Here is a 103,209-nt window from a genome sequence, read left to right as displayed (position 1 = left end):
AGTTGCGATGACAAGAACATGACTGACGGGTCAAAAACATTATACCATCCGCAACGTCGTTGCGTGAGGTATAATAAGGTTTTTATAAGATTTTCAAAGATGACATTTTAAACTATATGTAATCAAATTATAGAAAGAAAAGTAGGGGTTAGTGGGCAAAATATTTAATAACACTACATGGATAAAACCAGAGGATTCCGAATATCTGGCAAACATTCAAAAACAAGAGGAGTGAACATCCTTAAATTTACAGTAAACTATTTGTTCAATGCAAGTGAGGTTAAAACTTTAAAATGAGAATCTCCTATGCGTTAATGTTACCTACTTAAATGCAAGTGAGATGAAAGCTTTAAAATGAGATTCTTCTGTGCGTTTTAGTGGAATATAAGATGAGATGACTGTGTTAATTGCACCAAGTAAATAAATGTCTGTTTGGCAGTTATGGCTTTCCCTTCAACGATATCTAAGTGGAATAACTTAGACAACATTCTGGCAGGTGATTCATTGTATTCTTTACCATGCTGAAATAACAATAAATATGTAAATTAGGCCGTTAGTTTTCTCGTTTGAATTGTTTTACATTTGTTATTTCAGGGCATTTTTTTGCTGACTATGCGGTATGGGCTTTGCTCATTGTTGAAGGCTGTACGGTGACCTATAGTTGTTAAATTCTGTGTCATTGGGTCTCTTGTGGAGAGTTGTCTCATTGGCAATCATACCACATATTTTTTTTATATTATCTATTTAATAATCAAGGTACAAACAGAACATAATATAATGAAAAATGAAAAGGGAAATGTATTTGGAAGTACTGCAAACTAGCTAATTTTCCCCACTTTCGCAAGAAAAAAACCTCACTAATATGTAAAACTTTGGACTTCCCTAATATAAATATGTGAAAATTAGCAAAAATTAATCGCTGCACAGTATATCTAGTAGGAGATATGGCGTATCTTATATGACAATTTAAAACTGTCGAAATAAAAAAAAAAGTTGTTAATAAACTCAGAAAACATTTTTAAAGATCGTTAACACAATATTTCCCAAATTACAAGAGAAATGAAGAAACATATATAAAACAAAAATGTGTCCATAGTACACAGATGCCCCACTCGCACTATCATTTTCTATGTTCAGTGGACCGTGACATTGGAGTCAAAACTCTAATTTGGCATTAAAATTAGACATATCATATCATCATGATCATAGGGAACATTTGTACTAAGTTTGAAGTTGATTGGACTTCAACTTCATCAAAAACTACCTTGACCAAAAACTTTAACCTGAAGAGGGACAGATGGACAAACTAACGGACGAACGGACACATAGACGGAAAAACATAATGGCCCTAGGTAGGGCATACAACCAAAAGGCAACTTGGGCAGGTTAGTGCTTAATATACTTTTTCAGCTTCTACATGTCCTTTGGTTACAAGCTCATTGGTGTATACCTCACAGCAAGTCAATAAACTGCAGACAACTTAAGGTGGTACATAGCACTACAGGGAGATAACTCTGTAAAAATCAGCTGAGTGTTTTAATCATGTTCAATTGTTAAGGAAATATTTAGCTTCTCGATGATCAAAATTAGTGTTTGTCAAACTGCTATATATCCAATGAGATTTTTCTGATAAAGTGTGCGGTTCAAGATTTTTGAAATTTTTATATTTTTGTCAAAGAGTCAAAATAAATATTATGAAAGATAAAACAAGCCAAATTAAAGTCAAGGTGTTTGGGACCACCTTAAAAACAGATCAACACAACCATAAGAATGACAAGAGGCTGTCAGAGAGACAGCAAACCTGATTTTCCTGCAGATGTCGAACTCTGAACAGTTCAACTGAGTTGAGCAAGTATGGACACAACATTTAAGCTTAAAACATCTCTGAACTTAGATTGTGATTGAATATTTGATACAGCATAGGTTTGTGTAACACAATGATTGTGGTCAAAGAACTGAAAAAAATTAAAATTGGACATTTACCTATTATGGTCCAATATCCAAAATATATGTACATTGCTAGAATCAACATATCAAAGAACCCCAATAATTCAATTTTTGATGAACTACTTCTTAGTTGAACGATTTATGTTCAAAGGGAAATAACTCAAACTTTATTTCCATGAACCAATTAAAGAACCTTAGTGAGCACGCTCACATACTCCACGTCCCCACATTGTCATTGGAGAAATGAAACATGTGTGAGAAAAAAAAATTGTATAAAAAACAAAATTGCATCATAATTTCCTGTCAATATGCACATCTACATATTAGTATGTCCTGATTATCTACAAAGTTTCATGAAATAATGGTGTCTGGTATCAGAGGAGTTGCGATGACAAATTGTTGCAGAAGTACATTGAAGCAAATAAGTTCAAAGGGGCGTAACTCCTAGAAAAAAATTGAATCATAATTTCCTGTCGATATTCACATCTACATAGTATGTCCTTATTATCTAAAAAGGTTTCATGAAATTCTGTTGTGTAGTTTGAGAGAAGTTGGGATGACAAGAAACAGGACTGACGGACTGACGGACAGACGGGTCAAACACATTATACCTTCCGCAACTTCGTTGCGTGGGGTATAATAATGTAAATCTAAAATTATATATGATTTAACTATAGTTCTCTAAAATAAGATATGATGTAATTAGATATGATGTTATATTTATTATCAAATTATAATCAAATATAATTAACAGTTTTCCAATAAATCTGTCACTCCAATCATGGAAGTAATATTTAAATATTACTTCCATGGTGTAATCAAACTTTATGTATATAGTAGTATATGTATATGTAGTTAATAGTTCCCAATATTATTTCTTTCATTTGTAACAAACTAATATAGATCTGCAACTTATCTATGAAATTCTACAACTTTATCTACACAATGTAATGTAATGAAATATATCCTTTAATAAAAATAGATTATTACCTAATGAATTTGCAAATCTGGAACCCCAAACACTTTTACAGGATCAAGTAAAAATTAAAATTAACACACACAACAAATATAGCATTCAGAAAATTAGTTTATACAGAATAACAAACAAACCTACCAAAAAATTCTTCAAACCATTTAACAAAGAAAATTTAAAAATCTTTTAAAAAATGAGATATTTCCCTTTGTACAGAAATGGATTTATTCATCAAAAATTGAAATCTTTGAAAAGGGCTATAATTGAATAACGAGAAAAGCTAAAATCGAGAAAATTGACCTTCATTTAGTCACAGGAAACAACATATTTAAATTTGAAAAAATTTCTTCAAAGCGTTTTCATGTAAATGAATGGACACTGTTTGGCAGCCGCCCACCTGCCCCCCCCCCCATACATCCCCAAATCAATAACCGATTTTTACTTCGAAAATCCGGTTTAAAAATGTTAATTCTTTAATCAGATAAAGTACTTTTAATGGTATTTTAAAAAGCATAGTAAGTAGCAAATGGTTTAAAGTTTAGAAAGTCATTCAAGATACAAGGCTTATAATGAAAGTATGCCAGATGCAGTGTTGGATCCAGAAAAATTCATAAGTGGGGACCCACTGACTGCCGAAGAGGGGCCCGCTCCAGTCACGCTTCAGTGATTCCCTATATAAGCAACCAATTTTTTTCCCAAAAAGGGGGGGGGGATGGGCCTTCTGCCCCCCTCAATCGGCCTCTGAGATGAGCATTATATCTACATGAAATTGATTCAAATAAAGATTAAATAAATAACAAAAAGTGTCAAATCTGGCTAAGGTAAAAAAACAAACCATGCACTTTAAACAAATTCTATCAATTCAACATCTTTTTAACCTATAGCTGTACAATGTAACCTATGGGAATGCAACAAGAGTATAAATCTCAATAACCGAAAATTATACCATAGCTATCTATGGTATAATTCTCACAATTATACAATGGTTTTGTTGTGTATGATTTTGGAAAAGAAAAACAAAGATGGCAAGACCTAAACGAGGCCGCCTGAATTTTTGAATTGGCATATGAACAACAGAGTCAATGTGGGGCCACTAAGCTAAACTGCCCGCTTTTCACCAGCCAATATAAATGAATGTCTAGGGTGGGAATCGAACCCACGTACACCAACTCCGTTGTCCCTCTATTTTTAAATGAACAAAACATTGACAAGAACAAATTTAAAAAAAGGTATAAATGAGTTCCAATTTAATTATCAAATTATACATTAAAATATAAGTTGAATTTCGGTGATTCAGAATCTGATATGTACTTAGATTGTAGTCCCATAGCCTCCACTGTACAGCTACATGAATATATTGGGTAAAAGGGTTTAAAATTGCAGAGGCAGATTATTTTGGGGAGAAGGGAGCGGAAGGCACGCCCTTTTCAAGGAGCTTCATGTATGGTAGATGCGTTGACCTTTTTGAAAATATAGTTTTACCTTAATGTTGACTTGCTAGACCCCTCCCCCTTTAAAAATCCTGGATTCTCATCCGATTTGATATAAATCTAAACTGTTAACGAGGTTGCTTAAGTAATAACAATTATGTTTGAGAATTAAAAATAGATAGGTTCCTTTTAAATGAAGCTGGACACAGGTTTCTTTAAATGAAGCTGAACATTTTGTTTAAATTATCTAGAATATACATCACATGCGATTTTAATCGTGGAATTTTTGAATTCCCTGTTAATTAATGCGTGACTTGGGCTTCTGGTACAAATTAAAACGTGGAATTATCATCCAAACTCACTAAAAGATTCTTGAGATTCAAATTTTCACAGAATTATAAAATTAATTAACAATAAAAATTTAAACATTTCGAACATTTGACATTTTGATAAAATAAAACAAGAATGTGTCCAAAGTACACGGATGCCCCACTCGCACTATAATTTTCCATGTTCAATGGACCGTGAAATTGGGTAAAAAGTCTAATGTGGCATTACAATTAGAAAGATCATACCAAAGGGAACATGAGTACTAAGTTTCAAGTTGATTGGACTTCAGCTTCATCAAAAACTACCTTGACCAAAAACTTTAACCTGAAGCGGGACAGACGGACGAACGGACGAACGGACGCACATACCAGAAAACATAATGCCCCTCTACTATCGTAGGTGGGGCATAAAAATACTTTAACCTTTTGCAGTTCAACTTTTAATCTGGGGTTCAGGAAAACTTTAAAAATATCTCTTGCAGCCTAATGCAGAACATCCAATTTCTTTAGTCTGTAACGTAACCCGTCACCAATGTAGATGTGCATCCATCGCTGTCGAAAAATCTTGTCTAACTGATGTTCCCGCTGTTTCAGAAGCCCGTGCTTATTTCAGAAAGAAGGCGGACCTTAATGTGTAAGGTCCAAAAAGGGTAATTTGACTGATTCTTATTAAAGTATTGTTAAAGTAAACTAACAAAAATATATGAAATACACATTTTTAAACAGCAATATATCATGTATATGGGATAGGTTAAAACAGATATTTCATATCTTTTGGATAGTTTTGTGGTGTTTTGTAAATTATACCATAGCTTTTGTTGAATCCCCTCGGCAAACTCACTGGACTTCGTCTCGTGAGGTTATTGCCGGGGGTTTCAACAAAAGCTATGGTATAATTTACGAAACACCACAAAACTATTCAAAAGATATGAAATACCTATAACATATAGCTGTACAAGTCAGTTTTATTTCCATATGTACTCGGAAAAAAGACACTTACCTTCATTTCATAAAATTTTATCAACAAATCCCAAGCATGCATCTGTCTGGTTACCTGCCCTGACCTCGATGGAAAACATCCCCACGGTACTACGCTCGTACTCTGTCCTATCTACAAAACAATTGTTTGAAAAGTAAATGGAAAAACATCCCCACGGTACTACGCTCGCACTCTGTCCTATCTACAAAATAATTGTATGAACAGTAAATAGAAAAACATCCCCACGCCACGGTACTACACTCTTACTCTGTCCTATCTACAAAACAATTGTTTTAAAAGTAAATAGAAAAACATCCCCACGGTACTACACTCGTACTCTGTCCTATCTACAAAACAATGGTTTGAAAAGTAAATAGAAAAACATCCCCACGGTACTACACTCGTACTCTGTCCTATCTACAAAACAATAGGTTGAAAAGTAAATAGAGATGGAAAACATCCCCACGGTACAATGCTCGTACTCTGTCCTATCTACAAAACAATTGGTTGAAAAGTAAATAGAAAAACATCCCCACGGTACTACACTCGTACTCTGCCCTATCTACAAAACAATTGGTTGAAAAGTAAATAGAAGATGTGTTGTTTCTTGATAGAAAAATGTATAAACCAATGAAATTGTTGTTGGCATTCTGTGAGGTCGAGGTCCAAGGACATAGTTATCGTCCTTTGGTTTTCGTTGTATACCAATATAGGCCTAGTGTAAACAGTGTATAACTTGCATGTTTTATTTGATACACTTTCCCAATTTATTTCTTGATATTAAATGCATGAAATATTAAGAAGGGGGATGTAATTACATGTCAAAAAAATTTGAGTGCTAAATCTTTATGTTAAGTAGTGAATTGGTCCAGTTCTAATAGGTCAAATTTTATCATGTCTGAAGCTGTCAAACTGAATTTTACACCCGCTTAACACAGAATTGTAAATATTTTGAGTTAGAGCTGGTAGAAGTTTCTATAATTTTGATATTATTTGTCTCAATGGTAGTACACTACACTGTAAAATTGTTTATGAGAAAGAGCAGGTTCGATTTTTTTTAATTTGAATTTATTGTCTAAAAGAAATGCACTACGAAATAACTGTGTTCTAGGGCCAAGATCAGTTGATAAACATCAGGCTAATACTCATACTAAACCAACTTTAGCTAGGGGTGTTGAACAACCTTGGCTACGAATAAGGGTATCACACAGTTGGCCCAGGTCTACTGCTTTTTGGGCGTTGAGATATAATATAAAAAAGAAGATGTGGTATGATTGCCGATGAGACAACTAAAATGACACAAACAAAGATATAAGTTAATTTTGACCCTATGGCAATTAATCTAATTTTGAGAGACAAATATAAATAACAATAACTTGATAAAAAAAAAAATTAAGAAATAAATTTAACGATTGAATATGAAAAAATATAAATGAAAAAGTTGATTTTCTCCTCAGCTTTATATAAAACACCAGATTTGTAAAAAAAAATGTTTTTTTTCTTAAATAACCTTGATGTCGTATTTGAATAAAGAGAGATCAAAGTTTGATAATTTCACAACAATTTGTATTCACAATATTTTCAATGTGCAAAGTCCCTAAAATATAAACGTATATTCAGGACTCGAACATTTAAATGTGACGAAAGTATGAACCCTGATTTCAACACACTGAGGAGAAATCGTTAACATGCTAATTTACACAAAAGATAACATTTCCCTTTGTTGGTCATACATGTTTATTTAAAGTTTGGTTCATTTATATCTTTCAGAGTTTAGTGTGACTAGTATATGGAACATATTGTTTAGGATCTAACTGAAGCCCACCTTTGGGTTCGGGATTGTTTACTGTGTTGAAACCCATTGGTGGCCTTGGGTTGTAATCTGCTCTTTGGTCCCGTTGCTGTCTTTTTGGCACATTCCCTGAGTTTCTATTCTCAATTTCAAAATTTAACCCTTTATTACTTTTTTGATTGTTAATTTCCTGTGTTTTAACACCAATTTTTAGCAGGGCTACTTTGTGGCGGAAGCCAGAGTGCCCTGAGAAAACCATGACCTTCAATAGGAAAACTAAAAATACCTAGTCAATTAAGATTGGAGTCGAGTGCACCCACACGAGCTGGGTTTCGAAACTCACAACCTAAGTGTTGGATGGCTAGTGATTACTCAGACCACTCCGCCCCTAGCCTTTATTAAGAATGGCCTGTGACATACCTCCATAAGTCCATGTTCTATCAAATCTCTATTGGACATTGACAGATCTCTTCTCACAGTCTGTGTAAGCAAAGCACTGCTTTGTTCTTGACTCTGTACAATAAAAAACAACAAATGGAAATTATAATGACCTTGACTGGCTATACAGCCCTTGCACGGTTGGTAAAATAAACAAAATAAACAAGCTTACTGATATAAGGGTTATTCCAGAAATAAATGTATGGGGGGTTAGAAGGCATTTTATATTTAACTCTGCCATGCATAAAATTTTAACAGATGATTTCATATAACTGGTATAAAGGCTACCTGTCTAAAAAAAAATGACTGTCTTTCTAATTTTAAAAAGGTGCCTACTTACACCACCTCAATAAAATTAATCTGGAAAAGCCCTTATATATACTGGTTAACATTGCACAATTTGCTTCAAAGATCATTTTTGTTAAAATTTTGTATTCATTTAAATGTTTTGTGCAGTGTATGTGAAGTATTTACAAACAGTTATTTCTGGAAATTTATATTTCACATTAAGATATACATAAAGGGGATAACATATTATTTTACTAATTCAACACGTTTACAAAATCTTCAGACTGATAATTCAATTCTCAGCACAGTAGAATTATCACTAGAAACTAAGAGCAAAAATGAAATTGACAATGTCACCATAGGTAAAATAGCGATATACCAAATTATCATTTGGTCATCTCAACTCAATTGCCGTTTTCGCAGTACCAACTTCGATGACCAACGGTAATCTAGATTTATAGGTCCCCCTACGGCCCAGTCTATTTATATTCTAACCTCCTCTGAATCACTGCCATATTCACTGAACCTGTCGTCTTTTTTTCCTCCTGTACTGCTGCCTCTAATACTTTGTTTATAGCTACCTCTAACCTGGCTCGTAAAAAACTACAAATGAAAACATCAAACTAAAATCAAGTCGATATTTCTCTATTCCGTATATTTTTTTCATAATGCTTAATTAAGAAGTATTGACTTGGTTATAAGTTTACTCATACGTATTCTTTTAACATTTTTTTTCATTATCAATAACTCAAGTTGGCTCTTACACTAGGAGTTTTAAATCATAATCTACAAATTGGTTTTTTTTCATCTTTTACGAGCCTTCTCAGTAAAATAAACATTTATATATATCTACATATTATAGATCCTTTGAGAGATTTAGAGTGGATTTAAAGTGAATTTTGTGTTTACTTCCTTTAATACCTACCCCCAATGATTGCCTTTTGTTGTTTTCTTCAGTAAGTTTCTCTGGAAGTCCCTCCCACCACATCCAAACTGACTAAATACCTACCCCCAATGATTGCTTTTTGTTGTTTTCTTCAGTTAGTTTCTCTGGAAGTCCCTCCCACCACATCCAAACTGACTAAATACATACCCCCAATGATTGCCTTTGGTTGTTTTCTTCAGTAAGTTTCTCTGGAAGTCCCTCCGACCACATCCAAACTGACTAAATACCTACCCCCAATGATTGCCTTTTGTTGTTTTCTTCAGTAAGTTTCTCTGGAAGTCCCTCCCACCACATCCAAACTGACTAAATACCTACCCCCAATGATTGCCTTTTGTTGTTTTCTTCAGTAAGTTTCTCTGGAAGTCCCTCCCACCACATCCAAACTGACTAAATACCTACCCCCAATGATTGCCTTTTTTTTGTTTTTTTCAGTAAGTTTCTCTGGAAGTCCCTCCCACCACATCCAAACTGACTAAATACCTATTCCCAATGATTGCCTTTGGTTGTTTTCTTCAGTAAGTTTCTCTGGAAGTCCCTCCCACCACATCCAAACTGACTAAATACCTACCCCCAATGATTGCCTTTTGTTGTTTTCTTTAGTAAGTTTCTCTGGAAGTCCCTCCCACCACATCCAAACTGACTAAATACCTACCCCCAATGATTGCCTTTTGTTGTTATCTTTATTAAGTTTCTCTGGAAGTCCCTCCCACCACATCCAAACTGACTAAGTACCTACCCCCAATGATTGCCTTTTGTTGTTTTCTTCAGTAAGTTTCTCTGGAAGTCCCTCCCACCACAACCAAACTGACGAAATACCTATCCCCAATGATTGCCTTTTGTTGTTTTCTTCAGTAAGTTTCTCTGGAAGTCCCTCCGACCACATCCACACTGACTAAATACCTACCCCCAATGATTGCCTTTGGTTGTTTTCTTAAGTAAGTTTCTCTGGAAGTCCCTCCCACCACATCCAAACTGACTTAATACCTACCCCCAATGATTGCCTTTGGTTGTTTTCTTCAGTAAGTTTCTCTGGAAGTCCCTCCAATCACATCCAAACTGACTAAGTACCTACCCCCAATGATTGCCTTTTGTTGTTTTCTTCAGTAAGTTTCTCTGGAAGTCCCTCCCACCACATCCAAACTGACTAAATACCTACCCCCATGATTGCCTTTTGTTGCTTTCTTCAGTAAGTTTCTCTGGAAGTCCCTCCCACCACATCCAAACTGACTAAATACATACCCCCAATGATTGCCATTGGTTGTTTTCTTCAGTAAGTTTCTCTGGAAGTCCCTCCCACCACATCCAAACTGACTAAGTACCTACCCCCAATGATTGCCTTTTGTTGTTTTCTTCAGTAAGTTTCTCTGGAAGTCCCTCCCACCACAACCAAACTGACGAAATACCTACCCCCAATGATTGCCTTTTGTTGTTTTCTTCAGTAAGTTTCTCTGGAAGTCCCTCCGACCACATCCACACTGACTAAATACCTACCCCCAATGATTGCCTTTGGTTGTTTTCTTAAGTAAGTTTCTCTGGAAGTCCCTCCCACCACATCCAAACTGACTTAATACCTACCCCCAATGATTGCCTTTGGTTGTTTTCTTCAGTAAGTTTCTCTGGAAGTCCCTCCAATCACATCCAAACTGACTAAGTACCTACCCCCAATGATTGCCTTTTGTTGTTTTCTTCAGTAAGTTTCTCTGGAAGTCCCTCCCACCACATCCAAACTGACTAAATACCAACCCCCCATGATTGCCTTTTGTTGCTTTCTTCAGTAAGTTTCTCTGGAAGTCCCTCCCACCACATCCAAACTGACTAAATACATACCCCCAATGATTGCCATTGGTTGTTTTCTTCAGTAAGTTTCTCTGGAAGTCCCTCCCACCACATCCAAACTGACTAAATACCTACACCCAATGATTGTCTTTTGTTGTTTTCTTTAGTAAGTTTCTCTGGAAGTGCCTCCCACCACATCCAAACTGACTAAATACCTACCCCCAATGATTGCCTTTTGTTGTTTTCTTTAGTAAGTTTCTCTGGAAGTCCCTCCCAAAACATCCAAACTGACTAAATACCTACCCCCAATGATTGCCTTTTGTTGTTTTCTTCAGTAAGTTTCTCTGGAAGTCCCTCCCACCACATCCAAACTGACTAAATACCTACCCCCAATGATTGCCTTTTGTTGTTTTCTTCAGTAAGTTTCTCTGGAAGTCCTTCCCACCACATCCAAACTGACTAAATACCTACCCCCAATGATTGCCTTTTGTTGTTTTCTTCAGTAAGTTTCTCTGGAAGTCCCTCCCACCACATCCAAACTGACTAAATACCTACCCCCAATGATTGCCTTTTGTGGTTTTCTTCAGTAAGTTTCTCTGTAAGTCTCTCCCACCACATCCAAATTGACTAAATACCTATCCCCAATGATTGCCTTTTGTTGTTTTCTTCAGTAAGTTTCTCTTGAAGTCCCTCCCACCACATCCAAACTGACTATATACCTACCCCCAATGATTGCCTTTTGTTGTTTTCTTTAGTAAGTTTCTCTGGAAGTCCCTCCCACCACATCCAAACTGACCAAATACCTACCCCCAATGATTGCCTTTTGTTGTTTTCTTCAGTAAGTTTCTCTGGAAGTCCCTCCCACCACATCCAAACTGACTCTTCATTGGATCCCGGTGCAGTACCGAATACAATATAAACTTATGTTGTATACTTTCAAAATTCTGCATGGCCTAGCGCCCGTCTATCTTGAGGAACTCATTAGCGCCTACCAACCATCAAGATCTCTTAGATCTGAAAATGCCATGCAGCTGATACAACCTCGTGTACGCACCAACATCTATGGAGAAATACGCTTCGACAAAGCTACTGCGAGCCTCTGGAACAATCTTCCTTACCATCTAAGACATGAACACTCAATCGAACTTTTTAAGAAAAATTTGAAAACCCATTATTTTAGACTCGCTTTTAGTGATTACATGTAACTTTTTAACTGACAATGACTTTTTAACTTTGTTCTTGTCGTTGTAGTATAATATGCCTTTTAATTATGATAATTTTTTTTTTTTAACTTTTCTGTAAATTTTTATTTTTTTTAATTTTTTATTCGTGTTTCAAAATTTTATTTCATTCTTATTGCATTGATTGTTTTAATGTTTAACACCTTTTTTATTTTAACTGCATTGATTGTTTTATGTTAAGCGCTTAGAGTAATTTTTAATTAGATAATGCCCTATATAAATATTGTAAATAATAATGTAAATAATAACGCATATTCAGCTATAAAAGACCCCGATAAGACAATGTAAAACAAATTTCAAACGAGAAAACTATCGGCCTTATTTATATAAAATAAAATGAACGAAAAACAAATATATGTAACACATATAAACAAACGACGACCATGCACTCGGAATTACAGGCTCCTGACTTGGGACAGGCACATATATAAATAATGTGGCGGGTTTAAACATGTTAGCGGGATCCGAATCATCCCCCTAACCTGGGACGGCCCCAGATAGCAAACATGTGTTGGGCCGACGTTGGCAACATTGTTGGGCTAACGTTGGAAAATTATGTTGGGCCAACGTCATTTTGCTCATCAGCCCTCCGTTGGCCCAACATCAGTATGCCAACAAAGTTAACTATTTGCCAACAATGTTTACTATTTGCCAACAATGTTTACTATTTGCCAACAGTCTACCAACGTAGTCTAGTTTTGAAATTATGTTGGGCCAATGTTGGTCGATCAGCAGTATGCCAACGAATGCTTTAGTCTATCAATCATGTTCTTCTATGCAATTTATGTTATATATTAAGAAACAATTAAATCTAGCTGAGTATATGATGTACATTATTGAGGCAGTTCAATCTCAGCTGTCAATTGGAGAGTAGTTTTACACTCGTGTCACTAGAGCAGTAGTATTATGATATTGATTAAAAAAAAAATCAAGAAACTATATTCAAATTCTATTTGTTTGTTTGGGAGGCTGGTTTTAAGTATTTTTAGTTTGTGCATAAAATTATGCAATCATTAAGATGATGTTCGCACTTTGAAAACACGTTTTGCTGGATCTCGATTTTGACGACTACAAGTCTAAACCTCCTGAATTTACTTGTGTTAGTTCCCAATTCACATATAATCCTGCTAACCACATTATTATCGGTGACCTCAACATTGTCAATAACACTTCTCTACGTTACCGATCCGAAATATCGTGAGCCTAAATCCATCAATGGAAATACAACTTTTAAATTTTGATGGATTCAGTCGAGGATTATGCCAGGCAATGGGCTAAGTGCGAGAAAGAAGACGTAGACACTCTTTCCGAGTGGATTAAGGCAGTAAGGTCGTTGATACAAACTGAAGGTGTCTATCAATGCCCATGCTATGTCAATCTTTAAAGACCCACATGTTGCAAAACACCTATCCTACCTCCATGAAAAATATGTTGTTGTCCCCGCAGATAAAGCCCCAAACAACATCGTTTTTGTGTGTAAAACTCATTACATTAATTGCTTGATAAACGAATAAGGTATTGACAATAAACTTGGAAACTAAACATATACCCTCACGACACTTACCAAAGAGGAAATATTGGCTTATTATAGGTCTGTTCTATGTTCCTTTGGAATTTCAACCAAAGATGAAGAACTGGATCTTCCATCACTGTATTGGATACCTAAACTACACAAGTGTCCTTACAAACAACGGTATATTGCTGGGTCATCCACGTCGGTCTCTTTTTGTCCTTTCAACGCCAACTATTTACCAACTGTACCAACCAATAACCAATGTTGGCCCAACAAAGTATTGTTATCTGGGGTGGTATAACAGTACAACATAAGAACGAACTATAAATAAATGGTATACACATTATGGTATATTAGATACATTGATTTATTCAATTCCCTTTCAATGTAAATTATTGAACAAACAAACGACTAATTGTTTTTTGAAAATCAAAATAATATGATAATTATAAAAAAAATATATCAGAAGGTAACACAAAAAATACAAAAAACAAACAAAAGAAACACCCTCGACCTTATAGTTTATAAGAAAAACCCAAACCATATAAACATGACATGGCACATGGATAAATTAAAGGTCCTTAGACGAAACATAATACCAAGGTCCGATTTGGTCCTCTCGATTAAATTACTTCCCTTAGTTTAAGATTGAACATATAAATTATCTTAAAGTTGCGGAGAATCCAGTCCTATTCCGTATGGATCTATAACTAATGTGTCTTTGAACACTTCCTTTGGCGGATATTTACAAACATGTGTAATTCTAAGGGAAACTGCTTAAATCGTAAATTTTTACGAAATGGGAAGGTTGAGATCATCATATTTGTTTAAAAGAATTCGACCGATAACTTAAAAAAGCAGGTAAGTTAAAAGTTATTAAACTTTAGAATTCAACCTACAAGGTGTTTCCCTATATGATATGCCGACAAAGTATGAGCAATGTCTTCTGGCATATGTATTTCTTATTTCAATCTTTCTTTTTTACGATTTTCCGCCATTTTATATGATCTTATAAAGCAATAGACCACTTTCGAGTTCATCCGTCACCGGAAAAAACTCGTCAATTATACGCGCCTTTATCACCGTCATTTGTGCGTTTAGGGGCGTCGTCACTTCCTTCCAATGTTGAGCGAGTGGTTGGAAAACTATTATTCTATATTGTACGAATTATTCGGCAAATTGAATTCTCAAAATTGACAATCAACACTGCTGTCATTAGGAAATTGTCAGTAAGTACCTACAGAGCAACCATTATTTCTAGTTTATCCTGCACAAAGACGATCACTAAGACGCTTGATGAACGTAAATAGTGCAGGGATACAGGCGAGCCCCTCTATCTGGTAAATGACGTCATAAAGGCGTGCATAATTGACGAGTTTTTGCCGGTGACGGCTGAACTCGAAAGTGGTCTAATACTACGGTTACGTTTCCGATTTTCGAACTAAAAAGGCCGAAAGATTTCAAAGAAGACAATGTTCATTTGTACACGGACAGAAGCCTTAACAACAAGTACAATCTACCTATATGCGGACAAATTATTGATTCGACATATGAATTGGTATATTGGCTTTTTTATTTAAGGGGCACATATAATTCTATTGTACATGTTGTAATGACTGCCGTCATAAAAAGGCAAAATGGCCGCTATGCAAATTAGCAAAGTACCCGAAATTTTGCCATTTGGGAAAGTATTGACCAGGTGACAGATCAGTTAACGTGAAACAAGGCGAAGAAACCAGAGGCTACCTCCAGTCAACCCAAACAGACACTGAAGCCTACCAAATACCATGGTAAACCTAATGGAATCGTCAAGAAGACGGACATTTTTATCAGTCAATAGTTCTTTGCCAATTCCCGTAATTGACCCTATTATTAGATATCTTCATTTTTGTTGTCTTCCTTTATGAGGGTCATTGATTTTTTTTTATTAACAATGGAGAGCTAGCAAAAAGAGCAAATTTACCTGTGCGTAATGTGAGTAATTTTTAAGTATTTTAAATCTTTTAATTACATTAATTTGTTGTTTAGCTAAATAATTTTGACATCAGAAATTATTTTTCATGAAAAATTAGTTAAACCGCCGATACATCACTTTCAGTTAATCATGCTTTGCACTGGCAAAAGCCAATGTTGTCCGGTATGGAACTAGTCTACGATTGACAAAGGGAAGTAATTCGTTTAAAAAGTGTGTAATAATAGAGTCAAATCGGTAATTGGCATATGGACTATTCAACCACAGGAAGGCATGCCATCGCCAGTAACATCTTCACTCAACCAATAACAGGGACACGCGACGTCGGATTTACTTTGACGAGGGATTTGATTCAGATGATCAAGAGGTATTCCGTGCACCAACACAAAAATCAACATTAATAATACCATATCCAGAGGCAGTAACAACAACTATGTCAATTTTGGAACGGCCAGATATATCATATCAAACTCCTCGATACAAGATGAAAGACACATTTCTACCTCAGGCATAGATTACCTTAGCTGTATTTGGCAAAACTTTTAGGAATTTGGTCCTCAATGCTGTTCAACTTCGTACTTTATTTGGTCTTTTTTTTTTTTTACTTTTTTGGATTCGAGCGTCACTGATGAGTCTTTTGTTGACGAAACGCGCGTCTGGCGTATATACTAAATTTAGTCCTGGTATCTATATGGAGTTTATTTACAACCACTGGGTCGATGCCACTGCTGGTGGAGATTTATTTCCCAATTTTCAATACCGTTAACGTAACATTAAATCTAGCTACTCTTTCTGTCATTCCTCAGACTCTATTTTTAGCTACTGAACTATCTCAGAACAAACAAAATATTTGAACGATAATTGATTACCTGTAATAACTAATTTTTTGTCACTTTTACATATACTTACTTTACTGATAATTTTGTTTCAAAATTTTAGATATTTTCTTATAAACCGATTTATAAAGTAAAGGGGAAGGGTTTGTTGGCCTTTCTTTAGGGTTAAGGAATCAAAGGTTCTTCAAAACTGTGTGCTGCAGAACATGTGTTGCATTCAGGTTCCGCTTGTAATCTTTGCACCTCATACGGAGTGGGATCTTCTGCGGGGTCACTTTGAGCTATTGGTATCAAGGTTTCAAGTAATGGGTCTTTTACATCAGAAATGGTCGACTCGTCGACCATTTTCAAAAGGTAAAGGAAACGGACCTGGAAGGGGCTAACGATTGGCACATGAGTTTTTCACATGCACTTCCTCATAACTGTAACCCTTTAGACAGGACTGTTAAAAAGCTTGTAAGGGAAACATTATTTGAAAACTTCGTCAGAAACACCTTTAGGGCAGACTGTAGTCATCGATCGCCATTTTTGTTGTTTCATTTTCAAACAAAATTTTAAAATCTCCTTACGATATTGTTCAGCTTTTCCATTTGTATTAAGGCTCTTTCACATGTTTCTTAGTACATTTTGAACAACTCTCCTATTAATATATACTGACAGACCTGAAAAACGCAACACTCATTTTGTTCCTTTATTCTACCAAATCATGATTGACTCTCATACAACTAATATCGATGCTTACTATATGTCCTTCTCTTCAGAAAATCAACATCTGACTTACCTATAGTTATTGAACATAACGATTTTTTTTAAGTCTCGTGAATTTCTAAAAGCGAAATTTGGAACCCATAAGACATTTTTTAGTGTTTTGTTTTGCTTCGTGAAACAGTTCTTTCAATCCTTGGCCACACTTAAATCAGTTTAAAAATGTTGCATCTCCATATTGCTAAGACTGAGCTGGAATAATAAACTCAATCATCCCATAAGAACACTGCAAACAGGAAAACGTGAACGTGCTGCAACCATAGACTTTGACTCAGAAACTCGTCGTATTGTCCTTCAGACAACGACACAGGTAGACGGGATTTGTTGCTGACCATCAATTACCAGATCAACATGAACATGGAAGTGACAATGTAACGTAAATAGAATTTGATTACGCAACGTCATTTGCGAGACATGTTTACGGCCGCAACGTCAACTGCTTATCAAATTGCCGAATGCCATCGCGCACAGATTCATGCCATAAACGTTTCCCATAATTTGAACTGCACAATAATCGACTGAAGAAAAGCATTCGAAGCCCTAAAGTTTCAACCGCAAGATTGCCAAAACCCATTATAATCATGATAATGGTTGGAACAAACGCAAAATCAGAAGGTGTAAAACAGAACTCAAAACATGTCGAAGAGAATTGGTTGACCTTACTAAAAATAGTTTGGTGTTTATGTTAGACAGTCATTGTTTTTGACGGTGCCACATTCATTAAAAACTGTTAAGTGAATACTCAAGTGTTGCGTTTCTAAAGTCGGTCAGTATATTTTCTTTCTCATCGGCCATTTCCCACAAATTTGTTTTGAGATAGTTTAACTAGAAGGTATATTTTAGGATGATAATTTTTAATAACTTACCCATAACTCACAGATCAGAGGTTTACTCAGTATTGCCATAACTTTTCATCAGCTTACCATTTTACAACATGGTTTTAACAGTTAGAAAATAGGTGTATAAATTCCTTTTAAAATTAAGTATTTACTGGTAATAAGTTAACTGGTCAGTTTCGAGAATTTTTTGTATTAACTAAGTGCATTAGGGTTAACATATAATTCCTAATTTTAGTAATTACGTGCAATTCCCAATTCCACCGAATTTTACTATAAAAGTGGAATTAATTACTTTTGGAGTGTCATAAACTCGTTGAAAGTACTTGATAAATTGCATGCTTATATTGGTGATTTTGAATCTGTTCAAAGTTTTGATTTTTTTTACACTTTATACCATCTATATCATGGTATATCTATAAAATCAGGAAAGACCCATCGAAAAATACATATATTATTGTACTTCTCAAATGAGTATGCAAAAGAAGAATCGCAGGGTATAAGTTTAAACAAATCTATTCAAAAACATGATACTTACTAAGCTATTTTATGACAACCCCTAGTTTTTGATGGGGTTCGTGTTGTTTATTCTTTGGTTTTCTATATTGTGTCATGTGTACTATTGTTTGTCTGTTTGTCTTTTTTCATTTTTAGCCATGGCGTTGTCAGTTTGTTTTAGATTTAAAAGTTTGACTGTCCCTTTGGTATATTTCGTCCTTCTTTTATAAAATCTTTCAATCATATAAAAATAAATTCAAAGTATGTTTGAAAAATAAAACTATCACGGATACCAGGATTACAATTCTGTACGCCAGACACGCGTTTCGTCTACAAAACACCAACCGCTGACGCTCAAAATTAAAAAAAATTGAAAAAGCTAAATAAAGTACGAATTTGAAGAGTATTGAGGGCAACAAATTCTGAAAGTTTTGGTCAAAAACAGCTAAGGTGACATATTTCTTGGTAGAAAATCCTTAATATTACTAAAAATTATAAATTTTATAAACAGTAAATTTATGATTATGACCATATCAATGATCATATACTAATATTGTAACCACGATGATAAATTTTCAAATATGTGACCAAACTGTTTTTATACATTTCGACAAATTCTAAGTATCTACACAAAACTATATAAAAAGGAAATGTTTACCAAAACCCAGAATTATGTTAAAAGTAAAGCTGAATACTATTACACCTTACAAATATAGATCTATTTCGTCTTCAAGCCATTGTTCCACTACTAAATTATCTATTCTACTTACCAGTTCACATGGTACAATCAAAAACCTGATAATAATTTGTTCAAATAAGGCCTTCGAAAATAGTGGAATTAATTACTTTTGGAGTGTAAAAAACTCGTTGGAAGTACTTGACAAATTGCATGCTTATATTTGTGATTTTGAATCTGTTCAAAGTTTTGATTTTTTTTACCCTATAAACCACATTGCCTCACATTCTCATTAAGAAAAAATTCACACCCCTGACTAAATGGGCATTTAAAAAAGTCAGAATGTGAATAAATATGTTCAAGCTTTTTTAGGTCATTTTTTAGTAGCAATAAACAAAAAAACTATGTCAATTGGACATGCTTTGATACTATATCTCCCCTTGAATTTTTACTAGATAACATTTTTGTTCGCTTTGGAGATTCCGTATATCGTCAGGTTATCGGAATTCCAATGGGAACTAACTGTGCACCACGTATTGCGGACCTGTTTTTGTATTGCTATGAGTTACAATTTATGACAAAAATCAACAAAGACCCATCGAAACAACATCTAATACACATATTTAATAATCCTTTTAGATATTTGGATGATATATTGGCTTTCAATAATGACGACTTCAGTAAATATACTAAAGAAATTTATCCTGTTGAACCAACTTGGAATAAAGTTAATACTAACAATGACCACTGCCCTTTCCTCGATCTTGATATCTATATCATTAACGGAAAGCTTAATACTAAAATTTATATGATAAAAGAGATGATTTCTCATTTCCTGTCGTTAATTATCAATTTTTAGATGGTGACGTTTCCTTGTCACCATATTACGGTATATATATATATCTAAACTTGTACGATTCGCTCGTGTATGTAACAATGTTTTCGATTTTAATGAGAGCAATTTATGTATTTCTGAAAAATTATTACACTAGGGTTTTCGATATCACAAACTAGTCAAAACATTTACTAAATGTTATCATCGGTATAAGGACATCATTCGTACCTATAGCTCAACATGCATACCTCTTATACGTTCATGTATTTCACATCCAATATTTTATGGAAATATTCTTTATAAATCACAAACATGTCAGTATTCACCTCAGAAGCTAACAAAACCTTTAAATAGACTCAAGAAGGGATATAGTTACGATACTGTTGTCAGGTCATTAAAGATTGTATATTTAGGCGTTAATATTGATTCACTTAAAGGGGTTTTACATCGGAACTAAACACATTTATTTAAAAACCAGTTGTTGGCATGACGCGGGTTATGTTCTTCTCATATATGTTATGATGGTATGATACTGAACCCCTCACGGGAAGGATTGTGCCTGATATTCATATGAAGAAGACACAATCTTTCAATCAGTTTAATTGAAGTCTGGAGCTGGCATGTCAGTTAACTGCTAGTAGTCTGATGTTATTTATGTATTATTGTCATTTTGGTTTTTTTCTTTGGTTACATCTTCTGACATCTCTTGAACTGAATTTTATTGTGCGTAATGTAATGCGTTTCCTTTTCTGCATTGGCTAGAGGTATAGGGGAGGGTTGAGATCTCATTAACATGTTAAACCCCGCTGCAATTTTGCGCCTGTCCCAAGTCAGGAGCCTCTGGCCTTTGTTAGTCTTGTATTATTTTTAATTTTAGTTTCTTGTGTACAATTTGGAGTTTAGTATGGCGTTCATTATCACTGAACAAGTATATATGTAACACTCCCAAACGTGTCCAATTCCCCAAAACGTGTCCGTTATACTTGAGTTTTCCCAAATGTGTCTGATTTCATAACCCCAAACGTTTCCGATCATTGTTATTCGCCGAAACGTGTCCACTGCTATCACGTCTTAAGCGCTAATACATGAATGTCCCAAAATGACATAAATAACGTTTACGGTGATGTGGGACACAGTTGATGAAGAGGTCATATTATCATTTGTTTGTTCAATGCCGGTTGTTAACGATTATCATAATTGCAAATTTTTAACGGAAACGAGCTCCTTGTCCAGTTGCAAGTATTTCATGCTTTTTAAGAACGAACAGACAAATAATTTTAGTACAGTTGAATTAATCGTCACAATTTTGTACTTATAAACTTCAATGGTACCTTTTATTTTAATCCAAATATTGCACGGCTGACTTTTAGCAGAATTGAATTCCCTTTTTTCAACAGTTCTGGTATTTAAAGAGCTCTTCAAATCATAAACTGATTATCATTTTCTTAAATGAATTTTAAGTTTCGAGTATCACTAAATACCCATGAACAATAGCCATAACGTCCAGTGCCAAATATTTCAGGTTCTATTATGATACAAGGAATTTTGGATTGGGCCTACATTTTTACGGTTATTCATTGTTATTAGGGATTAACCTAGATGGGATTTTTATTTTAAAAAATAAAAAGACTAAGTAAAGACCTATTTGTTTGTGACTTCAGTAAGAAACTACGTTATGTAATAGAGGCCATTACAGTTGCGGAAATTAAAAAAAATGCTGGCTTCCAAATAAATCTGATGGCACAATAAAAGAGTGACATGCTACAATGGTTTTAATGCGCAGAGTATAAGACATTCATCTACACGAGGTACATGTATCTGATTTAATACAATTTAATTTAGCATGGCTGCTTACATTTACATCCAACATAGCCGAACGGACACTTTTACTAGGGTTATACTGCCTAAAGTTATTTATTTCTTTTTATTAATGAAATAGTATAATGAGTATACGTTAAGAAAAAAACAACTACTTATACGTATTTATGAAATGGACACGAATGATAGTAAAAGAAGAAAAAGCTTGATGTGGACACGTTTTGGGGATTGGACACGTGTGGGCGTTTATACATATAACACGGTGTCGCGCCCTTTTCATTTAGTCAAGATTTGCAGTTCAATGACGTTTTGTTGACACATTTGGGAGAATGGACAGTTTTGTATCGTATAACGGTATGATGGCGTCGTCTGCGTCGTCGTCGTCGTCGTCTGCGTCGTCCGAAGACACATTTGGTTTCCGGACAATAACTTTAGTTTCTGAGTGTTACATACATATTTGTTTAGGGACCAGCTGATGGACGCCTCCGGCTTCGGGAATTCCTTGCTGCATTGAAGACCTGTTGGTGACCTTCTGCTATTGTCTGCTCTATGGTCGGGTTGTTGTCTCTTTGACACATTCCCCATTTCCATTCTCAGTTATATCACGTGAATACAAAATACGCAAGCATGAAGTTATTTAATGTGTTTTTCTTTCTTTTTTAAGTAACATTGAGTTAGAGACGTCCTTTTTTCATACAAACAAATTTTAAACTTATCGAAGATACTAGGCATATAATTTGCTACACAAGACGCATATATACAATTGAAATAGAATAATTACCAATACTTTTGACAGCGCAAAATTTTTCGGGTCTGAAGGAGCATGAGTAAAGAAATCACTTTCAAATGAAGGTCATTTTTTGCTGGAGATTGTAAAAATTGGCAGTGTCTGTAAGCGACACAAATTGATTTTTCATTTGGTACCAACAATTGCTGCTCTGAAGGGTATTTGTTTCTTGCTTCCTACAATACTTATGTTTATTATAAAAACCAAGATAGAATACCGTGTCATATTCTATCTTTAGGGACCGTACAATATTATCAGGCAGATGGGACTGATGCAATTTTTTCGCACATTATTGATATTACGTTAAAAATTTGATCTGAACTTGGTTGGACCTTCAAATTTAGTATTGACTGGTCTTAATCTGTCTCAATTATATATTCTTCCCTCAAAATTGCTATTTTGTTTGGTAGTTCGGTTCATTACTGTCAAATTTAAGGATTTGATAAATAGGCAAACAACAGTTTAGACTAAATTATCACCTTAAAAATGCCTATTTTGTTTTCAAATCAACTTGAATTTTCACAAAATTATTCAGCTATCTCAACATTATATTGATTTACAGAATGTCATGTTCTTTGGAAGTTTGGTTTGTTGCTGTCCAAATTGATGGATTTAATTAATTGGTAAAAGAATTTAGAATTTCTAGATTTGGCAAAATCTAGATTGTCATCTTTAAACGTATGTATAACTTTTCTATATCAACTTAGATTTTCATAAAAAAAACCAGCTACCTTAATTTCATATTGATCAACAACATACCAGGTCATTTGGTTGTTTGGTTTATTGCTGTCAAATTTAAGGATTTAATATTAAAATAGGTAAAACAAACCTAAAAAGTTCAGGTTGGACTAATTTGAGAAAGTCACCTTAACAAATGCGTATAACTTTTTCAAATCAACTGTGTCAACTGTACATTTATTTACAGAATGCCATGTTCTTTGGTAGTTTGTTTTGTTGCTGTCAAATTGATCAATTTGATTAATAAGTAAAAAAAGTTAGAATTTTCAGTTAAGGCTAAATCTAGATAGTCATCTTCAAACATTTGTTTAACTTTTCTAAATCAACTTTCATAAAACTCTACAGCTATCTCAATTTTATTTATTTTTTCTTACTAATTTATTGAAGAATTGAAGAATAGCAAGAATCACTTACTGTTCATAAACAGCCGCGATAACTGCCATTTTATTCTTCTTGAAAATAATGGAACCGGAACTACTAACCCTTCCAGAAAACCTGAAATCATTTCTATTTTATACTCACTGACAATAGTGGACCAGGAACTACTTATCCCGTCCTGAACACCTGCGACCATTCCGATTGCATACACTTGACAAAAGTGGACCAGGAACTATAATTCCGTTTTAAGCACCAGTGAGAGCATTCTCGTATTATACTCACTAACAATAGTGGAGCAGAAACTATAAACCAATTTCCTTCGTAAGTACCTCCGATCGTTCCCCTTTTATACACATTGACAATAGTGGATCAGAAACTACTTACCCTTCCTCAGCACCTGCGATTATTCCCGTGTTATACTCATTTATAATAGCTGTGGATTCATTATTATTCGTTGGATACCAATTTTTGTGGATTTCGTGGTTACAGGTGAACCACGAAATTAAATGTTCAACGAATAGCAAGCTTTCTATAAGCTTGTGTGCAGATTTCAGCATAACCACGAAAACAAAAAATCCACGAACATGCAAGTTTTCCTTAATCCACGAAAATTGGTACCTACAAAAATAATTGAATCCACAGTAGTGGAACAACAACTACTTAACATTTCGGAGCACCTTTGATAATTCCGTTTTATATTCATTGACATATAAAGTGAAGCAGGAACTAATTACCATTCATGTGCACCTGCGATTATTCCCGTTTTATACTCATTGACAATAGGGAAGAAGGAACTATTTACCCTTTATGAGAACCTGCGACCATTCCCGTAATATATGCATTGACAATAGTGGAGCAGGAACTATGAACTATTTATACTTCGTGAGCAGCTACGATCATTCCCGTTTTTATACTCATTGTGAGCACCTGCGATCATTCCGGTATTATACTCACTGACAACAGTGGAGCAAGAACAACTTATCCTTCTGATCACCTAGATTTTTTGTGATCGTGTTGCGTTTTTTCTACCATTTTACTTAATGTTGCATAGACCATGAGACTGTTGGGGTTTATTTTTTGGTAATTTTTTTTGTGACTTGGTTTAATCCGTTTTATTTTCCAAGTTATTGATTTTGATTGTATTTGTTTCATCTTTGCCCTCATTGTATTCAGTCATGTCATTTACCAAAATTAAGGATATAAAAAACCATCAGTCATGTTTCAGTTGAACAAAAAGCTTTTATTTACATGATACATTCGTCAATCATATGCAGCAATGATCTACATCGATAGTGAAAAATATGTGTACAAACAACATAGAATCATTTCAACATGCTTTTATTTACAATATAGAACAAATAAAATATATACACCCTTCCTAGATTGCTCAATATTTGTATACCACTGCAAGAGAAATATAGATTTTCCCACTGCATCAAGTGTGTTACGACATTTCTCCGCTCGAGACAGTTAATTTTAGAAATTTCAAACGTGAGGCTTAACGAGTTTTTTTTTAAATACTTAACTGTTGAGAGTGATAAATATCTTAACACACGACATAAAAGTGGTGGAATTTTTTTTCCCTTATAATTTAAGACGCTATCTATATAAACTTTATCATTTCAAATATTTACAGTAAATTATGTTCTTTATATGTGATGTCATCGACCAATGATTTGCCGAAAACAAAGTTTTCTTTAGAGATGAGAACTACTTTACTCACACCGATCAAGACATATGAGAATAGAATAATAGAATGAAAGTTATAGAAAAAGTTATTCTTAGGCTACTTACGTTACTTGGTTAAACTTTACTTGGTAAAATAAAATGCTCCGCTGAATGCAGCTTGATACAATTACAAAAGGTATAACCCTGAAAATTTCGGGCAAATACGGACACTACACTCAAGCTTGATACCCCTTACATATTGATTTTTTGTTAATCAAACATATAACTGATTACTAGAAAATCCGAGTTTCTGACTACTTTTCGGCCCCTAGTTTTTAAGTTTTCGGGTTAAGACCCCCATCATCAATCCCAAGATTTCTTTGTATGCTATCGAACCTTGTGATAAAATGTCATAGGGATCAATACACAAGAATTTGTCATGAAACAAGAACAAAAAAATGTTTTTTGGCCGCTCATTACTAAACAGCTAGGACAATAATCCCAACCTTTCTATTACGGTATTAAACCTTGTGGTATAATTAAATATCAATTCATAGACTTATACTCGAGTTATTTCTAGTTACTAGAAAATTATAGTTTCTAATCTCTTTTCGGCCCCTTATTCCTAAATAGTTTGGGTCACGACTCCCAAAATCAATCCTAACCTTTCCTTTGAAGCTATTGATCCTTGTGCTTAAATTTCCTAGCGATCTATACACTTATACACAGGTTATTGTCTGCAAACCAGTGAAATGCTTTTTGGGGGCCATTTTTTTATTATATTATCATTGTCAATACAATAAAAATGCATTACAATAGTTCATTGTCGTAGTTACGATTTCGTGACAAAGTATTGTGGTTTTTAGATCTTTCTGTAGATATTTTTCAAAATAGCTGTGCAAAATCATTATGCTATCGACCGTTATAAGTCTACCCTCGAAATATAGCTGACCCTGCGACTTTCTCTTGACAAATTAAATTAGTTGTTATGTACAAATTTATAATACAGTATAATATTTATATTATAATAAACAATAATCAAAAGTATCGTATATTGAATATTTTGGATATTAGATGAAATCTTTAGAACAGTAATTGATATCTATTAACTAAACCAAGAATAACATTAACACACCGCTAATAATAAAGTGATCTAACATTGAAGACTTTTTCTATCCAATCAGATCTTCAAAACTGTAATTAAACATTGCAATATATATCAACATCATAAAACTATTGATATTCCCAAAAACGATGCGATACGTGGTTTGTAATACAAAGTATGCGATATTGGTATGGGTTTCTATCTGTATTAGATATTGCATACCATAGTGATGAATAGCATAGCATTTCAGTTTGCTGTACAGCTAAATTTGCTCATACGCAATACTGATGTAATAGCATGTTTTTAAAGAGCATAAACAAAACAAACAAAAACATCTTAGAAATGTACACTTTCCTGATGAGAATGTTTCACATTTCTGTCAACGGAATGTACATGACTTATATTGTAACTAGTGATTCAACTCGTTTATCCAATCATTCTTGTCTTAAAGATGCACCTTAAATACCTGCAGTTTTTGACATGTAGTGTTTTTACTACGGAAGATACAATTTTAATATACATTCACAATATATAATAAGATTCAAACAAGCGTTCTAATAGGAATGCATAGCAATACATTTATATAGTCCCCTACTGGTTTAACATTCATTGTACTGTAACAGAATGCTAACTTGTTCATTAAATAACTTGTCATAGTGTAAACTACATAACAAATATCATGTCAATATCTTCAAGCATGAAAACATGTGTGGTAAACTGATCATTTAAGTAAATTTTCTAAGTCCAAGGACCATAACTTTGCACAAAATCATCAGACCGGAACAAAGAGGAAGGGCCAATTTCCCCTGATTTTTTTTTATAACAGGAGGGTCAATTTCAAAAAGTGCTCTCTGTGAAGGGTTTTGGAAAAGAAAGTATTTAAAAAAAGGAACACGATTTCTTGTGTTTTGTCTGCTCTGAGTTGAATTTCATATTTGCCTTGTATTGTCTGCATAACCATATTTAGTTTAGACAATTATTACTAACACAAGGAGCGTATCAGAACGGTTACCTCTTTTTTTTAATGAACATACAGCCAAGAAAATTCCTAGCTTAAGTCTTGATAATTATACTCATAAAAAGTTCTGGTACTATTTCCTCTTCTGAAAAGGATTCAATCTTTTAAAAAGTGTCTTAACCTTTCCTTCCTTCTCATCTTCTTCGTGTGGAATGTATTTCTTCACGCCTACTGTTTTAATGATTTCCCCCAAACATGATGCACCTCTTTCAATATTAACTAGAGCTTGGACCAGTACACCAATGGTTGGCTTCACTCGTTGATCTTCTCTCCACTGGAATAATATATCTTTGCATTGAGCGACTAAATTTCTTCCATTGTTGTATTGAATTGCATCTAATGATGTTATAGATAATCCCAATTCTATACCCAGTTGGAAGGATACTACTCCTATGACTTGTGCTAGTTCATCCAATATTTCATCTGTTGGAATTAAATCCATATATTCTGCAGTAATATCTGTAAAAATGACAATTATAAGAGAAATTATTTCATAAAAACATTAATTTACAAAATCTGACGCACACTTTTTCACCCTAAATGCATTTATTCACATAAGCTCACTAATATTAGTTTACATGAGCAAAAACTTACGCACAGTATTTCACAGGTGTAAAAACATTAATTCTCAAAAGCTTACACCACTTATTTGAAAGTTTGTAACTCTATTTGGCCTGTTCAACATGTTTTGTTTCGAGCGTCACTGATGAGTCTTTTGTAGACGAAACAAGCGTCTGGCGTTAATTTAATATTTTAAGCCTGTTATCTATGATGAGTTTATTTGCAACCACTGGGTTAATGCCACTGCTGGTAGAGATTTATTTCCACGAGGGTATCACCATCCCAGTAGTCAGCACTTCTGTGTTGACTTGAGTTATCATTGATATGTTTATAATTATAAATTAACTATAAATAAAACTCTATATTTAAAAAAAATAAGGCTTTTCTATCTCAGGAATATATTACCTTAGCTGTATTTGGCAAAACTTTTATTTATATTTGGTCTTCAATGTTCTTTTGATTCTAGCGTCACTGATCAGTCTTTTGTAGACAAAACGCGCGTCTGGCTTAAATATAAAATTTTAATCCTGGTATTTATGATGAGTTTAATATGCACAAATTAATGTCCTGAAACTAGACAAATGCTTGTTTTGGCAACTTTGTGAACCCTAATTCTTAAACGATTGGGACCAATCCATCACCCCCCAAAAAGTCGCAACCTTTCTTTTCTTTCTCCGGAATCCAAACGTATAATTTGAATTGATATTCGATTGAAGATGTATGGCTGTTGTGCAATATACTGTGCTGTTATGCAATGCTTAGTAAATATATTTTCAGACTATATACAAAGAATAAGCAAAATAAATTGTGAACCCCTTTTGTTAGATGGAAAAATTACGATTTCTTAGATGTTGAGGGGAAAACAGTTGACCCCCCAAAATTATTTGTTTACCCCCTAAAAAAAACATATTTTGATTAAATTTTCTTTTTTTTAAAAGTGGTTCAAATTAAGAGATGTCCATACACTTAAACACAAGTTATTGTCCGAAAACTAGAAAAAGGCTTGTTTTATACACTTTTTAGGACCTATTTTTAAGACGGTTTGGGCAATAATTTCCCAAAATGAATCCCAACCTTCTATTTGTGGTATTTAATCTTTTGGTAAACTTTCAGAGCACTTAACATACTTATACACAAGGATTGTACTAGAAACTAGACAAATGCTTGTTTTGGCCTCTTTTTGGCCCCTTACTCCTACCTAGATACATACCGCATTGTCCCTTTCGGATTCTTTTAACCTACAAGAATAGTAAAATAGATATATAAACATATATATTTTTAAAGTTTCAAGTTGATGTGACTACAACTTCATAGATAGCAGTCTTGAACTTGAAACGACAGACACACTGGAAAACATGATACCCATACTGGTATAAAAAGTAATTAAATTGATGACACTTTACTGTTTTGCTTGCTGAGAGAATGAGAGAATATATACCCTCAAGTTTGTGCATGAAAGTATTTAAATGGATGTCAGGAAGCTACATGGCTAGAAAAATCAATTTTCATACTAAATCTGGAAATATTTCTTAGTTTACTCAACAACTATTTGATCATCGCTAGTAAAAAATACCGATTGTGCGTAAAACAGATTTGATTGGATTCTAAAAGACAATCTGAAGGTGATTCATCTAGCGGTGTTTTAAGAATTTACTTTACCTGACACCACATATGTGTTGTTAGTTTTATCTCTGTTACTTTACATGACAAGACATATGTGTTGTTAGTTTTATCTCTGTTACTTTACCTGACACGACATATGTGTTGTTAGTTTTATCTCTGTTACTTTACCTGACACCACATATGTGTTGTTAGTTTTATCTCTGTTACTTTACCTGACAGGACATATGTGTTGTTAGTTTTATCTCTGTTACTTTACCTGACACGACATATGTGTTGTTAGTTTTATCTCTGCTAATTTACCTGACACAACATGTGTGTAGTTAGTTTCATTTCTGTTAAAGCCTTCGCTATGTTGATGAATTTTCCTGAACATTTTTCTCTCCAGTTGACCAGAATTCTGTACTTGACAATCTGAATATAATCAGGGTTATTCCTTTGAAGTTCTTCCCATGCTTTGAACGTCATACCAAGATGTATGGCCAATTCACGGATGGTGTTTTCATCACAAGCTGAGGCAAATCTTTGGAGTTCAATGTCACTCGGTATCTGATTTAAGGCACCTTCATGTAAACCTAAGTATGTACAAAATATATTTCTTATACAGAGAATCTTGAAATGTCTGTACCTGTACAAGTAAACAATATACACAGGATAAATTTTACATGTACAGTCTAAACAGGACAAAAAACCACAGATTATTCACTGTATTGTCTGATAAAAGAGAATAGTGCCCATTTAACAAATCACCACATAATGTTAACAGCCAGATACAAGAGTGCACTTTATTCAAGTCGGTCTATCTCAACTCTTAGTTTTGAAACTGTTTCTCCTTGGGTAACACTGGCATCTAAGCCCAATCCTCAATAGTTTTTGTGAAATGTTTTATCATTGTTAATCGTCTTTTCGCCGTTTTTATTTTTTACTATAGTATTGCATAACTGTATTGGATATGTTGTTTTTGATTAACTGATTTAAAAAATTAGAGGCTCTAAAGAGCAGGGTGTCGCTCACCTTGGTCTTTGTGCATATTAAATAAAGGACACAGATGGATGCATGACAAAATCAGTTAAAGTGGAACAAGGCTAAGAGAAAGGCATCTTCCAATTAGCACAAACCGACACTGAAGCCTATCAAAACCCATGGTAAATCTGGGGGAATCGTCATGAAGACGGACATTTTTATCAGTCAATTTAACCACAGGAAGGCAAGGTAACATCTTCACCCAACCAACAACAGGGGCAAGCGATGTCGGATTTACTTTGACGAGAGATTAGATCTAGATGATCCAGAGTTATTCCGTACACCACCACACAAATCACCATTTATAATGCCATATCCAGAAGTAGTAACAATAACTATGTCAATCTTAGATACAGCATATCAAACTCCTCGATACAAGATGAAAGCCATAAATGTCATTAAAAAACAAACGCTTTATGTAAGATATATATGAATCCCCGGGTAGCTAGATTTCATGCAAGAGTTGTCAGTTTTTTTTCGACTTATAGATTAGTTTAAATGTCCCTCTGGTACATTAACTTCACAAATAATATATTGTGCTATTAAAGTACATATCCTAGGTAAGGATTTTGTTTTTAAAAATCATCTTGATAACGTGTTCTAGTGGTTTTTTTTGTTTGTCTTTGTATATCTTTCGATTTTTTCTGTTTAGTAAATTTCAGGTTATATTCTTTTGGCGTGGCGCGGTATTTATACATCACGCCATTGCGTTAATGTGCTATATTTATTTTTGTATTCCTGTCTTCCTTTTGGGTTATGTGGTTTGTTTATGGGGTGTCTGCCAGCCACATCTTTTTCTTATAATGTTAGCGTCAAGTGACTTTTCCAATTATGTAAGTGTCAAACGCCCAATTTTCAATACCGTTAACGTAACATTTAATCTAGCTACTCTTTCTGTCATTCCTCAGACTGTATTTTGAGCTACTGACCTATCTCATTTTAAAATCTCCTGACGATAGTGGTTAGCTTCTCCATTTGTATTAAGACTCTTTCACATGTTTCTTAGTACATTTTGAACAACTCTCCTATTAATATATACTGACTGACTTGAAAAACGCAACACTCATTTTGTTCCTTTATTTTACCAAATCATGATTGACTCTCATACAACTACTATCAATACTTACCATATGTCTTTTTCTTCAGAAAATCAACATCTGACTTACCTATGGTTATTGAACATAACAATTTTTTTTAAGTCTCGCGAATTTCTAAAAGCGAAATTTGGAACCAAGACATTTTTTAGTATTTTGTTTTGCTTCGTGAAACAGTTCTTTTAGTCCTTGGCCACACTTAAATCAGTTAAAACATGTTGCATCTCCATATTGCTAAGACTGAGCTGGAATAATAAACTGAATCATCGCATTAGAACACTGCAAACAGGAAAACGTGAACGTGCTGCAACCATAGACTTCAGAAACTCGTCGTATTGTCCTTCAGAAAACGATACAGGTAGACGGAATTTGTTGCTGACCATCAATAACCAGATCAATATGAACATGAAACATGGAAGTGACAATGTAACGTCAATATAATTTGCGAGAAATTTTTACGGCCGCAACGTCAACTATCAATAAAATTGCCGAATGCCATTGCACACAGCTTCATGTCATTAACGTTTTCCATAATTTGAACTGCACAATAATCGACTGAAGAAAAGCATTTGAAGCCTTAAAGTTTCAACCGCAAGATTGCCAAAACCCATTATAATCATGATAATGGTTGGAACAAACGCAAAATCAGAAGGTGAAAAACAGAACCCAAAACATGTCGAAGAGAAATGGTTGACCTCTCTAACAATAGTTTTGGCGTTTATTTTAGGCAGTCATTGCTTTTGACGGTGCCACATTCATTCAAATCTTTTAAACGAATAATCAAGTGTTGCGTTTCTAAAGTAGTTCAGTATATTTTCTTTCTCATTTTCCACAAATTTGTTTAGAGATAGTTTAACTAGAAGGTATATTTAAGGGTGATCATTTTAAATAACTTACCCATAATTCACAGATGTTTTAATCAGTATTGCCATAACTTTTGTTCAGCTTACCATTTTACAACATGGTTTTAACAGTTAGAAAATAGGTGTATAAATTCCTTTTTACTGGTAATAAGTTCACTGGTCAGTTTCCGAGAATCTTTTGTATTAACTAAGTGCATTAGGGATAACATATAATTCCTAATTTTAGTAATTACGTGCAATTCCCAATTCCACCTATTTACTGTAATAGTGGAATAAATTACTTTTGGAGTGTCATAAACTCGTTGAAAGTACTTGATGAATTGTATGCTTATATTGGTGATTTTGAATCTGTTCAAAGTTTTGATTTTTCTACCCTTTATACCATCTATATCATGGTATATCTATAAAATTAGCAAAGACCCATCGAAACATACATACATTATTGTACTTCTCAAATGAGTATGCAAAAGAAGAATCTCAGGGTATTAGTATAAACAAATCTATTCAAAAACATGATACTTACTAAGCTATTTTATGATCACCCTTAGTTTTTAAAGGGGTTCGTGTTGTTTATTCTTTAGTTTTCTATGTTGTGTCATGTGTACTATTGTTTGTCTGTTTGTCTTTTTCATTTTTAGCCATGGCGTTGTCAGTTTGTTTTAGATTTAAGAGTTTGACTGTCCCTTTGGTATCTTTCGTAAAATCTTGTCAATCATATAAAAAACAAATTCACAGTATGTTTGAAAAATAAAACTATCACGGATACCAGGATTACAATTTTGTACGCCAGACACGCGTTTGATCTACAAAAGACCAACCGCTGACGCTCAAAATAAAGTTGAAAAGGCTAAATAAAGTACGAGTTTGAAGAGTATTGAGGACAACAAATTCTGAAAGTTTCTGTCAAAAACAACTAAGGTGACATATTTCTTGGTAGAAAATCCTTAATATTACGAAAAATTATAAATTTTATAAACAGTTAATTTATGATTATGACCATATCAATGATCATATACTAATATTGTAACCACGATGATATATTTTCAAACATGTGACCAAACTGTTTTTATATATTTCGACAAATTCAAAGTATCTACACAAAACTATATAAAAAGGAAATATTACCAAAAACCAGAATTATGTAAAAAGGAAAGCTGTATACTATTACTCCTTACAAATATAGATTTATTTCGTCTTCAAGCCATTGTTCCACTACTAAATTATCTATTCTACTTACCAGTTCATATGGTACAATCAAAAACCTGATAATAAATTATTCAAATAAGGCCTTCGAAAATAGTGGAATTAATTACTTTTGAAGTGGCAAAAACTCGTTGGAAGTACTTGATAATTTGCATGCTTATACTAGTGATTTTGAATCTGTTCAAAGTTTTGATTTTTTTTACCCTATATACCACATTGCCTCACATTCTCATTAAGAAAAAAATCACACCCCTGACTAAATGGGCACTTAAAACGTCAGAATGTGAATATATATGTTCAAACTTTTTTAGGTCATTTTTAAGTAGCAATAAACAAAAAACTATGTCAATTGGACATGCTTTGATACTATATCTGCCCTTGATTTTTACTAGATAACATTTTTGTTCGCTTTGGAGATTCCGTATATCGTCAGGTTATCGGAATTCCAATGGGAACTAACTGTGCACCACTTATTGCGGACCTGTTTTTGTATTACTATGAGTTACAATTCATGACAAAATTAGCAAAGACCCATCGAAACAACATCTAATGCACAAATTTAATAATACTTTTAGATATTTGGATGATATTTTGGCTCTGAATAATGACGACTTCAGTAAATATACTAAAGAAATTTATCCTGTTGAACTAACTTGGAATAAAGTTAATACTTACAATGACCACTGCCCTTTCCTCGATCTTGATATCTATATCATTAACGGAAAGCTTAATTCTAAAATTTATATGATAAAAGAGATGATTGCTCATTTCCTGTCGATAAATATCAATTTTTAGATGGTGACGTTCCCTTGTCACCATATTACGGTGTTTATAGATATATATCTCAACTTGTACGATTCGCTCGTGTATTTAACAATGTTTTCGATTTTAATGAGAGCAATTTATGTATTTCTGAAAAATTATTACACTTGGGTTTTCGATATCACAAACTAGTCAAAACATTTACTAAATTTTATCATCGGTATAAGGAAATCATTCGTACCTATAGCTCAACATGCATACCTCTTATACGTTCAGGTATTTCACATCCGATATTTTATGGAAATATTCTTTATAAATCACAAACATGTCAGTATTCACCTCAGAAGCTAAAAAAACCTTTAAATGGACTTAAGAAAGGATATAGTTACGATACTGTTGTCAGGTCATTAAAGATTGCATATTTTGGCGTTAATATTGATTCACGTATAGGGTCTTTGCATCGAAACTAAACACATTTATTTAAAAACTAGTTGTTGGCATTACACGGGTTATGTTCTTCTCATATATGTTATGATGGTATGGTACTGAACCCCTCACGGGAAGGATCCATATGAAGAAGACATAATCTTTCAATCAGTTTAATTGAAGTCTGGAGCTGGCATGTCAGTTAACTGCTAGTAGTCTGATGTTATTTATGTATTATTGTCATTTTGTTTTTTTTCTTTGGTTACATCTTCTGACATCAGACTTGGACTTCTCTTGAACTGAATTTTATTGTGCGTAATGTTATGCCTTTACTTTTCTGCATTGGCTAGAGGTATATGGGGATGGTTGAGATCTCATAAACATGTTAAACTCCGCTGCAATTGTGCGCCTGTCCCAAGTCAGGAGCTTCTGGCCTTTGTTAGTCTTGTATTATTTTTAATTTTAGTTTTTGTTTAAAATTTGGAGTTTAGTATGGCGTTCATTATCACTGAACAAGTATATGTAACACTCCCAAACGTGCCCGATACCCCCAAACGTTTGCAATTCCCCAAAACGTGTCCGTTATACTTGAGTTTTCCCAAACGTGTCCGATTTCATAACCCCCAAACGTTTCCGATCATTGTTATTCGCCGAAACGTGTCCACTGCTATCACGTCTTTTAGTGCTAATACATGAATGTCCCAAATGACCTCAATAATGTTTACGGTGATGCGGGACACAGTTGATGAAGAGGTCATATTATCATTTGTTTGTTCAATGCCGGTTGTTAACGATTATCATAATTGCAAATTTTAAACTGAAACGAGCTCCTTGTCCAGTTGCAAGTATTTCATGCTTATTAAGAACGAACAGACAAATAATTTTAGTACAGTTGAATTAATCGTCACAATGTTGTACTAATAAACTTCAATGGTACCTTTTATATTAATCCAAATATTGCACGGCTGACATTTAGCAGAATTGAATTCCCTTTTTTCAACAGTTCTGGTATTTAAAGAGCTCTTCAAATCATAAACTGGTTATCATTTTCTTAAATGAATGTTAGGTTTCGAGTATCACTAAATACACACGAACAATAGCCATAACGTCCAGTGCCAAATATTTCAGGTTCTATTATGATACAAGGAATTTTGGATTGGGCCTACATTTTTACGGTTATTCATTGTTATTAGGGATTAACCTAGCTGGGATTTTTATTTAAAAAATAAAAAGACCGAGTAAAGACCTATTTGTTTGTGACTTCAGTAAGAAACTACGTTATGTAATAGAGGCCATTACAGTTGCGGAAATTAAAAAATATGCTGGCTTCTAAATAAATCTGATGGCACAATAAAAGAGTGACATGCTACAATGGTTTTAATGCGCAGAGTATAAGACATTCATCTATACGAGGTACATGTATCTGATTTAATACAATTTAATTTAGCATGGCTGCTTACATTTACATCCAACATAGCCGAACGGACACTTTTACTAGGGTTATACTGCCTAAAGTTATTTCTTTCTTTTTATTAATGAAATAGTATAATGAGTATACGTTAAGAAAAAAAAAAACTACTTATACGTATTTATGACATGGACACGAATGATAGTAAAAGAAGAAAAAGCTTGATGTGGACACGTTTGGGGATTGGACACGTGTGCGCGTTTATACATATAACACGGTGTGTTAGTCATGTTTTGCATTTCAATGACGTTTTGTTGACACGTTTGGGAAGAAGGACAGTTTTGTATCGTATAACGGTATGATGGCGTCGTCTGCGTCGTCCGAAGACACATTTGGTTTCCGGACAATAACTTTAGTTTCTGAGTGTTACATATATATTTGTTTAGGGACCAGCTGAAGGACGCCTCCGGCTTCGGGAATTTCTCGCTGCATTGAAGACCTGTTGGTGACCTTCTGCTATTGTCTGCTCTATGGTCGGGTTGTTGTCTCTTTGACACATTCCCCATTTCCATTCTCAGTTATATCACGTGAATACAAACTACGCACGCATGAAGTTATTTAATGTGTTTTTCTTTCTTTTTTAAGTAACCCTGAGTTAGAGACGTCCTTTTTTCATACAAACAAATTTTAAACTTATCGAAGATACTAGGCATATAATTTGCTACACAAGACGCATATATACATTTGAAATAGAATTACCAATACTTTTGACAGCGCAAAATTTTTCGGGTCTGAAGGAGCATGAGTAGAGAAATCACTTTCAAATGAAGGTCATTTTTTGCTGGAGATTGTATAAATTGGCAGTGTCTGTAAGCGACACAAATTGATTTTTCATTTGGTACCAACAATTGCTGCTCTGAAGGGTATTTGTTTCTTGCTTCCTACAATACTTATGTTTATTATAAAAACCAAGATAGAAGACCGTGTCATGTTCTATCTTTAGGGACCGTACAATATTATCAGGCAGATGGGACTGATGCAATTTTTATCGCACATAATTGATATTACGTTAAAAATTTGATCTGAACTTGGTTGGACCTTTAAATTTAGTATTGACTGGTCTTAATCTGTCTCAATTATATATTCTTCCCTCAAAATTGCTATTTTGTTTGGTAGTTCGGTTCATTACTGTCAAATTTAAGGATTTGATAAATAGGCAAACAACAGTTTAGACTAAATTATCACCTTAAAAATGCCTATTTTGTTTTCAAATCAACTTGAATTTTCACAAAATTATTCAGCTATCTCAACATTATATTGATTTACAGAATGTCATGTTCTTTGGAAGTTTGGTTTGTTGCTGTCCAAATTGATGGATTTAATTAATTGGTAAAAGAATTTAGAATTTCTAGATTTGGCAAAATCTAGATGGTCATCTTTAAACGTATGTATAACTTTTCTATATCAACTTAGATTTTCATAAAAAAAAATACAGCTACCTTAACTTTATATTGATCAACAAAATACCAGGTCATTTGGTTGTTTGGTTTATTGCTGTCAAATTTAAGGATTTAATATTAAAATAGGTAAAACAAACCTTAAAAGTTCAGGTTGGACTAATTTGAGAAAGTCACCTTAACAAATGTGTATAACTTTTTCAAATAACTGTGTCAACTGTACATTTATTTACAGAATGCCATGTTCTTTGGTAGTTTGTTTTGTTGCTGTCAAATTGATCAATTTGATTAATAAGTAAACAAAGTTAGAATTTTCAGTTAAGGCGAAATCTAGATAGTCATCTTCAAACATTTGTTTAACTTTTCTAAATCAACTTTCATAAAACTCTACAGCTATCTCAATTTTATTTATTTTTTCTTACTAATTTATTGAAGAATTGAAGAATAGCAAGAATCACTTACTGTTCATAAACAGCCGCGATAACTGCCATTTTATTCTTCTTGAAAATAATGGAACCGGAACTACTAACCCTTCCAGAAAACCTGAAATCATTTCTGTTTTATACTCACTGACAATAGTGAACCAGGAACTACTTATCCCGTCCTGAACACCTGTGACCATTCCGATTGCATACACTTGACAATAGTGGACCAGGAACTATAATTCCTTTTTAAGCACCAGTGAGAGCATTCCCGTATTATACTCATTAACAATAGTGGAGCAGAAACTATGACCCAATTTCCTTCGTAAGTACCTCCGATCGTTCCCCTTTTATACACATTGACAATAGTGGATCAGAAACTACTTACCCTTCCTCAGCACCTGCGATTATTCCCGTGTTATACTCATTGATAATAGCTGTGGATTCATTATTATTCGTTGGATACCAATTTTCGTGGATTTCGTGGTTACAGGTGAACCACGAAATTAAATGTTCAACGAATAGCAAGCTTTGAATTCTCTAAGCTTGTATGCAGATTTCAGCAAAACCACGAACATGCAAGTTTTCCTTAATCCATCAAAATTGGTACCACAAAAATAAATGAATCCACAGTAGTGGAACAACAACTACTTAACATTTCGGAGCACCTTTGATAATTCCGTTTTATATTCATTGACATATAAAGTGAAGCAGGAACTAATTACCATTCCTGTGCACCTGCGATCATTCCCGTTTTATACTCATTGACAATAGCGAAGAAGGAACTATTTACCCTTTATGAGAACCTGCGACCATTCCCGTAATATATGCATTGACAATAGTGGAGCAGGAACTATGAATATTTATCCTTCGTGAGCAGCTACGATCATTCCCGTTTTATACTCATTGTGAGCACCTGCGATCATTCCGGTATTATACTCACTGAAAACAGTGGAGCAGGAACAACTTATCCTTCTGATCACCTAGATTTTTTGTGATCGTGTTGCGTTTTTTATACCATTTTGCTTAATGTTGCATAGACCATGAAACTGTTGAGGTTTATTTTTTGGTAATTTTTTTTGTGACTTGGTTTAATCCGTTTTATTTTCCAAGTTATTGATTTTGATTGTATTTTTTTCATCTTCGCCCTCATTGTATTCAGTCATTTCATTTATTTAAACTAAGTATATAAAAAAAAACATCAGTCATGTTTCAGTTGAAGATTTTTTTTTTATTTACATGATACATTCGTCAAACATATGCAGCAATGATCTACATCGATAGTGATAAATATGTGTACAAACAACATAAAATCATTTCAACATGCTTTTATTTACAATATAGAACAAATAAAATATATACACCCTTCCTAGATTGCTCAATATTTGTATATCACTGCAAGAGAAATATAGATTTTCCCACTGCATCAAGTGTGTTACGACATTTCTCCGCTCGAGACAGTTAATTTTAGAAATTTCAAACGTGAGGCTTAACGAGTTTTTTTTTTAAATACTTAACTGTTGAGAGTGATAAATATCTTAACACACAACATAAAAGTGGTTGAATTTTTTTCCCTTATAATTTAAGACGCTATCTACATAAACTTCATCATTTCAAATATTTACAGTAAATTCTGTTCTTTATATGTGATGTCATCGACCAATGATTTGCCGAAAACAAAGTTTTCTCTAGAGATGAGAACTACTTTACTCACACCGATCAAGACATATGAGAATAGAATAATAGAATGAAAGTTATAGAAACAGTTATTCTTAGGCTACTTACATTACTTGGTTAAACTTTACTTGGTAAAATAAAATGCTCCGCTGAATGCAGCTTGATACAATTACAAAAGGTCTAACCCTGAAAATTTCGGGCAAATACGGACACTACACTCAAGCTTGATACCCCTGACATATTGATTTTTTGTTAAATCAAACATATAACTGATTACTAGAAAATCCGAGTTTCTGACTACTTTTCGGCCCCTAGTTTTTAAGTTTTCGGGTTACGACCCCCATCATCAATCCCAAGATTTCTTTGTATGCTATTGAACCTTGTGATAAAATGTCATAGGGATCCATACACAAGTATTTGTCATGAAACAAGAACAAAAAATGTTTTTTGGCCGCTCATTACTAAACAGCTAGGACAATAATCCCAACCTTTCTATTACGGTATTAAACCTTGTGGTATAAATAAATATCAATCCATAGACTTATACTCGAGTTATTTCTAGTTACTAGAAAATTATAGTTTCTGATCTCTTTTCGGCCCCTTATTCCTAAATAGTTTGGGTCACGACTCTCAAAATCAATCCTAACCTTTCCTTTGAAGCTATTGATCCTTGTGCTTAAATTTCCTAGCGATCTATACACTTATACACAGGTTATTGTCTGCAAACCAGTGAAATGCTTTTTGGGGGCCATTTTTTTTATTATATTATCATTGTCAATACAATAAAAATGCATTAGAATAGTTCATTGTCGTAGTTACGATTTCGTGACAAAGTATTGTGGTTTTAAGATCTTAGATATTTTTCAAAATAGCTGTGCAAAATCATTATGCTATCGACCGTTTTAAGTCTACCCTTGAAATATAGCTGACCCTGCGTCTTTCTCTTGACAAATTAAATTAGTTGTTATGTACAAATTAATAATACAGTACACTATTTATATTATAATAAACAATAATCAAAAGTATCGTATATTGAATATTTTGGATATTAGATGAAATCTTTAGAACAGTAATTGATATCTATTAACTAAACCAAGAATAACATTAACACACCGCTAATAATAAAGTGATCTAACATTGAAGACTTTTTCTATCCAATCAGATCTTCAAAACTGTAATTAAACAATGCAATATATATCAACATCATAAAACTATTGATATTCCCAAAAACGATGCGATACGTGGTTTGTAATACAAAGTATGCGATATTGGTATGGGTTTCTATCTGTATTAGATATTGCATACCATAGTGATGAATAGCATAGCATTTCAGTTTGCTGTACAGCTAAATTTGCTCATACGCAATACTGATGTAATAGCATGTTTTTAAAGAGCATAAACAAAACAAACAAAAACATCTTAGAAATGTACACTTTCCTGATGAGAATGTTTCACATTTCTGTCAACGGAATGTACATGACTTATATTGTAACTAGTGATTCAACGCGTTTATCCAATCATTCTTGTCTTAAAGATGCACCTTAAATACCTGCAGTTTTTGACATGTAGTGTTTTTACTACGGAAGATACAATTTTAATATACATTCACAATATATAATAAGATTTAAACAAGCGTTCTAATAGGAATGCATAGCAATACATTTATATAGTCCCCTACTGGTTTAACATTCATTGTACTGTAACAGAATGCTAACTTGTTCATTAAATAACTTGTCATAGTGTAAACTACATAACAAATATCATGTCAATATCTTCAAGCATGAAAACATGTGTGGTAAACTGATCATTTAAGTAAATTTTCTAAGTCCAAGGACGATAACTTTGCACAAAATCATCAGACCGGAACAAAGAGGAAGGGCCAATTTCCCCTGATTTTTTTTATAACAGGAGGGTCAATTTCAAAAAGTGCTCTCTGTGAAGGGTTTTGGAAAAGAAAGTATTTAAAAAAAAGAACACGATTTCTTGTGTTTTGTCTGCTCTGAGTTGAATTTCATATTTGCCTTGTATTGTCTGCATAACCATATTTAGTTTAGACAATTATTACTAACACAAGGAGCGTATCAGAACGGTTACCTCTTTTTTTTAATGAACATACAGCCAAGAAAATTCCTAGCTTAAGTCTTGATAATTATACTCATAAAAAGTTCTGGTACTATTTCCTCTTCTGAAAAGGATTCAATCTTTTAAAAAGTGTCTTAACCTTTCCTTCCTTCTCATCTTCTTCGTGTGGAATGTATTTCTTCACGCCTACTGTTTTAATGATTTCCCCCAAACATGATGCACCTCTTTCAATATTAACTAGAGCTTGGACCAGTACACCAATGGTTGGCTTCACTCGTTGATCTTCTCTCCACTGGAATAATATATCTTTGCATTGAGCGACTAAATTTCTTCCATTGTTGTATTGAATTGCATCTAATGATGTTATAGATAATCCCAATTCTATACCCAGTTGGAAGGATACTACTCCTATGACTTGTGCTAGTTCATCCAATATTTCATCTGTTGGAATTAAATCCATATATTCTGCAGTAATATCTGTAAAAATGACAATTATAAGAGAAATTATTTCATAAAAACATTAATTTACAAAATCTGACGCACACTTTTTCACCCTAAATGCATTTATTCACATAAGCTCACTAATATTAGTTTACATGAGCAAAAACTTACGCACAGTATTTCACAGGTGTAAAAACATTAATTCTCAAAAGCTTACACCACTTATTTGAAAGTTTGTAACGCGTTCGGTGAAAACCTGTGTCTAGCCATAGAATGTTGCTGTGAGTGTAAAAGTTTATTTTCTATTGCAAATAACCAAGGCCATTTATATGTCAACTGCAGGAATAATTAAAATCTTTCCATATTGCAGATGCTCCTGCAGTCTCATATTACATTCTATTAAAGTTTAACTTAATGATGACAGAAAAAGACATTAAACACAGACTGTAGCTAAATGTTAACTGCAAAAATGTAAAGTCTTTTTATCAGAAGTATAATGAAAAAAAAAAACGTGCTCAAAGGTTTGCTGTGGAAATTGTCTTTAATTTGATAAAAAAGACTTCTGAACAATTTAGTTTTATGTCATTCCATGAAGGATTGACAAAATATTTTACGTCTGAAAAATGTGAACCCCTGATAGTATTTCTATGTAAACTATGAAATAAACCTTTTAGTCCTTTTATTAGCAAAATATGGAACAACGAACGAAAATATAACACAATTAATATACCTATGATACTTACTTTAACATAAACAAGCTTCTGTTCAAGTTTTAAAAAATCCATGAAAGTCTGACAACATTATTGATGTACAACAATGTATAAACAAAAAGTTTTGTTAACAGTTAATCTATAAATACAAACTGAACCTGAATGTTGAGAACACTGACAATGCTAAAGAAGTTGACGAAGGAATGTATGATCCTCGACAGAATTTATAGTTAGGTTGGTTATAATCGCTTTGAAAAAAGCACTCTTAGAGTATTGCACGCCAAGACATAGTCCCTAAGCCGGTTAAAAATGCATTGTATTGGATCAAAATGATAACTTAATCGGTAATTTGTAAAATTCTTTATAAAAAGGCCAAATATCTCCGGGTGCAAATATTTATACTAAAACAAATGATTTTTGTTTTTTGTGAATCAAACTTCACTGAAGGTGTTGTAGACTGATCGATAAAAAAATATCTGAAATGAAAATAAAAATCAAACAAAATTTATAATGTTTCATGATTAACTATAAAACAAATATCAAGTCAATATCTTCGAACATAAGTGAATGTTCTAATTCCAAGGACTATAACTCTGTAAAAAAATCATCCGAGCTAAAACAAAAAACTGCTTCGCCGAGCACAGCTGGAAACGACCGCAGATGTCCAACCCTGAACAGTTGGGGCAAAACTGGACACAATATCCAAGCTTGATACACGTCTGAATTTGGATTTTTATTAAATTTTTGACAGATTTTAGGTAAATGACACAGAGTAAATGTAGTCAAAAAACCTTAAACTGGTTGTATGATTTGAATTTATATCCAATAAAAGATGAATTGCTGTTGTGCAATACACTGTGCTGGTGTGCAACATTTTGTAAATCTGTTTTCAGACCATAAACAAATTAGCAAATAAATTGTGATTCCTAATTTTTTCTTTGGAAAATTGACAATTTTTTTAAATCTTGAGGGGGAAACAGTTGACCCCCCCCAAAAAAAAAATAAAAAAAAATTATCATTTCCATCACCTCCAAAATGAGACCTTTCTTTTGAGGAAAAAATATGCATCTCCCCACAAAAAAAACACGATTTTACCCTCCCCTCCCTTTTCAAAAATGATTTTATTTTAGAATGTGGTACACATTACTTGTAAGATACATCCATACACTTAAACACAAGTTATTGTCTGATCAGAATAAACATGGTTGTTTAATACCCTTGTAGGGGTCGATCCCATTGCTAGTGGAGATTTGTTTCCCCGAAGGGATCACCAGCTCAGCAGTCAGCAATTCTGTGTTGACTTTAGTTACCATTGATATGTTTATAATTATAGATTAACTGTTAACAAAACTTTATATTTTAGAAAAACTGAGGCTTTTTCTACCTCAGGAATAGATTAGCTTAGCTGTATTCGGCAAAACTTTTATGAATTTTTGGTCCTTAATGCGCTTCAACTTCGTACTCTATTTGGCCTGTTCAACATGTTTTGTTTCGAGCGTCACTGATGAGTCTTTTGTAGACGAAACAAGCGTCTGGCGTTAATATAATATTTTAAACCTGTTATCTATGATGACTTTATTTGCAACCACTGGGTTAATGCCACTGCTGGTAGAGATTTATTTCCACGAGGGTATCACCATCCCAGTAGTCAGCACTTCTGTGTTGACTTGAGTTATCATTGATATGTTTATAATTATAAATTAACTATACATAAAACTCTATATTTAAAAACCAGATGCTCCGCAGGGCGTAGCTTTATACGACCGCAGAGGTTGAACCCTGAACGGTTGGGGCAAGTATGGACACAACATTCAAGCTGGATTCCGCTCTAAATTTGGATTGTGATTAAATAGTTGACACAGCATAGGTTTCTGACACAGAATGAATGTATTCAAATGAACTTAAAATTTTTGTTTTCTCTTAGAGCAATTCACTATGCTGTTGAATATTAATCAAAAAAATGTTTGAAGAAATTTTCTTTTTATTTATGAAATTTCAAATGAGAAAAATTTAACCCAATTTTTTATTCACATCCCCCTTTCCCTTATTCCAAAACTAATTTCAATTAAAATATTCTAATGGAGTTTGCAACAATTACTACTCATTTAAATACATGATGTAAAAAAAATGCTTGTTATCACTGAATGGTAAAGATTATTTAAATTTATCAGTTGGTAGTAAAAAGTGAATATACATTGTATATTGTATATAACAAAGATTTAAGTTGATTCTGGACAAAGAAAGACAACTCCAATTAAAAAAAATTCTTGCAGATATTTCTTGCTTACTATACTGGACAAAGAAAGATAACTCTTAATTAAAAAAAAATTTGCTATTTCACAATATTGTGAAATTAGATATTTCTTGCCATTGCACAATACTGTGCAATTGAAAAGACTTGTTATTGCACAATACTTAATATAATAATTTTAGATCCTGATTTGGACCAACTTGAAAACTGGGCCCATAATCAAAAATCTAAGTACATGTTTAGATTCAGCATATCAAAGAGGCCCAAGAATTTAATTTTTGTTAAAATCAAACTTAGTTTAATTTTGGACCCTTTGCACTTTAATTTAGACCAATTTTAAAACTGGACCAAAAATTAAGAATCTACATACACAGTTAGATTTGGCATATCAAAGAACCCCAATTATTCAATTTTTGATGAAATCAAACAATGTTTAATTTTGGACCCCGATTTGGGCCACTTGAAAACTGGGCCAATAATAAAAAATCTAAGTACATTTTTAGATTCAGCATATCAAAGAACCCCAAGGTTTCAATTTTTGTTAAAATCAAACTAAGTTTAATTTTGGACCCTTTGGACCTTAATGTAGACCAATTTGAAAACGGGACCAAAAATTAAGAATCTACATACACAGTTAGATTCGGCATATTAAAGAACCCCAATTATTCAATTTTGATGAAATCAAACAAAGTTTAATTTTGGACCCTTTGGGCCCCTTTTTCCTTAACTGTTGGGACCAGAACTTCCAAAATCAATACCAACCTTCCTTTTATAGTCATAAATTTTGTGTTTAAATTTCATAGATTTCTATTTACTTATACTAACGCTATGGTGCGAAAACCAAGAAAAATGCTTATTTGGGTCCCTTTTTGGCCCCTAATTCCTAAACTGTTGGGACCGAAACTCCCAAAATCAATACCAACCTTCCTTTTGTGGTCATAAACATTGTGTTTAAATTTCATTGATTTCTATTTACTTTAACTAAAGTTATTGTGCGAAAACCAAGAATAATGCTTATTTGGGCCCTTTTTTGGCCCCTAATTCCTAAACTGTTGAAAATAAAACTCCCAAAATCAATCCCAACCTTTATTTTGTGGTTATAAACCTTGTGTCAAAATTTCATAGATTTCTATTAACTTAATCTAAAGTTATAGTGCGAAAACCAAGAAAATGCTTATTTGGGCCCTTTTTGGCCCCTAATTCCTAAAATGTTGGGACCAAAACTCCCAAAATCAATACCAGCCTTCCTTTTATGGTCATAAACCTTGTGTTAAAATTTCATAGATTTCTATTCACTTTTACTAAAGTTAGAGTGCGAAAACTAAAAGTATTCGGACGACGACGACGACGACGACGCCAACGTGATAGCAATATACGACAAAAATTTTTTCAAAATTTGCGGTCGTATAAAATAAGGCTTTTCTATCTCAGGAATATATTACCTTAGCTGTATTTGGCAAAACTTTTATTTATATTTGGTCTTCAATGTTCTTTTGATTCTAGCGTCACTGATCAGTCTTTTGTAGACAAAACGCGCGTCTGGCGTAAATATAAAATTTTAATCCTGGTATTTATGATGAGTTTAATATGCACAAATTAATGTCCTGAAACTAGACAAATGCTTGTTTTGGCAACTTTGTGAACCCTAATTCTTAAACGATTGGGACCAATCCATCACCCCCCAAAAAGTCGCAACCTTTCTTTTCTTTCTCCGGGATCCAAACGTATAATTTGAATTGATATTCGATTGAAGATGTATGGCTGTTGTGCAATATACTGTGCTGTTATGCAATGCTTAGTAAATATATTTTCAGACTATATACAAAGAATAAGCAAAATAAATTGTGAACCCCTTTTGTTAGATGGAAAAATTACAATTTCTTAGATGTTGAGGGGAAAACAGTTGACCCCCCAAAATTATTTGTTTACCCCCTAAAAAAACCATATTTTGATTAAATTTTCTTTTTTTTAAAAGTGGTTCAAATTAAGAGATGTCCATACACTTAAACACAAGTTATTGTCCGAAAACTAGAAAAAGGCTTGTTTTATACACTTTTTAGGACCTATTTTTAAGACGGTTTGGGCAATAATTTCCCAAAATGAATCCCAACCTTCTATTTGTGGTATTTAATCTTTTGGTAAACTTTCAGAGCACTTAACATACTTATACACAAGGATTGTACTGGAAACTAGACAAATGCTTGTTTTGGCCTCTTTTTGGCCCCTTACTCCTACCTAGATACATACCGCATTGTCCCTTTCGGATTCTTTTAACCTACAAGAATAGTAAAATAGATATATAAACATATATATTTTTAAAGTTTCAAGTTGATGTGACTACAACTTCATAGATAGCAGTCTTGAACTTGAAACGACAGACACACTGGAAAACATGATACCCATACTGGTATAAAAAGTAATTAAATTGATGACACTTTACTGTTTTGCTTGCTGAGAGAATGAGAGAATATCTACCCTCAAGTTTGTGCATGAAAGTATTAAAATGGATGTCAGGAAGCTACATGGTTAGAAAAATCAATGTTCATACTAAATCTGGAAATATTTCTTAGTTTACTCAACAACTATTTGATCATCGCTAGTAAAAAATACCGATTGTGCGTAAAACAGATTTGATTGGATTCTAAAAGACAATCTGAAGGTGATTCATCTAGCGGTGTTTTAAGAATTTACTTTACCTGACACCACATATGTGTTGTTAGTTTTATCTCTGTTACTTTACCTGACAAGACATATGTGTTGTTAGTTTTATCTCTGTTACTTTACCTGACACGACATATGTGTTGTTAGTTTTATCTCTGTTACTTTACCTGACACCACATATGTGTTGTTAGTTTTATCTCTGTTACTTTACCTGACAGGACATATGTGTTGTTAGTTTTATCTCTGTTACTTTACCTGACACGACATATGTGTTGTTAGTTTTATCTCTGCTAATTTACCTGACACAACATGTGTGTAGTTAGTTTCATTTCTGTTAAAGCCTTCGCTATGTTGATGAATTTTCCTGAACATTTTTCTCTCCAGTTGACCAGAATTCTGTACTTGACAATCTGAATATAATCAGGGTTATTCCTTTGAAGTTCTTCCCATGCTTTGAACGTCATACCAAGATGTATGGCCAATTCACGGATGGTGTTTTCATCACAAGCTGAGGCAAATCTTTGGAGTTCAATGTCACTCGGTATCTGATTTAAGGCACCTTCATGTAAACCTAAGTATGTACAAAATATATTTCTTATACAGAGAATCTTGAAATGTCTGTACCTGTACAAGTAAACAATATACACAGGATAAATTTTACATGTACAGTCTAAACAGGACAAAAAACCACAGATTATTCACTGTATTGTCTGATAAAAGAGAATAGTGCCCATTTAACAAATCACCACATAATGTTAACAGCCAGATACAAGAGTGCACTTTATTCAAGTCGGTCTATCTCAACTCTTAGTTTTGAAACTGTTTCTCCTTGGGTAACACTGGCATCCAAGCCCAATCCTCAATAGTTTTTGTGAAATGTTTTATCATTGCTAATCGTCTTTTTGCCGTTTTTATTTTTGACTATAGTATTGCATAACTGTATTGGATATGTTGTTTTTGATTAACCGATTTAAAAAATTAGAGGCTCTAAAGAGCAGGGTGTCGCTCACCTTGGTCTTTGTGCATATTAAATAAAGGACACAGATGGATGCATGACAAAATGGTGTTTTGCTAATGGTGATGTGTTTGAAGTTCTTACTTTACTGAACGTTCTTGCTACTAACAATTATCTTTATCTTTAATGAACTTGGCCCATTAGTAACAGAGAAAAATATTTCGTAAAATTTACCAAAATTTACAAAATGTATAAAAACTGTTAAAAAATGACTATAAAGGGCAATTACTCCTTAAGGGGTAAACTGACCATTTTTATCATATTGACTTATTTGTAGATCTTACTTTGCTGAACATTATTGCTGTTTACACTTAATCTCTATTTATAAAAATATTCAAGATAATAATCAAAAACAGTAAAATTTCCTTCAAAATGACCAATTAAGGGGCAGCAATCCAACAACCAGTTGTCTAGTTCGTCTGAAAATTAATGGGCAGATAGATCTTGACTTAATTAACAATTGAATCCAGTCAGAATTGTTCTAAATGCTTTGGTTTCAGATTTATAAGCCAAAATCTACATTTTACCCCTATGTTCTATTTTTAGTCATGGCGGTCATCTTGGTTGTTTGGCCGGGTAACCCCACACATTTTTCAAACTAGATACTCCAATGATGATTTTGGCAAAGTTGGGTTACATTTCGCCCAGTAATTTCAGAGGAGAAGATTTTTGTAAAAGATTACAAAAAATTACTAAAAATTAATAGAAAATGACTATGAAGGGCAATTACTCCTTAAGGGGTCAACGGACCATTTTGGTCATGTTGACTTATTTGTAGATCCTACTTTGCTGAACATTATTGCATGTTTTCAGTTTCTTTATCTATAAAAATATTCAAGATAATAACCAAAAATAGCAAAATGTCCTTAAAATTACCAATTCAGGGGCAGCAACCCAACAACCGGTGTCATATGGTATTTTGAACCCCCTAAAAAGTGAGCCTGGGGTCAAATTACCATGCGGTAAAATAACCCCGGGGTCATTATACCGTATGGTATTTTGCCCCCGGGGTCATTTTTCACATATGGTATTTTGAACCCCCTGCGGTATATTGAAAACCCCTGTTTTATATAAATAGTATTGCAGATAATCTAATTTTCAATTAGTTGGCTATCATTTTTTTTAATTGAAGGTTTTTAGTAGGGGTTCAATATACCGCAGGGGGGGTCAAATACCCTGGCAAAGAAAAAATTTCAAAACATCTTTTCAATCATGATACATACATACAAACAGCTTATTACAGTAGTATTAAGAAGGCTTTTGATACGGTAAATCACAATATACTTTTATCAAAACTCAAATTATACAAATGCGATGACCACTCTGTAAAATGGTTTTCATCGTACCTCTCTCAGAGAATGCAAAAAGTTAAGTTAGGAACCACTGAATCAGAATATAAAACTGTAACTTTTGGAGTTCCTCAAGGTTCTATACTAAGACCTTTATTGTTCCTAATTTATATAAATGACTTACCATTAACCTTAGAATATACAGAATCTGATCTATATTCTGATGATACAACTTTACATTTATCCTCTAAATCTATTCTAAATTAAAATATATGTTTGAATAAAGACTTAGACAATGTTATTTTAAAATGGTGTAAAGAAAATGATATGACGATAAATTGCAAGAAATCAAAATGTATGCTTGTTGGATCAGACAGAAAACTGGTAAACTGTAATGAATGTTTATGTGTTTTATCACAAGAAAATATCACTTTAGATAATGTTGAAGTGGAAAAACTTCTCGGAATTCATATTGATAAAAACCTATCATGGTCAATTCAAATTGATAAAATATGCGAAACTATTTCAACCAGAATATATTTGTTTAAAAGGTTGCAGGGATGATTCCAGGTGTTTTCAAATGGGTCCCTTGAATATCAAATTGGGAATTTTTATCCCAATTGGGAATTTTTTATGCATACAATCTAAGACGAAATAATACCCTTTTCCGTTAAAAGCGGAAAATGAATATTAAGTTAATTTCACATGTACACTGAGTAAAGAAATTAATGGATTCAGACCAGGGAAGTTGTAATACATGAATATGATGCACTATCATCTTAATTTTGGTAAACGAGGCCTATTACAAAAACATAATATACCACACGTACCAGCTAATATAAGCCTATGGCAAGCCGTTTAGCTATTTATTCGAATTTCAAATTATCTCATAATATATAAGATATCTTATGTAATATATAAGATATCTCATATAATATATAATATTTATTTAAAATATCTTAAAGTATATGAAATATCTTATAAATATGTTTTGTATAAGATATCTTATATAATTTATTGGATATCATATTAAGAAAATTATATGAAATATCTTATAATTTATATACGATATCTCTAATAATATTTCTTATAATATATAAGATATCATAAATAATATTTTTTATAAGATATTTTATATAAAAAAGATATCTTATATAATATAGAAGATATCTAATATCGATTTTAAAATATATATCTTACATATATATACTTTATATAAGATATCTTACAAATATACTTTAGATAAGATATCTTACAAATATACTTTAGATAAGATATCTTACAAATTTACTTTAATAAGATATCTTATATAGTTTATAAAATATCTTATATAATTTATAAGATATCTGATAAAGGAAATTATAAATATCGCATAAATTATTTAAGATATCTCGTAAACTATATAAGATATCTTATAAACTTTATAAGATATCTTTCAAACTATATCAAATATCTTATGAACTATTGTATAAGATATCTTATAAAATTTATGAGATATCTTGAAGTTAGACTAAATAGCAATTTGACGGCCTGCCATATTAACCAGTGAAAAAATCATCCATTGGGTATTTTTTCAACAGATCATCTTTATAAACTTACCTTGATTTAAATGTATTTCAAATATAACTGGCCAATTGTCGAATTCAGAAAAGCAATTACAAAAGTATATACTATATACTTTAATTGATAAGATATTTAACGCAATTGAACCAGTGAACTTTAAAATTATTTGGATCATTTTCATATCTTTTGAAACAGTTCCATAATGATGACATCGTATTTCAGGGGGAGGGGTCTCATTTCATGAATGGTCTATCATCAACGTTATTTTCTAAAACGCTCAAACTTTTGTCTTTTGTGGAAAAAATAGCAAAATATAAAATAATTTCTTTTACAAAACAAGTTTTAATCAAATTACATAACCGGCTCTGCTGGGCGATCTGCTTTTACCATTAAAATTCATTCATCAATGTTATATAAAAAATTTGAATTTGCTCTTAGCCGAGGTTTGTTTTGACACCCATTTTGATCACCGTGTATCATCGTACAGTGGATATAGGTACTAACCAAGCGGACGTGAGCGATTTCGATCTTACACGGTTAAAAAGTCTTCGTTTTGTTCCCATAATATCAATGTGTACTTCAATCTAAACATAATTGTTGTTTTAAGAAATGATTTGGTCGTAGGTTGATGATTAGAGAGGTCTAATTATTTTCCCAAAACAAGAACGATTACTAAAAGCATGTGCAAATACTTGTAAAAGAAGTTGGCCCTCGTCTCATCTGATATAATTCTATATTCATTGCAACTCTTTTTCTGATAGAAGGTCAATGGGTGTGTGTAATAAGTATAGCTGTTTCAATATTTGGCATTGAAATCTTTCATAGATATATTTTATTCCTAAAGAAGCGTTGTGTACGGTTTTAAGCTGACCACATAAATCCTTATGTACGGTGCATAGTTCAGTTGTTGTACATCGTACACAAAAACTTTATTTTCATACTCGTTTATTACCCAAACAGTTTCAAGGAATGAGTAATCACAGGTAGGTTTATGATTGGTAACTATTACTGTTGCCCTGTATTACATTATTAGGTTTCTGTCAGATAAAACATGTAAATTTCTCAACAACTGTATCGAAATTGAAAGTGGGTGTTGACTTTCACAACTATTTGCGCATGAACAAGTTAATTGTTCTTATTTGAATATCAAAGTTGTTTTATGAATAGGAAAACAATCGATGCAAAAATTATTTAGGAGCAGGAATTTCAAATGTTGAGAAATGTACATTGAATATTGATAAAGCAAAACAAAGATCTTCGTTACCTTGTAAGGTCAAAATCGATCATGCCCGCTTGGTTAGTACATATAATATATCCGGTGTACTGATGATACACGGTGTTGACAAAAAGCATATTTTTTATCAACCTGCTGAGCGATCTACTTTTACGAGACCAAATACTCCCATAACATTTTAACTTCAATTGAATCCTGCCGCTAAAATTGTTTACCTCATGTTGACATAATTAAATCGTTGTTAATAAAATGCGATCATAGTCAGCATTTTCATCCGGATTTTACTACGTTTTGACAACAAACTATGAAAAATTATAGTTGCTCTAATCGGTGACGGAAACTTTTCCGGAAATACCGATTTTTGTTTTATTTTCCTGAATTGGGAATTTATATTTACAAACAATTTTTTGGGGCCGCTGGCCGATTCAAGGGCCGTTAAGCGGCCCTAAACTATATAGTGGAATCATCCCTGGGTTGAAATGTTATTTACCATTTAAGGGTCTTATTCTTTTTTACAATAGCTATATATTACCCATTATTGACTACTGTAGTACAGTATGGGGTCTTACCACACTCATTAATCTGGAGAGGATACATAAGCTCCAAAAACGTGCTGCAAGATTAGTTTTATCTGTTTCTTTTGATTTTCCATCAACAGTAATGTTTAAAAAACTTGCATGGATGACTATATTTACGAGGATACACTATTTTCAAGCTGTGTTAATGTTCAAATGTATGAATGGTCTAGCACCTGATTATATATCTTTTAAAGTGACTGCTTGTTCTGATCTTTATAATTATTGTCTGAGGTCGACAACATCAGGACTTCTTCATGTACCAAGACCTAATTCTGACTTTTTAAAAAGAACATTTAAATATTCTGGTCTTATTACCTGGAATAATTTACCAAATAATATTAAAGAAATAGATAATTTAGATACATTTAAGACCAACTGTTCAAACTATTTTCTAACTGAACAGAATAAAGATGCACGAAACTAATGTATGTTTTTCTTCTTCTACTGAATGCATATGTACTTATTCAATATTTCAGCTGCTATATTTAATTGTATTATGTATTTTATTTTGTATGTATTTTTTTCTTCTGTTTTCTATTTGTATTAATAGTTTTTGAAGGCCTCATGGAAGATTAACATGTAATTTTAAAATATATTACCTTCGTTAAATATTACAAGCATTTTATTATTAGTAGTATTATAAAGAAGTTAGAATAGCTTTAAATTTTTGAAATTCAAGGTCTATAGTATGGGGTTCAATATACCGCAGGGGGTCAAAATACCATGGCAAAGTAAAATTTTCAAAACATCTTTTCCATCATGTTAAATACATACAAAAAACTTATTACATTATTATTACTATGTAAAGGAGTTAAAATAGCTTGAATTTTTGAAATTCAAGGTCTATATAGTAAGGGGTTCAATATACCGCAGGGGGGTCAAAATACCATGGCAAAGAAAAATTTTCAAAACATCTTTTCAATCATGATAAATACATAAAAACAACTTATTACAGTAAAATTACTATGTAAAGGGGTTAGAATGGCTTGATTTTTTTTTTAAATTCAAGGTCTATAGTAGGGGGTTCAATATACCGCAAGGGGGGGTGTCAAAATACCATGACAAAGTAACATTTTCAAATTATCTTTTCGATTATGTTAAATACATACAAATTACTCATTGGAGTACTATTACTATGTTACGGAGTTAGAATAGCTAGAAATTTTGATATTCAAGGTCTATAATTAAGGGTTCAATATACCGCAGGGGGGTCAAAATACCATGGCAAAGTAAAATTTTCAAAATATCTTTTCCATCATGTTAAATACATACAAACTACTTATTATAGTATTATAACTATGTAAAGGAGTTAAAACAGCTTGAAATGTTAAAATTCAAGGTCTATAGTAGGGGGTTTAATATACCGAAGGGGAGGAGGGGGGGTCAAAACACCATGGCAAAGTAAAATTTTCAAAACATCTTTTCCATCATGTTAAATAATACAAACTTCTTATTGGAGTACTATTACTATGTTTAGGAGCTAGAATAGCTAGAATTTTGCCGTGGTATTTTTACACCCCTACCGTGGTATATTGAACCCCCTACTCTAGACCTTTAATTAAAAAATTCTGGCAATTCTAACTCTTTTACAGTCCTAGGCTAAATCCATGCACAAGAAAGTGAAAATTTCATATCTTCTCTCAATTATAAAAAGGTTAAGTAGGGCTGTAAATCTGTCATTTCATACTGATAAGGCGACCGATAATATTACTTAGCTAACAGATGTTTTAGACACAAAATTGTAAAACTTTAAAAGTTTGAGGAAAATGCACACGCACAATTGGGGTTGACCCTCCCCTCCCCCTTTTTTTTAAAATTTAAAAAAAAATAAAAAAATTGGAAATATTCTTTGATGTTGTTAACCTGACTTTCAAGATTTATTTGAAAACTAATTATTTCTATATTATTTCAATCTTGCAATTTGTTAAAAAAAAATTTGGTAAAAAAACCAAAATCACATACATTATTGTATATAATGGGAAAAAGATACTTTTCTTGATTGGTATTGTGTATTTAATTTTATCCGCTCAGGCAACAATTGTCACCTATGAATTGAGAGAGAAACCATGTGGTGTCTATGAGCTAACATAATATAATTGATGTGACAGTTTAATTTGAAATTATGGTGTTTTCTAAGTGGTGCATGTGATAAGTTAATTTTTCATTCTACATCATTTTGATGCAAATTCTTGGGCTTAGATTGTAGACTGTTTATGTAGTAAAAATACACCAACAAGTAGTTTGTAAGTATTAAACTTGCTGGAAAAAATATTTCGAAAATTTTTTCTTTGCCATGGTAATTGGTATATTGGACCCCCTACTGTAAGACCTTTAATTCAAAAAAAAATTCTGGCAATTTAAACTCATATGTAGTTAGAATACATCAATAAGTAGTAGTTTGTATGTATTAAACTTGCTGGAAAAGATATTTTGAAATTTTAACTTTTCCATGGTATTTTGACCCCTTCTACCATGGTATATTGAACCTTCTACTCAAGACCTTTAATTTAATTAAATTCTGGCAATTATAACTCCTTTATTTAGTTAGAATACACCAACAAGTAGTTAGTATGTATTAAACTTGCTGGAAAAGATATTTTGAAAATTTTACTTAGCCATGGTATTACATTGACCCCCATGCGGTATATTGAACCCCCTTACTCTAACCTTTAATTTAAAAAAATTCTGGCAATTCTTACTCTTTTATGTAGTTAGAATACACCAATAAGTAGTTTGTATGTATTTTACTTTCTGGAAAAGATATTTTTAATATTTTACTTTGCCAAGGTATTTTGACCCCTCCCTCTTTTTTTTACAATGGACAATCAAAACTACCCTTATATATATTTATACATATGTTATAATTACAAATAATTAAAGCATTCAAGCTACATATGGTATAGTTATAATGTGTCAATTAGTATTTTGAATGACATTTTGTTGGTAAAGACTTCAGAGCACTTATACCAAGCAAAGATATTTCTTTTAATTAAGCATTGAAAATGAACCTCCCCTTCTTGTATGAATGATTTTTTTATCTATGATAAGCTTTAGAATAATGTATAATGTTCTAATAATAATCTGGGATGAAAAAAAGCCGGGGGGGGGGGGGTCAATTTACCATGGGGGTTCAATTTTCCATACAAGGGGGGGGTCAATTCACCATAGCAGTATTTTGACCCCGGGGTCAATTTACCATGGGGTTCAAAATACCATATGACACTGGTTGTCCGATTTATCTGAAAATTTAAGGGCAGATAGATCTTGACTTGAAAAACAATTTTACAATAAGAATAGGCATTACATACTTGCAAGTACTCTGTTTTACACCTTAAGATTGAACCATTGTAAAAACAGTTTGACAACATATTATTTTTTATTTACCTGGACAGTCCACTTCACATTGTTCTTTTGCCTGAAACAAGATATTGCTCTAAATAAATATATAAATGACAAGAGTGTTATTAAGATACCTGTGTTTGTAATTTTGGACAAGCACTTTCTTACAAAGTACAAAATAAATTTGTTATGCTTATAGATTATATTACAATACAATTAAGAAAGGAAATGGAGAATGTGTCAAAGTGACAGCAACCCGACCATAGAGTAGACAACTACCCAAAGCCACCAATGGGTCTCCAATGTAGCGAAAAACTCCCGCAACCGGAGGCGTCTTTCAGCTAAAAGTATATATCTGGAATGTATTTTTTTACAAGAAGAAACATAGTGAGAATAACATATCAGGATAAGAAAAAATAAATATTTAACATATAATTAAAAGCAATAGCGATTATCTTCATATTAAACATCAGTTTACAAGAATAACTAGAGGCTCTCAAGAGCCTGTGTCGCTCACCTGTTAATGTGTTTACTGATGTCGGCCATCTTTGTTGGTAGGCGGGGTCATTAGACACTCTTTTTAAAAATAGATACCCTAGTATTATGATTGTGGCCAAGTTTAGTTAAATTTGGCCAATTAGTTTTAGAAAAGATTTTTATACAAGTTACAAAAATGGGAAAAGTTGTTTAATATTGACTCTAAAGGGCAATAACTCCTTAGGGGGTCCTCTAACAATTTTGATCATGCTGACTTATTTGTAGATCTTACATTGCTGAACATTATTGCTGTTTACAGTTTATCTCTATCTATAATAGTAACAACAGCAGGTTGTCCAATTCAACTGTGAGGGGATATATCTTATTCTGATGGACATTAAAATCTTGAAAGATTTGCCCTTAATGTCTTGGTTTCAAAGATATAAAGCAAAAACTGCATTTTACCACTATGTTCTAATTTTAGCCATGTCGGCCATTTTGTTTGGTAGGCTGGGTCATCGGACACATTTTTCAAACTATAAACCACAATGATAATTGTCGCCAAGTTTCATTAAATTTGGCAAAGAAGTTTTAGAGAAGAAGATTTTTAGAAAAGTTACAAAAAATGATGAAAAGTTGTTAAAAATTGACTATAAAGGGCAATTTTGGTCATGTTGACTTATTTGTAGGCCTTACTCTGCTGAACATTATTGCTGTTTACAGTTTATCTCTATCTATAATAGTATTCAAGATAAAAACCAAAAACTGCAAAATTTCCTTAAAATAACCATTTCAGGGGCAGCAACCCAACAACAGGTTGTCCGATTCGTCTGAAAATTTCAAGGCAAATAGATCTTGACCTTATAAACACTTTCACCCCATGTCAGATTTGCTCTCAATGCTTTGGTTTTTGAGTTATAATCCAAAAACTGCATTTTACCCCTATGTTCTATTTTTAGCCATGGCAGCCATCTTGGTTGGTTTGACGGGTCAGACCACACATTTTTTAAACTAGATATCCCAAGGATGATTGTGGCCAAGTTTGGTAGAATTTGGCCCAGTAGTTTCAGAGGAGAAGATTTTTGTAAAAGTTTACGGACGATGGACGCAGGACGACGGACGACGGACGCCAAGTGATGAGAAAAGCTCACTTGACCTTTCAGGTCAGGTGAGCTAAAAATAGATTGAATGTGTTTTTCACAAAAAGGCATGCACAATCTTTTCTAACTGCAACCAATACACCACACAACGCAATTACTGCTTCAGATGGAAACAATATCAAGAGCACAAAATAATTAAAACCTAAAAACACTTAAGAAGAAAAGCTACATGATCTATATATACCTGATCTTGATACCAAATATTCCACTTTTCTTTAGTATGTACAATCTTATGTTCCTCACAGATCCATTCATCAATTGTCAATGCTGCCTCCTCAGTTATATGGCATTCTAACCTGGAGCATGCATATTCAATGTGGAAGGGTAGTTTATGGCTGATAGAGGAGACATGGACTGTAGATTTATAGAACTCTGAGATTCTCTCTAATGTTGTAAACATACATTCCTTGATACCAGTGGCAATATCTGGTACAATTAGTCCATTGGAGGTTTCATGGACTATGTAGAGCAATATCTTGTTGCCTTCAACACATACAACAATGTCATGCACTTTATCGAATGATAATCCAATGAACCCTGAAAACAGGAGTTGTTTTCCTTCATATGTTTTCACGGTCCACATACTTAGACATGCGCTAATGAGACGATTCGGTAAGGCTGGTGGTATGATTGTCCCTTTGAAAACAAAAGCTAGACTGATGGCTTTCTCTGGTGTACATTCATTGGTCATGAATCTTGTGTCATTTCTTTGAGTGAGCATACAGGGAACAAAGAAGTTTTCCACTGGTAACCGACTTCCTGTATGAGTATCATATCTTCGCTGCTCTGATAGAATATCAAGATGGATGAGCATATCAAATATGAACTCTTTGTAGGGTGATATCTTATTGAAGTGCTTTTGTTCCCAAATAAGATAAAGATCTTTTCTTTGTATTATTCCACTTCCTGACATCCTTTCAAAAGTATTTCTTATGAGACCTTTTTTTGGCCAGAAGGCAATATCTGTAAAGTAAAATACAAAAACAATAAAAAAAAAGTATCAAAAGTATCTTAAAGAAACGAACTCAAAACACAAACAGGTAAAATGAGCCATTGCAAGTTAATAATTCCGCTATAAAGAGTTTACTATTATGGAAAACATGTGACTTATTTGAAGATCTTGTCTTGCTGATCATGTCTGCATTTTTACGTTTCAATCTTTGTTTTATAGTTTATAACTGCATAGGCAAACATATACAACAAAATACTGGTAGCATTTGTGTTAAAAGGGCAATAACATCTATAAGATGTAAACAGACAGTAGCTTTTTAGTAGATCTCAACCTTCTGATATTTCTTGGCCCTTTCAGATTTTCTCTATTTATATTCATAATAATAAACAAAACTTGCATGTCACACCCATGTTCAATCTTTTACCCCCTATCTATTATACTTCAAAATATTGAGATCATTAACCCACACATATTAACCATTTGTAATATTTTTAGCCTTGGCAGCCAGTTGATTGACTGACAGGAACGATAAAACACTCTTTAAAAGAGATAACCCAATGAACATTTGGTTACAACTGTTTCTGTAGTTTCAGATAATAGCAGGCCATTTAGTCCTAAAACTTTCATAATCTGTAAATCATGATTGGTTAATGTCTAAGTCTGTGTTTGCAATTTTTTCTAGAAAGTTTATGACTGCAAATTTTTATTTTTGAAAGTCTTTTGAATTGTTATGACAATTATGTAGCCTAAGGCGATAATGAGATTATTATCATATTAAATAGAGACCTGGCTGTGTTTGATGACCATGAAGAGTATATGAGTGAATATTATATCATATAATACCTGTAACAAAGGATCTCATCACTTCGACCAAAAGCAGCGGACTGATGATCACATAACCTTTCAACTGTGGGGTGGCAAAATAGACTAATTTCCCCAGTGAGTGGTGAAATTGTAGAAAATTTCTCAGCTCTTCATTTGACAAGACGGACACCTTGCTGATGGAATTTAATTCTTCAACTTCTCTCAAAGACAATACTTGTTTCCCTTTTGCTACCAAATTAGCAATCTCAAGTTCAAGGGGAACAGATGCATTGGGCATTGACTCTCCCCAACATGGATGTTGAAAGGTAAGATCTGTGATTGCTTTCTTTAGGACAATGATCTCTGGATCTGTGTTGTCTGTGGCATTAACAAATATTTTGTTGTTGATAACCAGATGTGCTCGTCCTTCATGGTCTTTAAATAACTCTTCTACTCCACTATATAACTCTGTACGCCGTGTATCAATATCCTCCTATAACGAAATGCAGAAGTAGAGTGATACGATGTTGCAAGGAAATGCAATTGACCACTATATCCCTTATGATCTTTGAAATGATCAATATTCTTTAACGATGGAAATGTAATTTAACTAAACAAAGGCAGGCAAAATGACAGCAAGTTGTTTATTGATTGTAACAAAATTACATCATTCAAGGGTCATAACTCCTGAATGCCAAAATTTATAATATTTAACAAAACATATTGAGATTTATAGGATTGATTGCATTAAGGTAGCACAATACAAAGATTTTTTTACTTCCAATCACTAACCTTTGAAAATGCTTATGAATGCATAGAAAATAATAAAAGAGGTGTATACAGATAGATAAAAGATTAATCTTTTAAATGAACGCAATATTTTTATTATGCAATCATTATGTAATCAATTATTATGTAATTAGTGGCAAAATCTGGGTAAGTTCACTTGAATGAATTTAGCTCTATCATCTGTTTAACTGTACAGAAAATTTTAACAAAATCTTAATCAACACATCATGGGCTTCAAAAGGGTGTCTCAAATTGTCTCTATGATATTCCATTCTCTCATAAATCTCTAATTAGTGTAAACATCTTAACCACATAAAAGAAGATAATGTTTAATTAGATGTAAAATTTGTTCTATACATTCTATCTGAAATCTGAGACAATTTTTTGGAGATAATGGCCATAGGAACAACATATAATAAAATCAACCCTCTAGGGATACCTATGCAGAAGCTAATTTCATTTGAAAGTGGAAATTTGGTAAAAAATATTTTAAACACAGTTAACATTATAATTGGTTACACAATTGTTGCATAATACTAACATTGCATTAATTTGAAAGAATAATCTTTTAGCTATCCAAAACTACCACTTTTTTAAATTTTCAAGCATTATTAAGAAAGTTACAGCATTTTAAAACTTGGGAGTTGGAGTTATAAAATCTTTGTATTGTGCTTCCTTAAGTGTTCTAAGTTATCGATATAAAGTGCAATCCCCAATGAATAAAAGATTAATACTCAATAAATGGAGAATGTGTCCGCATGGACACAGATGATGCCCCTGCTTGCATACAACATTATAAAGAGATATAACTCCATAACGATAAAAGTGACGCTACCTAAATTTGTACTTGATCTGAGTGGTAAAAAGTATTGTGTATAAGTTTCATAATGTTTGGGTTGGGCAAACTTAAGTTACAGAACGGAAACTAAAAAATGGTCAATTTTTCCATTTCTATAGGGGCAGAACTCGAGAATGGTTAAAGTGACGCCACCAAAATTCACTTTGATCTGTGATTTGTGGTAATAAGCAGGTCCGAGTACACAGTAATCGTCCTTTGATTTTCGTTGTCCACAAATATAGTCCTTAATGTGGACAGTGTGTTACTTGCCAATTTTTGTTATACCCCTTCCAAATTTAATTCTCCATGTTTTATGCCTCATATAGCAAGTTGGGGGGTGAAATGACACTGTAAAAAAATTTGGGTCATAAATATTTAGGTAAAGTAGTGATTAGGTCCAGCTGAAAAAGGTAAAAAATTAGCACTTCGGAAGCTGTCAAAAGATTTCAAGACCCCCTTAACACAAAATTGTCGATATTTTGAGTTAGAGCTGATGAAGTTTTCTATAAATTTGATATAATTTGTCCCAAAAGTAGTACAACATACTGTAAAAATGTTATTGAGAAAGCGCAAGTGGGATTTTTTTTATTTACATTTATTGTCTAAAAGAAATGCACTACGAAATAACTGTGTACTCAGACCAGCATTGTGTATAAGTTTCATAAAATTTGGTTGAGGCATCTTAAGTTGAAGAATGGACACTATTTTGCAATTTTTTTCCATTTATAATGGTGCATAACTCGAGAATGGTTAAAGTGACCTCACCAAAAATTCAAACTTGATCTGTATTTTGCATTTATTGTCTAAAAGAAATGCACTACGAAATAACTGTGTACTCGGACCTAAGAGGTGAAATCAGGAAATATAGAATCTGTACTTTGGCAACTTCCCTGAATGATTTGATGGTGTCAATTTGTCAAATAGCATAAAACTAAGGGATTTAAACTTTTATTTGACAGAATTTCTGCAAAAATGACCAATTTTGGCATTATATGGTCAAAATAAGCATTTCATAGCTTTTTCAATTTTGATGCATAAGTGGCATTTTGACTTTCTATCTGACATGTTTTCATGTGTCAATTTTTGTGTTTCTATGCTTTAATCCAGTTGTTTTACTCATTTCTGAACTCTGAATCTACAGAAAAGAAGATTATCTCAGACAATATGAGTAAAGTGTGTTGTATAAATGACCCTCATTTGACACCCTGTTTGGATGAAGTTAAATGTGAGGAGCATGGCACATAAAAGTTGAAGTCCATAATAAAGACCTCACTAAATTTGTATAAAAAGCATTTAACAATGTCTTTTGTACCTGTTTCATTTCACATAATATCTTTCTTTACCCCTGTAGGATACCATGTGGTTCAACTATAAGCCTGTTGAGACTAAAATTGCATGCAAGTTTTTCACTAAAAAGTGAAAAATCTTTGTATCAGACCATACTGCCTGCTCAAAAAGTTGAATGTAAGAGGCTTTTTGTGCTCAGATTTATTGTATCATGTCACCTGAGTATAGAAATGATAGAAAAAACAATTTTTTTTTATTTCTTATAGCTTCAATATGCATTTTTAAATGTAAATATGTGCTACGGCCTAAATTGACCCTAAATTATTTTTAGTCATACTTGGCCTAAGACCCTTTTAAACTAATATGATATGTTATTTGTGAGTTTTCTTTCCATTTAAAGTACAATAAGTACATATGTAAGGATTATTTATAATCAAAAAGCTTCACAAATTTAAATTTGCTGGAAAATATTACATCTTCATGTAAGGCTCCCCTTCATTGGAAAACCTCCATTTTTAGGCACAGGCTCATACAAATTTGACTTTTGAAAAATTATGCTAAGTCTGATATATCAAATGAGTACTCTATTGCTTTAAATACATGATGTTTTATATATTAAGGCATTTTAAAAGTATTTTTTTGCAATATTTTAATTTTAAAAGCCCCAAATGTTGATAGTTGAAATTTCTCAATTTTAACGTCCAAATTTAACACGTCAAGTTGAATATAGAATTAATCATAGTGTCTATAATATATATCCTATTGTTATGAAACTTTGTGAGCAGTCTTATAATATATTAAGCTTATGTCATACCAAGTTTTATAAAGATTGGTCAACTTTTTCTATCCTATTAGGTCCGAGTACACAGTTATCGTCCTTTGATTTTCTTTGTCCACAAATATAGTCCTTAATGTGGACAGTGTGTTACTTGCCAATTTTTGTTATACCCCTTCCAAATTTAATTCTCCATGTTTTATGCCTCATATAGCAAGTTGGGGGGTGAAATGACACTGTAAAAAAATTTGGGTCATAAATATTTAGGTAAAGTAGTGATTAGGTCCAGCTGAAAAAGGTAAAAAATTAGCACTTCGGAAGCTGTCAAAAGATTTCAAGACCCCCTTAACACAAAATTGTCGATATTTTGAGTTAGAGCTGATGAAGTTTTCTATAAATTTGATATAATTTGTCCCAAAAGTAGTACAACATACTGTAAAAATGTTATTGAGAAAGCGCAGGTGGGATTTTTTTTATTTACATTTATTGTCTAAAAGAAATGCACTACGAAATAACTGTGTACTCAGACCAGCATTGTGTATAAGTTTCATAAAATTTGGTTGAGGCATCTTAAGTTGAAGAATGGACACTATTTTGCAATTTTTTTCCATTTATAATGGTGCATAACTCGAGAATGGTTAAAGTGACCTCACCAAAAATTCAAACTTGATCTGTATTTTGTGGTTATAAGGATTGTGTATATAAGTTTCATAACATTTGTTTGAGGCAAAGTTAAGTTAGAGATCAGAAATAAAAATTTGGAATTTTCCATTTATTAAAGGGCATAACTCTAGAACGGTTTAAGTGAAGCTATCAAATTCAACCTTGATCTGTGTTTTGTGGTTATAAGCATTGTGTATAAGTTTCATAACATTTGGTTGAGGCAAACTTAAGTTAGGGAACGGAAACTAAAAATTTTGTAATGTTTTTATTTATAAAGGGGCAAAACTCTAGAACGGTTGCAGAGACGACACCAAAATTCAAACTCGATCTGTGTTTTGTGGTTATAAGCATTGTGTATAAGTTTCATAACATTTGGTTGAGGCAAACTTAAGTTAGGGAACGGAAACTAAAAATTTTGTAATGTTTTTATTTATAAAGGGGCAAAACTCTAGAACGGTTGCAGAGACGACACCAAAATTCAAACTCGATCTGTGTTTTGTGGTTATAAGCATTGTGTATAAGTTTCATAACATTTGGTTGAGGCAAACTTAAGTTAGGGAACGGAAACTTACAATTTTGCAATGTTTCCATTTATAAAGGGACAAAACTCTAGAACAGTTAAAGTGACGCTACCAAAATTCGAACTTGATCTGTGTTTTGTGGTTATAAGCATTGTGTATAAGTTTCATAACATTTGGTTGAGGCAAACTTAAGTTAGGGAACGGAAACCAAAAAGTTTGTAATGTTTTTATTTATAAAGGGGCAAAACTCTAGAACGGTTGCAGAGACGACACCAAAATTCAAACTCGATCTGTGTTTTGTGGTAATAAGCATTGTGTATAAGTTTCATAACATTTGGATGAGGCAAACTTAAGAAAGGGAACGGAAACTAAAAATTTTGTATTTTCCATTTAAAAAGGGACATAACTCTAGAACGGTTTAAGTGACGCTACCCAAATTCAATCTTGATCTGTATTTTGAGTTAATAAGCATTGGGTAAAGGTTTCATAACATTTGGTTGAGGTAAAATAAAGTTAAGGAACGGAAACTAAAAATTTTGCATTGTTTTCCATTTATAAAGGGGCATAGAATGGTTAAGGTGTCGTCACCAAAATTCACACTTGATCTGTGTTTAGTGGTTCTCTAAAAGAAGACAGTAGTATGTATTTCCCATTGCGTCCTATGTCAAGTCCCTCTCTGGCAACCATCTTGATCCATGAAATGAGGTTGAGGTCAGATGAAAACTGTCTGACGGGTATGAGGACCTTGCAAGGTACGCACATATAAAATAAAGTTATCCTATTACTCATAATAAGAGAGAAATTAACATTACAAAAAAATCTTAACTTTTTTTTCAAGTAGTCACTGAACCATGAAAATGAGGTCAAGGGCAATGGACATATGACAGACGGAAACTTCACAATATAAGGCATCTATATACAAAGTATGAACCATCCAGGTCTTCCACTTGAAAAATATAAATCTTTTAAGGAGTAAGCGAACTCCACCATCGTAGCCACTGCGGCCGCCGGTTCACTATCCCTATGTCGAGCTTTCTGTGATAAAAGTCGCAGGTTCGACAAAAACAGACACAAAAACTTAACATCGACCAATGAACCATGAAAATGAGGTCAAGGTAAGATGACACCAGCTAGACAGACATGTACACCTTACAATCATTCAATACACCAAATATAGTTGACCTTTTGCTTACAGTACGTATACTCGAAAAACAGACCAAAACACAAAAAATTAACAATAACCAATGAACCACGAAAAAGAGGTCAAGGTCAGACGAAACCTGCCATTCTGACATGTACCCCTTACAATCATTCCATACAACACATATAGTTGACCTGCTGCTTGTAGTATCTGAGAAACGGACTTAATCATGTAACTTTAACCTTGATCACTGATCCATGAATTGAGGTCAATGTCAGGTTAACTCTGTCTAACGGACATGTAGAGGTTGCAAGGAGCACATATATCAAATATAATTATCTTATTACTCATAATAAGTGAGAAATTCACATGACAAAAAAACTGTAATTTTTTTTCAAGCAGTCACTGAACCATAAAAATGAGGTCAATGGACATATGACAGACGTAAACTTCGTAACATAAGGTATCTGCATACAAGGTATGAAGCATCCAGGTCTTCTACCTTCTGAAATATAAAGCTTTATACAAATAGTTTCGCCGCCGTCGCCGGATAGTAATACCTATGTCTCGCATACTGTGACTTTCGTCACAGGCAAGACAATAAAACTAATTAGAAATCCTTTTGTCGGTTCAGATTTAAAATTATTAGTCATGTTTGCTTGTAAAAACACATTCACAACAAGCATTCTGAGAATATTGCATGGCAATACATAGTCCCCTACCGGTTAAAAATTCATTGTACAAAATGCTAATTTGATCTCTTACTTGTCATGGTGTAACCTTCAGAACAAATATCAAATCAATATCTTCAAGCATAACAATAAAAAAGTGTGGAAAACTGATTATTTTAGTGAATTTTTGAAGTCCAAGGACCATTACTCTGCCAAAAATAATTTTATTTGAACTGAAAAGTATAAAGAAAAAAAAATGCAGAAAACAGATTACTTTCCTGAATTCCCATAAATCTTCACAAAATCATCAGGCTAGAACAACATTCGAACTTGCTCTGTAACTAGTCATGATAAAATTATATACCAAATATCAAATCAATATTTTCAAGCATGACAAAAACTAGAGGCTCTAAAGAGCCTGTGTCGCTTGTGTCTATGTGCATATCCAACATTGTAGACAAGAATAGAATTCATGACAAAAATCTGTTTTGTTGATCTTGTATTGCTGATCATTTAGCCTGTTAAGTTTCTCTCTATCTTCTTTAGTTTTTGATCAAAACACAAAAGAGGATACTAAAAAAAATCCACATTTAAAGGCAATCACTCCTGTAAAGAGTCACAGTCTACTTAACTATATCGGCAAAATTTGACTTGTTAGTTATAAGATCTTCACTAACTAATCATTTTTGTGATTTAAAGTGTATCTTCATCTATTATCATCAATGACAAAACGCAAAAAAAAAGGTGAAAATCGTCTTAAAAAGGCAATAACTCCAATAAGGAGTCGTCTGACCACTTCCTCCATATTGTCTTCATTGTTGATTTTGTTTTACTGATCATTTTTGCCTAGCTAAGTTTCTATCTGTCTATTATAATTTTAAGATATAAGACAAAAACGCAAAAAAATTGGTCAAAATCATCAAAGGGCAACAACTCTAATATGGAGTCGATTGACGATTTCAACCATGTTGACCAACTTGTAGAACTTGTCTTGCGAATCATTTAAAATTTTCTCTGTATCTTTTATAGTTTTTCAGAAAGTAGGCAAAAATGAAAACAAAAAGGGTAAACTTTATCATTAAAGGGCAATAAATCCTAAAAGAATTCATCTGACAGTTTTGACATGTATGGACAACTGCAAGAACTCAACATCCTGAACATTTTTGCTCTTGTCAGATTTTGTCTCTTCATAATGGTTTTCAAAATAATAGACACAACTTGCATTTTACCCCCTATGTTCTATTTTTTGCCATATTGGCCATCTTGGTATATATGCAGCCGTGGTCATCAGACATATTTTTAAACTAGATACCCCAATGATGATTGTGGCCAAGTTTGGTTAAATTTGGTCCAGTAGTTTCAGAGGAGAAGATTTTCGACGACGGATTACGACGACGGACGACAGACGCCAAGTGATGAGAAAAGCTCACTTGACTCTTTGGGCCAGGTGAGCTAAAAAAAAGTGCGGACAACTGTAACTAGTCATGATAAAACTATATACCAAATAGCAAATCAATATTTTCAAGCATGATAAAAAATAGCGCGGAAAGCTGATTACTTGTGTGAATTTTCTAAGTCCAAGGACCATAACCCTGCACAAAATCATCAGAGCGGAACATTATTCAAACTTGATCTGTAACTAGTCATAAAAAAAATATATACCAAATATCAAATCAATATTTTCAAACGCGAAGAAAAAAAGTGTGGAAAACTGATTTGCCGGACTGACGGATGGACAGACATACAGACAGACCGATAGATTGCAAACCTCAAGTCCCCTACTTATGAATAAACAGAGAGGAATGACCTTATTAAGAGTGAATTAAATGCTGACAGAATGACTGCTAATTAATCAATCTTTTGAACTGATTGATCTGTGCAGCAGATACAATGGGTAACCATTTCAAAACTGATTGACAGGTGTCATTTACATATCTGTAACGATAGTTGTGATAGTTGTTTATTTAGGAATATCCGTAATGTCCACTAGCTGGAGATGTCTTCCATGTAAATTAGACTATCATGAGATAAAGTTTTGATTTCTAACATTGACTTTCCTTTAGAAATAAAGTTATGTTTCGCGGTATAGATCTGTCGTCTGTAAAACAGATGTTTTAAATAAGTTATCTACATATCCTATTGACATACGGTCATGTATGAGATTCATTTTGTGTTCCAATGTCCTTGAAATATTTGCGGTCCGTTTATTTTCGTTCTTCAACTCTAACTGCAAAAAAAAAAAAAAAAAAAACTGCCTCAACAATTTCCCTGTTCACATTATATTGTTTTTGCCAATTTGTATTAATAGAGTGCTCGAAGAGAATCATGACTTTCTGTAGAAAAACGTGCGGGTTGCGAACTCACAACCTTAGTATTGACAAGTTAATACTATTTAGACCACTCTGCCGCTTAAGCCCCTCTAGAAGCAAATGATAGGCATTTTTTCCATTGTTGAAGACCTAACGGTGACCTATAGTTGTTAATGTGTGTGTCATTTGGTTTCTTGGGGAGAGTTGTCTCATTGGCAACCATACCACATCTTCTTATCTTTATATAATTTAATTGAACGAGTTTGATTGACCGCTGTAATTTTTTGTATCATCTTGTGGCATTTATGCAGAATTGATTATGTAAATTAGTGAATATGTAAAGAATGTCTTTATATCAGCTTACATTATCTAACGTATGCATTAATACCAGCTTACATTATCTAACGTATGCATTAATACCAGCTTACATTACCTAACGTATGCCTTTATACCAGCTAACATTATCTAACGTATGCCTTAGTACCAGCTTACATTACCTAAAGTATGCCTTTATACCAGCTAACATTATCTAACGTATGCCTTAGTACCAGCTTACATTACCTAACGTATGCCTTTATACCAGCTAACATTATCTAACGTATGCCTTAGTACCAGCTTACATTAACTTACGTATGCCTTTATACCAGCTAACATTATCTAACGTATGCCTTAGTACCAGCTTACATTACCTAACGTATGCCTTTATATCAGCTGAATTAGTTCACTTACCTTAGGTACTTTGTCTTTATGGGTAGCAACAAACAAAATCTTTGGAATTCCTGTGTATACTGCCTTACAATAGGTAAGGATACAGTTGACCCAATGTTGTAAAAATACTGAAAATAAAATACATGAATATAATAGTGATATTTCCATTTCCTGGTCATCTCTAACCGCCACATATATCATTATTCATGTTTTATGGCTGGTTTCACACAGGGCGGATGTTAATAATCCTGAAAGCTACATGGTGCGCAGGGCGAATGTATCCTACAGGATACAAAAATATTACCCAAATAAAAGCCAAGAGTTTACGCTATTTACTGTTCTTAAAATCAACGTTTCAATTAAAATCTACTATATCTGAAGATATCATTTCTGTTATTTAAACAGCTTTAAAAACATCGTGAAGGTAAATAAATTAAATCGGAAAATTACATTTTCTTAAATAAGAACCGGAAACACGTTATATGGTCATGTGGTGTTTCAAAATGGCTCCTCTCGATAACAACCAGTGGAAGTACAGCTGTTTTCTGGGTTTTGACAAATCCTTTTATAGTTCTTGGGTAGTTTTAAGCTATATAATACAAATAATTGGTTCAATATATCTTCAAGAATTATGAAAGCGATATTTTTAATATATCTTAGCCGTATTTGGCACAACTTTTTGGAATTTTGGATCCTCAATGCTCTTCAACTTTGTATTTATTTGGCTTTTTAACTATTTTGATCTGAGCGTCACTGATGAGTCTTGTGTAGACGAAACGCGCGTCTGGCGTATACAATTATAATCCTGGTACTTTTGATAACTATTTAAAGCCTTTTCCTACCCAAATCGACACAAGACAACTAAGTTTTTTGCTTTCTCCATCTCGAAGGAACAGAAATTGGGCTGCCAATGTACGGGAGGAAAATGCACGAAATTAAAAAAATGTTTATATGAACTGATATTTCATTTGCTAGTATTACCAGTGTAAAAATGTTTCAGACTTTGTCGAATTTGAAGGTTTCAGTGAAACTGATATAATTAAGAAATCTTTGTGAGCACGCTGAGATACCCCACGCCCCAACATTGTCACAGGACAAACAAAATCGCAACAGCTCTTAAGTCAAAGAGAACAGCAGTTCTTTAAATTTAGCAGTGTATTAGCATTCACAGTTGAAAAATTCAAGGCAATGCTTAATTTGAAAATAGGCATTCAAATAGCATTCCATAGCAGTTTCTTAGCAGTTTATTTAGCCTTCACAGTTGTTTAGCAGTTATTTTTAACGAAAAATTTAAATGAGGTACCCAAAAACTGCTATCTTCTCTGAACTAGTAAAATAATAGCTATCAATAATGAATATTCATACAAACTGCTAAGTTGTGCATCCTTATATGATTTTCTAAACTGCTAATAACTGCTATTGAATGCTATCGGATAAATCTGTGTAAAGTTGGAATACAAAGGTACATCATCATCATCATCATCATCATCATCATCATCATCATCATCATCATCATCATCATCATCATCATCATCATCATCATCATCATCATCATCATCATCATCATCATCATCATCATCATCATCATCATCATCAGAATATACAGTGTACAAGATATGAATGCAAAAATAAAATTCGAATATTTTACTATAAGTCCTGTTGAAATGTCAAAAAGTTGTACTAGCTTATATTTGTAAATTGAGCAGATCAATCACAACCTCCCTTATGTGGTCATTAACCTTGTGTTTAAATTTTATTGATTTTTATTTACTTATACTAAAGTTATTGTGCTAAAACCAAGAATAATGCTTATTTTTGCCCCTTTTTGGCCCCTAATTCCTAAACTGTTGAGACCAAAACTTTCAAAATCAATCCCAACCTTCCTTTTGTGGTCATAAACCTTGTGTCAAAATTTCATAGATTTCTATTTACTTAAACTAAAGTTATAGTGCGAAAACAAAGAAAGTGCTTATTTTGTCCTTTTTTGGCACCTTATTCCTAAACTGTTGGGACCAAAACTCCCAAAATCAATCCCAACCTTTCTTTTATGGTCATAAACCTTGTGTTAAAATTTCATAGATTTCTATTTACTTATACTAAAGTTATAGTGCTAAAAAAATGTATTCGGACGACGACAACGACGACGATGACGACAACGTGACACCAATATATGACCAAAAAAATTTCAATTTTTGCGGTCGTAAAAAAACAGCTAATGATAGCAGTTCAGTTTGACTTGGGAGATTCCTAAGTTGAAAGATTTATAATTCCTTAAAAGTCAAATGATTACAAATGTCTTGTCGATATGTACATCTGCTTTTCATGTCCTATTATCTACCAAGTTTCATAAAATACTGTTGTGTGGTTTCAGAGAGTTGAAATGACATACTGTTACAAATGTATATCATGTATAAATAGGCCAAAACTCTTAATTCAAAATGGCTTAACTCTTTAGTCCCAGAAAAAAATGAATCATAATTTCCTGTTTGATATGCACATCTACATTGTATGTCCTTATTATCTACAAAGTTTCATGAAATTCTGTTGTGTGGTTTCAGAGGAGTTGCGATGACAAGAACAGGACTGACGGACTGACGGACAGATGGATGGGTCAAAAACATTATACTCAACGCAAAAATTGTGTGGGGTATAATTAATGCTGAACAAGAGGTCTTAGCTTCTGAAGAAAGATGAAGAATTGTTCTGAATATGCAGGGGATAAGAGATGACGGTGAGGGGGACTATAAGTAGTATGATAATGAGGATGAAGGGGAGCAGGGGGTGTATATTGATGAGAGAGGAGATGGTGGTCATGGATGGCACAATGGGTTTAATATTTTTGAAAGGGGTCTACCTCCTTTATTTACCCCTTTTGGCAATACTGGGCCAAGTCGTGTCATGAGTGCTGAAAATGATGGTTTTGATTTCTTGCAACCTTAAGTGGACGATCCATTTCTTGAATACATAATCAACAAAACTGATTACTATGCTTTCAACTGATTTTTTTTTATACCAGGTAGTTTGTTTTTATGCTGTGCTGTTACACCACTGTCTCAGGTAAGGAGAGGGTCTAGGGCTCACAAACATGTTTTGTGTATTCAGATATCGCAGATCAAATTTATTCGTTCATTGTGTAATCATACGTTTTTTGATTGAGTTAAGTCTGCCAATTGATATTTTATCGTATGTTTTTCTATATTGTGATGTTATGCTATTGTTTCAGAAAAAGGGAGAAGGTTTGGGCCCATTAAAACGTTTAATCCCGCTGCAAATGTTTGCACCTGTCCTAAGTCAGGAATCTGATGTACAGTAGTTGTCGTTTGTTTATGTAATATATACGTGTTTCTCGTTTCTCGTTTTGTTTATATAGATTGGACCGTTGGTTTTCCCGTTTGAATGGTTTTACACTAGTAATTTTGGGGCCCTTTATAGCTTGTTGCTTGTCCTAAGTCAAAAGCCTGTAGTTCAGTGGTTGTAGTTGGTTCGTGTCTGTCATAGTTGTTTTTTGTTAATTGTTTTGTTATACATTAAAATAGCCAACTATATGGTATGCGTTTTTCTCATTGATGAAGTTTCGATAATTGCTTACATCTACTTTATTAGAACTTCGGTGGATAGTTGTCTCATTGGCAATCATACCTCATCTCCTTATTTTTATATTGACTACAACATTCAGCAAAGGCCAAATGACAACAAAATGCCTTGGAGCATAAATTACCAGAAATCAAAGCATTTCTTGGTCTTGCAAACCAAATTGGAATAAGTCCCGAACTATCTACTAAGTTGTATTGGTCAACAGATCCAATAAAGGTCACCCTAATATTTTCTTCTACAATCACCAGAGACAGGTATACCCATATTTTATGGTACCTTCATTTCTCTGACCATGTAAATGAACCTAAACAAAGTGAACAAAATGTTGATCCTTTGTATAAGATTGAAGAACTGTAAAGAAGGACCAAATGTTACTGGTCAGGGTTATCATGTTTATATAAATAACTTTTTACATCCCCTACCCTTTATTTAGACTTGTAGGAAGATTATGAAACAGCTGCATGTAGTACAGTTTGTACCAGGAGGGCTGGTCTGCAAAAAGATATTATGTGCAAAAAGCCTGTAAACATATTAGTTCATGGATTCTTACAGTTCAGACAAAAAGGTGCTTTATTTTAGGTGTCATGGAAGGACAAAAAAATGTATCAGTCTTGTCAACTATACATAATAAAAGTATAGTTTAAGTTACATATGCTGTAAATGTTGATGGTCAGTTTGCAAGAAAGGAGTTTAACTGCCTCTCTGCTATTGTTGACTACATTTCAAATAGGGTTGGCTTTGACAAAGCTTACCAATACATCCAGTATTATTTAGTATCTTCAGAAAACCTTGAAATGGCTCCAATAAGTATTGTTCAGTTAACATTAAGTCCAAATCATTCATTGAACTTAACATAAAAATATAATACAAAATCTTATTTTGAAAGTTTTGCATTATCAAAAGACTTTAGTTATCGAATTCTCAAACTAAATTGTAGTACACTGATTAATGGGGAAAATTTGCTTAAGTTTATATCAGATTTTAAAGTTGTGTAATATGGGAAAATGAAACTGCACTGAATTACTGAGAAAGGATGAAACATGTTATGTGTGTACAAAATAAATGAATGTAGCAATCCATTTTGTAAGTGATAAATTCTTCACATCACCAATGTATTTATATCATAATTAAAGTATTTTCATAATGAAAATGGTAATTTGATTTTTTTTTAACACTCAGTGATTTTAAAACTTGAAACTTACGCAAATAGCAAATCCACTAACATTTGACAGGAAAAAAACCAACTACAAATGTACTTGTATATAATGGTTGATCCTGGTCATTTATCTATTTATAAATGATAATCCTGTCCAGCTATACCTATTCTGCTTGTTTCTTCTAGAAGAGGGTAACATGGACTGATTGAACCAAAGCATTATATAATTGGCCTTTGCTGAAACTAATTTAACATTTTCTTTTAAATTTTAAGCAGAGTATTCTTATTTTTTTGGCAGATTTGATTTTTTGCAAAGTATTGCAATCTATACCTGGGAAAATAAAAACAAATTTATTTCGTATCTAATTTGATTAATTACAATCTTATCAGCGTTTAGAATTAACAATGTATCTGTGGTATCCATGGTACAATGAAAACGAGTAGTCGTTCGTAGATTTACAGAGTTGTCTTTTCATCAATACAAATGGCGGTCGACATGAAAATTAATCAGGTCAATTTATGGGAGAAAAAAGCTTTGGACTTGTCATAAACGGTGTTTAAATGACAAAAAATACTTTTCGGATAAACAAACAGACTGGGACATAACGAATTACATTACTTACGTATTCAAATTACATCTAAATATCAACATTTTTGTAACATTGAACAAAAAAAAGTAACAAAATCTAACGATCAAGCATGGTTGCGACATTAATTTTCATTCTCTTGCTAAAAAATTAGAGAAATCTCTTTTAGAACAATCGTTTGTACTTCTTTTTCGGTTATTTTGGTGATCTGTGCTTGCGTTCTTTGGTTACAGCATGATTTTTATAACTAAATATGACCCATATGTACGTAAAATAAAAAAAGAGTATCATGAAACACAGGCACTTACTTAATGCAGTTTGACGAAGAATGTGTACAAGTTTTCAATGTTGCACCTATAGTTGCATATAACAGACATAAAAGTATGGAAGACATGCTTACTAGATCAAAGTTATAGACTGAAACATATAATTAACAGTTGGACCCCTTAGTGCGGTGACAGAAGTGTAAAAAGTCGTCTAGATCGCGAGTTTAATCTCCCCAAATAACACACGGCTAAAAATGGTCTTACCTTAAAGAGAAATATGTCTTCTATAAATTTTGCCCTGTCGTCAGATTTTCGTACGGTCACATTTTTCTAAAAAGTCGTTTTAATGACTAGTAGTGTATTGGAGAGTTTCAACCCCCCTTTTTCAAAATGAAAAATTGTGTATATCTGCTTACATTTAATTGAAATAATTTTTCCTGACGCTTTTTTATATGTCAAAATATTGTATTCAGACACAAACTTTAGTTTCTTCTTCATAGTAGTAATAAAAGTTATCCCATAATATGTTAAGCATATAGTATGTCATAACAGTAATGAGTGATCAAACTTTCGGAACCAAAATATGAAAAAAACTTAAGAAATCAATGAAAAACGAATGAAGTAAAATACTTCAATTTCAACACGGAATTTAATCACTTGCCTTCCGTCACATTTTGTGCATTAGTCAATAATTTGCTCTCAACTGATATATGAAATAACTACCTTTTCGCTATCATATACACATATTTTCAATTAAATTGCACTGATATATGCCACATACTTTGTTTGTATATATTTATATTCTATGTTTTTTTTACTTATAAAACATCAAAAAAGTCTCATTGTAAAATTAAAAAATTGACGGATAGTTTCCGGAAATATTCCGTGATATTTCAAGTCCGTTGCAACTCCATTAAGTCCATAGAAAGACAAAAGTCGTTAAGTTGTATGTATTGCTTTATATACAGTCAATTTACCAGTATTGGGAAGTCGATTTTTGTATCTGCATTGAATAAAAGATTGGATGAGCTGAACAGCAAGATGTTGCTTGCGAAAGTTGTTAATTTGAAGAACTCCGTGCAGGCAGTTTATCATGGTTCATGCAATAAAAGTTACACAAGTAAACATATTTGTTCCTCCTTTTGAAGCGAGGAAGCTTTTATCTGATATTTAATGATGATATACAATTATCGGACTGTTGTTCCTCAGTTTCGGATATTTGTACGCGTTCTAGAATGCAGTCGTTCAACTAGAGCGCTTGTATATTTTGTTGCAACAAAACATTTCAGAAAGATCAAAAGCTACTTTAGTTTGAATCAGATGAGCGTATTAATATTAATTTATCCGTGTCAGATAAAGTTAAAAGTTGAAATATTTTCCCGTCCATCTTTTAAACTTCAAGCACTCTGTCATTTTGGTTGCATAAAATTATTTGTTAAAAACGAAAAAAAAACACACAAAAAATCCCAACCTGTGGAAGCAGATATCTGAGATCTCGATATTGCTTTTATCAATTTTATTTTGACTATTGACAACGATTTAAGGGTCATTCCTCATGACACCGGTACCGTTACTTGATAAATATAGATCGTTTCTTCCGGCTGAATGTTATTTAAAATATTCTACTTTTAAAATGCAGTCTTAACGCATTGATTTTCTATAGAAATTCAGTTGTCAAACATCTTTAACAAGGCAAATATAACATAATATTTAGTGGCAAAATAACTATTTAAGATGCCATAACATCTGCTAGTCAATTGAAAACTGACCCCAAAATCTCAATGTCAAAAGTAATTGACACGAATAACGGACAGATATTTCATTCCGCTGCAAGTTTACTTAGAAAAGACATTGAAACTTTACAGAAGAATACCAAACTTCGGACGAATGGTCTCTTCCTTCTTCAATTCAGTCATTATGGTCAATGCCTTCGTATTTATTGCAATTCATTTTATGATGAGTCGATGAAACTGAATACAGCCAAGACTATTCTCTGGAAATGGCACCAGAGAAATTGCATAAATGCTAAGCAATTGTTGAGTCAATCGTTTGTGTGGCTAATTTCTTTTTACCCCTTTTCATGATTTGCTTTACAAATGTACCATGAGTTTGGTTCAAAACACCTTGTTGAAACAATGAATGCCAATGGATTTTATGCTTCTTAAAGTAAAGTACGACGCTATCTAATGTGTTGCAAACCATGAAATTGAGCGAATTCAAGGTATATTGTTTCCCTAGGATTTTTGCAGACAAGCAAATGAATGTCATCACACCTTCCTAAATCTCTGTTTAATCTTGGATGAATAGATATGGATGATTTGAAGCTGGTATTTTATTTTTAGGAAGAAAATGTCTTCGGACTTCCTACAATACCTTGTATGTACTGTAAAGAAAAACTCAAAATAACGTGTTTGCTTTGAGCAGAATCTATTATGTGCAGACCTGTGGCCATGAGTGAAATGTGTAGAAATATCAAAACATGTCTTGTGACGGTTGATGAAAATGAAGATGATGGAGATAACGGTTGATTTGGTATAAAGCTTATTGCACTTGAACACAAGGTCCAAAAACACAGCTCAGGGGAGTGTTGGCGCACCCTTGAACAGGTTAAACCCCGCCACATTCTGTATGTGTTTTTCAAGTCACGAGACGGTAACGCAGTGTTTGTTTCTTTATACTATATTTGTTTCTTTCATATTTATTTTGTACATTAATCAGGCCGTTAGATTTTTCGTTTGTTTTACATTATTCATTTTGGGAATTGAAAACTATGCAGTATGAATTTTATTCATTGTTGAAGCCCGTACGGGACCTTTTTTTGTTAATTTATGTCTCATTTGGTCTCATTTGGAGAGTTGTCTCATTTGCAATCATATCACATCTTTTTTTTTCTATATGGAATACTTTTGAATTTTGTGGTATGTTGCAAGGAAGAAAAAAGGGGGAATAAAGGTACAAAACCTACAATGTAATAGATATTAACCAGACTAGAAAACATAACAACAGATAATACTATGGAAGCAGTAATAATTGTGAGAAAAAAACAACAAAAGCAACGAGTAGTCGATAACAAAAACTGAAGCATTCGCAAATTTAATTTGAGGTCATAGGACTGTAGAATTCTATTGCTTTGGTTTGATACCTCACCCAATATGAAAGTTTAAAAAATGATTTTAAAGTATTGTCCTGCATGACACTTGATTTTTACCTGAAATTGATTTTTTTCATAAGGTTAGGATGTTCTAAACATTTTATAGGTTGAAAACTTGATTTTTGAAGTTTTGTTTATAAAATGTCGTTTTAGGAATTTTTTGGATAAAAAAATCTCAATGATTAAGGTTTATGTATAAAAACAAACATAACTAAAGCCAAAACAGTATCGTTTGTATTTAGGTAGAGTTTAGAAATAGAAAAAAACGTCAAAATTGTAACCCTCCCAAATTTTCACAGATTTTTAAATATGACCTTTGACCTGAATTTAAAAAAAGTGTGACCATACCAAGTCCTGACGACAGGCATATTATTATAGTACACGATTTCCTCTTTCAAATGATATATTATATAGGTGTGTGTTCGGTGGGGAGATTAAATTAAAAAAAATCTGCCTTCAGTCACCGCACTACCTGATGATGTCAGATCTGTCATAATATCTAGATCTATTGATGAAGAATTAAAATATAAATATATCAATATATACATGAATAATGTTCATATTTGATTATCTGTCATAATATCTAGATCTATTGATGAAGAATTGAAATATAAATATATCAATTTATACATGAATAATGTTCATATTTGATTACATTAAAGTAATGCATCTTAAGATGACCATCCCAAACACTAACTGCTCTAGTGTTGGGTCCTATCATGCAATATGGGATGCGTGGTTGCATGGGTGTTTTATAATAACAAAAAGTTGCAACTTTTCTCTAAGCACCGGTCACGAAATTAATTCAGGCTGGGCAAGAAACCCACGGAAAATATAAATCAGTTATGAAAGTCTTAAAATCATATGAAACTTCAAATTAAAAAAACTACAGGCTCTCAAGAGCCTGTATCGCTCACCTGATTCTACTTGGGTTTTTTAAACTCATATAAAAAATATAAAATTTGGCTAAAAGTGACAACACAACCCTTATAAGCAAAGGAACATTAAGGCTATGTTTAATTTCATTCAAAAGTCCCCCACTGGCGGCCATCTTGGAAGACGGATCAGCTACAAAGTAACAACACTTGGTCAACACCTCATAAGGAACATTCATGCCATGTTTGGTTTCATTCCATTCAGTGGTTCTCTTAATGAAGTCATTTGTATGCATTTCCCATAGGGTCCAATGTTAAACTAAGTCCCCTGCTTGTGGCCATCTTGGATGATGGATCAGCTACAAAGTAACAACACTTGGTCAGCACCGAATAAGGAACATGCATGCCATGTTTGGTTTCATTCCATTTAATGGTTTTCTAAAATAAATATTTTTTATGCATTTCCCGTAGGGTCCTTTGTTAAACGAAGTCCCCCGCTGGCGGCCATCTTGGATAATGGTTCAGCTACAAAGTAACAACACTTGGTCAGCACCTCAAAAGGAACATTTATGCCATGTTTGGTTTCATTCCATTCAGTGGTTCTCTAAAAGAAGTCATGTGTATGCATTTCCCATAGGGTCCTATGTTAAACTAAGCCCCCCCCCCCTGGCGGCCATCTTGGATAATGGATCGGCTACAAAGTAACAACACTTGGTCAGCACCACATAAGGAACATTCATGTCATGTTTGATTTCATTCCATTCAGTGCTTCTCTAAAAGAAGTCAGTTGTTTGCATTTCCAATTGGGTCCTGTGTTAAACTAAGCCCCACGCTGGCGGCCATCTTGGATGATGGATCGGCTATAAAGTAACAACACTTGGTCAGCACCTCATAAGGAACATGCATGCCTTGTTTGGTTTTATTCCATTCAGTGGTTCTCTTAAAGAAGTCATTTTTATGCATTTCCCATAGGGTCCTATGTTAAACAAAGTCCCCCGCGGCTGCCATCTGGGATGATGGATCGGCTACAAAGTAACAACACTTGGTCAGCACCTCATAAGGAACATTCATGCCTTGTTTAGTTTTATTCCATTCAGTGGTTCTCTAAGATAAGTCATTTGTATGCATTTTCGATAGGGTCCTATGTTAAACTGAGTCCCCCGCTGGCGGCCATTTTGGATAATGGATCGGCTACAAAGTAACAACACTTGGTCAGCACCATATTAGGAACATTCATGCCATGTTTGATTCCATTCCATTCAGTGGTTCTCTAAAAGAAGTCATTTGTATGCATTTCCCATAGGGTCCTATGTTAGATTTAGTTCCCCGCTTGCGGCCATCTTGGATAATGGATCAGCTACAAAGTAACAACACTTGGTCAGCACCTCAAAAGGAACATTCATGCCATGTTTGGTTTCAATCCATTCAGTGGTTCTCTAGAAGAAGTTCAAAATGTAAAAAATTAACGACGACGACGGACGGACGACGACGACGTACGACGGACGACGACGGACGACGACGGACCACGTCGGATCACGACGATGACGTACGACGGACGACGACGTACGACGGACGACGGACGCCAAGTTGTGAGAAAAGCTCACGTGGCCCTTCGGGCCAGGTGAGCAAAAAATGAATATGTTTTTAAAACGTGAATGGCTATAAGTTTTACTTAAAGAAGTGAAAGTGCACTTTTTTTAAAGGAAAATTCTTTATAATATCAAAAGCTTCATAAATATATCGATATGGAATTTTTGACTTTCCAGACACTAATTCGCCAATATTTCCTGTATGCAGTGACCTTAACTACAAGATATCTCGTTATACCTTCGTCCACCACACAACGCAAGTGTAAGGAGAAACCCATGATGAAAGAATAAAAACAAACGTGCTCTAGAAGGTAAATAATAATAACAGATTATTTAAGAACAAATTTAATACAAAAAATCATTGAACAACTGTTAATCAAAAGTTGAACAAATGGGAACACACGGTAAATATAAAAAAAAGAATGTCATGGCTCCTTAAATTCACTTATTTGTCACGTATTGCACGTGCTCTGTGTTTATTGTTTATCAATGTCATAGTCCAGTAAACTTCAGCAAAAACCTAAAAGTTTATTAGCTTGTGATCAACAATCACTGAATGAAATATTAATTGTCGGTAATATGTCATAGATTCATAATTTTTTTTTTAAAAGTTGCATGCAAGCCTTAGTTTAGTATAAATGCATGCATTTGTTCAATAATTTCGATAACATTAAAATTTTAAGAAACTGGTTTCAAATGACTTTAATGCATTATTAAGTACTTGAACATTGTTGGTAGGAATAAAACATGTAAGAAAATATTTTTAAACATTTTTACGCAGCCATGAAAAATTGAACCTTCATTTATAGGCCTCAGATTTTCAAATTGTTCTAGCTATTCCAGCTGTGTTATATTTAAATAATGCATGAGTATGCACTTGGTAGAAATAGAACATGTTAGAAATATTTTAAACACTTTTACTCAGCCATGGAAACTTGAACCCCCTTGAGTTATATAGGCCTCATATTTTCAAGTTGTCATAGCGTCTTAACCTACTTTATATAATTATTATGTTTTACCTTATGTACACCCGACATTCATTTAAAGAAAAAAACAGAGGGGAGGTCAATTGTCTATTGGGGGTTTAATTTCCCACTTTGGAAAATTCAACACAGATTCAATTTTAAGGGGGTTTAATTTTGTATATGACACCGGGTAAGATCAAACCAAAAACCAAGAAATGGTATTTGTTGCGTCAGCACGTAGTATTTTGCATTTAGGGGTTAAAGCAAAGACTGATCATAATATTGATTTCAAGTAGAAATACTTGGCTTTCTGTGGTTGATTACTTCTGAAATAGCCAGTATAAAATATGGGTCCAGTATGTCTGTGCAGGCCTCTTAATTATCATTTTATTAACTTGTTCATTCGGAGAAAAGTTGTAAGAAAATTAACTTGTTTTTAATTTCAATAACCGACCTTTTAAATCACTTGCTCAAAGTCAAGGTTAAAAATCTTATGTATTGATTACATGCACAGTCGCACATTTTTGGCATTTAGCGTATCTGATGATGGTAGTAATTTCATGTCTTCTTTGTCTGTAACTATATAAAGAATATTGCTTCAAAAATTGTTTTATTATTTTTGAAGGTTATTGCCATTTCAAAGTAAGTTCTCTGACTCAATGTCACTATCATGTTCAGAATTTATGATGGATTCAATTATGATCACTGCCCATATCATCAGGTTAAAAATACCTTGCGAACCTCATCTGATTAATACATACCCGGATCTCTCTGGATTTATCACTTGATATGAAAGCTTCTGTCTGACAGCATGTTTTATCATTGATTTTCCTCCCCTTAATTACACCCTCTGGTTCCATCAATGAATTTAGAATTCGTATGATCCATAAGAAATAGTTTATGTTTTAGAGATTTGTAAGTCTTGAAAGTTTTATATGTTTTATATCAAGGATTTTTCACTTATCCCGTCGAACAACTAATATGATGATTCTACTTGTACGACGCCTATGTCCACTTGTGCCAGACAATCGGACAAACAGTAATGTCGATGTAAGATGGGTCTTAGAATGGTTAAATTCCTCAAAAGTGATGCATAATGGGCAGATCACTGAATGATATGTTCTGATTAATTTCAATATCATATAAAAGTAAGAAAATCAGAATGTTTCAAATAGGACTGCATGTGGATAGCCATCTATGAAGACAAAAGTAGAATGTCTGAATAGGTCAAATTGACAATCATGTAATGAATAGTTTTATTATATTACCTGCTGGTGTTGGAGTCAGATGCTGCCCTGGAAAACACAAGACGTCAGGAATCTGTTCATGTAATCCTTTGCTCCCATCAAATACAACAAGAAACAAAGCTCTGTAGGTCATAAAGGTCTGGTGTGTTGTATAATATACATACTGTCCACCAAAGTCCCAGAAAATAAGTCGTCCCACTTTCATCTTGTATTTTCCACTTTTCAGAACTTTTTCCATTTTTCTTCTGATTTCATCTTTAGTCATCTCTGCTTTCATTTTCTGTTTCAGCTGCTGTCGTGATAGAGGTACAATGGAGGACGCCTGAGATGGTAACGTTATGGCTGCTGAAGATTGGTTGGAGACATTAACTGATGTGTTTAATGGGAGAGGCAATGCAATAGCTTGTGACTGATGTAGAACACCTGGATTATCCATTTCATCATCTTTACTTCCAGACGGACTTGTATCGGATGCTTGTTGTTGTTCCAACTTTTCTTTTGGATGAGGGTCCTTTTCTTCTCTTGAAGTCATTAAAACCTTATTGTATACAACATCCATTGCATTATAAGTTTCTGTATGAAAAAAGAACCACATCACTTTATAGATTTATAAAAAGATAAATATAAATGCTAATTTTTATATGAAGTGCTTTTTTCACTTTGTACATAAGAGGGTAATAAAATTCTATACATATAAATATACATGCCGCAGATGTACTTGACTGTTACAATTTACCTTCACGTAATTCCACATGTATAATAACCTATGTGTATACTGAGTTAAAATTGAAATTAAAAACAAGAGTACACAACAGTAACAAATGCTAAAATGCTTCGGCTGCTTAATGAACCATGATTGATTTAATGTTGACAGTCTTGAAAATAAGGCTAGCACTTGGTATACAATTTCAATTCCAACAGCTCAGGCCATGCCAAAATGCCCAACAAATCTATGGCTTGCATGCATATTTCGTAAATTGCATTTACATAATTTAAACATATTTCTAATACAAAAAATACAATAATAAAAAAAAAAAACCCTCCCCCTTCCAAAAAAAATCAAATGCTCTGCTGAGCGCAGCCTGGTATGACCGCAGAGGTTGAACCCTGAACAGTTGGGGGCATTTTTGGACACAATATTCAAGCTTGATACTGTCTGAATTTGGATTGTGATAAAATTTATGACATACTATAGGTTTCTGACACTATATAAATGTGGTCAAAGATCTTTAAAATCTATCGTGCAATACTGTGCAAGTGAATATTTCTTCTTCAAACTTTTCAAAAATTAGAAATTTGAAATATTTTGGAAAAAAAAATATGAACCCTTTTAAAAAATCCCTCCCCTTGACGCAATTATCCCAAAACTCACTGGCATAACTGTAAAAAGCGAAAGAGTTGCCACCAACATTCAACATTGATCTCCATGATCTGTGTTATGTGGTAATAACCATTGAGAGTCAGTTTCATAACATAATGTTGAGACAAACTGAAATAAGAGTACTTTAAATTATGTTGGATATACCTCTGAACATCACATAATCTACGAACGGAAGAACAGACGGACAACGCTCAATGATCCCTCCAATGCGACAGGACAAAACAAAACATTTTGTGTATTTCAATTCTTACTTGGATTTATAAGAACCCATTCTCTTGTCTGGACATCAATACCACATCGACCTTCAAGGAGAGAGATTCCATCTGTAGGATGTCTTCCTTTGGGAATGATGTCCCCAACTAAAAGCTTCACCAGAGTCGATTTTCCGACGGCGAACTGGCCAGTTACCATACAGCGCATGTCATACGATTCGTAGGTACCTTCACCCGTTAAACGATTTAAACGATTCAGCATGGTAGACCGTTTTTTCCTCTTCATCATGTTATTGTATTCTGAAGAAAAAAAAAAAAAATTTTGTACTTAAATTATAGGAAAAAAAAACAATGTCAGGGGAAAAGAGGATAATAGAAATGGGGAATATGTCCATGGAACATAGACAACGCCCTTGCTCATAATAAACATATAAAGGAACATAACTCAAGAATGGTAAAAGTTACGCTTCCCAAATTCCCAATGATGGGAATTTCGGGGTAATAAGATTCATAACATTTGATTGAGGCAAACTAAAGTGATAGAACTATAAAACCAATTTCGTACGTACGTACGGACCGACGGACAAACACAACTGTAAAACTAAAGGCCTCTCTACTACGTCGGGGTCATTAAAACGATATATTGCATTACAATGTACAAAAAGACAAATGGGCACAACAACTGATCAGATCAACATAAATCAATTAGAAATAGAATATTGACAGGCATAACCTAAAAAGGTATAAGTTGTATTTGTGGTATACGTATTGTGTATAAGTTTCATACCATTTGTTTTAAACCAATTAAAGTAATAGAACGATATAACCAGTTTTGGACATACATACGTACCGACCGTCACACAAGACATACGTACCGACCGTCACACAAGTGTAAAACAAAAAGCCTCTCTACTACGTCGGGGTAATAAAAAAACATATATTGCATTGCAATTTACCAATACGTAAATGGACTATACAACTGATCACATCAATTTAAATCAATTATAAATAGAATATTGACAGGCATTACATAAAAAAGTTGTCAAATTCCTGTTATCAACTTTAATTTATATCATTATCAAACGTATATCCAAATTGCAAAAAAGCCTTAAGCTGGGGTCACACATTCACGATTTTTACTACCGTTCTTAATAGGACCATTCCCGATTAAAATTTATTAAAAGTCCGATCAAGATCCTGTGAATCGTGGATGGAAATTCAAACTTAAATTAAAATTTGTAAAAAAAATAATTTGATCACGACAACAATCAGATTGTATTCAGGAAGCACCGATATTCAACCGTTTCTAAGCGAATTAGTCCCGATAATACCGTTCTGAATCCGCTTCTAATCCGATTTGTATTTTTCGCCAGGTAAAATTCGACCGAGTCTGTCACGACTGCGTCCCGACTCTACCGAATGTTATCCGACTGAGATCAGACAGTGACCGGACAGTGAACCGACGCTGACGGAAGTTATCCGTTCGGAAACTGTCGGCATATTCGGGATGATCAAGTACTGTCGGAACGTAATCCTATCATAGTCCGCTCTATCGCATTGTAAACGACTTTGTCTGGTCTCAGTCGTATTGTATTCTGTAATTGTCGGGACTCTGACGTGGGTATCATTGACGAATTTCGTATTAATAACGGGACTGTTTCGGAACGGTTTCGGCAAAAAACGGTTCGCAATCGACAAGATCTAGATGCAATCTGGACTCAATCGGCAGAAAAACAACTATGAAAAATTACTCCGGATCATTCCCGTTCCACAGGACACCGTCCAGAATACACAAGACATTGTTCGGAATTCGATCCGATACAGCAGAATCTGTAACGACATAGCCACGATTGTAATCCGAATAGACAAAATCGGTTGAGTTGCCCCGAATGTTACGGGACGCACCTAACTGTCGGGATGCTTTGCCGAACTATTCGGACCCTTCCCGATCCGTAGGAATCTGTTACGAACTAAAACGAATGCGTTCAGACAATGATAGGACATTCCAGATAATTGAGGATACTAATCCGACTTTTTCACTTTTCGTGTCGTATTGCTGTCTGATCTCAATCGGGATCAATAATCGGCAATGTGTGAACCCCGCATTAACGAACAATAAATAATACATGGACTCGTTACACTGTACCAGCATTATGCCCATATTTTAGACTATATGTCTTAAAATTATCTAACAACCATAAGAAGAATATAAATAGAGACAACAGTAGTATATCGCTGTTCAAAGTTATAAATCGATAGAGCTAAAACAAATCCAGGTTACAAACTGAAACCGAGGGAAACATATCAATTATAAAAGGAAAACAGAGGATCAACTAAAGTGCAACAAAAACAAACGCCAACAAACATATAAACGAACAACTGCAATATTTCAGACTTGGTACCAGATATTTAAAAGCAATGGTGGGTTAAAAGTAACTATTTATTCATATTATTTGTATACGTCTCTTAATTTTAATGTAATAAAATAATAAAATGTATAAAACAATTATGTAGGCAATGCTTCTTTTGATAACTCTGCAACATTTAACATGTTCAACGTAATAAAACATTGCAATTTTTCACAAAAAATAATATTTCCAAAGGGTATAACTCTTTAAAAATAGGTGATCGGTGCTGTTTTTGTAACTCTTCTAAAACATTGGTGATAAAAACTAATAGTATAAGTGTCTTACTAATCTGGCAAAAAATGTACACAAGAGAGTGCTAACGATGCAATTATCCATATAAATAAAGGCAACAGTAGTATACCGCTGTTCAAAACTCATAAATCCATGGACAAAAAACAAAATTGGGGTAACAAACTAAAACCGAGGGAAACGCATTAAATATAAGAGGAGAACAACGACACAACACCGAAACGGACCAAGCAACAAACAAAACACCACGAGAATAACAAATATAACATCAAAAACAAATATATGAATGAGGGATAGACAAGTACCGTGCCACGTCTTATCTCAAAAATAAGAAAAACACAAACGACTCAACGTTAAAATGCAACACACACACAGAAACGAACAATATTATAACAATGGCCATCTTCCTGACTTGGTACAGGACACTTTTAAAGGGGAATAAAAGTGGTGGGTTGAACCTGGTTTTATGGCATGCCAAACCTCGCACTTTAATGGCACAGTTAAATATAACATTGAAATGAAAACAAAATATTACAGGACTACAATACAAATAAAAAGCAGAACATATTAGAAAAAAGAAAAGCATGATTAATAGATAACAAAAAGCATCAGGTTTAAAATTCAATACGCCAAAACGCACACGAGACTCACCAGTGACGCCCAGATATAAAAGATCGAAAGTGAAAAAAAAACAAAATTGTACAGCACTGAAGATCAAAAGTTGAAAAGGTTTTGCCAAATACGGCATTGTTTGTATGCCCAGGATAAGAACATTCATATTATATAAAACAATTCACGCTATTGCAAACAGTAAATTTTAACAAATGAATATGAAAGAGATATACATAATGAAACTGAAGTAAAAACTAATTACAGAAAACTAAACCCGAATACATAACGCCCAGATATACAAGATCGAAAGTGAAAAAAGTACAAAGTTGTACAGCACTGAAGATTAAAAGTTGAAAAGGTTTTGCTAAATACGGCATTGTTTTTATGCCCGGGATAAGAACACTATTATATAGAACGATTCATGCTATTGCAAACAGTAAATTTTAACAAATGAATGTGAAAGATATATATATTCATAATGAAACTGAAGTATTAACTTATTACAGAAAACTAAACCCGAATACATGATCCCAAGTTCAATACAGCATAGACACACCAGAATCAGTCCAGGCGTCGACGCAATTAAAAAAAATGACGTCACATACGATGGCGAAAAGGCAAACGTTATGCTACATTTGAATTTATGAAATTTAGAAACAGCATGACGTCACACATGAATCCTGGTACTTTTGATAACTATGAAAAACTATAATTAAAAGTGAGCTAGAATTAGGATTGCTTTAAGATTATATTAGAACTAAATACTGATAATTCATTAAAACAAAATGCATATTGCAATACTTATTAATAGCAATTAACTGTAATATATATATATATATGTCCAGTTTGTTATGAATCCAACTTCAAACGTAATTAATCGTACAAAATTAAATATAATTAATAAAGGCGGTGATTAATTTTTCTATCCGTAACACCTAAATATAATAAAAAGACGTCAACACATTTGACAAAATGAGAAGATGAGAATTACAAATATAACATTAAACATATAAACTAAATACATGAATTTGGGATAAACAAGTACAGAAACACGTCTTATAGTAATACGAATTCACATTCAGCAAAACAGTCACAATCGGGAATAAGTCACGTTTGGTAATTAAAAGATAAGACGACATAATGATAAACCACAATCTACCATGTGGTAAAAATGTCCTTAGCTAGTTATAACCATATAACCGATGTTTCTAAGGGGCATAACTCTTTTATAGATAAGTGAACGACCCTGTTTTTTTCTAATTATTTCTAGTCATTACAGCTAGAAATCAATGATATAAGTTTCATTCGAATCTGACAAGAACTGTACACGTGAGAGCACTAGCGAGGCAATTTTCAATATAATTAATGTATCAAGGGGGTATAACTATTTACACATAATTGATCGGTACTGTATTTTTTCGAATTCTTCCAAGACATTGTTGATATAAACCAATGATATGCTCATAAAAATCTGGCAGAAACAGTATACGTGACAGAGGGACAGACTGACATAACGTGGGACAAAACTTGATTGTAGATATGCACATCTACATTAGGTCATTATTATCTACAGTTTATGCAATTCTGCTATGCGGTTTCAGAGAATCCTAATTTCAAGGGGTTTATTTCCTAGAAACAAAATGCTTTGCTGAGCGCTGCCTGATACGACCGAAGAGGGCGAACATTGAACAGTTAGGGCAAATGTGAACACAAAATTAAAGCTTGATACTGTTAGAGGACTGTGATCAAATTTCTATTTTTACCTATTGTGTCTGTTTGTTTTGTTCACACATTGTTGTCAATATGAATTTAATGCGACTGACAAGAAAGTGAAAAGTTACTTATTTGAAATTTTGAATCCTCAATGCTCTTCATTTTTGTATTTGTTTGGGTAAGAACTATTTTGATATGAGCGTCACTGATAAGTCTTACGTAGACGAAACGCGCATCTGGCGTACTGAATTATAATCCTGGTACCTTTTATAACTATAAGCTAGCTATAAAATAAGGTTCAATCCACCATTTTCTTACAGAATTCAGAAATTTGACCCAAGAAACAATTACTATCAATTTATTGTCAATTTGCACAGCTATAATGTATTTCCTTATTATTTACAAAGTAATTTATAATAGATGATGTCAGAGGAGTTGATCTGCAAAAATTCTGCAGTAGTATCTGACAGTAAAAATTATAAATTCAAAGAAGAATTACTATTTGAAAAGCATTGAATCCTATTTTCCTATCGTTATGCACATGAAAAATAGTGTCTACAAAGTTTTATAGAATTATTATAATTAAAATTGTTGTTTAGTTCAAATTAAGAGGATTTTCGCTGGAAAACTGTAACAGTAGTATACAATGGCTAAATATACGTGCACAGGGGCAACTTCTACAAACTAGAGGCTCTAAAGAGCCTGTGTTGCTCACCTTGGTCCATGTGAATATTAAACAAAGGACACAGATGGATTTAAGACAAAATTGTGGTTTGGTGATGGTGATGTGTTTGTAGATCTAACTTAAATGAACATTCTTGCTGCTTACAATTATATCTATCTATAATGAACTTGGCCCAGTAGTTACAGTAGAAAATGTTAGTAAAATTTTACAAATTTTGTGAAAATTGTAAAAAAATACTATATAAAGGGCAATAACTCTTTAGGGGGTCAATTTTTGGTCATTTGACTTCTTTTAAGGTCTTACTTTGCTGTACATTATTACTGTTTACAGTTTATCTCTATTTATAATAATATTCAAGATAATAACCAAAACAGCAAAATATCCTTAAAATTACCAATTCAGGGGCAGCAACCCAACAAAGGGTTGTTCGATTGGTCCCGTAAATTTCAGGGCAGATAGATCTTGACCTGATTAACAATTTTACACCCTGTCAGATTTGCTCTGAATGCTTTCGTTTTTTGAGTTATAGCCTAAAAACTGCATTTTACCCCTATGTTATATTTTTAGCCGTGGCGGCCATCTTGGTTGGTAGGCCAAGTCACTGGACACATTTTTTTAAACTAGATATCCCAACGATGATTGTGGCCAAGTTTGGATTAATTTGGCCCAGTGGTTTCAGACAAGATTTTTTTAAAAGATTACTAAGATTTACGAAAAATGGTTCAAAATTGACTATAAAGGGCAATAACTCCTAAAGGGGTCAACTGAACGTTTCGGTTATGTTGACTTATTTGTAAATCTTACTTTGTTGAACATTATCGCTGTTTACAGTATATCTCTATCTCTATCTATAATAATGTTCAAAATAATAACCAAAAACAGCAAAATTTCCTTAAAATTACCAATTCAGGGGCAGCAACCCAACAACAGGTTGTCCGATTCATCTAAAAATTTCAGGGCAGATAGATCTTGACCTGATAAACAATTTTACCACATGTCAGATTTGCTCTAAATGCTTTGGTTTTTGATTTATAAGCCAAAAACTGCATTTTACTCTTATGTTTAATTTTTAGACGTGGCAGCCATCTTGGTTTTTTGGTCGGGTCACCGGACACATTTTTTGAACTAGATACCCAAATGATGATTTTGGCCAAGTTTGGTTTAATTTGGCCCAGTAGTTTCAGAGGAGAAGATTTTTGTGAAAGTTAACGATGCAGGACGACGACGTACGACGGACGCCAGACGCAAAGTGATGGGAAAGCTCACTTGGCCCTTCTGGCCAGGTGAGCTTAAAAACATTGAATAATAGTTTCTTGTCAATATGCACATCTATAAAGTATGTCCATATTTTCGAAAACGTTTGATGAAATTCTTATAAAATTAAGAATGGAAAAATATGGTCACCAATGGGTGTTCAATGCAGCGAGAAACTCCCGCTACCAGAGGCGTTGATCGGATGGCCCCTAAACAAAAAACTATATTAAAAAGCATACAAGACTTACAAAGGCCAGGCGCTTCTGACTTGATTCTTATGTAGGGTTAAGAGTAGAGATAATACATTGTTGCAGCAGTAAATGGTGGCAAAATTGTTTTGTCAAATGGTCACATCTTCTCAAAACAAGTTAAATCAATATTTCTGGTCGAAATGCACATCAACATAGTATGACCTTCTTTTAAACAAAGTTTCATGAAATTCTGTTGTGCGGTTTCAGAGGCGTTGCAAAGACAAGAATAGGACTGACGGGTCAAAAACATTATATCCTATCGCAAATTAGTTCTTATCATTATGAATTTAAATAGATTTATTACAATAATCTACTTGGTTATTCGATTTTGATAAGCACCCAATGTAAATACATATTACTGACAGTTTTCCTATCAAATAATAGTCCTACATCAACAACACATGACTACCATGATACAACTAGGTGTGCTAAAAGGGATGTTAAACACTACCATCAATCAATCAACAAGGTACTGCTATGTGAAATTAAGGGAATACGTCAGTTTTCTCAAATGAATTGTACTACATATGTCATTTCGGGGCTTTTTATAGCTCATCATGCGATATTTGTTTTGTTCATTATTAAAGGCTGTACGGTGACAATTCTTGTTAATATATACGTCATATTGTCTCTGATAGAGATTATAGGATAATTTTTAAGTTTTCCAAAACATGTGTGTCGACTACTCGATGAAGAAAGACCAGATGGAGAACGAATTTGATACAAATACTAATAGTAAGTTGTCACATATCCATGTGAATATAAAAGAAATAATAAATATTATTCAGATATTAAATCCAAACAAGGCATCTGGTCCTGATGTGATCTGATAAGATTTTAAAGCTGTGTCCAGAAACGAGCGACGAACGATACCAAAGGGACAGTCGAACTCATAAATCTAAAATAAACTGACAACGCCATAGCTAAAAACGAAAAAGACAAACAGACAAACAATAGTACACATGACACAACATAGAAAAGAAAGAATAAACAACACGAACCCCATCAAAAACTAGGGGTGATCTCCGGTCCTCCGGAAGGGTAAGCAGATCCTGCTCCACATGTGGCACCCGCCGTGTTGTTTATGTGATAACAAATCCGGTAAATAGTATAATTCGGTAGGTCACATTTATGAAAGGGAAGGGCATCCTAGAAGGGAATTGTAGTTACGATGTTAGGAACATATCCGATTTCATTCGTGAAACAGTTATTCCATAGCGGTCAGCCAACTCGTGATGGCGTCCGTAAAATTTACGAAGGGATGATTTCAACTTCACTATTTGGAACTCTTGGTTTAATAGCTTCCTTGTAAGCAGTTACCCTCTATCAATAAAATCATGATAGGAAATACAAGCACGGCAATATCGTATCAATTGGGAGATATGCAGGTGCTGCTGGAATGTTGCTACTTGGAAATGGAAAGTTCACAATTGGAAAGCTGAAATCATCTCTTCTGTCGTAAAGTTTTGATTTCAACCGACCCTCGTTATCAATTTCTAGATGTAGGTCAAGATATCAGGCCGACTTAAATGGATAGTAGCTACGATTTTCAGCAAAATTACTTTTTTAATCTATCTGCCCGGTTTTGTACAAAAGTATGATTAAAATAACTACTGGTTACTTTATATTTATCATTTAAAAGCTTTTTAACGTTTAACACCTAAATTTATTTCTTGCCTATAGATAATAATTCGATGTTAAGCCAAACCCTTATTAGATAGATAGATAGATAGTTTATTCTCATAAAACCATGCAAGTACAAAGGTTACAGAGAAGTTGACCTATGTTGATCTGAACTCTCAAGTTCCCAATGCGCAATCGCACATTGTGCCTCAAAAGAAAACTTGTCGAACAGGGGAATGTTATCGCGGAACTGGTACGTGAGTTTACAGTTTCTGTGAGAAAAGAAACAAAAAAGAGGTACAGACAAATTATTGTAAATTAAAAATAAAAAACCGCGATGAGATCGGTAATTAAAAACACTAAAAGCACCTGCGACGCAGGCTAAGTCAAACAAAGGTCTGAGGCAGAAGTAGCCGATGATTTGCGTAACTTGTTTACATTACTTAAATATTCCAGATCACATGAAAATAAATCGCAACGTGTTCATTATTGTCAATACTATGTTTCTAAATTTACGGGCAGGAATCTTCCACCTTAGAAGTAATTAGAAATTAACTTCCTACAATTTGGTATTATTCTTCACGTGTATCCTTCATGGAGGCCCCTATTCACTACACAAACACGTGTATCAGTTATCGGCATGGTTTGGTCATGCAAATGTAATAACAAGTGTATAACATCACCATTGTTGGAGAATCTTGGGTTGGAATGATATGCCGGTATTAGTTATATTTTTTTTTTACATAATTTGATAAATGGCGTCAAATGTGTACGTGTAATATAAAGTAATTATCAAATACGTAAGAAAAAAAAAGCACATGTTAATATCTACGTATATCTTGGTTAGCTCACTCGCTGTGTCGGCAAAGTTCGGGAAGTAAACCCGATGCATAATTAATGAGATGAATTGGCACACAACACGATATGAATTATCAATTATTAACACTACTGTAGTTTATGAAAACATTCTACCAATCTTATTGCTTACTTTTAATACATATCTTTGATTTTTGCAGCTTTAAAAACTGTTCATAATTTTGTCAAAATCGTAGCTACTTTCCCTTTAATTATGTCTATAGTATCCTTTATCTCTAGTTCGATGGGATAGATGCGTTCCACATATTCAACAGAACACCATCTATATAGCAGAAAGTAGAGTTAAAGGATATTGCTAACTTCTTATCTTTCTTCCTAAGAAGTTTATGCATGAAGTCAGCCTCATTATAATAACGAAACAAGTCGGCAATACACAGTTAGTTCCCATTGGAATGCTGACAGTCTGTTGAAAAACACGTAACACAGGTAACAGTTCCGCTCCAAATTATATTTAATAAATCCTGTGGTTATACCCATCTATCTGTAAGAAAGCTGGTCTGATACCCATTTTCAAAAAGGCAGATTCATCTTTGCCATCAAATTATAGACCGATATTCTTAATTAGTTGTGTCAGAAAAGTTATGGAAATGTTGTGTTTAAGCACTTATACAATCATATAAAAGCTAATACATGAATTTATGAGTATCAATCATGATTTCTCCCTAAAAAATTCAACTGTCCATCAACCTTTAGAAATATATAACTGCATATTAAACTCCTTGGGAAAAAAATATAAATTGTTTTGTATTCTGTGACTTCTCAAAAGCTTTCAACAAAGTTTGGCATAGAGGCCTTGCATGTAAAATGAAAGTTTATGGTATTGACGGAAACGTATTGAATTGGTTTCAGGAATATCTACACGACAGAAAACAGAGAGTAGTATTACATAACTCGTCTTCTTCCTTCTGTAATGTTTCAGCTGGTGTTTCCCAGGGATCAGTTCTTGGCCGACTTCTCTTTGTCTCATATATTAAAGATATTGCTGAAAAGCTTACTTTACTGTGTCGGCTATTTGCTGACGACACATCATTCAATTATTCTGGTATCGGAAAACAGATTGAATCTGTTATCGTTCGCGACCTGACAAAGCTGGATGTTTGGTCTTCTAAATCGGAAATGTCATTTAATTCAGATAAAACCAAAATTATGATTTTTTTCAAATATTAAGACTCCAGACCTTAGCATTTCCTTAAATAGTTAAAATATACCTTTAACATATGAGAGTTAATTTCAGAAGTGACGTAAAATGGAACAATCATAATTATTGAAAGTATAATTACAAGTGAAAAGAAACACTTAAAAGTTTTATATAAACTTAAATACCGATTATCTCAAAACAATTTAGAAAAACTGTACTTAGTTTGTATTCGACCCATTTTTATACGTCCGTCAAAATTTTGACGGGACGTATAATGATTTACAACTGTCTGGTGTCCGTCTGTCTGTCTGTCCGGCGTAAACATGTCGCACCGTAACTTGAGAACAACTTATTTAAATTTCATGAAACTTAATATAGTTGTTTCTTATGATGGTCAAATGATTTGTATACTTTTTGGTGGACATAAGATTTAAGGGGGTTCGCGGTCTAAATCATGTATATAGGATTTCTCTATATTTTTTTCTATAAATGAACATTATCTTATAGTAAATAGAAAAATAAAATAAAAAAGTCGGGTCACCGTTCGTTTGCGCTCACAAGCCTTCATTTTTATAAAGGTGTTTTTTTTTCTGTTGAAGTAATTGGAGAAATAAAGGTAATATCGAAATTAAAAAGAAATTTATTACAGAAATCGCTCTCATTTTACAATAATTTAGTTTGAGTACAGGTTATATGGAAATTATATTAAAAAATATAAGTCACCGATGAGTTAAAAAAGATATTTCAATTTTTGGGTCCAAAAATGGCATTTTTCCACCAAAGGGAGATAATTTGGAACTTTCCGATGTGTATACATTTTAGAAGTCTTCTGGGACCAACAGGAATTGTTTGTTTGAATGATTGTTGTACCATATGATAAAGTAACAACTACAAAAGGTAACAAATTAAATTTGAAATGAAAAACAAATGATTATTTTTTTTCTGAAATTTGTATACCCTAAGCCTCCTTAAACTTTTTGAGTTACGTCACTTTGTAACTAAAACAGGGGTGTGTTTTATTTCACATGTCGCACCGTATCTCAAAAACGATTCTTGATTATTGCTTCACACTTTACACACATTCTTAGTTATATAAATCGAAAATATAATCGATTAATTATCGAAAACCCTTGTGAAATAATATTTAAGTATTATTATTTTTTTTTATCGGATGTTGTTTCGATTGGTCTTTGCTGATATTTGTAATAAATGGTAACTCATAGCAATACAAAAACAGGTCCGCAATAAATGGTGGACAGTAAGTCCTCATTGGAATTCCAATAACCTGACGATAACCGGAATCTCCAAAGCGAGCAAAAATGTTATCTAGTAAAAATTCAAGGGCAGATATAGTATCAAAGCATGTCCAATTGACATAGTTTTTTGTTTATTGCTACTAAAAAATGACGTAAAAGAGTTTGAACATATATATTCACATTCTGACTTTTTAAATGCCCATTTAATTAGGTGTGTGATTTTTTTCTTAATGAGAATGTTAGGTGATGTGGTATATAGGGTAAAAAATCAAAACTTTGAAGAAATTTAAAATTACCAATATAAGAACTACATTTTGTACTTCCAACGATTTTTTGACACTCCAAAAGTAATTAATTCCACTATTTTTACATTGCCTTATTTGAACAATTCATTATCAGGTTTTTGATTGTACCAAGTGTACTGGTAAGAGGAATAGATAATTTTGTAGTGGAACAATGGCTTGAAGACGAAATAAATCTATATTTGTAAGGTGTTTTGTGTAGCTTTGGAAGCCAATACATAGTTAGGACTTTTATTGTTTTTGGTTCTGCTTGTAAAGCGGTAGCTAAAAGTTTATATTTGTTACATATGTCGTTTTCTGAAAATGGAATATTAGTGAATTAGTGATTTCTTATGTAGAACCTCAATACAAAATTTACGTCAAACAATAATAATATTATTCACAGCTTTATTGGCCGGGACAAAAACAAATGCCTTGGCTAGTTCTTTTAGTTTATGTTTGATACGAGAAATAGGTTTATTGTGGTTATTGTTAAGAATAAAATGTTCTTGAAATGATAGATATGTATATCAACTATGTTCATTACTGATTAAAAAAAGAGTACAAAGATTTTTTGTCAGCTTTTTCCCGTTTTATCCTTTTCAAACAGTAAGTACGGAGTGAGTCGTGGATGATATTAACTTAGCCCTTGAGATTTTATTTCCTGATGCAGGAGAACCTTATTTCCAAGTTTCATATCCTTCCATTAAGTTTTACCATGTTTCACATAATTAAAAAAAATAATAAAAAAAAAACTCCTATAAAGGATCAACTGATAGTCCATTAGAAATTTTCAACATCAAAATTGTTCAGCAAACTAAGATCTATCATTAAATCTGAACTAGATCATGTCATATAATGCTTGAAGTTTCTATATATTTATTATAATTATAAAGTTATAGGAAATATGCAAAAAAATCGTCAGTGAAAGGCAATCACTTCAATAAGGAGTGGACTAACGATTTTCGTCATGTTAACTTATTTGTAGTAGTTTTATAAACAATACATCGAAATATGAAAATACCGTTTTAATTTTTGCTGCAGAAACTGTATTATGATCATAGACAGAAGTCCAGTTCAAGTTTCATAAATTTCCCTGAAGGTATGACAAACTTATCAAAGGGGCATTAGCTAAGAGATATACAATAAAAAAAAAATATGATATTCTTGGTCAATCATAAATGAAAGTGAAATTTTGTCAAAATAAGCTAAGAAACATCACTGAAGAATTAATGCTTACAAGTAATTAATTCAACATCATTGGATCCGTATTTATGTGACCTTAACCCCTTAGCTACAGAATTTGGCGTACGCAATTATTACGCAGGAATTAGGCGTACGCAATTATTAAAAAACAAAAATGTGAACATTGAAATCAATCATGGGTGAACCATTTGATTGACTGGTTTAATCCACAAAAACTCATTATTATACAGATAAAATTATGATTAACATACATTTGAACCTATATCATGAAATCAAACAGACTGAGAAAAATCCAATTGCAGGAGTTTGCTATCTACTTATATCTATATGTTTGTTCATATTTTCCGTCCACAGTCTTCGGAGGTCACGGCCAGGACCATTGCTAAGTAGATTGGGTCTTGAGTTATATGCACACGAAATGATGCTACATATTATGCCTTTTAAATTGATTATCTTAGACTTTTTATAATTTGAATATACGTTTTAGTCTGTTATAAATCAAATATGAATATTTGGGTCAAATAAGTGAATATGAATTTGACCACCAATGAAGACTGATAAAAGTGCATATTTTTCTGGTCTTTTTGGAATGTTTTCAAGGGTTTATTAGTCAGTAAAAGTTAATATTGTTGTTAAATTTCCTCCTCCAAGTTTCCTGTTGCTCAAATTATGAAAATCGAGAACTCTATGAACTCCAAAAGGAAGCAAGACCTGGTGCGTCGATGTGGTAGGCATCTCCTGCTATTCATCAATCACATTTAGTATAAAACATTCAAAAATAGGACTCAATTAATAACTAAGGTAGTGTTAATTTCAGTCTTTTTTCCCATTGCTGTGTTAGAGCAGTTATTAGTAATAATCTTCACAAAGATGTATAAAATTGAGGAACTCTTCTGAGGGAGGACAGATAAGGACATTACTCTTATATTTCAGTGGTAAGGGAGCACACAATTTTTTTTGAAACATTTCACAATACAAAAGATCAGTTTGAAGAAGCAGTGGCAAAATTTGACAAATATTACATTTCGAAGAATATGTCAGTCTGTAGAAATGCACATGTTTAGTAAATGTAAACAGAGATTGAAAAAATATTCAAATGAAGTCTGTATATTGCACGAGCAAAACATATTTACGGTAACAATTTCACTTTTTTTCATTTACATTCGGTTGCATTTTTTAATTGGCCAAACATATCAGCGAAAAAAAATTACTGTGGACATCCGAATCTGGTGAGAAAAATTAGCACAAAAGATGTTTCAACAGATGCAGTGCAAGATCTGCCAAAAACACATTTAAATTCATAAATTAACGAAATGGTATAGCATAAATACAACTCTTTTCAGGATTTCTGATTTGGGACACCACATGCATATTCAAAATGTTTGAAAGTTTTAAGTGTTTTGATATTTCAACCTTCAACCTTCTTTTATTACCGATTAGAAGTTTAACAAAGCAGGCATACAAAAACGCCCTAGCAATACTAGTACAGGTAATACATGTACTAGGACAGGAAACACTTTGTTCTTAAATAACGGTATAATAGACTAGAATACTTGCAGATCATAACTGGACTTACCTTCTGGAGTCTCTAACATGACAGTCTACAAAAGAATAAACAATCTGATATGAAACAACAATTCCTAAACTTGGTGTGTCCACGGTAAAATGTTAAGCCATTAAGACGAGAAAATCAACAGTTTGATATCGAGCAATCAATAATCGAAATACAAATAAATCAGACAGCAACCAAAACAACCGGTGAAGTATAGGCTTCAGACTTGAAACATGCACATACATAAAGTGGTGGTTAAAGAGGTTTGTGAGTGCTCAATCCCCCTAAACTTGAGACAGTGGTGCAACAACACAACACAATAACATATCAGTTTGAAAATATCTAACTCATCAGTTTGAAATGGACGAAAAGTGATGACAAAAACTGTTTTGGCCCTTCAGGACAGGTGAGCTAAAAACCATGAAAAAATGTAAACATGACTATACACAATACTAGATATGGACAATGCCCCCAACTCCCTTTTCTGCTCTACCACATGCACGAGTATAGTTCCACATATTTTAGATTTGACAAACAGTGGTGTTTGCATACAACTTGAAATTGTTACGCTGTCTGCTAGACACAAATGATGCCTCCGCCTGACCATAGGAAATTATAAATTTAACACTACGTATGATGATGTAATAGTAGGAGGAGATAGCTGGACAAACCATGATCTCTTTATGCAGCTAGTACAAAAAAAGGTCCAACTACCTGTCATTTTCAGAATATTTGAAATAAAAATCTAAATCCTATGGCCATCCACACCTTTATTATGTTTATGAACATCCTACAAAATATTAAAGTTGTACCTCCAAAACTATAGGAGGAGATAGCTAGACAAACCATGATCTTTTTATGCAGCTTGTACCAAAACAATTACCAAGTCCAACTACCTGACATTTTCAGAATATTTGAAAAAAATCAAAATCCTTTGGCCATGCACACCTTTATTGTGTTCATGAACATCCTACAAAATATTAAAGTTGTACCTCCAAAACTGTAGGAGGAGATAGCCGGACAAACAATGTATCCTAATCAAGACGGACGAACAGAGGAACAGACGAACAGACGGACAGACAGGAGTAAATTAACATGCCCTCCCCTACATTTTGTAAGTAAATCACATAGGACAAGATTCATGATGTATTCAAATTGTAAATAACTTCTTTTTTTTTTCTTTTTTTTTGGTAAATAACTTGCTTTATTTGTGTACCAGATTCAAACTGAAAATACCTCACTGTATCTGCATATGTACGTATATAAACTACTGTACATAGGTTTTTATTCTTTTAATAAAACGTGGAAATATTAATCAAATTATTAAAATTGAGGTTACATTTATAACTAATAAAATCTTTGAGAGCATCATTACTATAGCTACAAATAATGTCTGAAAAAAAATCATTATCCTTTACTAGTCAATATAATTTGTTTTTCTTATATACAATACAACATGATGGTAGAATCTAGCATCTTTAATAGTGATGTGATTAACTTGTAATTGTATTTCTATTAGATTCTAAAAGATTTAACACAGGTTTTTTTCTACACATGTAAAAAATGATGTAAAGAAGTGCATTTATATGTATGCTTAACACATACTTACATACACATTTAAATCCATCTTTTCATACACTGATACATACTGTACATAGTTTGCTTAAATAAAAGGAGATGTGATGTATCAACCAAGAAGACAGCAAGCTGACAAAACAAATACCAAAAAGATATCCAAACAAATGAGTACGCAATTTTTTAAAACATTTTCTTTCATAAATGCCAACATGTATATTAGGCAACAAGCTTGGAATTGTCAACTTAGATTGTTAACTGATAACAAATGTCACAGTGACATAGACAACTAAAGGCAACTGTTTTATTGTAACTTCTTTGTACCAAGTCTGTTGTGACTCTAAGAATCTGTGACATTTGTGTAAATATATTTTTTTAATTAAGACAAAACATTTACCTTAAGGAAGTCCATCACTTCTTTCTTTTTCTTTTTCTTTTCAGAATCATCATATCTCTCCATTGTTACCATATCATAAGGAGTCTGACCCTGAAATACAATCAAATAATCTTTCATCAATCATACACATATACATCTTCTTTTATTTCATAAACTGTAAAACGATAAATAATAGGTAACTGTTGCATTAATTTTACCTATATAATGTAAAACAATAAATAATAGGTAATTGTTGAATAAAGGAGTAAGTTCGGTAAGGGCCATATTTGACATCAATTATAAAGTTCATAGTTACAAGACAATACATATTTTAAGTTGCCTTAAAGACATGTTAGAAGGTTAAACAGAACTGTTTATGTCAAAAGTTTAATTCTAACATGTTGATTTTTACATCCAAAAAAGGTCAAGATAAGGGATTTTGGTGAAATTTGACAAAATCATCTAGATTTCAACCAAATAAAGGACCAGGAAACATAGAGCGCAGGCGTCATCAAGCTTAAGATTCAAAAGAGACATGTGAAATGTCTTCACAAACATTATTTTAAAAGATCTTTGTTGTCGATGTATGCGCTCTATGTTTCCTGTCCAATAATCTATGGAAATTCACCTATTTTCATTGATTTTTTCGTGAAAAATCAATATGAGAACAACTTGTGACGTCATAATGAAACGCAGAAACGTAAAATTTTCAACAAAATGATTTATCTCCTAGCTAGTCAATGTATTAGCTATAATATATCGTGATATTGGGCGA

General features: G+C 33.2%; 2 protein-coding genes across 2 annotated transcripts; both read right to left on the bottom strand.

Annotated features, from left to right (window-relative positions):
* Window positions 1-27,161: 27,161 nt before the first annotated feature.
* On the bottom strand, window positions 27,162-30,942 carry LOC134699525 (uncharacterized). Its single transcript, XM_063561122.1, has 4 exons — window positions 30,882-30,942; window positions 30,067-30,338; window positions 29,354-29,381; window positions 27,162-28,041 (listed from the first exon to the last, which is right to left on the bottom strand). The coding sequence occupies exons 1-4, from the start codon at window positions 30,940-30,942 to the stop codon at window positions 27,656-27,658; spliced, it is 747 nt and encodes a 248-aa protein (XP_063417192.1). The 3' UTR covers window positions 27,162-27,655.
* An 8,763-nt stretch (window positions 30,943-39,705) lies between these two features.
* LOC134699524 (uncharacterized) lies at window positions 39,706-102,518 on the bottom strand. The gene is made up of 11 exons (XM_063561121.1): window positions 102,456-102,518; window positions 100,508-100,532; window positions 85,419-85,679; window positions 83,808-84,359; window positions 70,378-70,484; window positions 60,694-61,147; window positions 59,083-59,861; window positions 57,307-57,337; window positions 48,543-48,814; window positions 47,830-47,857; window positions 39,706-42,657 (listed from the first exon to the last, which is right to left on the bottom strand). The coding sequence occupies exons 1-11, from the start codon at window positions 102,516-102,518 to the stop codon at window positions 42,272-42,274; spliced, it is 2,958 nt and encodes a 985-aa protein (XP_063417191.1). The 3' UTR covers window positions 39,706-42,271.
* Window positions 102,519-103,209: the final 691 nt, after the last annotated feature.

Source organism: Mytilus trossulus, unplaced genomic scaffold (genome assembly GCF_036588685.1).
Source record: "Mytilus trossulus isolate FHL-02 unplaced genomic scaffold, PNRI_Mtr1.1.1.hap1 h1tg000070l__unscaffolded, whole genome shotgun sequence".
Lineage (NCBI taxonomy): Eukaryota > Metazoa > Mollusca > Bivalvia > Mytilida > Mytilidae > Mytilus > Mytilus trossulus.
Note: the sequence above shows the minus strand (reverse complement) of the source record. Positions and strands in the feature narration are given on the sequence as shown.

What these genes read in the sequence shown, in the direction of transcription:
- LOC134699524 (XM_063561121.1), bottom strand. Translation starts at nt 102,518, where the DNA reads ATGGAGAGATATGATGATTCTGAAAAGAAAAAGAAAAAGAAAGAAGTG. An exon ending in AAGTGATGGACTTCCTTAAG is followed by an intron (nt 100,533 to 102,455) that starts GTAAATGTTTTG and finishes ATTCTTTTGTAG; the next exon opens with ACTGTCATGTTAGAGACTCC. An exon ending in CTACACACATGTTGTGTCAG is followed by an intron (nt 47,858 to 48,542) that starts GTAAATTAGCAG and finishes CTATTCTTGTAG; the next exon opens with GTTAAAAGAATCCGAAAGGG.
- LOC134699525 (XM_063561122.1), bottom strand. Translation starts at nt 30,942, where the DNA reads ATGTCCGTCTTCATGACGATTCCCCCAGATTTACCATGGGTTTTGATA. An exon ending in CTACACACATGTTGTGTCAG is followed by an intron (nt 29,382 to 30,066) that starts GTAAATTAGCAG and finishes CTATTCTTGTAG; the next exon opens with GTTAAAAGAATCCGAAAGGG. An exon ending in AATCCGAAAGGGACAATGCG is followed by an intron (nt 28,042 to 29,353) that starts GTATGTATCTAG and finishes TCATTTTTACAG; the next exon opens with ATATTACTGCAGAATATATG.